At 41.1% G+C, this 144179-nt stretch overlaps 6 protein-coding genes and 1 long non-coding RNA gene across 11 annotated transcripts in view; 4 read left to right on the top strand and 3 right to left on the bottom strand.

Moving 5' to 3' along the window:
* Positions 1 to 3119, bottom strand: part of LOC118212402 (piggyBac transposable element-derived protein 4-like) — a 3484-nt gene extending 365 nt beyond the window's left edge. Inside the window, exons 1-3 of one of the 3 annotated variants that reach the window (XM_035390225.1) lie at positions 2625 to 3119; positions 2202 to 2416; positions 1 to 1528 (exon numbers count right to left, since the gene is read on the bottom strand). The exon at positions 1 to 1528 is cut by the window's left edge and continues 365 nt beyond it. In XM_035390225.1, coding sequence (XP_035246116.1) covers positions 1030 to 1528; positions 2202 to 2416; positions 2625 to 2825 — 915 coding nt within the window. In that variant the 5' untranslated portion in view covers positions 2826 to 3119 and the 3' untranslated portion in view covers positions 1 to 1029. Of the gene's footprint in view, positions 1529 to 2201 lie in introns of all 3 variants that reach the window. The other 2 variants (XM_035390226.1, XM_035390224.1) reach the window with 2 other exon arrangements.
* Positions 3120 to 37623: 34504 nt separating this feature from the next.
* LOC118213343 (inactive tyrosine-protein kinase PRAG1) lies at positions 37624 to 56908 on the top strand. Of its 2 annotated transcripts, none has more exons than XM_035392236.1 (6): positions 37624 to 38197; positions 41968 to 42306; positions 42513 to 44116; positions 51806 to 51966; positions 52464 to 53206; positions 54194 to 56908. In XM_035392236.1, the coding sequence occupies exons 2-6, from the start codon at positions 42043 to 42045 to the stop codon at positions 55247 to 55249; spliced, it is 3828 nt and encodes a 1275-aa protein (XP_035248127.1). In that variant the 5' UTR covers positions 37624 to 38197; positions 41968 to 42042; the 3' UTR covers positions 55250 to 56908. The 2 variants fall into 2 exon arrangements, with proteins under 2 accessions (XP_035248127.1, XP_035248126.1); XM_035392235.1 differs by having other exon boundaries at positions 37625 to 38009.
* Positions 56909 to 58538: 1630 nt separating this feature from the next.
* On the top strand, positions 58539 to 63971 carry oaz1b (ornithine decarboxylase antizyme 1b). Its single transcript, XM_035392084.1, is given in 6 exon segments — positions 58539 to 58833; positions 60514 to 60565; positions 60567 to 60653; positions 61348 to 61520; positions 62546 to 62631; positions 62959 to 63971. Coding segments are annotated over 6 exon segments (654 nt in total). The 5' UTR covers positions 58539 to 58708; the 3' UTR covers positions 63090 to 63971.
* A 671-nt stretch (positions 63972 to 64642) lies between these two features.
* LOC118212147 (glycine dehydrogenase (decarboxylating), mitochondrial-like) lies at positions 64643 to 82784 on the top strand. The gene is made up of 25 exons (XM_035389780.1): positions 64643 to 65141; positions 65387 to 65465; positions 69111 to 69246; positions 69755 to 69919; positions 70005 to 70082; positions 71257 to 71404; positions 72520 to 72716; positions 73084 to 73180; positions 73903 to 74008; positions 74332 to 74471; positions 74748 to 74828; positions 75090 to 75187; positions 76028 to 76112; positions 76284 to 76325; positions 76684 to 76826; positions 77179 to 77254; positions 77832 to 77957; positions 78489 to 78638; positions 78908 to 79020; positions 79292 to 79433; positions 79776 to 79887; positions 80285 to 80380; positions 81384 to 81556; positions 82207 to 82287; positions 82418 to 82784. The coding sequence occupies exons 1-25, from the start codon at positions 64848 to 64850 to the stop codon at positions 82556 to 82558; spliced, it is 3099 nt and encodes a 1032-aa protein (XP_035245671.1). The 5' UTR covers positions 64643 to 64847; the 3' UTR covers positions 82559 to 82784.
* Positions 82785 to 83798: 1014 nt separating this feature from the next.
* Positions 83799 to 136665, bottom strand: LOC118212148 (E3 ubiquitin-protein ligase UHRF2-like). 2 transcript variants are annotated; one of them, XM_035389782.1, is made up of 16 exons: positions 136342 to 136665; positions 118577 to 118882; positions 109609 to 109895; positions 100847 to 101065; positions 94487 to 94596; positions 93187 to 93373; positions 92442 to 92565; positions 90563 to 90670; positions 90146 to 90250; positions 89065 to 89171; positions 88261 to 88423; positions 87413 to 87550; positions 86682 to 86910; positions 85753 to 85898; positions 85347 to 85445; positions 83799 to 85133 (listed from the first exon to the last, which is right to left on the bottom strand). In XM_035389782.1, exons 1-16 carry the CDS (start codon positions 136492 to 136494, stop codon positions 84987 to 84989), a joined length of 2628 nt encoding a protein of 875 aa, XP_035245673.1. In that variant the 5' UTR covers positions 136495 to 136665; the 3' UTR covers positions 83799 to 84986. The 2 variants fall into 2 exon arrangements, with proteins under 2 accessions (XP_035245673.1, XP_035245674.1); XM_035389783.1 differs by lacking the exon at positions 136342 to 136665 and adding an exon at positions 135219 to 135447.
* On the bottom strand, positions 97127 to 100839 carry LOC118212149. The gene is made up of 2 exons (XR_004762173.1): positions 98901 to 100839; positions 97127 to 97495 (listed from the first exon to the last, which is right to left on the bottom strand). It is a non-coding gene; the product is annotated as an uncharacterized LOC118212149 (long non-coding RNA).
* A 4134-nt stretch (positions 136666 to 140799) lies between the features above and the next one.
* Positions 140800 to 144179, top strand: part of LOC118212917 (uncharacterized protein KIAA2026) — a 12816-nt gene continuing 9436 nt past the window's right edge. The window contains exons 1-2 of the mRNA XM_035391423.1: positions 140800 to 142721; positions 143875 to 144075. Of these exons, the coding sequence (XP_035247314.1) occupies positions 142045 to 142721; positions 143875 to 144075 (878 nt within the window). The 5' untranslated portion in view covers positions 140800 to 142044. The remainder of the gene's footprint in view (positions 142722 to 143874; positions 144076 to 144179) is intronic.

The raw sequence follows: 144179 nt of genomic DNA, 5'->3' as shown, positions 1-144179 counted from the left end.
TGCATGTCTTGCGACCAATTGAAGCCACCTTGCTGGCATCCAGAGTCTGCGAGGCTGTAGGCACAGGCACATGACCATAACTTTCCCGTCTTGTTACATTAGGTGCCTTCTGTGAGACGCCACACAGCTGCGCAGTGAGCTCCTCCATGAAAGCCTTGTGAGGCATTGCTTCCTGTTGTCCCAATGATGACAGTTCTTTATGTAGGATGTATGCATTTGTGGCAGCAATGTCCAAGAAATGTAAAAACAATTTCCGGTACCATCTCATTGTTTTGTGCTGTGTTGTGTAATACTGTATCAGTTGGTCAGACAGATCAACACCCCCCATGTGTGCATTGTACTGGATGATAGGTGATGGGCATGGAAAGTTCTTTGAAATCCAGACACCATCTTGCTTCACCCTCCGCTGTATTGTGTCCCCAGTGAATGCTGCATGGATGGTGGAACAGACAGACACCTCTCGTGTGTCCATCCACTTCACAAAAACCAGAGGACCATCCCTTATCCACCGTAAAGCTCCTCTTCCTGACTTCTTAGTCAGAGCATTACATGCAGTGCGTGGACATTCCTTCCTGTTCTCCCTATATGTCCCACAAGCACCAAAGTTTTGTCCATACAAGTCCCTGAAGAGCTTTGGGCTCGTATAGAAATTGTCCATGTACACATAATATCCGGAACCCAAGAATGCACGATTCACAAGTGACATTACAGAGTTATATGAAAGTCCTTGTCCTGTCTGAAAGCTGTTCTTTCCTGTGTACACAGCAAAATCCACAGTGTATCCATTGCTGGAGTCACAAAGCACAAACAACTTGAAACCCCACTTTGTTGGCTTTTCTTTCATGTACTGTGTCATACCAGTCTTTGCTTTGGTTGCTACCATTCTTTCATCCACTGCAAGGTTCCTGCGAGGATGATAGACGGCTTTGCAGGCTTTGCTGAATTGTGTCCATGAGAGGCCTGACCCGGAAAAGTTTGTCATGCTGCGGTGTGCCACGCTTCCTGTCATTTTCTTGGTCCTTGTCTGCATCACTCGTGTACATTCCAGCAAATAGTTCTGTATCTGTCCCTTGTCATTACGGTTGCTGGGAATGGGACAGAGAAAATGCTACTTTGCCACCAGTAATCTCTGATTTGGTCCAGCTTTACCATGGCCATGTAAAAAATCAGTCCAATGTACCTGTAGAATTCCTCTATCCCAATGTCAGTCCATTTATACTTGCTCCCTTTTGCTATTGCCCTGGCAGCATGCTCGTTGGTGTTCTTGCACAGTGTCCTGACAGCATCTGTAGAGAAAAATAGTTTGAACAAATCCAGAGGAGTGTGGGCTTCTGCCGAGCTCAGCTGCACTCCAGGTTGCCGCGCAGGACGGAAACGCATCACCGGTGGGGCCACATCAGCAGATTTCTCAGTTTTCCATGACCGAGCTGGCTGAGCTGCTTGCTGCTTGCTGACTGGTGTCCTCTTGCCACGCTTGCGTCGCCTCTTAGCAGGTGGTAAACTAGGCCGTGTTACCTGATCAGCATCTCTGTAAATGTAATAGAAACAAAATTGTTAGGAAATGTGACATCAAATCAAACTTTATTCAGCACATTCCCATCAACAACAATGTGATTTACAAAAAAGGGACAAACCACTAACTAATGAAAACAAAACTTAGAAAATGTGGCAGTTATATTTTATACAAATAACCAAACAAACACAACCAGATGCAGAGAGGTAGCCTATAATTTTGAGATGCAAGGGTTAGTGTGGAAATTTACAAACGCGCATATTACTCGATATTCCTACAAACACACACATAAATTGCAATACAGTACACATATTTACAAATAATAAAAGCTATCAACGAAACAACATTAGCTAAACTCACGCAACTCATAAATAATGCCTCAATCTGAAGTAGGTCTTTTTAGCTAAGCGGTTAGTTTATTTCCCGAACTTACATGCAATATGCTAATATCGATTGTGCGAGGACACCCAGTTTTAGAATCCTAGCCACGCCAATACACGCCACGCATAGGTTATTTACGTACAGTGATCAAGTAAAATAGTTACAGTGCAATTTTTTGAGATGCAGTATTGAATCGTTCGTAGTGTGGGAATTTACAAACGCGCATATTACTGGATATTCTTACAAACACACAGATAAGTTGCAATACAGTACACACTACCAATATTATCGTAAGAAATACACTTACTCATGAAGTTGATCCTCAGCTGGATCAGTTCGCAGTTCGAAATGACACCGTTCTTCATCAGTGTCAGCTTCAGTGTCCGGACCTGATGAGTTCGCGTCTTCATGGTCGCTCTCCCACAAAGCATGAAGAACATCCAGTCCAGTCATTCGTGCCATTTTCCGAAATGAAATGTAAGGATTGCCCGAGAAGACGTGGGCTATGCTTCTGTGTGACATTTTGGTAAATGGTAAATGGACTGCATTTATATAGCGCTTTTATCCAAAGCGCTTTACAATTGATGCCTCTCATTCGCCAGAGCAGTTAGGGGATAGGAGTTAGGTGTCTTGCTCAAGGACACTTCGACATGCCCAGGGCGGGGTTTGAACCGGCAACCCTCCGATTGCCAGACAATCGGTCTTACCTCCTGAGCTATGTCGCCCCTATTTTATCCTTGTTTACAGTAGGCGCTCTCGCACATAAACGCATCGCCCCTCCCCTGCCATCGATAGCAATTAGCATGTCATTATCTTGTGAATGTGGTCTGGGCGTACTTACTGCCGAGCGAAAATCACATATTAATGAGAAAGACTTAGCACATGGCAATGGTCTGTTTGATCTCATTTTAAATAGCTTAAAACAATTCATATTATTATGTCAATGGGCACATTGGAATGCCACGATTCAAAGGTTCATGTCAATGTCTTTGTTGTGTCCGTATGATAAAAGCTCGCGAAGTTATTCATCCAAATAGCAACGAAATCTTGTCGAGCTCCGCCGGCGGAGCTCTCGACCCCAGAGGGTTAAACAGAGTGAATGAAAGTAACATTGCACAAACAATGGCCATGGGATGCACAGCCTATGTTTTGGGCATTATTAAAGCGATTTTACATTAATATTTCCAACTGTGACTTTAAGCCGCCATTCGGAAAAAAATGCAGCCGGCTAACGCTTTCAAAGTTCAATAGCTCCCAGACAATAGGGCGTAGGACCATCAAACCACTGCTAGAGTGTTCACAGACAGCGGCCCCGAGAAGCAGAGCCCATGCTTCAGACGTTACCACCCCGCGGGATTTTACACAAATATTTCAAACTGTGACTTTAAGCCGCTGACCGGAAAAAAATGCACCCGGCTAACGCTTTCAAAGTTCAATAGCTCCCAGACAATAGGGCCTAGGACCATCAAACCACTGCTAGAGTGTTCACAGACAGCGGCCCCGAGAAGCAGAGCCTATGTTTCGGGCGCTACCACCCCGCGCGATTTTACACGAATATTTCCAACCCTGACTTTAAGCCGCCGACCGGAAAAAAATGCAGCCGGCTAACGCTTTCAATGTTCAATAGCTCCCAGACAATAGGGCCTAGGACCATCAAACCACTGCTAGAGTGTTCACAGACAGCGGCCCCGATAAGCAGAGCCTATGCTTCGGGCGCTACCACCCCGCGCGATTTTACACGAATATTTCCAACCCTGACTTTAAGCCGCCGACCGGAAAAAAATGCAGCCGGCTAACGCTTTCAATGTTCAATAGCTCCCAGACAATAGGGCCTAGGACCATCAAACCACTGCTAGAGTGTTCACAGACAGCGGCCCCGAGAAGCAGAGCCTATGCTTCGGGCGCTACCACCCCGCGCGATTTTACACGAATATTTCCAACCCTGACTTTAAGCCGCCGACCGGAAAAAAATGCAGCCGGCTAACGCTTTCAAAGTTCAATAGCTCCCAGACAATAGGGCCTAGGACCATCAAACCACTGCTAGAGTGTTCACAGACAGCGGCCCCGAGAAGCAGAGCCTATGTTTCGGGCGCTACCACCCCGCGCGATTTTACACGAATATTTCCAACCCTGACTTTAAGCCGCCGACCGGAAAAAAATGCAGCCGGCTAACGCTTTCAAATGTTCAATAGCTCCCAGACAATAGGGCCTAGGACCATCAAACCACTGCTAGAGTGTTCACAGACAGCGGCCCCGAGAAGCAGAGCCTATGTTTCGGGCGCTACCACCCCGCGCGATTTTACACGAATATTTCCAACCCTGACTTTAAGCCGCCGACCGGAAAAAAATGCAGCCGGCTAACGCTTTCAAAGTTCAATAGCTCCCAGACAATAGGGCCTAGGACCATCAAACCACTGCTAGAGTGTTCACAGACAGCGGCCCCGAGAAGCAGAGCCTATGTTTCGGGCGCTACCACCCCGCGCGATTTTACACGAATATTTCCAACCCTGACTTTAAGCCGCCGACCGGAAAAAAATGCAGCCGGCTAACGCTTTCAATGTTCAATAGCTCCCAGACAATAGGGCCTAGGACCATCAAACCACTGCTAGAGTGTTCACAGACAGCGGCCCCGATAAGCAGAGCCTATGCTTCGGGCGCTACCACCCCGCGCGATTTTACACGAATATTTCCAACCCTGACTTTAAGCCGCCGACCGGAAAAAAATGCAGCCGGCTAACGCTTTCAATGTTCAATAGCTCCCAGACAATAGGGCCTAGGACCATCAAACCACTGCTAGAGTGTTCACAGACAGCGGCCCCGAGAAGCAGAGCCTATGCTTCGGGCGCTACCACCCCGCGCGATTTTACACGAATATTTCCAACCCTGACTTTAAGCCGCCGACCGGAAAAAAATGCAGCCGGCTAACGCTTTCAATGTTCAATAGCTCCCAGACAATAGGGCCTAGGACCATCAAACCACTGCTAGAGTGTTCACAGACAGCGGCCCCGAGAAGCAGAGCCTATGTTTCGGGCGCTACCACCCCGCGCGATTTTACACGAATATTTCCAACCCTGACTTTAAGCCGCCGACCGGAAAAAAATGCAGCCGGCTAACGCTTTCAATGTTCAATAGCTCCCAGACAATAGGGCCTAGGACCATCAAACCACTGCTAGAGTGTTCACAGACAGCGGCCCCGATAAGCAGAGCCTATGCTTCGGGCGCTACCACCCCGCGCGATTTTACACGAATATTTCCAACCCTGACTTTAAGCCGCCGACCGGAAAAAAATGCAGCCGGCTAACGCTTTCAATGTTCAATAGCTCCCAGACAATAGGGCCTAGGACCATCAAACCACTGCTAGAGTGTTCACAGACAGCGGCCCCGAGAAGCAGAGCCTATGTTTCGGGCGCTACCACCCCGCGCGATTTTACACGAATATTTCCAACCCTGACTTTAAGCCGCCGACCGGAAAAAAATGCAGCCGGCTAACGCTTTCAATGTTCAATAGCTCCCAGACAATAGGGCCTAGGACCATCAAACCACTGCTAGAGTGTTCACAGACAGCGGCCCCGAGAAGCAGAGCCTATGCTTCGGGCGCTACGATCCCGTGCGATTTTACACGAATATTTCCAAACCTGACTTTAAGCCGCCGATCGGAAAAAAATGCAGCCGGCTAACGCTTTCAAAGTTCAATAGCTCCCAGACAATAGGGCCTAGGACCATCAAACCACTGCTAGAGTGTTCACAGACAGCGGCCCCGAGAAGCAGAGCCTATGTTTCGGGCGCTACCACCCCGCGCGATTTTACACGAATATTTCCAACCCTGACTTTAAGCCGCCGACCGGAAAAAAATGCAGCCGGCTAACGCTTTCAATGTTCAATAGCTCCCAGACAATAGGGCCTAGGACCATCAAACCACTGCTAGAGTGTTCACAGACAGCGGCCCCGAGAAGCAGAGCCTATGTTTCGGGCGCTACCACCCCGCGCGATTTTACACGAATATTTCCAACCCTGACTTTAAGCCGCCGACCGGAAAAAAATGCAGCCGGCTAACGCTTTCAATGTTCAATAGCTCCCAGACAATAGGGCCTAGGACCATCAAACCACTGCTAGAGTGTTCACAGACAGCGGCCCCGAGAAGCAGAGCCTATGCTTCGGGCGCTACGATCCCCGTGCGATTTTACACGAATATTTCCAAACCTGACTTTAAGCCGCCGATCGGAAAAAAATGCAGCCGGCTAACGCTTTCAATGTTCAATAGCTCCCAGACAATAGGGCCTAGGACCATCAAACCACTGCTAGAGTGTTCACAGACAGCGGCCCCGAGAAGCAGAGCCTATGTTTCGGGCGCTACCACCCCGCGCGATTTTACACGAATATTTCCAACCCTGACTTTAAGCCGCCGATCGGAAAAAAATGCAGCCGGCTAACGCTTTCAATGTTCAATAGCTCCCAGACAATAGGGCCTAGGACCATCAAACCACTGCTAGAGTGTTCACAGACAGCGGCCCCGATAAGCAGAGCCTATGCTTCGGGCGCTACCACCCCGCAGCGATTTTACACGAATATTTCCAACCTGACTTTAAGCCGCCGACCGGAAAAAAATGCAGCCGGCTAACGCTTTCAATGTTCAATAGCTCCCAGACAATAGGGCCTAGGACCATCAAACCACTGCTAGAGTGTTCACAGACAGCGGCCCCGATAAGCAGAGCCTATGCTTCGGGCGCTACCACCCCGTGCGATTTTACACGAATATTTCCAACCCTGACTTTAAGCCGCCGACCGGAAAAAAATGCAGCCGGCTAACGCTTTCAATGTTCAATAGCTCCCAGACAATAGGGCCTAGGACCATCAAACCACTGCTAGAGTGTTCACAGACAGCGGCCCCGAGAAGCAGAGCCTATGCTTCGGGCGCTACCATCCCCTGCGATTTTACACGAATATTTCCAACCCTGACTTTAAGCCGCCGATCGGAAAAAAATGCAGCCGGCTAACGCTTTCAATGGTTCAATAGCTCCCAGACAATAGGGCCTAGGACCATCAAACCACTGCTAGAGTGTTCACAGACAGCGGCCCCGAGAAGCAGAGCCTATGTTTCGGGCGCTACCACCCCGCGCGATTTTACACGAATATTTCCAACCCTGACTTTAAGCCGCCGACCGGAAAAAAATGCAGCCGGCTAACGCTTTCAATGTTCAATAGCTCCCAGACAATAGGGCCTAGGACCATCAAACCACTGCTAGAGTGTTCACAGACAGCGGCCCCGAGAAGCAGAGCCTATGTTTCGGGCGCTACCGACCCCGGCGATTTTACACGAATATTTCCAACCCTGACTTTAAGCCGCCGACCGGAAAAAAATGCAGCCGGCTAACGCTTTCAATGTTCAATAGCTCCCAGACAATAGGGCCTAGGACCATCAAACCACTGCTAGAGTGTTCACAGACAGCGGCCCCGAGAAGCAGAGCCTATGCTTCGGGCGCTACGATCCCCGCGCGATTTTACACGAATATTTCCAACCCTGACTTTAAGCCGCCGATCGGAAAAAAATGCAGCCGGCTAACGCTTTCATAGTTCAATAGCTCCCAGACAATAGGGCCTAGGACCATCAAACCACTGCTAGAGTGTTCACAGACAGCGGCCCCGAGAAGCAGAGCCTATGTTTCGGGCGCTACCACCCCGCGCGATTTTACACGAATATTTCCAACCCTGACTTTAAGCCGCCGACCGGAAAAAAATGCAGCCGGCTAACGCTTTCAATGTTCAATAGCTCCCAGACAATAGGGCCTAGGACCATCAAACCACTGCTAGAGTGTTCACAGACAGCGGCCCCGAGAAGCAGAGCCTATGTTTCGGGCGCTACAAACCCCGCGCGATTTTACACGAATATTTCCAACCCTGACTTTAAGCCGACGATCGGAAAAAAATGCAGCCGGCTAACGCTTTCAAAGTTCAATAGCTCCCAGACAATAGGGCCTAGGACCATCAAACCACTGCTAGAGTGTTCACAGACAGCGGCCCCGAGAAGCAGAGCCTATGTTTCGGGCGCTACCACCCCGCGCGATTTTACACGAATATTTCCAACCCTGACTTTAAGCCGCCGACCGGAAAAAAATGCAGCCGGCTAACGCTTTCAAATGTTCAATAGCTCCCAGACAATAGGGCCTAGGACCATCAAACCACTGCTAGAGTGTTCACAGACAGCGGCCCCGAGAAGCAGAGCCTATGTTTCGGGCGCTACCACCCCGCGCGATTTTACACGAATATTTCCAACCCTGACTTTAAGCCGCCGACCGGAAAAAAATGCAGCCGGCTAACGCTTTCAATGTTCAATAGCTCCCAGACAATAGGGCCTAGGACCATCAAACCACTGCTAGAGTGTTCACAGACAGCGGCCCCGATAAGCAGAGCCTATGCTTCGGGCGCTACCACACCGCGCGATTTTACACGAATATTTCCAACCCTGACTTTAAGCCGCCGACCGGAAAAAAATGCAGCCGGCTAACGCTTTCAATGTTCAATAGCTCCCAGACAATAGGGCCTAGGACCATCAAACCACTGCTAGAGTGTTCACAGACAGCGGCCCCGAGAAGCAGAGCCTATGTTTCGGGCGCTACCACCCCGCGCGATTTTACACGAATATTTCCAACCCTGACTTTAAGCCGCCGACCGGAAAAAAATGCAGCCGGCTAACGCTTTCAAAGTTCAATAGCTCCCAGACAATAGGGCCTAGGACCATCAAACCACTGCTAGAGTGTTCACAGACAGCGGCCCCGAGAAGCAGAGCCTATGTTTCGGGCGCTACGACCCCGGGCGATTTTACACGAATATTTCCAACCCTGACTTTAAGCCGCCGATCGGAAAAAAATGCAGCCGGCTAACGCTTTCAATGTTCAATAGCTCCCAGACAATAGGGCCTAGGACCATCAAACCACTGCTAGAGTGTTCACAGACAGCGGCCCCGAGAAGCAGAGCCTATGTTTCGGGCGCTACCACCCCGCGCGATTTTACACGAATATTTCCAACCCTGACTTTAAGCCGCCGACCGGAAAAAAATGCAGCCGGCTAACGCTTTCAAATGTTCAATAGCTCCCAGACAATAGGGCCTAGGACCATCAAACCACTGCTAGAGTGTTCACAGACAGCGGCCCCGAGAAGCAGAGCCAATGTTTCGGGCGCTACCACCCCGCGCGATTTTACACGAATATTTCCAACCCTGACTTTAAGCCGCCGACCGGAAAAAAATGCAGCCGGCTAACGCTTTCAATGTTCAATAGCTCCCAGACAATAGGGCCTAGGACCATCAAACCACTGCTAGAGTGTTCACAGACAGCGGCCCCGATAAGCAGAGCCTATGCTTCGGGCGCTACCACCCCGCGCGATTTTACACGAATATTTCCAACCCTGACTTTAAGCCGCCGACCGGAAAAAAATGCAGCCGGCTAACGCTTTCAATGTTCAATAGCTCCCAGACAATAGGGCCTAGGACCATCAAACCACTGCTAGAGTGTTCACAGACAGCGGCCCCGAGAAGCAGAGCCTATGCTTCGGGCGCTACGATCCCGTGCGATTTTACACGAATATTTCCAAACCTGACTTTAAGCCGCCGATCGGAAAAAAATGCAGCCGGCTAACGCTTTCAAAGTTCAATAGCTCCCAGACAATAGGGCCTAGGACCATCAAACCACTGCTAGAGTGTTCACAGACAGCGGCCCCGAGAAGCAGAGCCTATGTTTCGGGCGCTACCACCCCGCGCGATTTTACACGAATATTTCCAACCCTGACTTTAAGCCGCCGACCGGAAAAAAATGCAGCCGGCTAACGCTTTCAATGTTCAATAGCTCCCAGACAATAGGGCCTAGGACCATCAAACCACTGCTAGAGTGTTCACAGACAGCGGCCCCGATAAGCAGAGCCTATGTTTCGGGCGCTACCACCCCGCGCGATTTTACACGAATATTTCCAACCCTGACTTTAAGCCGCCGACCGGAAAAAAATGCAGCCGGCTAACGCTTTAAATGTTCAATAGCTCCCAGACAATAGGGCCTAGGACCATCAAACCACTGCTAGAGTGTTCACAGACAGCGGCCCCGAGAAGCAGAGCCTAATGTTTCGGGCGCTACCACCCCGCGCGATTTTACACGAATATTTCCAACCCTGACTTTAAGCCGCCGACCGGAAAAAAATGCAGCCGGCTAACGCTTTCAATGTTCAATAGCTCCCAGACAATAGGGCCTAGGATCATCAAACCACTGCTAGAGTGTTCACAGACAGCGGCCCCGATAAGCAGAGCCTATGCTTCGGGCGCTACCACCCCGCGCGATTTTACACGAATATTTCCAACCCTGACTTTAAGCCGCCGACCGGAAAAAAATGCAGCCGGCTAACGCTTTCAATGTTCAATAGCTCCCAGACAATAGGGCCTAGGACCATCAAACCACTGCTAGAGTGTTCACAGACAGCGGCCCCGAGAAGCAGAGCCTATGCTTCGGGCGCTACGATCCCGTGCGATTTTACACGAATATTTCCAAACCTGACTTTAAGCCGCCGATCGGAAAAAAATGCAGCCGGCTAACGCTTTCAAAGTTCAATAGCTCCCAGACAATAGGGCCTAGGACCATCAAACCACTGCTAGAGTGTTCACAGACAGCGGCCCCGAGAAGCAGAGCCTATGTTTCGGGCGCTACCACCCCGCGCGATTTTACACGAATATTTCCAACCCTGACTTTAAGCCGCCGACCGGAAAAAAATGCAGCCGGCTAACGCTTTCAATGTTCAATAGCTCCCAGACAATAGGGCCTAGGACCATCAAACCACTGCTAGAGTGTTCACAGACAGCGGCCCCGATAAGCAGAGCCTATGCTTCGGGCGCTACCACCCCGCGCGATTTTACACGAATATTTCCAACCCTGACTTTAAGCCGCCGACCGGAAAAAAATGCAGCCGGCTAACGCTTTCAATGTTCAATAGCTCCCAGACAATAGGGCCTAGGACCATCAAACCACTGCTAGAGTGTTCACAGACAGCGGCCCCGAGAAGCAGAGCCTATGCTTCGGGCGCTACCACCCCCCTGCGATTTTACACGAATATTTCCAACCCTGACTTTAAGCCGCCGACCGGAAAAAAATGCAGCCGGCTAACGCTTTCAATGTTCAATAGCTCCCAGACAATAGGGCCTAGGACCATCAAACCACTGCTAGAGTGTTCACAGACAGCGGCCCCGATAAGCAGAGCCTATGCTTCGGGCGCTACCACCCCGCGCGATTTTACACGAATATTTCCAACCCTGACTTTAAGCCGCCGACCGGAAAAAAATGCAGCCGGCTAACGCTTTCAATGTTCAATAGCTCCCAGACAATAGGGCCTAGGACCATCAAACCACTGCTAGAGTGTTCACAGACAGCGGCCCCGAGAAGCAGAGCCTATGTTTCGGGCGCTACCACCCCGCGCGATTTTACACGAATATTTCCAACCCTGACTTTAAGCCGCCGACCGGAAAAAAATGCAGCCGGCTAACGCTTTCAATGTTCAATAGCTCCCAGACAATAGGGCCTAGGACCATCAAACCACTGCTAGAGTGTTCACAGACAGCGGCCCCGAGAAGCAGAGCCTATGCTTCGGGCGCTACCGATCCCGCTGCGATTTTACACGAATATTTCCAACCTGACTTTAAGCCGCCGATCGGAAAAAAATGCAGCCGGCTAACGCTTTCAATGTTCAATAGCTCCCAGACAATAGGGCCTAGGACCATCAAACCACTGCTAGAGTGTTCACAGACAGCGGCCCCGAGAAGCAGAGCCTATGTTTCGGGCGCTACCACCCCGCGCGATTTTACACGAATATTTCCAACCCTGACTTTAAGCCGCCGACCGGAAAAAAATGCAGCCGGCTAACGCTTTCAATGTTCAATAGCTCCCAGACAATAGGGCCTAGGACCATCAAACCACTGCTAGAGTGTTCACAGACAGCGGCCCCGAGAAGCAGAGCCTATGCTTCGGGCGCTACGACCCAGTGCGATTTTACACGAATATTTCCAACCCTGACTTTAAGCCGCCGATCGGAAAAAAATGCAGCCGGCTAACGCTTTCAATGTTCAATAGCTCCCAGACAATAGGGCCTAGGACCATCAAACCACTGCTAGAGTGTTCACAGACAGCGGCCCCGAGAAGCAGAGCCTATGCTTCGGGCGCTACGACCCCGTGCGATTTTACACTAATATTTCCAACCCTGACTTTAAGCCGCCGATCGGAAAAAAATGCAGCCGGCTAACGCTTTCAAAGTTCAATAGCTCCCAGACAATAGGGCCTAGGACCATCAAACCACTGCTAGAGTGTTCACAGACAGCGGCCCCGAGAAGCAGAGCCTATGTTTCGGGCGCTACCACCCCGTGCGATTTTACACGAATATTTCCAACCCTGACTTTAAGCCGCCGACCGGAAAAAAATGCAGCCGGCTAACGCTTTCAAAGTTCAATAGCTCCCAGACAATAGGGCCTAGGACCATCAAACCACTGCTAGAGTGTTCACAGACAGCGGCCCCGAGAAGCAGAGCCTATGTTTCGGGCGCTACCACCCCGCGCGATTTTACACGAATATTTCCAACCCTGACTTTAAGCCGCCGACCGGAAAAAATAAGTTAATAAGTAAGGAGTGTGACCATGTCAAATGTAATGAGGGAGACAATAATCAACCAATCATAGAAGTATGAAAATGTCACATGCTTGTTGTTCAGTCCAGTCTTACGTCCAGATTTAAGTTGAGATGGATGATGCTGAAGAATGACAACCACCTGTTGCTTGCTCTCACTCAAATTCAAATGTCTGTTCACATTTTTGCAAAATACTTATCTCTATTTAGCAAGATGACATTACTTGTGTGGAAATAATTATTTTGTAAATGTCAGACTACAATTACCAGTTTTCTTTATTCACACCTCTCTTGTGCAACCCAGAACAGTTTTCACTTTTTAACCTGAATAAAATAGACCACAGGTGAACTGTTGGAGAACAATCAGCATCCACTGTGCCGCATTCAATATCCTGACCAGCATGGGGCAAATGTGGAGAGACATCAGCTATCAAGGACTGTGCCACACATGGTCCTTTAAACACTGCCAGTTTGCTTGCTTTGCTTGGCCTTATTCCATACCCATTTCATCCCACCGGGGGAGGGAGTCCTAGAGGGACCAGAGCAAACATGGGTGTTGTGATCTGGGACAATATCCGTTTGCATCAAGCAGGACTTTGGGTTTTTGATTATCATTCATGTTTTTTGGTATATTTCTGCCACCACACTCGCTCTTCCTCTGTCCTAATGGAGAGTTTGTAAACAAACAATTACAAGATGTTTGGTTGCAATCCTCACCAGTGACTCATTATTCTTCAGTCAATGGAGAAAGCATACAGAGATATTGTTGCTTGTTGAGTTCAGTGTTGCATGTTGTCAGTGGTGTGATGTGTTTACATGCAATGTCATACCATGTTAAATAGCAACTGAATAGACATGTTATGGGCAGTATTTGCCATGGCAGACCAGCAGATTACATCGCAAAACCTCATGCTCAGCGCTCATGCCTTATGACTGCCATTTAGGAATTATGTGTAGCGCTTGAGCTCCAGTAGGTGGCAGCAATGGTCTGCACATTCACCCTATGTTTAACTGCTGGAAAAAGGCTTTTAAATGAAGACACATTAATATTGACATGCATCTGCTGCAATGGAACACCCCCTCTACAGTTGTCCCTTCCGTGAAAAGCATGTGAGGGCTGAAGAGGTGGAGCCTTATGGCTTCTAAATGGTAATTCATGTAAAACTCATTGTACATGTAGAATAAAATGGTGACAGGTAAGGTGTAAATTAATTGAATAGAATAATTTTAAGTACTTTAACAGTTATTGTATGTAATTATTGTATTGCTTCTTCGATCTCTTGAAGCAGTAAGAAATACTGTATTTAAAACCACTTTCCTTATATTTAGTATTTAATCTGTAAGAATGGATAAGAAAAGGACCTTAAACACACACCATTCCTTTCTCTAAAATTTGGGGATTTTTATAATTAAATAAAATTATTGAATTGGCTTGTTATAAGCAATATACCCACACATTTACTGACTCACTATCATCTGATCATCTGAAAAAAGGTGATTGTGTTTTGTTACACAGAGTAGTACTGTATTGCCTGGCCATGCTCTGTCCTCTTGGTTCAGTGATATGAGCAAGGCAGCAGACTTAATACCCCAATTCTGCTGTGGTCTTGATACGCCCTGAGAAAGACAACAGAAGCCATTAGCTTTAGTTCTACTGTGTAGTGTGGTTCCTGTGTGGTTCCCAGGTCTCATGATCCTCACAAACCTTATGCATCCTGGATGCATAGAATTAGGTTGCAGGCTGACATTGGAACATGCATTTTTTATTAACGAGTCAGCATTTTTCCTCCAAAGGAAGGATTCGGAGGTTATCCTTCGCCTTTGCTCACATCCTAAAAAACGCAATCTCTGATAATGGCATGGAAGCTTTCCTCCTCAGCTGACCACAAAGCAGAAAGCAGAGTAGCTTGGTATCAGTCTTGGTAATTAAAAGATGTTTTTAAGGCAACAGGCATTAAAAATCACATAGGATTGTGGCTGACAGTCCTCAGTTGTGTATGATATGTACGCAACTATTACAGATGCAAACAAGAACAAAGCCACCAGACCGGCAGAAGAAAATGCTTCTACGTTACGCTCAATATACAGTACATCCCTTCAGGCTGCAGGGATATTCCCTAATGGAAGAGATGGAAGCCAGAGAAACTGAGTGAATTTTTCACCAACCTCCCAGTCAGGAGAGTAGCATAAAATTTGGGGCCTTGTGCAAATGCAGTACCAGTGGGCCCCTTCCCCCTTTGTAGTCCAGGCCTTTTGAGGCACCCCCCCCCCCCCCCCGCCTGGGCCTTGGGTAGCCAGTACCACTATTCCCCCCGCTGTGACGCCCGTGCTCCCAGTACTCGGCAACATGTTAGGGGACACATGTAATTGCAGTTGGTTCTCATTTCACAGAGATACTGCTCAAATGGTGCTATTTTGATAAGTACACTGTAGAGATGAGAAATAAGTGAAATGTGGGTGGAGGTTGTCTGGTTAAACCACAGAAAAGCCACATATGGGCTAAGACGATTCACTCCCAGGCACATTAAATGGAATTCACTATTATAAGCTTCTCTGGGAGTTTACAGTCCTTCTGTTCATATCAATCTGACAGGAGTTTTGAAAGGGCTCAGTCAAGAAGAGGCTTTTGAGCACAAATGTTAGCACAATATGAAATGACAAGTGACCCTGCACAATTCAAAACCAAGGGTAACACATGCACATTCTAAAGTGTTTTTGTGGAATAAAACAGTGTGTGGTCTCACTTAAATAATTGATATGAACAGCATTAATTCCATGAACGAATTTGTAAAGCATAAATTCATGTTGGCCAGGAGTGGAGTGGGAGAAGTACTCTGAAGCATCATTGGACCGGGCAGGTTCTTCAAGAGAAGTGTTGGGTCATAAGGGATTACTATTGATTTAAGTGCATTTTAAATGGAGGTCATAACGGGACTGGCTGTTGAAAGTACATTCCCTCCATACCACGCAGATCAAACGGAGTGATGTGGCTAGTATTCAGATGGGTGTGACGGGATTAGTGGCTTTTCTTTACTTATTTATTTCTTTGGATGGTTACCCACGTTAGCAGGGCGGCACAGCTGGGATTCCATCCTTAACGGTACTATTTCCGTATGTGTTCCTCTGATGTGAATTTGCTCACGTGGTCCTTTCCCATTTTTGGATGCTGTTGGAGGTGATGGGCCCAGGGAGAGTCGGAGTGGGCGTTTCTGCGGATAATGTGCCCCATGGTCTGGAGGAATGCTCTGGAATTGCTTCTCAAGTCCTTAATCTTTTGCTGTGATGTGCCCTGAAAGAGTTAAATCATGGGGGGGAACAGGGTTACTGCATTACCAGCAGGAGGCACTCTGCCGCCATCTCTTAGGGTACAGGAGGGAATCAACAAAGCATAAGTGAGGGCTGTCCTGCGTGCTTAATCCAAATGGCTTAAACAAAGCTCTGCTGATTTATGGGAACGTGGGCTGGTGAAAGGCTGCAGATGGCAGGGAAGGAAAGGGTAATGTGGGGAAGCTAATGCACCCTGGCAACAGACTCCCAATGTACTGGCTTATCAAACGGGCTGCTTCATTTCAGCTGTACAGATGGAATAAAATGGCAGGTTATTGGCCATGATCCACTGCAAAAGTCCTGAATGAAAGAGACGTTGCCCATTTATGACATCACCCTTGGAACATTCTACTACATGTATATAAAATTGTTCGATTGATATTTTTCAGTCATGCAACCAAAAGGAAGGTGACTGGTTGTGCTTCGCTGAACTTTTATACTTCACATGTTTTTTCAGGCTGCACTGGTCAGGTTGCTAGATAATTGCCCCTGCTTGCAGACTTTAACTCTCAGTTAACTGTTTTGGACTGAGGAGAGCAAAAAGGACTCATCGTACCTCCCCCCACTTTACCTGCTTAAACACATACCTATAGACAGGGCTGTCCCTAAGGCTGATTGTTTATGTGGGCTAATGTCTTGTCTGTGAAATTCCCAGAAGTATTTTTTCCCACGGTAATGGGGATGAAATTGTACCTCATCCGCCCCTCTTAGGAAGTGAAATGTTCTTAGAAAATGAAACCTGAGAACATTGAGAACTTAAATAAGTTGATAAAAAATGATTGCATGCATTTTATGAGAGGGCATTTATTTGCTGTGGGTAAAATTTAGCTGAGACCCATTTTGGTGTTCATTTAATCTCTTGAATAAAAAAAATATGAATAGAATTTTTATTCCATTGTAATGCAGATGTGTTTGAGTTAAATAAGATAATGCTGCTTTCAAATTGTTTCAAAGATACAAGATAAAAGATAATGCTAGTTTCAAATAAGGGGCAAGTTATAAATATATCAGTAACCTGTAATTACAGATCACAGTACACCAAACGTGTGATGTACTCTCATTTGGGTTCAATAGATGAGATGAGATATCAAAAGATATTCCAGGAGGGCTGTATTTATAGCTTATTTTGTCCCCACAAATTCCCTGTTGCACCAGATGGTCAATTGTTCAGTGACATTTCAACTGGGAGGTGCTAGCGGATGTAGTGTTGGATTTCCCACAAACTATTTCACGTAAATCATCATCCTATAGGAAGGATGGGCTTTTACTTTTAGAAATATGCTCACACATCAAAGCATCTACAGCAGCAAGGCAAAACTGGAACCAGGACGGGCACACTGGAACCTAGAGGGAAGGGCCAGAAGAGGAAGCACTCATAGCTGACACAGGGGTGAGGACAGTAGAGAGGGCCTCCCAATGCCCTGGCCTAGGATACAGCCATTGATTTATGCCCTGCAGGTGGCTGTAGAAGGTTTAGATGTCCGATCAGTGAAGAACAAATGGGCCCCTCGGTGTATTTACATCTTAATGTTTCTGAAAGATAAGGCAACTGTTGTATTCTTTTACACTCACACTGAAAATCCTCTGACCCCATTTGTATTGGATTAAGAGCTCTTAAATGACATCCCTTTTGTTATTAAGTAGCAGCACATCAAGTCTCTAGTATATTGCATGTTTTTATGTTCATCTTAGACTCTAAGATGACACTCTCTCTCTCTCAAAAAGCCAAAAATGTTATTCGCAAATTCAGGGGAATGAAGACTGAGTCTGTGATCTTCATGTTCCCTGGGGACCTGCATTTCTGCTGATACTGTAAAAATGAGGACGAGACAAGTGTCATCTAATACACTGGCCACCTGTACTAGCCAGACCAGTATTTTTTAAAATGATAACAGTTTACAAGGGTGTGTTTTGTGTGCCGTATCACTGCTGAGCTACGCAATGTTGGATGAGAGTTCCCAGCAGCGCTTCTATGACTTTCATCTGGGATACAGACTGAGACTGTGATCTACTGATCACAACAGTGGGTCACCTTACTCAGGAAGTACAGCACCATGAATATTGGGTGAGTCACAAGAACAAGCAGCTCATCTGGGTGGTCAAATGGAACTTGAAAACCCTTGGCCCCCTTTTGTGTCTTTGGAGTGAAAAATTATTATAATTTATTTTCTTGTAGTATGTTTTTTTTTTTTTTTCACAAAGTTCGCACTGCCGCATGGCATGAACAAGAAGACAATTTTACAAATTGCATGTTTGAAGTTTTTCATTTATTTGGGCATTTTGAACTTCTGAAATTATTGGGAATACATCAGCATGGCTTGTAAAGATGAGCTCACATACTTTAGAATGTTCATGTTTTTCTTCCCACATAGAAGGCGGGAGGACCTGTTAGAACTTGGCAGTTAAATGTCCTTACATTCTGTAGAGTTTACACAGGTCTGGTTGATGTAACACAGCCTTTAAAAGCAGTGTGACAGATAAACAGAACCTCTGTGCTTAAATGTGCTTACTCAAGTCTGCTAGTTCATTTACCACTCAGTAGAGCACAACTCAGAAACAAAAATCACTTCTAGTTTGGTGACTGCTTGCAAATCCATTCAAATCCTCAGTTCTGTGGGGGAAACACTTTGAAACTTTATAGGAGTACAAAAGAGCATTTTGATAAGATACAAACAGGTGCCAGAGTTATAACTGAAACCATTGAAACAAGGTTTTTCTATCTTGCTCCTGTGTAGCTTTGTAGGCCTACCTTTCGCCCAAGCACTTATCAGCACACTGATTAGTTATATGGATTACTGTACAAAAACGCAGTTCAAGAGAGTCTTCTGAAGTGATTTTTATTTTTGCTGGTTACAGGCTTCAGGATTTAATCTAATTTTAATCATATAGTTCTATAAGGTTATTTATAATGCCTTTACCCATCTCTGCTTACAACTTAACATAATCTAAATCATTTGAGGCATTTTAATATAACCCTAAAGAAAAAACAATCAGCTTTTTGTATCTTTTGCTTTTTAAAAGTTTTTTCGACATTTTAGAATAAAACCATGGTTTAGAATTCATAAAGAACTTGTGATGATAGCGCAAAGGTTGATGAACTGCTCTGGAAAATGGTTCACCTTTGACATGACAAAGAAATAACTGAAATATTATAACTACAGAATAGTGTTTCATTTCTGTATTCACACAACAATTTATGGTAAATATTACAAATATATAGATAGAAAAATAAAAATATTTCATCTTGAAGTGCAAATAAAACTGTTGTTTTCATGTATTGTTATCCAACTAAATATTTTATGAACAAAAATATAAGTGGAGACAGACAATTCAAATGGAGACAGGTAAGGCAATATCAATGCTGGAAACGTCAAAGACAAAAACAAGAAAACCAACGATTCATTGAAAACAATACCAACGTTTACAGTGGACTCAGGTGTAAGCTATCTGCTTCTGAGGACCTTGAATTGTGGTTTTATGCATTTTTCTGGTAAGTCCTCTGGGGAATAGCTCTGTGTCAAGCAGGCAGAGGAACTGGTGTTAAATTACTGTTTGTACGGAGCTTCCTTTCAGCTGTGCACTTTGCATTACTAATGCTGACTCAGGTATACATACAATGTGAGGAAGTAGCAGAGATGTTGTACAGTGCTGAACACAAAATGGCAGTATTGTAAATGCTTGATTATATTTCCAGATTTAGGTTAACTGTGCTCTTCTATATTGTGTTTCTCATAGGCACTTACTTCTTATTGTATTTGGCTGGACACTCTTCACTAACTTCCTATGGCCACATTCAATTCATACCACTCACACTGGCATACCAAGCTGCAAATGGTACTGCCCCTTCCTATCTTCAGACAATGATCACACTGTACACTTTTACCACACCTTGACAGCCGCACTTATATGACTGTAACTGTGCCTGTGTATCTTTTATCTCTAGCTCTTATGGTGTTTGGTTACCGTGTGAAATGCACTTTTGCTTCGGATACCAGCATCTGCTAAATTCCAAAATTGAAAATTGTATAACAGTCATCTGTAAAGTGTGAAAGAGTATTTGCGACAATACATTGTGATATCTTCTAGTGCACTTCAATGTATCTCAATATAGCAAAAGTAAAATACTGTATGTACAGTAATGTATACGTGATAAATAATTTATCCCTAGTTTCAGTTTTAGACAACAAACATAGCAAATACAGTTAAATTAAAAAATGAGTTAGGGTTCAATGAAGTGTGGGAATGTGATGAAGTTTATGGAGATAGGAGGTCTTTCTTTAGTTAATCCTTGTGAATGAATCATGTGCCAGTAAAAGAAAGCAGGTCAGAGAGCAATGTGTCCACTGCATAGAAATAAAGTTCTGAGAAGCTTCAGGCCTCAGTAATTTCCTTATCAGACTGTGGACCATAGGGAAAGAACTGGTGCATGACTGACTCATACAGGACAAAATGGGAGATTCTTTCCATGCATTATGTGCTGTATTATGACTGACCTGCAACATCTGGAAAGCGTGTGAAAAACAAAGAGCTGTTCCCGAAATCTCCTTAGCTCCCACAGAGTTTCTGCATATTAAGTACCAGCAGATATCACTCCAGAAACTGCAAGGGACAGATGGAAGTGAAAGGATGCAGTGAAAGGATGTCGGCCACCTTTAATCCTAGGCCTTTCTTGGAAATGGCACTTGATATCAATGAAGGAAGCGGAACTGAAACAGCCATTGAGATACCAATATTCAGTGTTGACTACTTCAGAGTCATCAATGATTTATACATTGTGAACTAGAAGTTCAGCAATGAATGGACACCAATATGTTTAGATGTTAGATGCAATGTGTGACAAAGGAATGCTTGTTAAAAAATAAAATTTTAATTGATTCAAAATTCTGCCAATTACTCAATGCAATTATAATGAGCAGCAGCTACCTTTAGCTTTGTGAAACTCATCAAAACTATCTTTTCTGAAACAGGCCTGCACTGCCTTCTCTGCCCTTCCTAATTGGACCGCAGCAGGCATTTCAGAGAGGCTGATACCCTCATTCTTAAGATTTGTCAGGCTCTCTGCCAACGGGCCCTGTCAGACCTGTGCTCTAATACGCCTTCAGCTTGAGCCGGCAGCTGTCCCAAAACTAAGTGAAAAAAATAACTGCATGTTTCCCAGGGGAGGACAAGATACTCTGTGTTGTGTTGTGTCTCTGGAACTATTTACATTTCTTTCACTTTACATTTTGAAACATCGCTAAGGCAAAAACATTCCAGGAATGAAGATTCTTCTTAGTAAAGCTTTTTTTTCTCTTCTTTCTAGTGTTTCTGTCTCATTAACAGGGAGTCCCAGAATTGTATTTATGAAATGCTCAGAATTCTTTTAGATAACACGTTATTGCTGGCCTTGATGATTGGTGTTTCTCGCTGTGTCTGTGTTCTTCTGCTGTTCTGTCATGCTGAAGCTGGAAATCCTGTTACAGCACTGATTGTTTAGTCTGTACTGCTCAGCAAATTGATTTCATGATATAAGGTGATAGCATTGTGTGAGATACCACAAGATGGCATTCTCAACACATCTGCTTCGTGGCTATGTTATATGGCCACATATTTCACTTTTTGTCTGCCCAACACTTGCTGTCCAACCATGAATTTTAATTTGTTCTTTGATCCGCGGGTTTCACATAAAGTTGAAAGAAACTTGAGATAGTTCTTGTATATGTATTACTGACATCTTTATGATGTACTAGTTTGAGAAGTGTTTGAAGCAGGACTCACAGTAGCTTTATAGATGAAGGGACTGAAGGCACTGCCACATTCCATGACTTCCTTTGTTTGATGGGGTCAAAGACCCTTTAATGCAGGGTTGTCCCCTTCCAAAATGTGATGTGCTTGTTTGTTTTTTTCCTGAACACATGGTGTCCTGTAACCTCTCAGCTGCTCAGCTGCTCACATTTGTGAGTTCAGGTGCCGCCTATCTTTCTTCTGTGGGTGTGGGTCCATTATAGCTGATTAATTATTACCAGTTAATAATTATTACTACATTTTACCATATTTTAGCAATGTTTAATCAAAATTAGGTCACCATCAGCCAAAACTCTCCAAATTATGATTTGGACTATTTATGATGTGACAGCTTTAGATCTGCAATTTCAAGAGGCCAGAGTTGCAGAAATGTCACCTTTCAGCATAGGTTTTTAAACTGCATTTTTTTTATTGATATATTTTACCACAAGTGTTGTGATGATTTTTTTTTCTTTAATGTCGCAGCAAACAAAAAGTTGTTTAAATTTCCACACTGAGTTTTGTTTTTAATTAACCTGAAATGTATCTCAGGTTTCTATGCATTTTTCACAGAGAAGTCATTTCCAGAAAATAATTTCTTAAAACAGCAATAAACAGTATGAATCAGTAAATCTATGATGTTATCATTGACTATAGGTTTTCCGCATTTCCTAAAATAACGTGAATGTAAAATGCTGTAGGCCTACTACTCAGCCCAAACTTCTCTAAGCTTCTCTAAGTCACATAAACACTGACTCTCCCACACATATTTTGTGACTGGATGTGAAATGCTGAAGATGACAGAAAGATGCTGTGATCCCTTCATGAATTTTGTTTTGAGCAGTACTAATTTGGGCAAGCTCGGGACCGTTTTCAACTACACAGGCCTGTCTGAGCTGGATCCACGACAAACTCGTAAGCTGTGTAAAGCTCCACTGTGTTCCGGAACCCTCTGATTCATTGTGTTCCAATTCCAACCTCCGAGCCCCCATGTGTCATAGCCCTCCTCGCCAGCCACTCAGTCCGGTCATTCAGTTTATATAGCATTTTAGAGGCACGGCGGCTTCCTTTTCTTTGGGAAAGGAAGGGGGCTATTACTCAACTCCGCCAGTCTAGATCTTCCTCAAAGATGTATAAGACAATGTAAACAGGCAGGGAAATGTATTGATATCCCTCTCCCAGGAGAAACTAGATCTTCTGGGCAATTAAGTATAATGTGGGAGATTTTTGTCAAATTAAATGGATCTCACAGTGGATAGTTGAAGTGGATAGTTATACTCCCCAATGCCATTCAAACATTGAATCTAACCTTTGTACCACAGAGGTTTTTAAGCATAATATAACAATTGTATTTTTAAATTATTTGCATCCTTATTGCACGTCTTTATCAGAAGTGAGGCCATACTATTAACCCTAAAAGAGATAATCACGCAGTTGAAATGACAGACCATGTGACATCCTGAGGAGGATAATCTTTCCCCTCTTGTAATGTCTATGATTATCCTTGGGCCACTGACTGCAGCAGGCAATCAACACCACACAGGAAGTTGTCATCCTCTGTCCTTGTGTACAAACGTCCTGCGATTCTCCTGCGCTCTCGTTCCTTCCTCTGGTTACCCTTTCAGCTTTCATCTGCCATGAAAACAAATACCAGCAACTTTTTTTTCACTTGCAGGCATAAAAGATGAAGGAACAGGGGCTTTTCTGAGAATTTATTTAACTCTACCAAGGACAGGTTTTATGTGTTCATCCAGTAAAAGAACTAGTAGCTATTTCTGACATGCATTTAAAGATATTCCTAAGAATAGTATAACCAGATGGCGGCTGTATGTCCTTGCTAAAAAAAAAAAATGAAGATGCAGCATTTTATTTTAGTCCGACAATTTCCAGCATGGCTTTTATGCTTCTGCTAGTTGTGCATGTATTAAACGCTACCCCATCATGTTCGTTTCTTAAGCTGGTGGAAAGCATAGATAAAGGCCTTATAAATGACTGTGTTGCTCATAAAGTGGTAACTTCTTCTCTGTTCTGGGCAATGAACAGAGGAGAAGAACTGAAAGGAAGTCAAACAAATCACTTTAATTTGTGGACAGCCCTGCACAGCTACAGAAGCCGCCTCCATGGGCTCGACTCACAAATTAAATTGATGACTCGACTCAGGCCAGAATGTGACCTCCTAGCGGTGCTGGGTTAAGGCCCAGTGCCCCTGAACAGAACACCAACATCCTGCCTTTGCCTCACACAAAGCAGCCCTCCCGACTGCCAGGCCTCCACCCCACACCAGCCAATGCACATGATGCCAGAATCTGGAGCCTTTAATTAAAAGAAAAAAAGTGTTACTCAGCACTCATTATGATCTCAATTCAAGTTAATTTTTGTAGAGCTATTTCCCAGAAGACCGATTAGTGAAGCATTTCAAGCTGGGCTAATTATTATCATTTTGTCTGATCATGGAAAATCATGACATGGTCGGTTTGATTACCTTGCCTTAGTTTTTTTGTGTGCAGTTTTTTGTTAGTGGACACACAGCCTGAAGGTTGTTAACTTGTTAAGTAGTGTCTATTCATCCTGAATTTGCAAATAAACCTTTGCCCATGTCCAGTTTATAAGGCAACACACACTGTCCCTTATCATTTCACCATGCACAGTAAACTGTGGTAACAAAGATATATAGATGAGGGCACACAGAGACCCCTGTCCCAGTGAGTACTGTATGAATGGGTCAGGAATACAACACTGAGCAGACTGAGGAGACCAGCAGCACCTGTGCATCTTCAGTCAACAATTGACAGGCAGTCAGAGATCTCTGAGGCAATTATTTTCTCCCCAGACAGGAATTTCTTGTCTCTGGACAGGTGCTTTTAAGACACAAATCTCTACTGGAAAGGAACCCTACATCCTGGTTAATTGTGAGGTCATAAAATACACAGAGCTTTCTTTGTTGTTTCATACCCCAAGTAGTTCTCAGGGTTTCTTTGACTGAATTAAGGAAAGTGATGTGCTGATTACCCTGTGGACCACACACAACCATCAGATTCTTTCTGTTGGTGGGGTAAATACATAGCGAATCTAGACACAGTTTTGATGAGACAATCTCTTTTTAAAACATACATTTTGTTTCATTTTTATTTGTGGCTTTTCCTGCTCTGGCATCTAAATAATGTGAACAAGAGGGCCTAGAAAATCCAGACACAACTATTAAAATATTTAGTGTGGAAGTTTGGGGGGAAATTATAGTGATTCACCATAAATGTCAGCCTATTTGTGGTTGCTCTCATGCAATGTTGCTGCCAAATATTTTTTTCTTTACTGCATATTCCTTCCAACAGTTACTAAATCTGGTTTTCACTGACTGGTGAGTATTGCTAGTATTCCAGGCAGAACCAGGACTGTCCATACTGTTCACCTCTTTAAAGTCCTCTCAATTTCACATCAGAATAGGCAGGAAGACACTTGGAACTATTGGAACCTGCAATTTGCTGCACTTTTTTTTATTTGTGTATCAACATATTTTCAGAAGACCATTACTAACTAAAATTTCAAGACTGCATGAAGAACCAAATCAATTGCACAGCTTATATTGATAAGAGGACCAAAGTAATGACAGCTGCGTAGTGCTATAAAAAAATTGTCATTACGTTTATGTTCTGGTACCCCACCTAATAAACAACAGTAGAAGACCAAGGGCACAATATTTTAAGTCTGGTGCAACCATGCACTTTTTCAAAGACACACAGTAGCTTCATCTTGCAAAGTAGAAAAATTGACAAAACATTATGCCATCTGCTATGGTAACATCAGTTAACAATAACATGTGTTAGACACTGATGACTAATGTTTGCACAGTGATTGCATTATACTGATGTAATTGTGGTTGAAGTGAACAGCTGTATCACACGATGAGTGAATAGTTTAACAATGTCAAATACTGATTTTATCAACAGAACTCTAAAATTCTAAAATATCAACAGAAAACCAAATGATTAAACAATCAGAAAAATGACCATGATTACAAGTGCTCTCAAATGCATTGTACCAAACATTATATATGTAAGTGCTTTCTAGTGTTTTTTTTTTTTTGTGATTGTTGTTTATAGATTTTGTTGTATATAATGTATAAAATAATCAAATATGACAAAATAATGCCAACTGAGGGTTTCTCATGCGTGGACTTTCATTATGAGTGGATGGTCAACCTTTCAGTTCATGAATTCAAGTCTAGAGGAAGCTGTCTCAGTACAGAAATTATTTTCCCTCATTTTGTGGTTGGACCTGTTTCTATTTAAGGGTTTCTATCCTTATTTAAGCGGCTTAAATGGTTTGTGTATATAACAAAACTTTTAACATGGAGACTGCAAAAAAAAAAACAATGCTTGGGGTGAGACAGGGCTTTTGTATACTGTTACTTGGTGTCGACAAAATGAGCAACAAAGAATGGCCTGTCTATTCAGCACATTCCTCCATTTTATCCATTTGTTCTCACTTCTTTAATTATTTGCTGGCTTTCTAAGTTATGGAACAAGTGTGTAAAATACTATTTAACTGTCCCATTCCACTCAATCAGATTTAAATCAGATTACACATGTTTTTAAGTTTTTGGATTTCTTCTGTTTGTATATACTGCTGTGCACTTTATAGCCCAGTCCAGGTTGTCTCACAAAGCCAATAGTGGGCAGATATGTAGAAAATTGTACATATTATAAATTATGTCACAATCCTGAAAATAACAGAACCAGTGAATCTTTCTGGATTCTCAACAACAAATTTTCCAAAAAATTAAAATTAAAATTTGTGTTTCTAAAGCACAGCATAAGTATTCATACTATTCTGATTCATACTATTCTTGAAACCTACCCTACAAACTGGTTCAATTCACAAGAGGTCAAACATGTAAAAATACTAACCTTCAATTCTGTCGGACAATAACAGTTCAGTTCTGCTGTGAAAGTCTGACATGGGATATTGCAGGAATTGCTCCAACAGTTACTCATAATTGTCCATACTGAATTTAAGTATGGTTGATTTGAGCCGTGCATGAAGAGGCTCTGTGTGTGTCTCTGGAGAGCTGTCTGACTGAGTGCCCAGTGGGGCAGAGAACACGCGGAATGCCTCCTCATTAGAATCGCCCTTCAGTCAAGGGGTGGCGAGTCGCACCTCCTGCATAATGGATGTGGGGCCAGCCGCTGTATTCTGTCTTTCTCTTGACGATCCACGGCCTAATCTTCCGCCTTAATCACTGCTGCTGCCCGCTGAGTTCGGCCCCGGTGGCCTTCGAATCGTCTGAAAGCCTTAATGTAGAGAAGCAGAGGGGAACTGACCGGTCGGCTCTTGTTTTCTCCTGTTCGATTTCCTCTCTGCTTCTTACAAAAGACAGAGCATCTAGAGTCTGGACTCACGTTTTATATGCCTGCTGCTCTTCTTTATAAACTCTGTTTTAATACAAATGTGTATCACTCCTGGGGTGGTAAGATGTAATTTATCTGAAGATCGATTAAATTATTTTGTTTTGTTGTTCTGAAACAAACTTTATGAAGATCACAGCTTTTTAAATATGCTGAAGAACTGTAGTGTAAGGACTGTACAGTGACATAGTGGAACTCAAAATTTCTGCATGTGCCATACAGAAATTATCATGTTGGGCTGCTGTGGAGCCCTTTATGTATTTGTTCAATCTGCAAGTTACTTTAAGCTATAAATATGATTTGTGAAGTTCCTCATTCTCTGTCACGATTTCGGAGACAAAATGGAGCATTGTAGTTTGCATGCAGCAGCATGACTCATTGGCTTGGAAGGCCAAATCAAGCTGTTACACTACACACAGAAAAACATGAATTAAATAGTTGGTGGCTTCAGATCTTGGGAAAAATATCTTTCCCAAGATCTGAAGCTTTTGAGGTTTTCACTTCATGGCATATAGTGTTGTGTAATTCATATACACCAATAAGAGGATTTCAGAACATAAAACAGCAACTTTTTCTCTTAGGGCTTAAGGCACGAGAACTAAGGCTGCCGAACTACAAACAGGAAGTTAAGCATGATTTCAGGAAAGTCTTGACAGTGGAAAACCAACTAAGGGAGCTTTTGTCCTGAGGTGTAGGCAAGGGAACATTTGTTTTAGCACAGCAAAGCCTTAGGTTGCCCTGGCCTAGCTCTGCGGTATTAAAGGCAGGGAACAGAATATGTAGGTGGACCAAATCTGACATATCAAATATGTTCTTTAGTAAATGCAGAGAAGCATTTAAAAACATTCAGAAAGGCTGGTTCAAGTCATCACACTTAAATTATCAAAATACAACTTCACAACTAAACTTTCTCTATATGCCTTTCTCAGTCTAACACTCAGTCTAGCTATACTTAAAAACAGTGTTTGTGACAATTTCTTGCTTTTCGGTTTTGCCCCAAGGGAGACATGGTTATTTCTACAAGCTCAAGCACAGCTACCAATTTTCCTTCTAAACTAGCTTTGAAGAAGTTTTCTGCTATTAAATTATGTATAAATTCCATCTGTTCTGTTTGTAGACTTCTGCAATGTGTCCAAAGACACATACCTGACTATGTTCTGTAACATATTAACTATCCACAAGTGAAATTTGCAAACCTGCCAAGAGTAGCATTCATTCTCAACAATCTAATGAGAAAAGTCAACTCCAGCATCCTGCTCCACCTAAACCTCAATTTAAAAAGCCAACTGAAAACATTTCAGGAGGCTTCTCCTCAATCTTCTGTCATTCTATGTCTTCATACATCCCGAAAGGTGTTTTAGATATAGGGTCTAATTTGAGGATTTTCTTTAGTTACATACTTTTCTCTGAAGTGGGTGGGTGCCTCAGAGCAGAATTTCATGTATGTGTCAACGCACTGGGAGATCCTAGAATAGTATCCCCGGGTCCTTTTTTAACATCAGATGGGTGCCAATAGCTCCACTGTGACCACTGAGGATTTGGTAGAAGAGTGGGCGAAGGTGCCTAGAGTGTACATTCATTTGACAAAAGCGCTTGGGTCATGTCCTATTTCCCCAAAGTAGTGTTCACATGCCCAACACAATTATCTTCTGTCATTTTTATTGGTGAGAAAGAGGTTCTATCAGTATGAGAAACTGACCCTAGGGAATAAAGAGGTATATTTCACTCATCTCTTCAGTAATTCTTTCACAGCTGACTCCATCTAAACACCCGGGAGCGATAGCTCATCCGTTTCTGTGGGTAACCAATCTCTGCATGAAGGACTGCGGCTGTGGAGTTCAGACAAATAAATCACTCCTGTAGTACCTGAGCCAGGTCTTTGAAGGATGACCTCAAAGTGACACATTCCCAGCACACGTCTTAGTTAACATGTCTGTAAGGAAAAGAACAGACACTGTCAATAGCAAGCTGTACATCCAGTGTTACATTACAAGCATCAATTGTACTCATTCATTTTGTTAATAATTATGTTTCTTTCTCTGTGATTGTTCTATTTCTCATTCAAATGTGGGACATGTGGATATGAAAATCCAAAACTTGCTATTGAATCCAAAGAAAATGTGATTGCCTTATTATATACTCTGGCTGAAAGCACTTAATTAAAAATATATTGAACAGTCCTGGCTCCAGGAATAGGTGTCACGGTTGAGGAGGATGGGACGCAATTGCGGACCGAGGGGATCTAAAAGTTAACCCTGAGGGATAACCACCAAATCGCTGAGCGATAGAAAGGGAAGGGGAAAAACCAAATAAAGAGCGAAGTAATCGCTCTCTCCACTCACTGAAACTTCTGTCAGCGGGCTCAGAAAACTAAAAGAAATAAAACACCGCCGCAGCGTAGCTGCCCAAAAAGAAAACCCCCACTAGAAAAACAGAGTGGGGTCACTTACAAAAGAAAAAGGATATTCGCAGCCCGGCGAGTAGAAAACAAAAAGAAAACTAAAGAGACGAGGGCAAAATGTCCTCCACAGCACAGAGAGATAACCAACTCGAGAAGAAACTAAACAGTGATCAAATCAGGCAGATAGGATCAACACGGTAACTTCTGCCGATTCTCACACCCCTACACACTAAGAGTCTGACAAACAATGAGTCTGCGCTGAACCCCAGAAATCAGGGGCTACATATAGGCCTCCTACACCTGACCCTCATCAGGGACAATTAGCTCAGACAAATACCTGTGAGGTGCTATCACCTCACCATAGTACTCATACACCTGCCCCTCGTCAGGGTCAATTAACCCGCCGAAATCAGAGAGAGAGGTGCCACCACCTCACAATAGGATGTGAGACACAGAGCTGTCTTTTGAACCTGAGACAAGATAAGGCTTTGCAAAAAAAAAATGGTCTCACAATGTTTTCTCTCAAAACTATTAAATCTTTTAGGATTTAGGATTTACTATTACATTACATTATAGGGATTACATTGTACATAAAACTGAAGGTGTCATATAACCCATAGTTATTCACTTAAATACACCATTTGAACATCCTGAAAGTCCTAAAGTCCCTTATATGAGCCCATCATACACACACAAAAGCTGCATCAGAGTCAGACAAAGTTAAATCAGATGGCTGTGCACTAAAACCAAAATGTTTTACTTTGTTTTCAATTTTTTATTTTATAATTATATAGGAAAAACTTTATTTCAACAATTTAAAAAAAAACAATGGATTATGACAGCAGCACAAATAGTTACTCTTTTCTCCTTGGGTCACCAGCCCTTCCAAAACCCTGAATAGCCCAGGCAGAGTGCCTCCTACTGGTAACCATATGTAAGTGTCACAATACACCACACACAGAAAAATACTTAAATCATTCAGGGGAAATTTCAGCACTTTCCCACACCACCAGCCACATACCCAGCAGAGTCACCCACATCCCATATCCCAGGGTCCACCATCTAGCCAGTCTAGCAAAAAAGAAACAAAATACTCGGGTGACACTCATTCACACCATGAAAACACAACATTGTGCAGGGTGGGTCCCAGTCACACCATACTGTTGGCATGACAACCATCCAAAAAATGGATATAAAAACAAGCCATAAAATGGAAAACTGAAACCGAAAAACCCAGAGTGCACCAGGAGACTCTACAGCTGGGGTGGGCCTGTGCATATGCAGTGAGTACACGAGGGAGGGCCAATGTGATTGTGTTGTTGCTCCCACTGATTACTCTGGCTTAATTGGCCAATTAGCTCACGGGAAAACTTTCATACATATTTTCCACGTGCAGTCTATCAATCATTTTATGTTCAGATGGTAGATTTTTTTAATTAATTCACAAGGCTTCATTGTTACTCCGCACATGGAATGTCATTGTAACTTATTGTAATTTTATTAGTGTGTGTTCAGCTCAAGGTAACACATTTTTATAAAGGTGCGATGAGCTGTTTCAAGGAAACAATTGAAGATTGTGGAGTGATTTTTTTTACCACCACTGCTGGGCCAAAAAAAAAAAAAACTGACGTAAACCGTGTGATGCCTCAGTTTGCTTTTTGCCCGAGGGCATAGGCACACTACCTCACAATTCAAGACAGAACTTGATCGGTATCATCACACGCGAGAACACAATGCTTGGAGAACTACACCTTTACCTTAGCCGTAGGCATGGCTCAAAATCCCGAATCACAGACATTATGTTCAGCATGCTTGTTCATTTCCTTACATGATTAATGACTTCATCGACTTGGTGAGAATGTGGCTAGATTCATTCATTCAAAACAAAAAAGACATTATTTATTCTTGGGTATTGAAGAGTGTTATAAAAAATGTCTGACAGTGGTAGATGTTAACCATTATGATTGAAGTAATCAGTATGTGTTAGATGTGATCTACTAGTCATGAAATATATAAAAACTAAGTTGGATGGTTTGTCTATTTCACCTAGATTTAAAGTCCTATGACATTACCTAATCCCTGTTTCTGTTCTGAATGAAATTAGCCTCTTAAAAGCCTGTTTTTTCTGGGGGAAAATGTTACTCAAACTTTGAAGCTTGGCCCTGTAGCCAGGCCATAACATTGGTACAAAAATAAATATTTTTTAAATGTTACTGTACTGCTATCTGAATACCCATATTTTTAAATGGTTCCATTGCCCCATATTGACACATAAAGACTTGAAATTGAGTATGAAATTCTGTGAGATATAAGAAATTATGTTATAAAAATGATCCTACCAGTGGTTTTAGTAGTTTTACAGAGTATATGGAACTCATTGTAAAGCCCAGTTCTCTATGCAAACAAATCAGAATGCCTGATTGACTAACTGGCAGGGCACATCTGCTGGAACATTTCTGAGCCAACTGCCTTGTTATCTGCAGTTGGCGAGGTGTGTCACTTATGTGGCACTGGTTCTGAACCATGCTGCATTGTTGTTTAATGGCATGTTTTTCTGTCAAAAAATGCCAAATAAAAGGGAGTGGGTCCAAAATTACCTGCTGCAGACTTCTGAAAGTTCTCCCTCAGACAAGTTCAGCCATCTGTTTTGGTTTGAATTTGAATTCTCCAAAACTGTTGCAGGTTCTCCTTCCTGGTCAGAGCTCATAGAGAGGCCATGTGTCAAAATATTTGCCATCAGGCACACTCTAGAAAATTTTCCCCTGTCCATAAAGTACATCGACAATGACCAGCACCCAATATGTCTCCTTAGGCCTTTTCCCCTCATGAAGAGGCAAAAGAACATTATCCTCATAATAAAGTGGTCACTGAGTGTGTGGCTCTGCGATCACTCAAGCAACATAGAGAAAGGACACTCCGACAACCATGTTAAAGTCATTCGCTAGCCTTGTGAATCCCCAGAGTCATTAAACTACCCCACAACCTGGTCTGATGACTTGAACAGATGGTAATGTGTGTTAAGTGTGAGAACAGAGATGGCTGTGAAGGAAGGAAAGAGAGGTGTGCAAGACATTCACAGAGTTAAATAGTTACAAATGGGACCTTCTGAAGATAGGGCAGGACTTTCTGAAGCCACTTGTTAAACAATCAACACATTACAGTAATTATTCATTATTCATCTGTATTAATCATTCACTTTTCATAAGGGCATCCAATCTTATATGGGAAAGGCCAGCGCAAGCTTTTGTTGTAGCCTAGCATTACAACCCTATATTTAACAAATGAACTAATCATGATCTTCAGTCAACCTTGATTAGCTGAATCAGGTGTTTTATTGCAGCTGCAGAACAAAAACATTTACCATTGTGACCCTTATTAGAAAGATTTGACACCCCTGATTTAGTGACTTGCACCCTTGCACCAACAGGCTCCAAACTTGCTCCTTTTTTTGTAGAATCAGCTGCAGTCCTTTTACTGTTTACCACTGATTACTGCAATTAGTCTTGGGTATGTTTCCCAGGTCACACGTTCAGGAAATCCTCATAACCCAGGAGTAGGAAATCACAGAAGCATTACACTACAACAAAAAGGATCCTAGTAAGGTACAAACAGGAAGCCTGCTCCAGGATGTTTTAAGGAAGCACCCGTATTCATCTAGCAGTCAAGTGATTGAAAGGGTTGCAAAAAAATGTTTGGAATTCATTTGTTCGAGGCTCCATTCAACTTACTGATCTGTATCCATGTTTTTGACCAATAATACGAAGCTGAGAACTGAGTGAATTATCTACATACTCTGTGTGTTTTAAATGTATCCACCTGAAAGGGAATCATAAGTACGTGCCTCAGCACTGATCATCAATGGCTGTGAAGCAACATAGCCATGCAAACGTATTAAGGCTGTGTGCGGTGGGTATGGCTCCATGTGGAACCACTGCTAAGGTGCGGCATGCCGGCATGTTATCTGCATTCCAAACTACACCTACCCCTTTATTTAAACACTGTGCTACCATGGAAACCCAGCTGGAAAAAAAAGCATCGAAACTGACACCTTCTTCTCACTTCCTGCCTGCGAGCTTTGTGGTCTTTAATTTCTGTTTTAGCTTTCTCTCAGCGGCGTACCATTTCACGGAGGGAGCGTTTGGCGCGCTCATTAAAGAGTAACCTGATGAGCTTGATATTTGTTGCTGTTTGCTCTTGAACTGTTGCTCAGAAATGAAACATCTGTTAAAGTAACAATCGGGCAGAGATACGGATTTCTGCATAAAAATCATTCAGCTGAACAAAATATACCTACCCTTCCAGGGAAAGAATTATGAATCAAAAATTATTTATGGTTCTTCAGTATCTTCATGGTTTTAACGTGACTGAGCAGGGGGAACATTACATTACACAGGACAACCAGTAGTGTCCCTATGCACAAATCATAACAGCTTTCTTAATCTCATTGTCAACATCTGATTGATATGTTGACATATAGCCTAAATACAACAAAATTGCACAAAAGCTGTATTGTCAAGTAATAGGAGTGACTCAAGTTTGAAAAATTAGACTCACCATGCATATACTGCCACATCAGACAGTGGGAATATCTCCATTCTTATACACTGTTGAATATGTTATATTGTTATATTCTTACACTAACTGTTGAAGACAGGGCTTTGGTAAGTGCTTGCAGAGAATGAAGCTTTCCATAGCTTTTTCATTGGTATAGAGCTACCTGTGATCGTGTATACCATAGACATTCAGAAATGTACACACAAGCACTTCCTATTTGTTCTCTATGCAATAAGGACATTTATAAATATGCTTCCTGTATCAACTATCGCAATGAAAGATACCACTCACCTTAAAGACGATCATATTGCACCTATAAATGTTTTAGACCTACATTTAACACGCTGAAGAGAAAGAAAAAAAAAGCAACAGAAAGAAAACGTCATGGATAGAATTTAAAATGTATACAACACCTATAACAGGCTGATTTGCTAATCCGTTCAGAAGAAAAAAAACAATTGAACCTATCAGTTGTGATTAAAGGAATGACAACTAGTGCTATAAAATTTTAATCCTGAATTTCCAGATTGTTTACATTCAATTATGACCTTTGAAGTGCCCTGCTTTTACTGCTCTCTTAGTGATGCTGTCTGACAGCCGGCCCTTACTAGGTGAAACTGATGCAGGGTACAGCAAGAGCTGCTTTGTGTATTTGAGAGATTACAATCATTCTGGTGTGGTCAATGGACCTGTGGACAATACTGTTTTGACAACCTATTAGAACAAGTGCAGTGAGTCACTGAACCCTTCGGAGCAGAACTACCTTTTGGGGGAGGGTCTGGAATAGACCATTGGGTGGGCATTAGCAGCACTGCAAACCCCAACAAAGCAAGGAAACCCAATCCGATTCCATGAATTATGTAACCCTCTAATGCATTATACACTGTGGGGGGTGTTCTGCTCAAGGGTTCTGACTGGTACTGGGGCACAGAGCTGTCTAAATCCCTCAGCAGACTTGGCAGAAATGTATCCCTTGAGCTTGTCTTGTAATTCTCCAGAGGCTCCCCCATCTTTGCAGTGCTTCTCAGGTCAGGATACACCTCCCCAACAGGGAGACGGGGGAGGGGAACTGAAATCAAAGAGGAAAACCAAATGGAACTGACCACAGTGGTGTGGCAGGAGGAGCTGAAACTGTCAATTCTATATTTAGAGGAGTACTGAGGGGTCCCTCCCTTCCAGTCTCCACCCATTCCAAAGCCCTCATCAATGATATAAGGCTAGCCATATCCTAGCATATAAGTTCAGAATGCCACCAATAATCCTATCTTGTGAAAAGTTCGTGTTTCAGAAAAAGAAAAAAGAAAAAAACAAACAAACAAACACAGAATTACAGTGTAAAATGGCTCCTGATGACCTTTTGTAAATTACTTTAGTTTAGAGCCTCAGAGGATAGCTACTTCGGCATTCATAAAATTTCATTGTTTAGGAAATGAAATCATCAATGAGAACCTTGTGTTTAAACCCTCCATTTCTGAGGGTTTAAACACTAGAAAATAGCTCTGTCATATAGCCATAGGGTATTACATTACAGAAGGGTATTACAAAAGGCTATTGTGATAGGAAGAAACACTATCACTTTTCTGAGCAAGGAAGACTATAAACAGACATGAAGTGTAATGGAACATTTACCCAAAATGACACAATCCACTTCAACTATTTACTCGTTACATTATTTGCAGCCATGAACAAAATGTCTTTCAGTAATGTGTACACCTGCTTTGCTTTTCATGCCTTCAACTGTTTTCCACTGACTGACTTTAATTCAAAATGATTTGGGCTTTAATAATTCATTGCATTAATGAACGAATGGTAGGATTTTTACATCTTCCACTCTGTGAGAAACAGCTGTCTGAAACAATTACCAAGACAAGTGGCCTCTTGTCATGACATGATAAAATGGCCTCAGCAACTCATAATAATTTCAGCAGCATTTTGTTTGAGTCTGGACCTATGTGATCATAGCAATATCACAACAAATACATTACTGAACATTTGCAAATCTCCAAGTGTCATTCTCTCATCCTGTAGAACAGTGTGTAATGTGATGTCATACCTGCAAAGCTGCTCACAATATGCACACATTAAGTGCAAGAACTTTAACTTCCTGCTTCTCTTCTAACACTTTAGATATTGTTAGCAACTATTTAAAAAAACTATTGCATTAAATTAGTTATTAGAAAAACAAAATATAAAGAGGAATTCCCACATTGGCCTGTGTGCCTCATCTCCCTCCTCCCTGTTTTCACCAAAGGAATCTCCTTGTTTGCACTCTTTTATTCATCACCTCCATTTCCAGTGTTTTTCTATACTTCCATGTTGCCTGATACTTTCTTCCCATAACATTATGGGGGGTATAAAGCACTCTTGCCAGAACATAATGATGCATTGCTCACAAACAGACATATTTCAAGCTGATGATTCGCTCCCCTTTTTTTTTTTTTTTTTGCATCAGTGATGCATTATTCTGTATAATTTGGCGTTTCTCTGATCTATCTCTGGTGGAAATATACTGACACAGTGTCCTGCAGTCCTGTTATAATGGAAAACAGCAGGGGTTAGCATAACTTCCCTCTACTGTCTCTCTCCAATTACAGAAACTGAAGCTCTAGGGAGCATACACCCACACAGCATGACATTATAGCCAGGGATGGTTCTGCAGGAAATCCTGATCTGCCCAAAGTTTGTGTTTAATTAGTTCTGATTCTATATCTTTCCCTATGGCATATTATAACATGAAATGTCAGTACACCCTTGAATGCAAATATTCCACAGTATGGAATAGAAAGCAAACCAAAAGTTAACATTTTCAATGCTTTAAAAATAACAGTTGTTATGCTAATTATTGTGCCACCATGAGGCCACATCAGCACTATGTTGTGAATGCAGACTATTTAATTTTTTTTTTTTAATCAGTATCTAAACAAATAAAAACAATGTTAAAACAAATGAGATACAATGGTTGCTGTAAAACATGTACATTATATTGTTTTTGTCATAGGGGAAGCATCTGTTACTATTTTAATAAGATCATAAATGAAGATCTAATGAATACACTTTACACTGGGTTGCCCAAAAATTGTGCAGTTGCATGCACACCACTGCTGTGGTTTCAAAAAGATTTTTATTTTCTTTATTTAACAGAAAATTGGTGCCAAAATTGGCAGTTTGCTTTGCTATGGCCTTACTTCAGTGGACTCAGTTCAAATCTGTTAAAATCAAAGCCATAACGTATGGCCCACTATACCTATAAACAAAATTTCACAGGTGAAGCAACATGGGAACAATGAATTTAACAAGTCTGACATATGGGAGTCCATAGATTGTGTGCCATGCTTTTCTCTGAAACCTTGCCTGATGATTTATGAGATGCTACTTCCCTAACACATCAATTTTGCGACATAGAGCCAGCTACGATACATTTGAAAATGTGAAATGTGGCCAGGGGAATTATATATTGTTACAATGTTTGTAATCAGGAATTGAACCACATGGTGGAATTTGTAGCATGTGACAAAGAAGCATCTATAGGGCAATCCATTTTGCCAATGCCCTCAAAAAACCTGTTAAAGAACTGTAGAGAAAACGAAACTGTTTCAAGGGTGCCGGGGGGAAAACCTGAACAATAGCATAACAGTTAAAATATGTGGGACATCACAACTGAATTCAACAGCGCAACATCGTCTCCAAGACTTAAAATCTAAGCCATTATTATCGTTCACGGTATTCACATGTGGACTGAGTCAGACGGGTGTAGTTTTACAGACAAAGCTCCTCCCCGCTTCCTCGCTTCTGGAGCTACGAGTCGGCCAGTTTCTGTCCGGTTCAGATAGTCTGCGCTGAGCCTCTACTGATCAAAGCTGCTTGGTGGAATATTTCAACACACCTATTTTCCGGACCCCCTTTACAACAACCTGTGGATATGGGATTTACTTAAACAAGACTTCGCTTCGGAATCTTCAGTCGTTTTTCCAGGTTTACTCACTGGGGGTACTTTTACCGGTACCAGATAAGTCTGGAAACCACAGGTAAACTGAACGATTGACTCGTTCACAATAAACTGTCACAGGAGTAGGAGTAGAGGTCAGCGCGGTCTTTCAAACAATGCATCGAGTTAGCTTGGTGTATGCGAAACTATATCCACATTCAGTCTAGTATCACCTCAAAAGAAAGTTTCAAAGAAAATGTTTTCTTTTTAAGAAGTAACAAGTCACAGGTAAGGCACTGGCGAAACAGTTGGACTGTGTTCAGACGATGTGTAGGCTATCCCCCTTTTTTAAACATTTCTTGGAATGAATTTAATAAACGCTATAGGTTGCATGACAATAAAACATGCAACCAGCAAGGTAAAAAAAAAAAAAAAAAACACCACCACGTGCAATTGAAGTTAAAACGCGTTTTTGACGTTCTGAATAGCTCGGGAATTTCTGATCGGTCCAACGAAAAATTCTGAACTACAGAACATCTAAAATGCTGTGTAACGTGGGAATTATGTGCGTGAGACATAGTGTGGAGGTGGCTCAACTAACAGTTAACACACCAAAATCGAAATTTTAATTCCGGGACGAGGGTATTCACTTACTGATCCATTCGCAACACTCAGAATGATTACTTGTAATCTATTTTTGTAGGCTAGAAATGTCCTATTTAGGCCAAATTCCCCCATAGCTGGTTACGATCTTTTTGCGTGCAGTTTGAGGATGTGTGTGCAATAGTTGGACCGCTGATTGCTGGGGGGAAAATATATTTGTTGTTCGCTTTCCCCTTTGCATTTGTATGTATTTTTTGTGCTTCTCAGTGGTATACTGTAATGCATATATTGTAATTAAATATTTAGAATATGCGGAGGCATATTTTCTAATGCTTGCTTAATAATACTGTATAAAATATAACAACCGAAAGATGGCATACATATTTCTCCATATAAAGTCTCTATTTATTATATTAAGATATATTTGAGGTTAAAGTGGCAAAAATGAATGTATTTTGGAATATATATTTCTATATATTCTACACCATCTACTTGAGGGAACCCCATTTAGCACCTGTGTATTCAACTTGTATTTTGACATGTATATTTGACACATTCCACAATGAAAATACCAATATATTGTACATTCAAGTAAAAGTTTCTTATTTTACAAATAAATCACCGTTGTCTTAATATAGTTGACATGTGTAGTCAGGTGCAGCATATTGTCACAAAATTACAAATAATGGCAGTAAATGGGAAAAATATTATCTCTGTACAGCAAGGGATATTTTTGTAACTATGGAGTACAAAACTGAGTATGGCTGTAAGCACACACAAACCTGAACAACTTTATGTTGTTTTCTAACAAATTCTCATAAACTTTTGTAGGGTCTACAGATCACCCTTTTAAATGCACTGCTTTTATTACATTAGATTATTAAATTCATAGAAGCACTAGTAACTAGGGTGAGTTGGTCAAATACAGGTTTGGTTGTATAACTTTGATTGTTTTTCCTCCTGTGCACATGATGGGATGAATCACTTTTACAAGCTTACCTGCTGAGAAGAGCGCTGTTTTCACTGCTCATGTAAAATTCAAAGTGAAGGCAGTGTAAGCACTTTGTTCTCCTGAAAGCAAATATCACGCAGGGACAAATGTCTGTGTGCAAGCGCAGAGGTCTATTGCTGCTTAGCCTCTTCTTAATGTTTTGACGGCAGGCCCTGGACTGTGTTTGCTCATTTAAAAAATAACTGAAAGCCTCCCACATGTTTTCGCTGTATTCTGCCAGCTGCTGTGTGGATAGAAAAGAAAGACCCCCTTGCCCCCCCATCTCTATTTTGTCAATAATGTACTATCAAACTGCAGCAGCAGTCTTGCATTGTCATACAAGCTGTTTCCCAGTAGTTAAACTAGCCCAGAGCAAACAAGCTGCGGTCAGTAGCATCGCTATGAAAGGGGCAGCGTGCCTTCCAGGGGCTGTTTATGTTCTGTGTAAGACACAGGCGGCGGGGGGCAAGGCAGAAGGTGGCAATGGTGTTCAGACACAGGAGGGGACACAAAGCAGGTCTTTATTTAGCGCCCTGATGGCAGAATGCCCCTATAGTCCAAAAGGACAATGTTGGAGACCCGGGCTGTCGTCGGAGACAGGAATCCCAAGCTGCGTCTTTGCCACAGGCAGCCCACATGGCTGTCTGGGAAAATGAATAGTTCACCAGGATTGCCTCTTTTCTTTAACCAGTCATTTGTGAACTTATATAGGTAAAAGATCTCCAAGCTCAATTTTTCTAATTGAGCTGTGTGAACTGAAATGTTAGAAGTGTATCTTTTGGTATGTTTTCTCTATTGGTATGTTTTCTCTATAAGTCGGTATGTGTATTCAGAGACTTTGCTGAGAAAGATAAATGAGAATCACTTGGGTTCTGTGTCCTTTTGGTTTCAGTAAAACTCTCGCGTGAGAGTGGAACATTCAGGACCAACAGACCGGTAAAGCAAAGTAAAAGCGGAACTGAAAACTTCACAAAGTGCTGTGATTAAAACTGGTACCTAAACATGTGGAAACATCTACAGGAACATGCCCATGCTGTACCTCAGTTTTTGGTCTGTGAATTGTGAACAACTTTCTTCTACCATAGTTTCTGAAGTGAAATGTGGATCCTTTTCTTACATTAAATGAACAACAAAATGTAGATTGTTGATATCCTTTTTTGACATTATCTCAGTTGAAGTTGCCCCATATATGCCCATTCACTGCCAATATTGTGGCCTCATCCTGTGGTATGATGTAGAGAGTCGGAACTAAACTCCAGGCCGCTCGTTTACAGAGTGTAGAGAGTGGGAGACCCAGTGAGTGAACAGAATGCAGTCACTGCACCCTCTCTCAGCAGGTAATGAGATGAAAAACATGCAGTTTCCAAGACATGTCAAGAAGAATTTGGAGCTCAGTATAGAAAGGGGGGAAAACCTTTTGGAAGAAGACAAATTTACACTTCACTGTGTTGATTATCCCACTCTTTTCCTCCTGAATGAAACAAACACAATGAGGGGACTGTTGTGGTGTGAGACTCACCTCTGTGTGACTCACGCCTTTGCATTCTTCACATTCCAACCTGCTGGATGCTTCAGGCACATTGTCGACCTCCACAGCCAGACAGCCTCTAGGACTTGAGGCAGGCTGCTCAGTAATACCTCCTTTATTGGCACTTGTGTTGTGAGTGTACAAAGCAAGAGCCTCTCATTTTTGCAACGTGGGGAAGTTGAGCACATCTGACTCCCCACAGCTTTAGTTACTTGTAAGTTTAGAACAGACTGTCGTATGTTTTGCCTACAACCTGTTGATTTGAATTTTTAAAAAGTTATATTTTTGTGGTTTTTTACTGGACTTATTTTTTAATCCCAGTGTCCCATAACATTTTCCTCACAAAACGCCATTGTGGTTATTCCATTCTGCAATGCAAAGCCTTGCTCTGTCATAATAGAAACGTGGGAAGCTTTTGCAGGTTGTTTTGATAGTTGCCACCGATATGGAGAAAATCGCTGGGAGGAAAGGGTATAGGCTGTTTGCACCTTTTGGCTTTCAGCAGTTGGTGCGAAGTACTTTCATCCTGAGCATATAGCCATAGTTTTGTTGTTATACAACATCAGAATCCTTCTGCAGTAGTTCATACAACAAGCAATACTTCATGAAAACAGTACTTTTTTATTCTTTCTTGCTGTCTCTTGATTTAGCAGATAGATATCTTATATTGCACATAAGTCTTCAGGGTACATGTCAGTAAAAAAGAGGCATGCACTATTAAGCAATAAACAATCAAGGATTTTCATCATTCCATGCAACCTAAATCTGATATAATTATTATTAATTCCACTGCCAATGAATGCAAGTGGTTCTGATGCTTGTTTATAGTCTGTTGGGTTAAGATATATGGTAAAAAGTGGATCAGATTAAATATTTTTTGAACAAAGTTTCTTATATCTGCTTTATATACGCTACATTCTTCTCCTGTCCATGCAGGTAAAGCATTTGGGTGAATGAGCCATGTCGGTCGGTCTTCCCCCTCGTGGAACCCTGCTGGTTTGGCGGTAACGCATGCAGGTGCTGAAGATGTCGGTGTGTGGAGAGTTTGCTGAGCACATGTGGAAACCGGGCTCCTGCAAGAATTGCTTCCACCCCCGCAGTGCCCACCGATCCAATGGCAGTGCAGTCCGCATCCAGCGTAGCACGGCGGGAGACGAGGAGGACAGCCTGACCCTGTCAGCCTCCTACTGCAAGCCCACCATCGCCGTCAGGCCCACCATGATGAACCCTGAGGTGTCTGACATGCGGCCAGATGTCAACATGAACTCTGAGCAGGTTAGTGCTTTCCATTTATCTCCATTCATTTGTGTCCACATTGTTTTTGAAATTGCATGACAATGTTTTGTATGATCCATTGCTCATGATGGTTAAGACTTTCTTCATATAATAAACCAAATTAGGTGAACCAAATTTGCATCTTCTCAACAGTCAGTGCTCATGAGAAATATTCATACTGGATTTTAACATACCGTTTATTTTAGGATAATCAGAAGAGTCCAGTGGATAAACTAAGCTTGAAGAAGATGTTGGACCTTGCTCCATTATATATTGACAGTAATGGTTGCAGCAAGGATTTGAAAGAAGCTGTTCTACAAAACACAGTGACTGGGAAGATGGACTATGCCAGCAGATTGTCTGGAAATACTGTATCCCCATCATGCCTTCAGAAGGAGTCATTTTTCACCAGCAGCGTCTTTGTGACCCAGGAAGTGGCACATGGTCCACACAGTGTACAGGAAAATGGAGCTATTGATGCTTACAGACCCCAGACCAACAAAACCATCAAAAGCACTTACACGAGCAACAGCAGCCAAGTTTCCGGAGGTTCTGTGCAGAAGCTGGAGGGAAGGGCATGCTCCTCGGGGAGCTTTGAGGGTGACTGTGATGTTCTTAATGACTCCTCAGCGCAGGAACCCCCAGCTGCACTGGAGATTGCTATTGACATCATCACTACCATCCCCACCAAGAATGGCAGCCCTGGCAATGTTGAGGCATCAAGCACTTTCCCCTCCTCTGGTTTCTGTCCAGACTCAGGACTGCAGGGTCCTCATCCCAGTGACAGTGCCTCCTCTTTCCTGTCTGAGCCTGCCAGTCTTTCAGACTCCTGCTCATTCCGGAGCAGCACAGGTTCACTTGCTGGCTCTCAGGGACTAGATGTTTTTGTGCCGTCCAGGCTGGATGGGCCCCAGATCCATCCATCCTTATCCAACCGCCCATCAGACACTGGAAATGGTGTACCAAACCCTGAGCCCATTTATGCGGAGAGCACCAAACGGAAGAGGAAGACAGCGGTTGATGGCAAGACCTCAGGTGCGGTGGTGGACCTGACCAGTGAAGGTCAGTGGGCAACGATCACTGTCATGGCTGCTCACACAGAGGAAAACAACCGGACGTTCTACCTCAGCAGTCCGGATTCGGCTGTGAGCACTCAGTGGCCAAATTTCAGCCCCACCTCCAGCAGAGACCCAAACAGTCCTGCCTTCAAGTGGCCTTCAAACTGCATCAGCTCCGAGGGTGGGGTAGCCTCTCTCCAGCCCAAGCCACAAGCCAGCCCTCCTATTCCCCCCAAGAGGAATTCCCGTTCCCCAAAACTGGGGACCTCAAGCCTTTCTCCAGTAGCCTGCTCAGAGTTACGGGCTGAGTCCAGTATACCAGCGCACTCGTCCTGCTCTTCAGTGTCTGCATCTCTGGGGGAGGCTCCCACCTCCAACTCCATCATCACCACTGTGGAGAGGAGGCACAAGCTGTACAGCTCCACCTGGAACTGGGAGGGTCGAATCGAGGAGGAAGAAGAGGGAGGGGAGGAGGCCGCCACGCCCCAGACCGTCACGTCCGGTCCCATCAATGGTGCAGCTGTGTCAGAGCCAGGGGATTGGAGCCCCGGGGCGCACGGCAAGGAGAGCACCCCGCCAGGCACGGCCGACAATGGTGCCAGTCAGAAGCACCCGGGCAGCGGCGTGGAGAAGAGCAAACATAGCAGGGACATGTTAGCCAGGACAGCATCCTTCACTGCAGATGTGTCAGAGGGCAAGGGCAAAAGTCATGACCCGGCACCACCTCCGCCTCCTCCAAAAAAGCACCAGAGGTAAGGGATTCGTCCATTAAATATGGTAGGGCTAGCAGAATTAATGATGTACACGTGAAGAGGTACTGCCATAGTGATGATTTTGTTTCCTGATGCCATGACGTCTGTTACAGAGGTATATGAGACTGTCTTTACTGCTTTTTTTTTGCTAGAGTGGCTCTCAAATGTGACTGCTGAAATAGCCTAAGTGTCTTAAGGTAGAACTATTGATGTTGGTGAATGAATCCCAAGGAAATGAAAATTGAAATGATAAAAGAAATGCAAATTGGAGAGCTGTGTGTAAAGCTTTTTCTTTCAGTAGTTTTCTTGGGTATCATTTTATATTACCTTTGACAGACTACTAATATTTAATGTATAATTAAAAATATATATAAGATGTTAAGGCTCCTTTTAGTAAAGTGCAAATGTATTGTATTTGAGCTTTTCTGTGTGCATGTAACTGTGTTGGAGTGGAGTTAACCAGAGCCTGATAAGGCAGTGCAGTCCGTTTCTGTGCGTGAAATGGGTTCTGCACAGATCATAATTGTAGTTTTTTAGCATTTAGCATTATCATTAACTAATGACAGTGTAGCAGCCACATGCATTTCCATTTGCGATTAAATGGTGACCCACATTCATTGTACAGTAACGGAGGATCTTTTTGATTGGGATATTATTCACCCTGTGTCAGCCTCCACTTCTAGGCTTTCGTCCATGACAGTTGATCTTGAATGTTACTGAATACCTTGGTTGTTATTAGTAGTAGTGAAACTTGCCATTGTCACTTGTTTGTAAAGATAATGGGCTATAAAAACGTGCTCCATCACATCATTTGTTTGCCTTAGCCAATACACAATGGAGTGAACTGTTCTTGAGTAGAAAAAGAGGTTTTGTCTCATTGACATACTTGGACAAAGGAAATGCTTGTTTGTGATGTGCACTTAAGTAAGATACATTATACTTTTAACCTCTTATGTTATACAGTATTTTACCCTATTGCTGCAACATGAATTAATCAAATTTTTCCTCTGACCTGTAAACACATTTCCAAATGGAAGATGCTGATGTCAAGACTTAATTCTGTATTAAGGGTCTGATGTTGATGCAGTGTGACCAGATTATTTATACTGTGTCTCTGGAGTCACAGCCCAAAAGCTGGTGTTGATGGCCATGGAAGCGGTCAAATGATCCTTTTAAAATAAGCTGCCGAAGTTGGCTTGGTTTACTTTTAAAATATATCTGTGAATTCTTCAAGTGTTTATCAGAACAGTTCAGAAGGAAAGTCAGTCTATTCCCACGGACAGGGGTACAATTAGGGTTTTTTTCTGGGATATGTAGTCAAAAATCATACATCTGAGTTTTCTGTCTCGTGTACTTTTCATCTGGGAAGTGGTTTTGGTGCAGCCTAATGTGTGCAAAGGTGTCTTCCCGTTTCTGCTCTTAAGAGAGGATGTAGAATTAATGTGTCCTCTGAGAAAAGGATCAACAGCTTCCATTTTCTGCACTTGTTCCGCTTCCCTTACCATTTTAGTTAGAAGTCATTTATTGACCTTGTCAACAGGTTTCCCGGTCTTTGCATGTAAGCCCATCCATGCAGATTGATGCTATATTGTGCTGCAGGCAGCAGTGAACCGCAAGAGACTGTCAGAACAATTGAGTTTTTTTTCTGTTTGTGGTTCGTGAAGAAACCGTATTTTGCCAGTTCATCTGGGCCACTTGGGTTATATAATTAGCTCTTTTAAATATTAAATACCCATCCATAAATTATGTTCTTGAAGCTCTTTAAATTTAAACAAAATTTGCCATAGCAACACGTTGGCTAGTGCTTAGTTGGAAATTCTATCGCCCTGGTCACCGCTCAAGTTTCACTAGACCCTTATTTTTGTTGTAATTTTAGTAAGGCAGTGCATCTCTGCTATTACGACTTTGCCAGCATGCTCTACTGATAAAAATACACCTTCTAAATGCATGCCTGGGCATGTCTCACCTAACAACCAACAGGATTTTAGGAATTTTGGGGTTTTTCTGTTTTGATTTGGTTGTGCTCATGTACAATCCCCTTGGTCTTGCTTCCTGTTCTCACTCTAATTGGGTTTACAGCACATGCCGTCTGAATTAACCCTCAAACCAAACTCAGATGTCTTTTTAGTGTTTTGCGCCACATTTTGGACATACTACTTGGCCATTAAACTTCGTGTGAACAAAGTAACCCAAATTTGTTTGGCTTATCTTCATTTTGCCGGTTTTAAAATGCAGCTCTTGTTATAGCATGGCAACTTCTGAAACAATGCTTTTGTGTCATAAATCATTTAGGTGCCAGATGGTTTTGAAATCTGTTTCTCTCAGAAGCACCATCACACCCATCATTATGACAACAAAAAAAACGACATATTATTTAAGCTTTACTTGTTGGACATTGATACTTGAAATGTATTTGGAATGGTTTGTTAATTCTTTGTGCACTAAATAAACTTCAAATAAACACATTTTTGGATGAGGGCACTGGAGGACATCAAGGGGGCTTAGTGGAGCATATTGTTGCCCCCAGCAACTGTCCCACTATCCAAGTCAGACTGCTGAACCCCTCTCCCGTCCAGATCCTCTGTTCAACAAGCCTCAAATGATCCCTTTTGGATGACCAAGAATAGATGAAGTTGATACATTAAAATAACAGCCGACTTGCATTCGGATTGTGTGGACACAGCAAGATATGGGTACTTATGTTGCTTCAGTGAGTGGTTTCATTACTTATTTTATTGTGGAATGAGCCTTTAAACACTGCTGTAACATTCAAGACGCTTGTTCCGGACGTGTTGCGTTACTCCATGCTGGTTTGTGAAAGGAAATATCGGAGATCTTAGCTGAGAGCATGTTTCAACTGCACTTGAAAGGACTTTTCTGTGGTTTCACGTAGAGGTAGGTGGTTGCAATTTTTTTTATAGAGGTGGCTTAAAGATGTGTATGTTCCCAGAAACAGGTTTTGAAATGCACTGCTGTGTGCGCATAGGTACATAGCCCATTTAGATGTGCTATTTTCATATTTTGCCTTTCTTTGAATGTAGCCTTCTATACCAATGGTACATACCATACGTGGGCAGCGCATAAAAAGTGGTGGTGTGTGTCTGTGTGGTGGGGTGCATTTTTTCTAACCTTTCCTAACTACATTGTGCTTGTTTCTGTTTCCTGTATTATTTTTACATTGAGTTACATTTGCATTGAGTTCCAGTAAATGCACATGGGACATATAGTTTGCAGTTTGAAAAGCTTGAATCATGTTTGTTGGGCAATGCTATTGCAGTTTTAAATTGTGAAGCAGTCCTGAAATAGCAAGGAATGGATTCTTGATGATGCAAAGAGTTTCCGATGGAAAATATCACATCTTGCTTCTTTGGTTTTATTCCATCTGTTACAATGGGCCTTGTGTGCCCAGGTGTGACACACAGGTAAGGTCGGTCTCCTGTGCCTAGAATGGGCCTCTGTTTCTCTCTCATGCCTCTTTGGCACTACAGTGCAGGCCTGGCTTGCATCCCATGCCTTACATTTTGGTTAAATTCAACTCTATAAGCCCTTGCTTATATAAACACCATACATCTTCCCAGTTGTAGGCTTAGGGTTTTTATGGGTCTAGATTTAGCAAGAATCACACATGTAAATGTAAAGTGGTATCAGGATTTTTTAAATTGAACGCCGATGACTTACTGATGAAATCCTGTTACCATCAAGTACAGTAACTCTGCACCCTGGAACTGACATAAATTCCTGCACACTAGTGAAGTAGTTTTGCTGTGGAGAATACACAAGGTGACAAGAGCCTAGTTTACACACAAGGAATTACCCCCCACTCACCACCCCCCCCCCCTCACCCCCCGCCCCTCCCCACAGGCATTCACATGACCCAACTGTTTAAACAATGAGGATTGCTGTTCCCAGCACTTTAATACAAGCCTGAATGGGTGCAGCTCTAAGTGCACCACAGGAAAATGTCTAGAATTTTCTTTCATCTGTTTAATTAGCCTTTGTCTCAGTAAATTAGAATTTCAAGTGGTGTGTCATGATTTCAAATATAAAAATAGCATTTGTGTTTTCCTTTGTATTTGTTCCAACACATAACCAAAAACTTTCTCCATAAATTATGTCTTTGTTTTAATGCTATGCAAGGTTCCCTCATCCTTGTATTTCATTACAATTGCCCTAATTTCTTTTTTTGTGAGTGGGAAGTGGCATAAAAACAGTTATGTCTGTCCAAAGAGTGACTGACCCTTTAAAAGTTTTATTTACCATTTAAAACAAAGACTTTTCCAAATATAGCTTATTACCGTTCAATGTGTTTTTTATGTCTGTAAACTTACTGCATTTACGTCACCTGTTAGGCAAGAAGAAATAAATCAAATTTTCTTTGGCCTTCTTAGTCTTTCATTTTCAAGTTTATTTGCGTATGTGATAAGATGACAAAAAATAAAATGCCTACCATTTTTCCTGTAGGCTTGGAGGACTACATTCAGGTACCTTTTTCTTTTATAATAAATTACTCAGCCACACCTACATACTTATCGGAGCTTGTTTTTATTTTATTTGTTTTTCTTGTTTTAACAACAGTAATTGGCATTTTATTAGGCACGGTAGAAAAAAGAGCAACTACCATAGCTTGCTGAAGTAATTGAGATGTATGAACTATGGCAGGCATATTTCATATTTTGTTACAAAACATTGGATTATTTGGAACCTTCAAAACATTCATTTGAGGCACATATACGTGCCTCTGCTGGAAACAAACAGTGCAGCTGTGACAGAGAGAGCTCACATGAGTCAGGCACACTGAGGAAGTGGTGTCTCATAGTTTTAATGAATGTTCTAAATTTAAAAAGAGAAATTCAGCTCAGGAAGGAAGTTCTGATGGCTTTCTTTAGAAAGTATATATGACAATGCCACCTCAGGCAAACAGCTCTGAGCTTTCAAGACCACACTGCTCAGCTCAACCTTTAACCACGAGTATGTGTTTATGGTGACTTCCAGTCTTTCTGCCCTAATTTGTTGACAGTACTTGTTGTTGACAACACTTGACAGTTTGTTGTTCTCTGTATTTGACAGCACGGTGTGTTGGCAGCTGTGGCACTCTGTTACGACCGGTATCAGTAGACTGCCCGTCTGTAGGCCTACTCTTGTCAGAGTGCTACTGTTCCATTCATTTTGGTGTTTCACTTTAGACAGGAGTACGAGGGATTACATTACTGCATTGAAAGAAGATTATAAAAGAGATTTGATGTAAAGATACAAAAGCTTTATGCGCGTGAAATAGAGCCGTCTTTATTGCCTCCACTATATTTCCACAGGCTTTCATCGTATACTTTTGTTGTGATGAAATACAATATCCAGTTCTGTACACAGGCTTAAAGAATTCATACAGGGTTTGTTGGGTTAATTGATGATGTGAAAGGCAAATGGACAGAGTAGTTCATCTGAGATGAGATAAATGATTGAGATTTGGTCATTTGAGCCATAACTGCTATAGTGAAGCCCCGAATGCCTGTCAATCAAGACATTTGAGTCATGTGATCAGTTAAACTAAACTAACTAAGGGAAAAAATGGATCTTCATTCAATAACAATCAGGCGGGATTGTCGAGACTGATGTTCTCAACAAATGAATTCCAGTGTGCCGGGTTGTCAGAGGAGACATTTGTGAATGACGAAAGAGATGAGGAAACCTAATAGCCCTGACTTTCAAAGAGAACAAAAATCTCTGTAGAAATTCCGGCATAGGACGTTTTAACTGAGGAAATTGAGAGAATTAATGACAGGTTGCATATAGGCCAGTCTTGTTCCTCAATGAAAACACAGAAGTCTTTAGCAGTTAAAGAAAACTGTTTTTTTGTCAGTGTGTGATTGGACTGTATGCCTTGCTGGGAGTATGCTCTGGGATTGTTTAGTCAAGTCTGAAGAATGGCATTCTAGCCAGATGGCTTTATGTTTATGCTGCTTGCAAATGAGAAATGCATAAGACCATGAACAACAGAGCTGTTGAAATCTACTTGCAATGGAGCTTTATTTTGTCTCAGTGTGAAATTAAATGTTTCATCATAACTGTCTTTTACTTTTTATGCATCAGTGGCATCAGGAAATTTGCCCCTCCATGACTTCCTCAATTATATTTATATACCGATTGGTTTCAGATCTTTAGACCTGAGTAAGCACAATAGGTTTTTTTTATGTCAAATGTTAATCAAAGGCCCATTTCACCAATGTGATTGCATCCTTAAACTTAAAGGTGGTTGCACCATCTTTAGAAACTATAACTGCAACCACACACTACCTATAATTTGATATCAGTCTTTCACATCACTGTGGAGGAATTTTAGCCTACTCTTCTTTACAGAACTGCTTTATTTCAGACATATATGGTTCGTTTCAGAGCGTGAACTGCTAATTTCCTGCCACAGCATCTCTATTCAAGTTAGAACTTTGATTAGGCCACTCCAAAACATTAATTTTGTTTAAGAATTTCCTGGTACAGAGCAGAATTCATGGTTCCTTAAATAATGGCACGTCATTCAGGTCCCGAGGCAGCAAAGTATCCCCACACCATCACATTACTACCACAACCATGTTTCACTTATTGTACTTATTCATATTGTACTGGCCCTTTGAAAGTTGACAATCTATTCCTTTTTAACGATTTTCTCCCAGAAGCGTACTAAATCCTTTTTATTTATTGTGGATTTAGTGTGCTTCTACTTCATCAACATGAAATGGACTGTACTTACAGAAATGTTTTGGAGAAATGCTATGTTTTAAGCTGCTATACTGTTTTAGCTGTGCTAAACATGAAACAGCAATGATATATTTAGTTTGACGTTGTCTCTTTGCCAACCCACCTTTTAAGTGTAAGCCTAACTTTGCACATAATATGTATGGTTCTAGGAAATTATATAGTATTTGGACCTAGAAAGAGTAAGGTTAATCAATGTGCTGTCAAATAACTGAATATTTTCCTCTGTTTAACAGATGTATAAGACAGTATAATTATCCTGTTTCTCTTTTGCAAACAGTAAGGCTGAGGTTCTGACATGATATGCGTACTACTTGATCCTCACAAAAAGTTGTGATAAATTGGTTTTTGCATCTTATTTGTTGAGATGGGTTATGTTATGGTGGTGCATTGCTGAAGAGACGCAAGGCTGAAGCCGTTTAAATACTGATTGTACATCCTGGAGCAGGATGTTTGAAGTATCACATCTCTGAGTGACCAAAGCTATAAATGGAGTCTGTTTATTTCCCTGATTAAAGGCATTCCTATTTCATTGACTGTGTGCAGATGGATTGACATTGGATGACATCAAATATGTAAACTATTGTGAATTGTTTAAAGAGTATGAGTTTAAACATTAGACTATATCATTTCCATGTTGTATAGATTAATTCATATTGAAGTAGTTGATATATTGGTACTGATTATTGTTTTAGAGTAAGCCAACTGAGATGTTACATGACTCAACTGGCTTGTATTTGTAAGTCGCGTATAATCTGACCTCAGCAGTTTTCTGATGTTCACAAAAGGTAGTTTTTGTGGCCTGGTATTGGGAAAACGAAACCGCTGAATCAATCATGAACCCCCATGAAACAGATTGCTCCAGAATTGCTCTTCCTTTCACCCAGTTCCTCACAGGTGTGTCCTCCCTCCTCTCTCTCCTCCCTCCTCTCTCTTTCCTCATAGGGCCTCCAGTAAGATGAGTCAGAGCAGCTCGGATCTGGAGAAGGTCTGTCAGCAGGGCTCTGTGGAGAGCCTCGCCCAGTCTCTGAGGAGCCTCCGGGGCAGTCAGGTCTCCACCTCTTCTGACAGCCTGCATTCTGATTCTAGAATGCCCAGCGATGGAGGTGAGTGGGCTCTCAGTTCCAGAACCCCCCTTTTTCCCCCCTTGGAATCTGTTATTAATAGTCTGTTCTAATGATAGAGGCATATACATTTACAATTCATTTGTAATGGGCTACCACATGTGCTGACATTCAAATATCTTTTTAGAACGTAGTCTAATTTGACATAAAATTACATGAATTTAATCAATTTTATCTGTATTGCATTTCAAACAATTGTTTTCCCCTTGGGAAAAAAATCAATTTGCTGAAATTCAAAATGCTGTCTAATAGGCCTGTCCTATTTATACCACCTTATCAGGCAAGCTAAGGCTGTGGAGATAACCCTAGTTAAAAGTGTCTGACTCTCAATCCAGGATTCACATAGGTGGGAATAAATTGGGATTCACTTTATTTTTTGTTTGACTTAGTTAGGCATAATGATTTCATAGTTCCTCTTACCTTGGCTGTGCATCAGTGTAACTTGCTGTAATTGGTCTCCCACATATTTTTTTGTCCAGGTCTCCAGGACGCCCCTCATGGGGTTAGCCCATCCCCGTTTCCCAGCAGTCCCCTGACTGCGTCCCCAGTGTCCCCCCATCCTGACCCTTTCCTCAGCGCCAGCCTGGGACACCAGGTGCAGCCTCCGCCTCTGCCAGAAAAGAAGATGGTAAGCCGCACTCTGTCCGCGCCTACCGACGGCGTCGGCTCCAAGCACCTCCCACGGACGCCCCAGCGGTTCCCCTTGAGCGGCTCCGAGGACAACGTGTCCCGGCCGAGCTGCGCCCTGTCCAGCCCGGGGGACAGGCGGAACCTGTACTCCTCCAGCGAGTCCCTGGAGCACTGCCACCCGCCCCTCAACCGCTCGCTGCGCTCTCGGACGCTGGACGAGCCGCCGGCCAGGGGCAGGAGCAGGCTGGGAGGCTCCTGCCGAGGGGCGGTCACCTCCTCATCCTCACCCCAGCTCAGTGCCCCCGCCCCCAGCTCAGGCTCTAGCCTCCAGCTGCATACCCTGCTCTCCAACATCGACAGCCGCGAGGGGGTCTACTCCAAGCTGGGCGGGCTGTACGCCGAGTCCCTGCGCCGGCTCACGCTCAAGTGCCAGGAGCACTTCACCCGCAGCCAGAGGAACCCCATGCGCTTCGACGAGAGCAACTGGTCCCTCTTCAAACTCACCTGCAGCAAGCCCTGCTGTGAGGCTGGTGATGCTGTCTACTACTCGGCCTCCTGCGCCTCGGACCCCAGCAGCTCCTATGCAGTCAAGGTACCGCGGCTTCTGCCTCTTATTCCTTTATCTTCAGCTCTGTCTTCACTGCTGTACGCAGACATTTTCCACCATTTATGCATTCAGAAGTAAAGAAAGCAAATTGAACATTATGTGAGAATAATTCTGAAAATACCCATTCGAAATTGTGAGAGATGTACCCTGTCTTTCAAATTTGTTTGTTGTTATTAATAATTATATTAGTTTTTTCATAGAAAGAACCTAGAAAGGTAACCTTTCTCAGTTTCAAGGCACAGTATACATGTGAAGGGTTATGTAAGCCAACTCCAAATGTACAAGTTGACTATTGGAATCAATGAGTTATGACCCTTCTGCTGTCTGCTTTGAAGGAAAAGTGCCATAATTTCTTTGTGACTGAGGGGCATGTACTTCTGCTGGATCTGGGAGTGGCGTGCTTTCATTCAGCCCGACCTTTGTCCCACCGTCATTAGCAGTGCATACAAGCTGAACAGCCGTACTGCAGACTGTTGCCCAAGGACAGAACTATTTCCTAATGTCTCTGAATCTATAAGTCTTTTCATGCAAGACTGGCTTTCACCAAGGGAGACGCCTTACTCGTGAAGAGTCGTACGTGGAACGATTGCCTCCTGCGTCATGGCATGTGAAATCACTGAGCTCCGGATTAATCACCAGACTGCAATCTGTGAAGTCAGAGTTAATCACCCTGCCGTATCTCAAGTGCCAGTCCCTTTTTTATTTGTTTGTTCTCGAGTAGTGCAACAGAAGTACTCAATTGGCTTGTACAAAAAAATGGAATGGTTCCTTGTTTTCACTATAAATAGAATACCTCTTATTGTGAATGCAAAATGGGGAAACAATCAAAAATATGTACGGAAAATATAAAAGGTTGAAGATAGGCAAAGACAAGTGTTTTGAAATAGGACACAAAAAAACTGTCATCTCATTTTTATTTGTTCCAAATCCGGGTTTTGTCTGTAAATTGCATGCGGTCCCTTCTGTTCACAGATTTGTAAGAACCAGACCCCAGATGCCAAGCAGGGTCACCTGTACGGGCTGTCTGTGCAGCAGAGCGTGCCCCCTCACTTCAACCTGCAGCAGGACTGCGGCCACTTCATCGCCTGCGTCTCGCTGAGCATGTTGCCCCCGGACGAGGGGGCCGGGCGGTCCGGGCGGTCCGGGGGGGGCATGCAGCGGGAGCAGGAGCGCGTGGTGGTGATCACCCGGGAGGTGCCCCACCAGAGCGCCGCCGACTTCGCCCGGGAGTGGGAGGCCTTCCACCGGGCGCAGCCCGAGGCGTACGAGCGGCGCGTCTGCTTCCTGCTGCTGCAGCTGTGCAACGCGCTGGAGCACCTGAAGGAGCACGGCGTCTCCCACCGCGACCTGTGCCTGGAGAACCTGCTCCTGGTGCCGCACCGCCGCGCCCCGCCCGACAACCGGGAGCAGAAGCACCTCCCCCGCCTGCTCGTCAGCAGCTTCGCCAAGGCCAAGCAGCGCAGCTGCGAGGACCCCGCCGCCGACCCCCGCCTCAAGAGGGACCACGCCCGGCTGGCCCCCGAAATCGTGTCGGCCGCGCAGTACCGCAAGTTCGACGAGTTCCAGACGGGCATCCTGATCTACGAGCTGCTGCACCAGCCCAACCCCTTCGAGGTCAGCCCCAAGCTGAAGGAGCAGGACTACGCGTGCGAGGACCTCCCGCCCATCCCGCACGCGTCCCTCTACTCGGCGGGGCTCCAGCGGCTGGCCCGCCTCCTCCTCCAGCCGGACCCCATCAAGCGCATCCACATCCAGGAGGCCAAGCGCGCCCTGCAGTGCCTGCTGTGGGGCCCGCGCAGGGACCTGATGGAGCAGCAGTGGGAGCAGGCCGGGGCGCCGCCCCGCCACGAGGGCCTGCTCAACTGGCTGGACGTGAAGCGCGCCCTGCTGATGATGAAGTTCGCCGAGCGCTCCCTGGAGCCCGAGCGCAGCGCGGAGCTGGAGGACTGGCTGTGCTGCCAGTACTTCTCCTCCACCCACCCGCTGTCCCTCTGCCACACCGCAGAGCTGCTCTACTGCCTGAAGTGACGGGCTCAGTCCGCAACACGGAGCGTGGCTTCCTTTTAACATGCATCAAATCCACAGGGGCTGTGAACTCTGTTACCGTGCCCACACATATGGAAGCAGGGCAATGCTGATCCGTCCAGCTATCGCATGTAGAGACCTGGTATAAACGTACATGCGTTCAGTTGAAGAGATGGATTTTCATCTGGCACAGCCAAAATGTACAGCACAATGAACTCTTGATATAGATCTGGGATCTTGTTTAACGTGGATCTGTGTATTAAAACCAACCAGAAATTGCAGTACTTATAGAGGAGGTATGGACATCCTCCTGTGCAGTATTATTAAATATAGATCTGTCCAGTCTTCAGGATGGCTGTGTTACTGTGTGTTGTTATTTGCCCTGACGGACAAAACAAGGCTTCATGCAGCGCTTAACTCATGTAGGCAACTGGTTTGCAGGAAACATCTTGCAGTTAACCTCTCACATGTGATTTCAAACTGTTTGCATACTGTAGGGCCATTCTGTTTGAATAGAAAAGGTGCCACAAATCCAAAAGTTGATTATGCATCTGGCCTCAAATGACCAACATAGATATTACAAGCATTTTTTTTCCCCTAACCCCATGGGTTTCAGTATTAATGTTTTGGTAATGATTGTATAGAGAGTTAATGCCTACAGTTAAGATGGAGTCAGAAAAGTTACCCTGGTGCTGATGATGCAATTGACGAATTAGAACTAATTTCATACAGGCTATGATAAAGTTAAAGCCATCTTTATTGGTTTTTTTTTTTTTGGGGGGGGGGGGGGGGTTTGTATAATATCAATACATGTAGTACAAACATGTAACAGTCGGCTAAAATGAAAAAGGCTGTAAGATGTATTCATTGTAAAAGGACACCAAATCTGTTTGCAAGGCCTGAGAGAAGCCAATGAGAGAAACACATATTCTGGGTGTTATACAGTCATAGAGGACTGCATATGACAAAGTTGGAGTAGTTTCTGTTGACCATCAATGCATTGATGAAGAAGAAATTGCCTCAAATTGTAAAATACTTTGTGAGGCCCTACTTACTAACTATTAATTTGCTATTATTATTATTATTATATTATTATTATTATTATTATTATTATTATTATTATTCTCTATAGTGCCTTCAGGTCTCGATTTATGTATTTGTGGCAAAATTGAAAACCTAATTAGAAATATAATTCCACGGTATTCCTCATTTAAAGTAGTCTTAAACTGGATTTTCCAAAGGGCTTGATCAGTACAGCAAGGTTTATTAAATTGGAAGCCCATCAGGTCTTAATTGCAATGGATCTGATCCATATAAAAAGTATATTTATTGTATGCATTATTTTTTTGTTGTTTTTTTCCACTGGAATGCCTTCATTGTTTCTCTGAGATGTGTTTGAAAGTGCCAATTGGAACAATGTTTTACTATGTATGTTTTTGTCTACATCCAATTTACCAGTTGACTACTGAATGTGTACATCCCCAGTTAGACATCACTGGTTTTCCTTGGCTGCGTGAATCCTATCTTAAAATATTGTTTTCCCCTTATCATCATTCTGGTATTACTGCTTCTGTTAAAATGTCTTCTCGCACTGATATTCATTTTGCATTTATGTACAAGTTTCAGCTTCGTCCATCAATAAATTTTGACAGTTGAAAATGGGTTTTTCTTCACAATTAAAAGTATTTCTCAGTCATCCACTACAGTGGTCTTCTGTGGCCTACCAGGTCATTTGCCGTTGCTGAGCTCACCAGTGCTTTCTCTAATTCTGCAATGTATCAGACAGTGATTTTGACACACACAACATTTTTGCTATGTCTCTAATCGATTTATTCTGACTGTTCAGCCTCATGCCGGCCTGCTTTTCTGGTACTGAAACTTCTTTGGTCCTCGTATTGAGAGACAACATCAACAGACTCCAAATTCAAATGCCACACCTAAAATCAAGGCTAGACCTTTTGTTAGCTTGCTTGTGCATAAACTAATGATGTAGTGACATATAGCTGGCCAGAAATGGCTGGGCAGCCAATTGTCCAATTACTTTTGGTGCACTAAAATGGGGAAACTACATATGAAAGGGTATATGCAGTGAAATCTGTATTTCCTGCAAAATTTCACTGCATATAGATGTAGGCTGCCAATATCTGCACTTTAGCCTCATATTTACGCTTTTATTTATAATCCAATGTGCTGGAGCACGGAGTATATATATAGTGAGTGAGTGCCATAATGTTTGGGACAGATACGTAATTATTTCTTTATTTGGCTCCATACTCCACAATTTTAGATTTGTAATCTAACAATGAAATTAAATTGCAGATTCTCAACTTCTAGGGTTGCAATTACAGCACTCCTCTTACCCCCCTACTCTACCTGACAACAGTTATAAATCTAGGATTACCATGCATAATCCATTTTTTGGGTTATCTCCAAATGCACCAGCGCATGCAAAACTTGGTCATGGAATGACACTTGGGTTGTCATTTTCTTCCATGGAGAAACGCTGCTACCTAGTGGTGAAATTCCGTATAGGCACAAAAATATCAATGGCCAGGTTTTTCTTTGTTTTAATCAAACTAGATTTGCGAAATTTGTGAATTTCATATCAACAAGCCAATGTGAAAATACACATATTTATTTTGCGTTTGCGATACCACTTCTGAACCACTGAATGCAAACACAAGAATAAACAAATAACATCAGATTTGTACAAACTGTTGCTGCATTCTTGTGTAAACCCATAAATGCGAAATTCGGGCCCCGACATTTCATATAGGACCAGTAGGCTACTAGCCTGTCGATATTGGGATTAGGTCTACTGGCCTTAATAGAAAAGATAGACACCCGTCTCTTAGTTGTCATTTGTTTTGAAGTAGGGAAGGCATATAATCCTCGCATATAATTTGCACCTCGTTTATAAATGTCCTGATGGACTGTCATAACGCAGTATTTGTATAACATACAGTAACATTTCACTGATATAGCCTTAGGCTCTTTTTATTCAAATGGAATGGTCTGTCATGCAGGTCTAAGGGGAATTATTCCCCTCGTCTTTTGTTGCCCCTACTTCACCAGATTTCACTACAATATAAACTGCCTTACCAAAAAATAGCATTTATTAAATGTCATTCTTTATCAATATTTTCCAAATGTGACATTTTCATATTATAAGAGGCGCTTTTATAACGTTAGTCTTAGTATTCTGTTTATTTGTGTTTTAATGCCGTAGGCTGAGCCTAACTGCTTTCACCAGTTCCAGTTTTCTCAGTACTTTTCCATTGTGAGCGAAGACGCCCCCACGTCGGCTTGTCTCCGTACCTCTAGCTGGCCCAACGGTATCGCTTGTTTTGCTCTCGCTGCGTATCCGCCGCTTGGAGTTTACAATCTTCAGACTCATTAGCTTCATTCCTCAGCCACCATTGCAGTGAGAAGTCAGTCCGTCGTTTCCCTCTCCGAGGCCGGATGGTAAAATCCAACCTCCAGCGCATCCTGAATAGTCATTGCTTTGCTCGCGAAAAAGAAGGAAAACAACAGTATCATACTACCATGGCTGCTTTAAGTAGTAGTATTTGTGACATGATTGGCAAGTAAGTGAATCCAAAAGGCTGTGGGAGTTGTGTTTCGTTACTTAAACTAACGTTAGCTGTGGCTAATTGTAGGAGAAAAGCATAACTATTTCACGATTAAATATAACTGTGTATTACACCTGTGGAAATAAATTTAGTTTAGTAATCGTTATTTTTTAATATGTGTAACCAAAATTGATACATTTTCCACATTTTATTTGTAGCTTTGTAATATGGCCCTCGTCGGCTAGCTAGCCATTCTTCCTGCAGGCTAGTTAGCTGCTAGCTATGTACGTCACAATTCATGTCCCTCTTACCGACGAACTTGCTAGCTAGATGGCTATTGTATTTGATATGTTGTCTAATTAATATGTATTCCCTATATAATAACTCTTATTGTGATGATCGCTGTCATGTAATATAGGAAATCACCATATAGACAACATTGTTTATAAGACGCATTAAGTGCATCTGCCAGGCCGAGGTCAGAGCGTAGCTAGCGAACGTTAGCTCCGTGATAATGCAGCTAACGTTAGCTCACTGTTTAACTTGCTATCAGTGTAGCTAGACTAGTGTAGTTATATTAACATTTTGTATATCTCCTTTAAAAAGAGGATTTATATTATTTTCATAGTCTTGATCATTTTTTAAATAAACTGTGTCATTTTGATTGGTTATTTATCAAGTATATGGCATCGTAACTAGTGTAATTTTAGAGGCCTAGTCGGCTAGCTAGCTAGTTTTTGACGGAAGAATTCATGCGCAGCTTCTCCACAATAGCTGGACTTCCTGCTTTTGACGTAACTGACTTCTGGGTTTTAACAGTAGCCTATGCTGTCAACCAAAGCGAATGGTTGACGTATCCTTCAACGGATTGATTTAGGCTTACGTTAAGTTTAAATTAAAAGTGAATTCATTAAATTTAAAAATTAAACTGAATTAACCTTGGTAATGCCTAATGGCAGGATGTTTAATGTACAATTCAAGGTACAGGCAGCCCTCCTATTGAAAAATATTATTTTCTATTTAGCCTGTTCATCAGTTTGTCCCTTGTTCAAATTATGCACACCATGTGGTTTTTTATATAAAATTTGGCTAATGTGTTTGAGTACTAAAACCATGCATTTATTGCTCTTCCCAGATGATGATTTTCTTTCATGGGTATACAGCATCCAGTTGTGAAATTGATAGGAGTATGTGGGAATAGTTATCTGTTTACGCAATCAGGGTGAGAAATATGTTGGAAAGCAGAAACTGGAGTTAAGCAACCTCCAGGATGAGGGTTTACTTGAAGTCATTATTTTTAAACAGATTGAAGAAAGTAAAAACACATTGAAAAACATTGGGGATTGTTCCTAGGACTATTAGGTGATACTCAAATCCCTTTATTAAGAATTCAGGTAATAAAATGTACCAAAAAACTGAAACTGCTGGTCCCATCATTCACAATGAAACTGTGAAATATATACAGGACTGAGCTTAGTTGTTGACTAATGTTGCTGAGGTAATATTGACATGTTTAATGTGCAATAGTGCACAGCCATTTTTTTGATACTACCGTGTCAGTCTATTGTGCATATTCTTTTTGTGATTGTTTACATGGACGAGAGCCATACCCTTAATGATCTTGGTTACCTGGATCAGGGAAGATTTGGGAGGTGACATTAAGCTGTATTCCTTTATTTGTCCTGTTTCCCTCAGCCTCTCTCTGCACTGTAGCAGTACCCGCGGTCCGGGGCCTCTGTGGTGCTCCTGATGCCCCTCTCCCACCCCTGAAGATCCCAGGTGGGCGAGGGAATGGTCAACGGGATCACACTCCTTCATCTCGGCCGCTGTACTCGGTGAGTTCAAAATAAAAATAAAAAATGGGCACACTCCGCTGTCATGTTTACCAGGATAAAATGACTGTTCAGTTAATGTTTATTTTTCAGGTAATTCTGGTTACTTTCAACTAATGATTTATTTCATTAAAGGAAAACTGTCTGTAAATGATACAATAAACACCTAGACAATAATAAGTAATACCTTGCTAGAAATAATCACAGAAGTAGGAAGAAGACATAGGCAGGATGAACTCCTCATCCTCAATATGTACGTCATCTGTCCGTTTATGTCTTTACACACAGTTTTTAGTTTTTCTTCCATTTTATAGGACTAATTGGCTGGATGTTAACTGTGTGCATCTCTTAGAGATCTCTCTTTAGATCCCTCTTCTGTTTGCAGTTCAGCCTTCAAAGCACATGCCTGTTCAATGTTTGCATTGCAAGCCAAACAATTGTTGAAATTTGATGTACAGCAACCATTCAAATAAGCTCATGCATAGCACACACAACGGCTTTGTATTGGGGGGTCACTGAGCCACAGCCTGTCATGTTAATAGCCCAGGTTTGTTGTGTGATTTGTATCTTGAAAGTGATCAGAGATCTATCTGTAGAAAAAGTGTTTTTTCCTTTTTGCTGGGTTTCATTTCCAGTCATTAACTTAACACCACTCTTTTAATGATGCATGACCCCTGTCCTCTGTTTCGGTAACCAGGACAGGAAGCTCACGGTGACAGAGGAGCCTCCAGGGAGCGGGCGCCCCAGGATCCTTCACTTTCAGAGTCGGCCTACTGTGTCACGGGTGATCCACTGGGACGCAGTACTGAGCAACAACAACCTGTATGTGGAGGTCCCAAGGGACACCCTCCCTGAGGGCAGCAAGGAGAGGTGAGCTGTGGGCCAGTGAGGACTGGGGTTCCATGTAATGATAGGAAGGGGGAAATGTGAAGAAAACGTCGGGGTGGAGTTTGGGGGGGTGGGGGGGGGGGGTACTGGGCCATCAGGCAATTTCTGGAGGCTTATTGGGAGATGTCCAGAAGAGTTTGGGAGGTTTGCTTTGGTGCACTCACGGGCAGCCTGAGAGGTATCAAAAGGGCAGGGTGAGATTCACTTAAACTCAGATGAGAGGTGAGAAAAAATTGAAAATGTACAGCCTTATGTCATAAAACCATGTGACAAAATGTGGCTTAATAAAGTCTTGCCAAATGCTTAACCATCCGTGGGTGTGGAAAATTCTTTGGATGTGACTGCAAGCTCATCATTTATGAATATCAACTCTAAATCTGCAAAAATGTTCCCACAGTGTATTAAATATAGCTGCTATGCTATAGGTCCCTTTCTCATCTCCTTTCAAACGCTACCTATTCATCTCGGATCAAATTCAAAACCTTGGTGCTAGCCTTTTAGGCAGCTAAAGGGACAATTCTGTTATGTCCTCATAAGATCATCAGACCTTACACGTATACCAGAACATTCCGTTTTGCTATCTCTGGCTGTGTGGCCCCTCCCCGCTGTGTGCCTGCGCTCCCAGGTCACATATCCTGTCTGTTTTTGCCCCCTGGTGGTGGAACGAGTTTCACTGCAGTCAAAACAGCAGAAACCTTGCCAACCTCCTATTGCTCCAAGGCTCCCCTAACCCCATTTTCTCTTTCTTTCTTTACATTTGGGTAATGTTATGTATAGCTGCATAGGATTTGTTACCTGTGTAGTAGTACTTCATTTTGTTACAATACAAATTGTTGTTTGTTAGGTTAACATTATGCTTAATGTTTACGAAGCGTCTCTACCTTCTTGGTGATTTCAACTTTTATGTATTCCTGAGAGTAATACTGACGTTGTCCTCTTCTGTAAGTAACTCAAGAACAGAGAATATGCTGAATTATTGAACTGTTATGTATGATTTATTTCAACAGCTTTGCAGCCCTCCTGGAGTATGCTGAGGAACATCTGAAAGTTGTCAGTGTATTTGCGTGCTTTTACAAGAACAGAGAAGACAGAGGTACGTGTGAAAAGAGTCATTCTGTCTAGCCTTCTGTAGTGCTATCACAACAAACGCTTTGGCACTTTACATTTATTTAAAATCGCTTTCTGTTTTTGCAGAATAAACATGGGATCTTCTTGATCCTAATAACCTTATGGTAGCATAATTGCAGTTAAACTCAGTTTTCTCAATTTTATGGTCTTGGTTGCTAGGGCCGAAGTTAATAAAAAAAATAATTTGTCAGCGTGATGAAGTGTGGCTAAAATTATGGTGTGGGAGTTTGATCTATAGACAAAAAAAGAATGGTTTGTTTTTTGTTAACAGTGATTTTTTCCTTCCTCCCAGCTAAACTGCTGCGTACATTCAGCTTTCTGGGCTTTGAGATTGTGAAACCAGGCCACGCCCTTGTCCCACCACGACCCGATGTTTTCTTCATGGCCTACAACTTTGACAGGGATTCGTCTGATGAAGATTAGTTCCAGCCACCCGGTCCACAGAACCAAACCCAAAACCCCATAGTTCAGCCCTTCCTCTGCGACCCAAATGCTTACAAGCTTCTATGCTTTTGTGTTCCAAGGAAGCATATGGTTCTAGATGTCATTGTTATTTACTTTCTGTTGCTATTGCCCCTTATGTTGCTGTTGTGTATTACTTTTTTATTTTTCATTGTTATTGGGCCCCTACCTGTGACCTCTTGATTGGCTTCCTGAACAACTATGAGCATATTGCAGTTCCCATTGTAACAATCAGTCAGTAATCAATCAGTAATTGTTTTAGGTTGAAGGATGATGCTTCATTTTCTTGAATGTATAAAAAATGGTTGTACATTATATTGGCTCTTGTTGGTTTAAAATTTACAGGTGTTCTCCCTTCAGTTATACATTAGAAAATACAATGTAAGTTTTTCAGGCCCTTTAAAGTCTAATAAAATTGTTTTGTGTGGTAGCTGATAATTGCTTTTGTGCTACAGACTCCACTTCTTTCTCCAGATCTAATACGTGGTGCATAATTTTCCAAATTATTCCTCAGAAATTATGTCTTAAATCAAGTGTGAATACAAGCTTTGTATGAAACTGCTTAGGCAGGTTAAATTAGGAGGAAAATATATGACTAGAGTAAATTATGGGTATTGTATAAGATTGTTCAAACCCAAATTTTTTTCTTTTTTGTGCATGTAGTTTGTTAGAGTTGGGATTGTTTGGAATGGAATTTTCTGCTGTCCACATTGGGATTCGGTCTTTCATTGCCCCACAATATTTTGCCATTCAGCAACAACATATAGTTTTGGTTTATTGATGTACACCTGCATAGTGGTACCTTTTATTGTGCATCTGTGATAATAAAAATTTGAAATTACACTTTTTATGTTTTATTTAAAATTTTCATCCTTGTGGTAGTTTATATCTTCAAGGAGAACTCTGGTAAGCATAAATATGTGATAGCACATAGACTGCTTCCCTTTTCAGTGTGGTGCATGTTTTGAATTTTTGGTAGTTTGAACATGGTCATAAAATGGTGATACACCATTCAGTGAAATGGATGCCTACAGAAACTGCAGTGGGTACATACTGTGATTTGTTATTTTACTCTGAATTGGAGTGAACACTGGTGAGGATGGTGTAATTGGTGAGTTTGGTTTGCAGTGAAAACGTCTGATGTCCAGTGGAAGGCAAAGGCAGTGGTACTGATTAGCCTAATTTATTTGCCAAAATTCTTTCATTTATCCAGTTTCTTTATTCTTGTCAAAACTTAAAAGGTGTCGAGCATCAATGAGAGTTAAGGGCATTGGAGAAGGCTTTGAGTTCGAATACCCCGACAGAAGTGTTTACAAGTGTATGTAATTCGTTGTGTTGTCGATGCCTCATAACATTAAAACATGATTAGCGTACTTTTGGTCTATCATACATTTATAAATATGTGTCACATTGGTTTAGAGGCAAGTAACGCACCTGGTAACTACGTAGCTTGTTATTTGTCTCTGCTGCCCGATTATGTAAAAAACAATGCCTAAATTCTCCCGCAGATGGTGTTTCTAACTTTCCAGGCAGATGATGACAGGGGCTTGTCTCTGAGCCTTGAATCGATTGGCTGGTTCTTGAAACCCGGAGGTGTTTTTAAGCAAGCTATTCTGGGAAAGTATTTTGCGAAGAGTTTAATCTGTGTGATCGGACTACATGTTCATTAAAACAAGACAATAGCTGTTGCGCTACAGAGCTCCAGCTCTAACGTCCAAAATGCATAGATGTGCAATATCCGTGGGTTTAATCAACAAGTCAACGAACATCCGCGGCCCTTGGAGAAATATTAGCATTCAAAGTAAGGTTTTGACAGGAAAACTACCAATTCAACGACATGCTTATAAAAATCAAAATACTTTTGTTTCGACTCGGGAATTGAGAGGTTCTTCAGTGTCTGCCTCTTCAAGACAGATCGACCGAATATTGCCTAGACATGATGATTTTGTCCAAAGGCACATTGGACCCAGTGAGAAAGAGAAAGGAGAGATGCTTTACGCTCTCGGACTAGAGGTAAGATAAATCATTTTTTTTTATCATTTTAGATAACCTTTAATGTAAGAAGACTTACGTTTGGTATAGAGGTTGTGAATTACAGCTTCTCTTTCAGGCGGATGTAGGCTAGTCCACAAATAGTGTAATTAAATTTTAGGCATAAATGTGGAAACAATCATATAAAAAGGAGAAATAACTGTAGCCTATATGTAATGTTATGTAACATTGTTTTTTTGTGGGTTACACTGTTGTGTTGTTTCTAGACAGTTGACGAACTTATTGAAAAAACTATTCCGTCTTCTATCCGTTTACAAAGAAGTTTGAAAATGGATGACCCGATTTGTAAGTATCTATTTTCCTTTTCATGACATTTTGACAGCATGTGTAGGCTAGGCTTATGATAAACCTTTTTGTGTGCGCTTTGGTAGCGTAGCCCTGTCGTGTGGGCTAAACATAATTTGCCTATTTATTTAAAAATGGCCTTACAGAAATGATAAAGCAAAGACGAAACGAGAAAAAACGTAGTGAAATCCCATTTAAAAAATGGAAGTGCAATAAAAACAAGAAGATAATATGTAACCTAATGCAAGTTGCTATGGATAAGAGGGTTTGCTAAATCCATAAAATGTAAATGTAACATGGGTATTTAGTAGTCCAGCTGGGTACATATTTGTCATTATTATATTACATTACATTACATTACATTACATTACAGGCATTTAGCAGACGCTCTTATCCAGAGCGACGTACAACAAGTGCATTAGGTCAAGGTGCAGAGGTGCAAAAGAAACACACTAGAGTGAGTAAAGATCGTAGTGCCAGAAGTGACCACATCGATCAGGACTCCAACCCTGTAGAGTAACCTGTTCAGCAAACAACAATCCTACCAAGTACAAACTAGCACTGAATAATAATAATAATAATAATAATTATTATTATTATTATTATTATTATTATTATTATTATTAGTTTACGATTTAAGACAAAAATTCACAATACACAAATTCACAAAAAGCAGATTTAGAATAGCCATGTAAACACAGTGCATGAATCTGAAGTGCTTTTCTGAAAATGAAGACAGTGATGTTCTCTCATTGAAATATACCAGGGTGCGGTTGCTACATGTAAGAACTGACCTAAAACAAACTTACCCATTCAGGTAACAAACTTGCTTATCCAGTCTCATCTTTAATAATCCATTTGTCACACTGAGCATGTCTTTATGTAATGGCTTAATATATTTGTATGCTTAGTTCCCATGCCTGGTTTCAGGTGTCAGTTTCGAAGTATTGTCTTCCAGTTTGTGTTTTGTATTAATAATTTTATTTGAGTTTAATTGAGATATATAACAATTGGTATATTTCAATGCTTATTTTTGAAATATGCTTATCACATGCACTCAGGCTCTGCAAATATTCTGCAGAGAAGGTGAAAGTAGAAGACCTATTCAAATCAATAGCTCTTTAGTGGTATGAATGGTGGTGATTATGTGCTTCATTAAACTGGAAATTGGCTTGTGTTGAATCCAGTAAAGTACTATGCTGTATGTTCCCCAAACATGTATATTAATATACAGTACAGGCCAAAAGTATTAAGCCATTTGTGCATCTCTTCAGACCGTACATGGACAAACTATAATTACTTTGGAGGGCACTCCCAATCTTGGTTTGCTCTTATCATTTGTATCCTTCTAATTTGTTCCTGTAGCATTTTCATTTTACACTTGTACCTCCATCCAGCACTTATATTGCATTTTTATCATTATCTTGATGTTGTAACTTGTTGTCATGCCTCCTAGTTTGACTTACCATAACATCTGACCTACGCTATGCTTACTGTGTGAACTGGACTTAATGTGTTCATGGCTATGAATAACTGTTACATAATGAGTATTGTACCTTATTAGACCTTTGTTTTGTAGTTGTTCCAAAGACCTTTGGTATGCACTTATTGTATGACACTTTGGATAAAAACGTCTGCCAAATAAATGTAATGTAATTTTGTGAAAGTGGGAGGTGGAAGGGTGGGAGGGAAGTGGATGAGCTGTTAAAATTGACTGAAATCTTATCTATCTTAAGTTTCTTTTTAAACTAGCCTCATACCATTGACCTGTAGTGTAAATAAAACCTGAAAAGTGCCAAACTTTCGGTGCTGTATATGTATGGGGCATGCCCCTGCCAAGGCGTAACAAGATGGGATGGCATACCTGCCTTCCCAATAGGAACTAATGTTACAAGAAATGTGGCAAAGAAGACAGAGTTAGATGAAGGCCTGTGTTTATGTGGCCTAGATGTGCAGAGCCAAATAAACATATTTTGTGGCAAGGTGTTCCCAGAGAAAAATTTCAAAGAAGCTTAAGATTTCCAGGTGCAGTGTTCAATACACACTCAGAAGGGTCCAGCTAATAGGCAGTAATGTTAACAGGAGAAAACTAGGAAGATCAAGAGGCAGAAGACATATATCTTTTGTTGATCGGCAAAATAAACTGTTGTACAACTGCACCTCAACAACAGGAAGAACTCAATGAAACTAGAGAGAAACCAGTTTCCTGTGAAACGGCAGCTACCATCTGCTGGTGTAAAAGGATGTGTATCTGCCTTTTCTCGATCTTTCTTGTTCCAGTGTTGTCGTTACTTGGCCCACTGGAGTCTTTTCTTCTTGTTAACAGCACATAGCAAGGGATTTTTCACAGAAACACATCCTTTTAGACCAAAAACCCCCCCGCAGATGGCCTAATATTTTTGCCCTGCACTGCACATAAATAAATATATATAACTTTAGATTGAATATATGGGGGGGGGGGAGAAATGCACACAGGGAGAGAAATGCACACATATCCCGAGAACTGCAACCCTGTAGAGGGGTCTAGGTGCATGCTCCCCTGGGTTTTTTTTAAGCCAACAGCTGTGAAATTATAATTTCTGGTGAATTACAAGGGGAAAATACTACATATTGCTGATCGGTAAGGCTGTGTTCGTGTCACAGAAAATATTGGCTGAAGTCAATGAGCAGCCACTGTGAAGTTGTTGAAAATCACAGAAAATGTTTATAAACTGGAAGAAAAATAGGTTAATGTTAATTTATTGAGCTGGTTAATATATCTAATTTGCAGCAGTGGTAAAGGATTGAAATTACGTGTGCAACTGTTGCAACAGTTGCAAAATCAATGGGCAGCATGCTTTTTTGGTTTTAATTTAATAGAACGTTGTTAGAAATAGAGCATGCTGAAATTGCATTGCTAACACCACAGGATTAGGCTATTGTATGTCTGTTTTTATTTTCTTTAAAGTTTGGCACAATATGTTGTGAGGTTTGAGTCTGATGAGTGCCTGTTATCACTGATGTTACTGTAATGTGGAAGTAGCGCTGGGCGTTAACTTGTGATTGGAACATTTGACAAGGAGAAAATCTTGATCTCAGCACACTCCAGAATCTGTATACAATGTTGTATTTGTTTCTTATAGCATTTTGCAATAGGCTATTGTTAAAGTGTGTAGGCCCTGCCTATACAAATAACACCGTATGCCACTCTAAGGTTGACTGTTACCCTCTGAAACTGCCAAAAACTCACGGAAAGGACTAAAAATAAAGGAAATCGTGGAAATGGCAAAAAAATGTGGAAAGTCAGGCAATCTGTTTGTACTTGCAACTTCCATGACAAATATCCTGCCTTACCAGTATATCCCAATCACATCTACCTTTATTCTATGAAATTATTTTTGTTCATCATCATGCTATATTATTGAGGGGTCTTTGACCTGTTTTGTAATATTGGGGGTTGTTACAACTCCCCCCATATATATATATATATATATATATATATATGCCAGTATTCAGTACTATAGTATCAATGGTAGGTTTTGCTGTGATGAGACTCATGATGACATGATAAACGATAAATCTGAAACTCAGTGAAGCAGTTAGAGAATGTTCCGAATGCACACAATAGATGTTGTATATATAAGGACTGCTGCTTTTGCCTACCAGGTGAGAATGAAATTCTGCAATCACTGCACAGCATTGCCAGCCAGAACAAGCTGTGGAGGACGTACATTGGAATGGGCTATTATAATTGCTCCGTACCACCAGCTATACAGAGGAACCTACTGGAAAACTCAGGATGGTTTGTATATCTATCACTTTTACATAACACATTTACACTATTAAATTTTGCCAAAAGATCTGAAACCATTCACTGTGACAAATATGCAATAATGGAGGAAATCAGGAAGGGGCAAATACTTTTTCACTGTACTGTATTATATTAATGCAGTTGCTTAATGCTCATGCTACATATTCACAGGCCTCCATGGTCTGTATTTGAAATGTAATTCAGACAGTTTGCTCAAAGCATGTGATGGGATAATTATTTGTTTATATGATAAAACAGCAATGGAATAAAGATACCACACAAGACATATTAAAAAATGGCAACTACAACTAAATAAGCCAGTACATGTGTATTACAGCAGTGATTGGAGGAATAGCGCGTTAAATCTTCAAGATTCAGCTCAGATTAAAAATAACTCATATCTCATATCAGAAGTTCACCATCTGCTTACGGTCTTGTTCAAATAAAAGTCTTTGAAGTTCGACAGCAGAAATATTCATCTCCCATCTGTTTTCCTCAGGGTGACCCAGTACACACCGTACCAGCCAGAGGTGGCCCAGGGACGTCTGGAGAGCCTGCTCAACTACCAGACCATGGTGTGCGACCTGACCGGCCTGGCCGTGGCCAACGCCTCTCTGCTGGACGAAGGCACAGCGGCCGCTGAGGCTATGCAGCTGTGCCACAGGTGAGCACCCAGAGCATCACTTGGGGTCTCCTGTTACAGTGTTCCTAGTGGTGTGTGACTTGTTATTGTCTTTGTCTGTACCCAGAAAAAATAAGAGAAGGACCTTCTATATTGACCCTCGTTGCCACCCACAGACGATCGCTGTAGTGCAGACAAGAGCCAGGTAAGTCTGTACCCTGGATTGCACCTGGCCCACTCGGTTTAATATAACGTTCATGTCTTTGCACTAACTTTAATATTTCTATATAACAACCACACCCATGTTGAAAGGAATGTGTAAGAACTAGACCCTCCTCTGAGGTTTGACTTATGTTTTTGCAGCATGAGCGTACTTGATGTTAGTCACACCTCTCAGTGACTACAAGCTGTAACTTGTACGTGCCCGGCTTATAAATGTGTATATCCTCCCAAGACCCAGTAATTCATTTTTGTATCCTATAGGGGACATGAATCTTGGGTCTTAAAAACCATATATTATACTATATATACTATATATGAAACCTACAATACAAGGGACATTATATAAAAATAAAATTAATTATATTTTTTGAAAATATTTTCACTACAACATGCTTTGTCTCTGCCACTTGAAAACACCCACTTTAACTGAAATAATATGATAAAAGGGAACCATCCCTTTAATGGGCTCAGCCAGGTTACTCCTCTGAGAATTTGAATATGGAAACATTTATCCATCTTCACTACCCTCATTTGCCTAACATGAACTGCAAGAACAATTGTTCCCTGGTGCTGCCTTTCACTCGCTGACTTAGTGACTTCAGGCGTTGTTATTATCAAAAAAAATTTTGGACATACTTCTGCTCCCATTTTCCTCTTCTCTGTCTACATTCTTTTTGGAATCATGCCGTGGTTTTGTTCATGCAACTACTCACTTGCGTCTACAACTGTTATCAGGATATTACTGTATTAACGTTTTCTTCTGCATCCCTCAGTCACTGAATTAAATTTAACATTTTTTTATGAAGCTGAATGCTAATGGATTTAAGCTAGTCAATTTATGTATTATTTTGACAATGCTATAAGCTCAGCTACCACTTGCAAAAAAGTTTTATCATTCTCTCATTTATTTCTGTTGCTAAGAACAGAATAAAAAATGATTGGCTATTTATGGGATCCATTCTATCGATGCTGATTTCTAATCAGTCCATGTTTATTGCAATAATATCCCTTAAGTATTAAACATTTATTGATTGTCCATGAGAAATCCACAACCAGCCGTTATCTGTGATTATGTCACTCCTATTGTAGCTAAAAAGTATGTGTCCAAAAATCCAGCTGAAGCATTGCTGTTTTTTTTTTGTTTGTTTTTTCGGCAGGCACATTGGTGTGAAGACAGAGCTGAAGTTGCCTGATGAGATGGATTTCAGTGTGAAGGATGTGAGTGGTGTACTCTTCCAGTATCCGGATACAGAGGGCGGAGTGCATGACTTCACTGGGCTGGTGGACCGTGTCCACAAAGCTGGGGTGAGTCGCAGTTAACAAATGACAACACTTTGAGTGTCTTTCAATGTGACTGAGGTTCTCTATTGAATCAGTTCACAAAATACAGCCCTGCCAAATCATGGGGGTAACATCCTGCTACTTATAAGTGCAGCGGCGACCAAGGTTAATTCTGTGCCTAGGTCTGTACCAGGTGAAGATGCACCTTTTTACCCCTGCTCATCGGCTCAGGTGCTTTAATCCTCCCTTCTCTCCTCTAGCTCTGTATCAGATTTCCTATGGCTCTCTAATAGGCTGCCTCTCAGGGCTCTTACAGTAATTCTCTCCCAGGCTTCTGCTGGGCTAATCCATGGGGTGCTGTGTTGAGCAGACCACAGTGACCTAGTTTAGGAGACATATAATTGTGGGGTCATTGTCAGAGTGCCTGACTCTATGTCCTGTTCCATTGGCACCCCAGGATAATCAGCTGGCTGGAATCTAATGCTGCTTATGGAGCTTGGGAATGTTCAAATGGCAGTAACCACGAGGAGGGTTATTTTAAGGATTGTGGGGATTGGCTGGTCACAGGAGGGTGTGTCTGAGTGATTTTCTATATAGGTTCAGCAGTCATTAGTCAAGCCTGTCCTCTTGCATCATTGTGCTCACTGTATTTCTTTCCACAGCCTCTCACTCACAATATAAAATGTCAGACTTCTGTTCTGTTAACCAAAACTGTTGGTTTAACTAAATAATTCATTTTGAAGCTACTTAACTCAGTTATGTAGAACCTGTTGACATAACTGCGTTCACGATTTTATTTTTTTGAGTGCACTTTTGTTTACTGTGAAAGTTAATGCAAGGGAGTATATTGTCATTTCAGAATTGTTGCTCTGCCAGTGCTTGTAAGTGCTGATCTTATTATGCTTACGTTTAGCCATGGGGATCTAACATATAACATGTTTTTTTCTGGCTGCACACCTGTATACCTTGTTGTTTTGCTGTTGCATTGGTGCAATTCATATTTATTTACTTATTTTTTCATTTTGTATTCATTATATATTTACAAAAATGACAACGAACAAAAATGAATGAGGACATAACCTTTGACCCCAGAAGGGGCCTATGAAGTATTTAAGTGATGCCCTGTTGTCACCCTGTAGGCCCTGGCATGCTGCGCCACTGACCTGTTGGCCTTGTGCATGCTGCGCCCGCCGGGCGATTTTGGGGTAGACATCGCTCTGGGCAGCTCGCAGAGGTTTGGGGTTCCTCTCTCTTATGGAGGACCTCACGCTGCCTTCTTCTCTGTGAAAGAACCACTGGTCCGCATGATGCCAGGCAGGATGGTTGGAGTCACCAGGTGAGCTTTCAAAGATCTGCAGCAATGTCTTTTTTTTTTTAGATTAGCCTTGCTCATGCTCTACAGCTGGAGTACATACACACAGTACGTACTGTACTAAAGGAGGGGTAAGATGAGGAGAACCAGAGTTAAAGTGAACATGTGGAATCACTTCCCTTGAATGCTATGTTACCGTAGCCTGAGATAGAAGACTTTGCAAGATTTATAGAAAATGAACAGTCTAAAACTATTTGTGCTGTTGCAATGTGTCTGTGGTTTGCAGTACCCTTAGGGCAGCGAGCTTGTTAATTCATGTTTGAAGTCCCAGCAAAATGGCTTATGTAAGTTCTGCAAGCATTTTGAGGCCTGCCTGCTTTCTGTTGTGAAGAGATGCAGCTGGGAAGGAGGTGTACCGTCTGGCCCTTCAGACTCGAGAGCAGCACATCCGCAGAGACAAAGCCACCAGCAACATCTGCACTGCGCAGGTAAGAGTGCCATCAGTGAGCTTACAAACGTGTGTGTGTGTGTGTGTGTGTGAGTGTTCCCACTCATTTTAGGAAATCATTTACCAGGACTTTCCGAGGACAATTTCCATGACTTAGACTTACAGACATGAAACATGGTAGCCCAAAGCCGGTGGTGGACTGTGGACGGTGGACGGGGGGTGAGGGCGGTGGCAATGTGCAAGCCCGAGGGGGTGGGGGGGGGGGGTGCGGCATTGTGCAAGTAGCATAACCATTCAAAACTTGGTGCTGCAGGAGCTAATAAAAATGAGCAGAGAAAAATACAGAAAAATATGCAATCTCAGCTCTAAATATACTGTTTAATAGCTTGACTTATAGCCTAGCCTACAATTTTCCAGGACCTCACAAATATTTCCAGGACATTTTGTAAATTTTCTCATTTTCCAGGTGTTTTCCATGACTGGAAAACTAGTCGATAAATTTCCATGTTTTCAAGGCTTTCCAGTACGAGTGAGAATCCTGGTGTGTGTGTGTGTGTGTGATGTTTTACTTTAACATCAGATTGAATTCCAACTTTTGGAACAGTGCACATATTTATCAGAGAACAAGAACTGAACCTTGTGGACCTCATCCTCATCATTTTGCCAGAAAAATGATGTTCCTATATTTGAGTTTGATGTGTTAAATGACTCGTACCTGTTTGCTATAATGTACAATTTTGCCACACATTGTGATCTCTTCAGGCTCTTCTTGCAAATATGGCTGCCATGTTTGGGGTGTACCATGGCCCACAAGGTCTGAAGCATATTGCTAATAGGACACACAATGCTACCCTGATCTTGGCTGAAGGTATGTCTGGGCATCTCATTAACTAATATAGGTACTTGCCAATATCTCAGTAATATTTGGACATTGTAATTGGTAGGTCATTTTCAAACTGTGCTCTGAATAGTTTCAGTCTTTCTTGTTGATGACTCCAGTGATTTACTTCACAAAAAACAAAACGTAGGGAGGAAGTACTTGCAGATGGTTTAGCAACATGAGTATTATGAGAAAACATGATCAGGACAATGTCAGTCATCGTCCTTGTTTTACCAGCAGGTCACATGTTAGGAAGGCAGATCTTGTTGCATTGCTTATGGCAATTGTCATTTCCTCCTCTGCTCCAACAGGACTGAAGCGAGCAGGACACACCCTCCAGCATGAGGTGTTCTTCGACACACTCAAGATCCACTGTGGCACAACTGCCAAAGATGTACTGGAGAGAGCAAAGCAGAGGAACATCAACCTCCGAATCTACGGCGACGAAATGGTGAGTCGCTGCTCTAACCCCAAGGAGTGAGTGATGCTGATGGTGGGATTTCTCCACTGGAGTCCTGAGCTGACATACAATTTAAGACTCTCAAAAAGAGAATGATATTCTGAGCCAAAAAGAAAACACAAAGCACTGAACATACGCACAAGTTGTTTGCCATCAACACATTGGCTAGATTTTATGTTAAAATTGTCATGTCATTTTATAGACCTGCGTCACATGTGTTGAATGACCAATAACATTTTAAATCTCTGTGGAAAATGACCTCCCCAGTTGGGCATATCTCTGGATGAGACTGTGACAGAGACAGATTTGGATGATCTGCTGTGGGTGGTTGGGTGTGATTCCTCATCTGTAAGTAACTTGTTTTAAATTTGTTTTTTTTAAATATTACGAGTAGAAGGATTTACACATATATAGACCAATGATCCAAATGCAGTTATTATTATTATTATTATTATTAGTAATAGTAGTAGTAGTATTATTATTTTTATTATTATTATTATTATTATTATTATTGTAAAGCAGACTGTGTTTATTTATAGGCCGGATGTTTGTGGTACTTCTTGGACTGATTAAGTCTTATGACAAGACTCTTATGGTGCTATTTCCTAGGAACTGATCGCTGAGAAAATGAATGGTAGTGTAAAAGGCATTCTGGGAACATCTTTCAAGAGGACCTCCGAATATCTCTCACACCCAGTGTTCAACAGGTTTGCCAGAAATGATCCAGCCTCTGACAAAAACAAGAGTTGGGGCTTATTCTGTAAATTTTGTGAATCAAATTCACGTGTTAAACATTCAGCTCAGTTAATTCAGTTGATCACATCCATTCCTTACAATTTAATTCAAAATCACTTTAGTTTCTTCCATTCTTCCTTCATTCCATATTTTTATTTTCAGAATCATTTGCCATTAGATATATTCCATGGGACTAACTCAGTACAACCAGAATTTCAATCAAAGCAATTATATATCTTGTGATTACCAAATGTTTAATGTGCAAAATCCGGCGATCCTGAAACTCAGTAGGAAAATAAAACATAAATAGAGTGACAGCCCCACACAACTTATCCATTTCAAGGTGTGAAGTGTATCCAGAACTTTGGGGAGGAATCTGATTAGATTACCATTTGGTTGTGAGATAATGTTAAAATAAGAATGTTTTCCAGACTGTCTGAGAACATTCCAAACACGTTACATACAAACAATCCTGGAAGGTTATCATTTAGTTTGAAAAAAATTGAGAATTATGTCAAATACAATTTAAAAATGTTCTAACTGAAAGTAGTGAAATGGCAGATTGTTTAACATTGCTAACATACAGTGAATGCCTATTCACAATTCAAAATTTTGAACATCGTTCTGAAGCCATTCCTTGTGCATTAAATATAATGTATCATAGGCATCCAGGAAATTGTACAAATGTATGCACTGGTAACCTTTGGATTGTTCTGAGAACCAAGCATTTTTTAATGACTATTTGCTAGTAATTTAGATGATTTTTGCCTCAGAACTGCCATCTCAACGTTTCTGTTTAATCTCATTCACAGTTATAACTCTGAGACGAACATTGTTCGCTACATGAAGCGGCTGGAAAACAAAGATATTTCTCTTGTACACAGTATGATCCCACTGGTGAATGCCTATTTCACTTCACAGTCATTGGATATAAATCATGCTTTTGTTCATTTTTCCATTGCATTTTCCATTTCCGTTCAGACATTCTCTTTATTACTTTGATATTCTGAGTTTTCCCTGGAAAATGTCTGTTCACTATCAATGTTTGTTTCCTCTGTTCACACTCAGGGTTCCTGCACAATGAAACTGAACAGTTCGACTGAACTTATGGTGAGTCATGTGCTTCCCTTCACCGATGCCCACTGCCAGGTGTAGCTTTGGCAGTGAACCTATTTGACTCATATGCAATATGCAAACACATTATTAGAGCTGCTTTGACAAAATGGGAATTTGCATTATACTGCTTTACTGTTTTTCTTGACACACCACAATGCTTATTGCAAAAAAGTGCAATATCAGTTTATCAACTGGCCAATTTAGCCATACTATACTACAGCCATAGTATCAGTAATGTGGGGTGTGGGGTCCCTTATGATGTGCAGTCTCTCTCATGTTATTTTTGTCTTCACATGTTTGTTGTTCCTGGTGGATCACCTGACCAATATCTGGCATTTGGTGTTCCCAACAGCCAATCACATGGAGGGAATTTTCCAGTATCCACCCCTTTGTGCCCCTGGACCAGGCACAGGGCTACCAGCAGCTCTTCAGACAGCTAGAGAGAGATCTGTGTGAAATAACTGGATATGATGCTATCTCCCTCCAGCCCAACAGGTCAGCTTTTCAATGCCGTGCAAAAAGTTGTCATTAATGAGAAACCTTATACAAAAGAGAGTAATTGTACATGGCGCTTTTAAATTAGCATTTTATATAGTAAGATTATTGATTTCTTGGCAATTTAGTTGAGAAATGACATGCATAATATTTCTCAAATCAATATCATTCCCATAATACATTTTTCAGATCTTCCAAACGTGGCTTTTAAATTCTATTTTTTTTTAAACTATTTTTGTCCAGTTGCTATGCATGTCTATGTATATATGCTATATATATGTGTGTGTATATATATATATATATATATACAGCAAATAATACAGTGCAGTAATGGTATGTGATTGTTCTCCAGTGGGGCCCAGGGTGAATATGCTGGTCTAGCTGCGATCAAAACATACCTGAACTTTAAAGGGGAGGGACACAGAACAGTGAGTACTGGGCACAGTCATATTTTGAAAAGCTGCCAAGCCATTACACAATGCTGCAATGCACATATTGTTTTTCATCCTTTGTGGAGTTTATTTAAATGTTGGAGGGTGGAGTTCTACATTAAGAATGCAGTAAAAAAAAAAAAACTTTTCTTTGCTAAATGCTGTATGGTGGAGTTTTGATGTGCTGTCAATGTCAGTACTTAGTTCTGTCATATTACGTAAAACCATTTAGAAGCACTTTTTTAAAGCTGTGCCCAATGCATTTTGATTACAAAATTTTTTCTTAATGAGTTTTTAAAATATCTGCATCTGTACATTATGTATACCAAGTTTCGGGTAAACTGGTCAAACATTACAAACATGTCTACATTTTAAAATTATTTTTTAAAAGCAATTGTATTCTAAATTTCACAGACTTGATCATGCCTGCAGTGCTTGGACCTTTAATAAACCCATCAAATACAATAGGGTGCCAATGCAACTGTGGTGCTTGGTACCCTAAAAATACTTCACAACTGATTTTAAATACATATTTGCACCTTCATTTGTCTCTTTGATGCTTAATATTTCCTAGGTTTGTCTGATTCCTAAGTCAGCCCATGGGACTAACCCCGCCAGTGCTCAGATGGTTGGGATGAATGTCCAGGTGGTGGAGTCAGATCGGGGTGGCAACATTGATATGGCACACTTAAAGGTCATGGTAAGGGCTATAAGTAATCTATTGAATATGTGGGGAAAAATTAAATGGAAGTATAGAGTTGATGTCAGTACCTCATGGGAAGATGTATACGCCTGTAACAGATCCTAACGAAAGCAAGTTCCACTCAGTTAATTTAAATTAATCTTTAATTCATGACCTGATTAATTATTTAAGACACACAGGACAAAATGAACTTTGGCTGTCAAGGCTAAAAAGTTATAAACAAACCAAAATTGGGAGTCCTTGGGGTGAAAAATACAGTATATTGTTTAAAAATATCTAAGGCCTAACTTTCTGCATGACATTCAGATTCATTTTAGCCAAGTTGTACAGTATTGCAGCTTGGTCTTGAAGGATTAGTTCTCTGATGAAACTGGGAGGAAAAACACATTTGTGTCTAATCATTAAATCATTTATTCAGGTTATTCTGTGCACAACCACTCAAATATGTGACAGAGATTTAAAAACTGTTTTGGAAAGTGTGTGATACACCGCAGAAAAGCAGCTGCTTATTGAATTGTCTGTTCCCAGGTGGACAAACACAAGGCTAACTTGGCAGCTATAATGGTCACATATCCCTCTACCAGTGGTGTGTTTGAGGAGAACATCAGCGATGTGTGTGAGCTTATCCACCAGCACGGGGGCCAAGTCTACCTTGATGGAGCCAACATGAATGCACAGGTGAGGATGACACTGGGTATTAACTGGATTCACAGTCACAATCAGAATTTCAGTAGCCATGTCCTTTCAGAACAAGAAAGTTAACTGTACTTCTACATTTGGAAGGTCAGTTTCCTTCTCTGAGAATAAGATTTATGGTTCGATCAGATCTCAAATGAACTTGAATACTGACGGATTTGATGTCAGGTTTTCCTAGCTCTGATTGTGGCTTTTTGCCACGGACATTTTAATTCTGATGAGCCTTTATGTGTTTTTATTCCCTTGTGCAGGTAGGGTTCTGCCGCCCAGGAGATTACGGAGCAGACGTCTCCCATTTAAACCTGCACAAAACCTTCTGCATTCCCCATGGAGGTGGGGGCCCAGGGATGGGGCCTATTGGCGTGTGAGTGTCCACTTACCCAGAATTCACCTCTGTTCTGTCAAAGAGGGGGTGGAGAAATACGACTTGCAACACATTTTGTTGTACACCTGAGGCCGTCATTGCAAAAGATTATTTACCTAGCTTAACAGGTTTAGTCACACAATAAAAATTAGATTTAAGCGGTAGCACCTGTAATACCAAAGAGCACAAACAACGTTAGAGGTGTGGAATTTCATCTGAACGATCTTCATTGGCATCCATGCAATTTGTAAAGCTTTTTTCTTTTTAACAGAAAGCAGCACCTTGTGCCTTTCCTGCCGTGCCACCCTGTAGTCACGCTGAACCCTGACAACGCTGCAACCTCCCAGGGCACCGTCAGTGCTGCGCCTTGGGGCTCCAGTGCCATCCTGCCCATCTCCTGGGCCTACATCAAGGTAACAGACAAACAAGCCTCCCTGCATTCAGGTTACAAGAGAAAGAAAAACTACAGTGCGAAGAAGGGTTATTTAATATTGGATAATAGATTTGTTATCTGGTTAATTTCAAGTATTTGTTGAGTGCGCAATGTTCAGTGATTGTCTATATTATTTATAAGAACAAAGAGGGTCAAAATAATTTTAAAATAATTACATTTCTCAATATATTATATTTTATTTTAGAATGGCCCTCACTCTGATGACAAAAAACATCTATGACTTTTGAACAAAATGTGACATTTTCTCTTTTCATACATATTGTTATATAGCTTTAATATTGGCCCTGTTGCCTACATACAGATGATGGGGGCAAAGGGACTGAGGCATGCCACAGAAATGGCCATTCTGAATGCTAACTACATGGCCAAGAGGCTGGAGAATCATTATAAAGTTCTTTTCAGAGGCAAGAGAGGTGAGCTGCTCCTATACCGGTCTCCTATGAAGCAAACTGAGGATGACAGTGAATACAATGTGTTCAGCTAAATTGCATACATTAAACTCCTGTACCTACACAATTACAATCCATGAACTGGGTTAGCACGACAAGGTGGATCAAATTGCATACTTGCATGTGTTTAATTTAGTTAGTTATTTTTTTAAAAAGAACTGACGTCATCAAACAAATGTCTGAATCAAATGTTCAGCGGAGATGTGAGATGTTCAACGGCGGTGTCTTCATCGAAAGTACTGTAGGAACTTCCCCTCAGAGCCGGAATCTAGAGCTCTAACCACAAGCACTAGAGCAGACGATGGTTTTGAGAGAAAAATGTATTTCCCTGATGCTGAAACAAACTTGTTTCTTTGCATAGGTTTTGTTGCTCATGAGTTCATTCTTGATGTGAGACCATTTAAGAAGACCGCAAATATCGAAGCTGTGGACGTGGCAAAGAGGCTACAGGATTACGGTATATTCACAGTTTTGAGTGACTACTGAGCACCGTTGACTGATATGTTGTGGTTAATTGTTTTATCGATTCATCAGTGTACTGCTGCCATATATGTTCAGCACAATGCTACAGCCAGACTTTATCATAATTTGTTGTCCTGGGGGCGGGCAAAAAATTTTTTTGTGTTGGTAGTGTTGAAGCAGTTAACACATACCTCATTTAAACTTTCCATCAGGCAGATCACAAAGCCAGAATGACCTTCTTAGTTTTGGGCCCAAAACAGTCTGTCAAGCTTGCTTGAATACAATTTGTGATGGATGTAGATAAATAGATTGTTTCAAGGTTGGATCATTTTTTTTTAAGACAGACCAATGTTTATGGTATATATGATCTGTATCACCGGATTCTAGTCATTTTAAGGTAATTTGCTTAAGATCTACTGATCAATTGCAGACTGTCAAAAAGGAAAGTATAGTGTTTGCGAATTGTGACTTTGAAATTTGTCATAGAGCACTACAGATTCGGACACACATCCCTCATCCATGCTACAATTTTCCAAAATACATTAAAGTTGTCGCAATGGAATGTCAGAAATATTGGGATGTTGACTTTTTGTGTAGTCAGATATTGTAATCAGGAGATTTTCAGTGCATGCTGGCCTCGAGTTTACCTTTACGTACACGCAAGTCAAGACAATGTAGTTTGTACATATATTTGGCCAGAGGTTCAAACAGGGATTCATTGGCTACAATTATCAGGCAACGTGGTAAATTGTTGGGGTCTTTACACATTTCGGGCAAACCATACATAGCTTGTTGGGTTGGCTGTTGAATTTAAAAAGTTAGCTTCTCGATATACATTCGTTACTACTCTCAAAACAAAATTGTCAGCTTTTTTGCCACACTATTTGTTATATGCTAAGATATGCCCTGAGCCAGAGTGGTCTACTGATCATTCAGAGCATTTGACCTGCGCCTGCTCACCGTTTGTGGGCCACTCCTTCACCTGGGCCCTTCGACAGGCTTCCACGCCCCCACTGTGTCGTGGCCGGTGGCGGGAACCCTGATGATCGAGCCAACAGAGTCGGAGGACAAGGCAGAGATGGACCGCTTCTGTGATGCCCTGGTGAGGATACGGCAGGAGATCGCGGACATCGAGGAGGGAAGGATGGACGTGGCGATCAACCCGCTGAAGGTGTGGACCCCAGTCACCCCCTACACACTCATTCTCACATAAGATAACGTTTTCATCACAAGATATCGAGAGGATGTCCAGATTAACACTTATCAATGATAACATTTGAGAGGACGCCCATGTAAAATGTGCTGTATCTAATATTCTAGGGTTTAAACCCCTGAAACATGTTATAATCTGTGACTCTTCTTTAGGATAAACTCTGGTGAGAGAAGGTAAAACTGCTGTCTGTATTTTTGTGTAGGAAACAGGATTTGTTGGTATTTATGTTGAAACAAATACTGTATATTAAAAACAAACTATATTATGGAAGGATAAAAAATGTAACAAATATTTTAACCCTTGTATACTATGGTTGTTTTCTTATCATGAAAAAAGTAACAGGATACTTGGTTGAAACTATTTGTACCCAGTACTCACCTGTAGTGATATTCACTTTCATTTAAAATACTAATTATTGACTTGTTCTGTTAACTTCACAGTCATTGATTATAAAAAAAGCCTTGTCTTTAAGCTGAAAACTTTCTGATACAATATCTAGAAATGTTATATTGTTTATCCTGTGCTATTTTTTTATATATTGTAGGAAAGCAAACAAAATATTAAATTTTGTTTTTGGGTTCACCTACGCCGTTGTGCTTGTTCTTCAGATGGCGCCTCATTCGCTGGCTTGTGTTGCCTCCTCTGACTGGGACAGGCCCTACTCAAGGGAGTGTGCTGCCTTCCCCCTGGTGAGTCACTCCCAGACACAGATTATTAGCATGGGTTAACTAATCCAGGACAAATTCTGGTGCTTTCAGTAAGTATTTAATCCCCTTTGTTTTATGAGGACCATTGTAACTGCGTTTCCTTAAATTTCAGCCATTCATCAAACCAGAAAACAAGTTTTGGCCATCGATCTCCAGGATTGACGAAGTTTATGGTGACCAGAACCTAATATGCACCTGCCCTCCATTAGATATGTATGAATCTCCTTTTGAAGAAAAGATGGCCTCATCATAACATGATAGGGCTGATGTATGTTTTATGTTTGTAGCTGTTAAAATCCAGCACAATGATAATGACCTTTTTCTTCTGATCACAGCACATGGTATGCATATATTATCGTACATATTGTACATTTGCCTTGGAATTCCCCTTTAAAGTTTTGTATTGGCAATTTATTTTTCTTGTATGATGATAGCATGGAATATTGCTTAAATTTCAGGTCACTAATTTATTGTGAGGGGAAAAGGTCCATTTGTTTTTTTATCTGAATTAGTTTATTCATCATAGTTTATTCATTCATTAGTTTTATTAAACTAATGTTTTATAAAAAGAAATACAGTACTTATATATTAAAACATGTATCACTCATATATATATATATATATATATATATATATTCTCATTTCTATGCCTTCCAATAAATTGTGTCCAAGTGAAAAATATGCAAGCCATGGTGCAAAGCAAGCTGCTTGAATTCACATTACAACCACATCAGCATTGAAAACGTATGCACAGTTCAACCACCAGGGGGCTCAACATTTCATCCCATCAAAGGAACAGTTAGAAAGGGCAGCTAACAATTTTAATCGCCTCCACCATTTTCTACCACTCACTGGCGGATTCCAGCGTTAAACCGAGAGCCGTCCTTTTCTCGTGAAGCTACGATGTGCTCCTCTGACAGTGGCGTTCGTGTTTCGCTACAGAAAACATCACTGCGTATGCTCCATTTTCCTTACTGCTACACCCGGCACGATTTTCCAATAGGAAAATATTCAGTGCAGAAACAGCCGTCTCCCTAGTAACCGATCCATACGTGCTCCTCGGTAATCACCTTGGTTTTTTAACAAGGACTTAATATGTGCAGGAGGACCCGTGTCTCACAGTTTTCAGACTCGTACCTGAGCGCAGACCGCGGCTCGTTATACCCCTCCCATACATGCTGGCTCAAATCCAACATTTAGACACACCCTCGAAACAGAACAATAACAGTCCAGAACCTTCCAGCTTCTATACCGAGGAGCCTGCTGTCCCAGCTATGGTATGTCATTGCTAATTGGTGGGTGGAGAGGAGCTTCTGTTAACACTAAGCCTTCCCCAGTACAAAACTAAAACAAAAAAACGATCTTTCCCTTTCCTGCCCACCCAAATTCACACAAAAAAAACAATACGATAGTATCATTCAGTGGGAGAATATTCTTCCTCCATATCTGTGTAGTGGTTGCAATGTATATAAAAAGACAATGTTTGTTTTGCATTTTGGAATCAAAATATTTAATAGGTACATATCAAGTATACCATGTATAAAATTTCAGATCACGATATGAAGCAATGTAACTTCAGGCTGACATTGCAGCACGTAAGGTTGCCACATACAAAGAACTAATGATTAAAATATAATATGCAACTAAATTATAGAAAAGTGGCATACTTGGTAATATTGGAAATTAGATGTGACCATTTTTTTTTCAATTTCTCTTTTCTTCAATAAGTGCAATAAAACATATAACACAACACTAATGCAAGAGCGAAGCAGCCACATGACTTCTAAAACTGTTAGTACTGCAGTAAACTGTAGGGTACAAGATTGAAGAGAACACAGAAAAGCTCACGCAAAAAGTAGACAGCTTGCCAATCATTGCAGAAAAAACAGGTACGGTTAAAAAAAAAATTAAGAGCTGTAAGAGGGGGCAATGCACATCACAGTTTGCTTTAGAGACAACATACTCATTAAAACAGTTGCATTTTTATGCCTTTTTTTAAAAAACAAAAATCCTTTGAATGTTTTAAAGGGAGGACACAGAAAACAAGGGCAACACAAATGGGGGCGGAGCAGGCGGTGTCTGAACCAGGCACATACATTTAAAGAAGCGGCGAGGCTCTGCGCCTCTGACTGACAAACAAAAAGAGCCATTTCCCCAAAACCCACGCCATTCCCTGGGACTGACCCCAAACGCGTGCTCCGGGCTGCTTCTGCACGTTTCGCTTTTGTGTCATTTTTGAACTCCGATCCCCACGAGGACAGCTGGGAGTGTGAAGGGGCACAGTGCTGGTCGAGCAGCGAGAGTCCAGTCTTCAGAGACGGGGGGGAGGAGGGCGTCCGCCTGGAGGAGACGCGATCGGAGGGGCGTTCCGGGGCAGGAACGGCCGGCTGGTGAAGTCGAGAGGGCAGGAGGGGAGCAGTCCAAGTTCCGGATGGGTCAGCCATTGCTGCGCTGGCCACGGAAGATGTGTCTGTGTTGTCTCTGGGTCTATGTGTGTGCGTGCACGCATGCCTAGTGTGTGTGTCAGACGTGTGTCATGTATGAGTGCATCCAAATATTTGTGTGTGTGTTTGTGTGTGTGTGTGTATGTGTTTGAATATACATGTGTTTGTGTGTGTGTGTGTGTGTGTGTGTGTGCATGCGTGTATGTGTGTGCCTGTGTCTGTATGAGGTTAGCCAGTTCATCGACCCTTGCTGTAGCCAGGGAAGAACTGGTCAAGCAGCACCTGTAGCGTCTTGTTGAGGACCATGACGTAGTCCTTTCCCAGGTCATGGCGGCATGCTGGGCAGGTGTACACCTCCGCACGGAAGGACCTCTGCAGGCAGGTCTGGGGTCAGTGTGAGAAGGTCAGGGAAAGGGGTCAGCGGAGTGAAAACCACAGAGCACACGTGTCCCTAATTATTATACTTTTAGTATTTTAATAAATAATATCCGCCATATTATCAATGCCATACTAAAAGATTACAGTTCATAACAATTGATCTATGTCAGAAAGAAAAAGCTTGATTGTGTATAAAAACATATTTTAAAAAGGTCTCACCTTGCAGACATTGTGCAGACACACAGTGGTGACAGGCTGAAATGCCAGTTCCTGGCAGCACACACACATGAAGATCTGCTCCACCTTCCTCAGGAAGTTCTGCAAAGGAGCCACCATGCATGGCGGTCACCATAGAAACAACACTTCCACAGGATTCATCAAACAAATATATCAAGCCACATTCAGGAGCACTCCCAGCTATATTTACACTTCAGCCCTGTCAATCAGTTGCTCAAATCTTTAACCGTTCTTTAAAAACCATTCTTTTAAAATCTACAGTACCAAACAAACAGGGATAAGACCACTGCGATGTTTATTTATGATCAAATTCATGTAAAATCTGCAGCTGCAGTAACTGAAAAAGCCGCGACGGTTTCGCTGCTGAAGGTGGTAAGCGGATACGTACCGGTCCCTCCTTCAGGAATCCCAGGGCCTCGTCCCACAGCTTCCTGTTGAGGTCGTCCTCCAGGATCAGGGCCCGCTGCTGCTCGGAGAGCTGGAACGCCTCCACCTCCTTCAGACGCTTCACCGGCGGCTCCTCCGCGGGCACAACTGGGAGGCAGGGGGGCACAGCCGATTATTCCCACCACTGCAGGACTCCTCTGCTTTACACAGACACAATCCACGCGTTTAAAGATCCCCGACAGTGATCATACACTGGTGTGCCCGTACCCCATCAATCACCTAGCCACAACAGCAGTGTCAACGCAAGTGTAAAAGGCGATTTTCTGCGCACACAAACCAGAATACCTCACAGAAAATAATCGCAGTAGCTATTGATAAAAAAAACAATTATTTGTAGGAAATCAGAATAGCAGGAAACCATTATAGATGAAAAAGTTCATTTTGGTAATCTTCCAGTTTTCCACTTTCTCAACTTCCTCATAGGAGGAAGTCTCATAGGAGGTACACCCCTGTCCCACCTACACACCCCCAATATTTCAAAGCAGAGTGCATCCATCTGGGTGGGGCCCAGCAAAAGGGAAACAGGGTGAACATGGCCAACATGTCAGAGGGAACAAACATATCCTGCTGAAATACGATTAAAACCTGCAGCAAGGGAAATTATGCATTTCCTTGTTCATGCTACACAGTTGCGAATATTATGACAAAAAAAAATAAATCCTAATTTTGTCCATGCTAATCACCCCAGCTAAAAAAAGCAGTGCGTTAACATTCAGGCGTTAAACTGTTCCATGTATGAAAGTCAGAAGGGAAATGGAGACCATGAATTCCAGACGAGGGCGGCTGCACAGCTCTTTCTGCACCCTGATGACCCCAGAGGTACTTCCCCAGCCCCGGTGATGTCCGCATGCCCTGGGTTTCCTTAGCTACCTATTTCCTTGGGAGTTTTCTGGCTGCCGTTGCTCTGGTGCCCCCCGTCTGGCTCCTCCACCGGCGCCGGCACGCTCTTCTGCTCCACCTCCTGCTCCTTCACCTTCTTGGGCAGCGGGTGCGACCGCGGGCGCCCCCTCCCAGAGTGCCTCTTGCCCCGGACGCCACCTCGCACGGTCGCCTCTTTCTTGGTCTTATTGGCCATCGCCTCCAGGTAACCAGGCGGATACTACGAGAGAGACAGCACCAGTCTTATGTGCATTTATTTGAAAGATTCTGTCAACTTCAGTCAACTTGTAAAGTAAAATGTGACTTGGATAATGAAAATGCAAAAGGCCAGTCAAATTATCACAGAGCACAGCGCGTACCACAATATAGGGAAACATTTAGTTAAACACACTCACACAGCAGACATTAAATTCAAAAGGCAAGAGTACAAGTGGCATTTGGGGAATATCTAGCTGGTCCTCTAAACAGGGTCAGCAAGCAATGGAATGGATTACCATACAAATCACCATCAATTTCCCCAAACCTACTGCTGTACCCATTACACTAAAAAGACTGTACCTTTCTAAATTCATTCCTCACCCCTTCATACCTCAAAGCTCATCAAATTTTTATGTATGCTGTTAGTTATTACCCTAATTCCCATACAAATAGCGGTACTGATGTTAATAAGGTGAACAGCATGAATTGAAGTTCCTTAAGGAACGTTATGACAGAAAGTGTACCTGCACAGCGAGAGCCAGCTTCTTGGTGCGCTCGGCCCCCTCTGGAGTCCAGGGTGCCGGCTCTAAATCGTCACGTCTGAGCAGGTATCGCCACACCAGGAAACCACACTTTCCGATCTCAGGCCAGTACTTCACAACCTGGTGCACACCAACAGTAAGAGTTAACAACAAAAAAATGAATTATGACCACACTAGTGATGCAATATAGTTATACTGCAATATTTGAGTTACATATGTGATTAAGTTTAGAAATTCACAGTAATTCAGAAGTCATTTTTTTAAACATTTTATCTACAATTTATCTAAATTTGGAAAGCTTCACCCGTAGCTGCTACCCTCAGTCAATGTTGGAGGAATGCATGCAGCCTTTAGCTGCTTCCTAATGACCAGAGCCAGTTAGCCACCGCATGGAGGACTGAGCCATTTATGAACCTGGCACAGGCCGACTGCAAACACCCCACCGGCCAGACTACTGTGCCGTGAGACGGTTCTTCATCAGAACCAACACAGTTTATACAGGTATCTGTTCAAATACTGCACCCACAGAATCTCATCAGCGTGAGATGCAGAACTCCCATGTTCACCCTTAAAAAAGGTGCTACAAGGAACTTCAGACACAGAATAGACAATATGGCTGAATGCGCAAAATGTCCAAAATGGTGTCTATACGGTGCCTTAGGTTCCTTGTACCACACTTTTTAAGCCATGCTTAAACAGGGAATGGGGGTAATTGTAATTGTTAACATTTTGTTTGTTCATTCTGTTAACTTCATAACAATGACAGACCTAATACCAAATGGCAGAGCGTCTCCCTGCAACCTCCTGTCTGAGAGCGGCAGCAGTCCCACCTTGTAGATGCCGTCGTATCTGTTGCCCTCCTCTGGGGCGTACTTGCTGATGCGTCTGCCCTTAGAACTGCGCACCACTCGCACCGGCTTCCCCGCGCGCCAGTTTCTGGACTCCGCCCCGTCCTTGTCATTCAAAGGGGCGTCACAGTTGAGTGCCAGGGCCCTGAAATGAGACACAGTGCCATGGTCCGTAGTCATAAACCCCCTCCCCCCCCAGTGTTAAAAATAGCACACAAGTGTGGAAAACTAAATGAACGACAGTAATCCTGCGCAAGAACCGGTCACCAAGGAAACCCTAAAGCAGCAGAGAACTCGTAAAACACAAAAAGCGGGGAGTACAGATGAGGACTCAAAACAATCTGAGACAACATTCAGGAAGCTGAGTATCTGAAGCCAACTGCTGCTATAGGTCATAACGAACACATCTCCTGCACCTGATAAATTCAGCCCTCTTTCACTAAGTATGTTTATTAAATTATGTGTTTTGTTTCCTGAGAGAATATGCATTTACGTATCAAATTTTATTCAGCCCACAGCTTTATTCTACTAATACCGGAAATCAGCTGTACACTGTCCACAAAATCTGCAGGTTTATTCTGTAAATTAAGAAAGCATGAAACCTTATTAGATGAAAGTAAAGCAAGCAATGCCCTACATCCAAAACATAATATAATTTTAGTTTGCTTTTAACACACTTGATGGCAGTCCACTGTCGATATACTACGTCCTTAGATGAGCATATGAAGAAGTATTTTTTCACCTCACTGGTAAAAGGGTTTCTTTGTTATTATAGCCAACTATTACCTGTTCATGTGGGTCAAGGTCTGGTCAAAGGAGTGCTCGCCAATGCGCTTGTTTCCCGAAAGGTCGCGACCCCCGCTCCCTGTGTAAGTGAACTCATCGCCCCTGTCCTGAGGAAGAGAATGGGGGCACAGGTTAATGCCAGGGCACACATCAACCCCAAAATAAAAATGTTAATACCTGAAAGGGCGTCAGCAGGTCCACATGACATGGCATATGTGCTCTGACATGCACTGAGGATGTATAGATGCAAAACAGAATCCTGGGCTGCCGGTGGCTTATCCTGTTAAGACACTGTTATAATAACGGCTAGAGACAAGACATTTTGTATGAGTTTTGCTCAGAGGATAAGTTCATCCGAGCAATATCACTTTATTTGTTCCCAGGTGACTCATAGCTTCAAAGATCTGTGCAAGCACAACTCCTCTGACCACCCAGGCACCAGCTGCCTGTGCTACCTGTGCATGAAACACAGCCCTCCAAGACACTGACTGTGCAGTGAAAGAAACACTCTCCAGAGGGGAAAGAGGACTGAACTGGTATGATGCATCTACAGATGTAACTGGTGAATTTGTGAAAAAGTTAAGAATATGGGATAGGGTGAAAGCATGCTGTCCATATACTGTTTTTAAAAACGGACAAAGTAAAACTCTACTTATGCAGTCATTTCCTTGCAGAAGACAAACACAAACTCACAGAAAGTAACACAGAAAATTGTTCAATGAAAAACAATAGATTTCATGTGATATGAGGGATGTACATCATGATGTTATGTTACACTGAGATTCCATTTTCTTTACTTAACTAAGCTGAATGATCTTCTGTATACACTTGTGACACAAGCAGAATACATAGAGGAAGACTACAGTGGTAAGGGGAGGGGAGCCAAAGCAGGCCAACAGGTCACAGAGTATACGATCCATGCACCATGACGTCTATGGTCATGACTAACCAGTGCAAACGGCATGGGAAATGGCAGGGTCTGACAGGGTCTGCCAGGGCAGCAGATAAAAAGAGGAGATGGGTGACCTGGCTCAAGGGCAGCCTCGCGCCACGCCCTCTCCAGCCCTCCTGAGACACTCACCACTTCATCCTCGAACCCGCCGGCCAGCACCAGAGAGTAGGAGCCGTCGTTACTGCGCCCGTGGATACCCCCCACATGGGGCCTGTGCACCCCGGCCTCGCTCACCTAGCAGCACGGAGGGCGAGCAAGAGCAGGGGGCCACAGCGCAGGGAGGAGGAAAGAGGAGGAGGAGGAGGAGGAGGAGGTAGGAAGGACGATTCCAGACAATTGAGACAACCACGAGGTGTGCACAAAAAAAACAAACAACAATGTGAAATAGTTTAATTTAGAGTTATTGTGCTTTGCATATTTAAACAGTTTAAAAACATGAACAAGCGCATAAGCCAGCAATAATGCCACTGTACAAACGATGGACTGAATTCTGAGATCTGATGATGGGTCCAATCAGACTGAACACCCCAGATTTTAGGGCCTCACCTGTACTCGGAACTTCCAGGTAGTTCCCACGGGAACCCCGGGTATGGGCCCGTAGTGGTTGGAGGGGACGATGGTGCATTCCTTAGTGCGCCCCACACAGGCCATACCCTGAAAAGCAGTGGTTCAGGTGTTCAGTGTCCACCAAAACTCCAACTGCATTACAGACTAAACATGGAATGTGAGAGCAGGAACTTCTGAGAACAATTTTTTTTCAAAATAAAAACATTTTTAGGTATTTTTAGGTTTAAGTATGTTCTTAAATGGCACTCATGAGGACTCCCTAAAAGACATAAATCCATAAACGCCAGAACAATAAACCTACTAGTTTAAGATTAGGTGTTTTTAATGTTTAAAGGTCTTCAACTCCTTAAAAATGAACCACTACTGCTGGAATAAAACAACATGGTACTGGGGCAGAAAAACAAATGCTTGAAAATAATGATTAAATATTTGAATAAATGTTAATTATAGTGAGCAGAGCTTCTGGTTACAGCTGGCTGCCAATAACCAATATCATGACACACAACTGTTGCACTTTCATAATACATGCATGCCGATATGCATACACAAGGCTTTGGCAAAACATGGTCATATTTTCCATATTCTCACAAAATACATATATTTTTAATCATGATATAGGGAATGATTCACATATTTCCATTAAACCAAACAAATAAATTCATTCAAATGATTCATTTTTAAACTGATATTAAATCACCTGTGGACTACTGTTTTTAATTAGAATTGGATTTTTCCAGGAAAATGGTCAATTTGTACATTTCATGCAATTCCAGTAATATTCCCAATGGTACGAAATGTGAAATATTACTAGTGAAATCAAACTGCATTAAGATCTCAGCATGGAAGGAAATGACTCAACACTTAATCACAGATAGTCACTGTGGGCTCTCTCTTCGGCTCTCCGTAGAGCATTCGTGTATCTTGCCTCATTTCACGCTGATCCTGAATCCCAAGGAACAATAATACCAATGCTCTCTCCTACTAAGAATGAGTCGATGAGGAACTGGCTTTTTAAGATACACTGCATGCGCCAAACAACACAAAAACACCATACTCAACCTACGAGAGGCACACACGGGACATCCCGAAAAACATGAAGTGTGTCCCATTAAAGAAACCATTTTACAATAAAAATACTTATTATGTTAGATCCAAGAGGGATGGATATTTTTTTTCAAAAGTTGATCTGTACTAATGGCACTAAAAATTCAGCAAATATTTTTTTCTCCAAATAGATTAATAGTAAATAGAATAGAAAACTAATACAATGCTACTTCTTCCAAAAAAGAAAATACGTATTGGTCGGTTTGACTAAGCAAGTACACCCCAGGTGGCTGGAATTTACTACCAGTCTGTACAGTATGCTTGGAGAGAACATAATATCGCCTGGATTTGCTGGGAGTTTCCCTGATTCAGCAGAAAGCTCCTAGACACAGCAAAAAACACAAAAATTAACCCTACTGGCTCCCATGTGTACACCAGCACACTAACATCACTTCTCCAGCACTGAGCTGGAACCAGACTAGTGTAAGCTGGAGCAAAATCCTGCTGACCCAGTACTATATGACTGTTTTTCTATTTCATTATCTGGAGACAAAGCTATAGCAAATGACGTCACACTGGCATTTTCCCACATCGAGAAGATTACCTGGAATTAGTCGTGGTCTACAGCCCCCCTCCCCACACAAAAAAAGAAAAAAAACTGCCCACAGCTGTTTAAAGTACTGTAACAGTATTTTAAAAGCACATGGATGAACTGACAAGGAACCCTCCAGGAACTCTGCACTCCACCGGGCAAAAGAATTCCAGATGCACCAGGGAAAAGCAGTTTCAAACCCCCATACAGTCCCTCAGTCACCTTGCCCCAGTCCCGCTGGCTCTCCGTGTTGGCCGACGGCATCTTGGCCCTCTTCTTACTGGCCTTCAGCTTCTCCCCTGCCTTAACCACCTCACTGGTGTCATTCTTACAGGTTGGGCAGTACCTGCAGAAGAGGAACCAGACCATTTCAGGGCCAAATGTTGTCCCATGCAATAGTGAATTAGTGTTCACTAAATAGTGAACACTTTCAAAAGTGAAAATCTTGTTCCAACTGTATCTGCTGATCAGTGAATCACTTTTGTGCAAAAAAACTGCTTGATTTATTTATTCATAAGCAAGTCTAGACTATACCTTTTACTGTGCCATTTTAATGTATGATTAAGTCCTAAATGCATTCTGCATCAATCATTCCCATTACCAGTTAGCATGCTTTACAGAAAAGGATAAATACGTAAACCCGCTGTCTACTAAAACCTAATGTTCTGTGTGAGAGTATCCAGGGAGAATTTAAGTAAAATATAATTTGTCATTCATTTAAAAATGCCTATAGTTAAATGTTGAAAGTTAGAAGGTCGAGCTTGCTTTACACTCTTAAGTTAAGGAATATTGCCATACCCGTAAGACAGAATACAACCCAAGCTTTCTGCTCAACTCTGACACCTGGAGTGTCTTATGATGAAGTAGCATTAAAGCAACGAATACAACACTGAATTCCCCCTCAGCTGTGTCCTGTTGCTCCCAACGCCCCCTGGAGGTGAGAAAGTGGAATTGCTGGCAGGTTTACCAGTCCTCATCATCAGGGATGGTGGAGAGTGGAGGGTTCAGGCAGTAGATGTGGAAGGCCATATTGCACTCATCACACAGCAGCTGCATGTGAGCATCCTGCTTGCCCCCACACACACAGCAGGAGCAGAAGCGGCACTCAGAGTCTGGGTCCGCCTTGCAGTGCTTACACTCCGGACCGCTCTTCCCTAGAGCAACACACACAGGTAATGACCAAATACGACACAGATACCACCCGCGTGAGATCGCCCCCTCATGGACATTCATAGTTCACTTCACGTGGTTTATGGCCAAAGTTTTTATATTTTAGTTTTTTTGCAGGGTGCAAGAGTCAAGCATGTCGCAAATCATGTTTCACTCTTATTATGCAGTATTTTCTTTAAACACACAGTATACACACAGTATATGTGCCCCCAGCACTCTCTAACTTTCTCCTGCCTGAAGGCTGAGGCTAAGTGGGGGCCAAACGTGGTTAAAACATAGACGGCAGACCCCCCAGGAGAGCAGAGTTGCTGCTGAACCTAGAAGTAGTCTGCCAGCAGGGGCCAGTCTTCTCTCTGGACAAAGCAGAAAACACACCCCAGTACACTGCCTGGGACTGCCTGGGGCACTTCTGTACAAGATGCTGTCCTTTCACAGGTGAACTCAAGACAGTTCAAGTCCGCATCTAACATTTACCGCTATGATAATGTCTTGTGGCGCTCCTTTGAAATTCCTGACAGTGGCTTTTCAACTGTTTAAACTACGACAAGTCTAACAAGATTTCTGGGCTTTCCGTGGTCTTCTTGGTCAGATGGAACTAGAGACACACATTTCCACACTGGACCTTCAGCCACATTACAAAGCTTGCGCTAGACAACAGAAACAAGAAACATGGGGAGATGTTTATCAGGGAATGACCTGCCCTTGGCACATGAAGTACTAAGTGCTTTTAATCATCAAAAAGCCATTTAGCCAAGTTCACCTACATTATCATTACATGCATATATCAATGAGAAACAAGCAACAAATGATCAGTTTTTCACGGATAGGCGTTTACTTTAAAACAGACTATCAGTCATCTTTTTCAAGAAATGTCAAACCTGTGAGGGCTACCCTGTATTCAAGGTGTCCTTGCTGAGTAATCTAGAGCTTGTCTAAGCCACTAATTAGTCAATAAATAAATAACTAAATAAATAAGTCTACAGTAATGAGATAGCATTCCAAAACAAACATGTACATCCAGATCTTGTTCCAGGGATCCCAGCCTGAAAGGCTTCTCCCACATGAAACGCCTTACTGAACGAGAGCGTTGGGCCTACGTTTGAACTGCCCGTCTGCTGCAGACAGAGGACGTGCTCCGATCTTCTCAATTCGGTAGATCTCATCCAGAAAGAGGAGCTTGCAGTCTTCAATCACGTCACCTGGGCCTCTGAAAAAAAACACAGATAAAGACACAAAGCATGTCAAAGAAATATTCTGGGTACGTCACAATCAGAGGCTTATCGGAGGGCTGGTAAATCATTTCTCGCTGTTTCATAAAAGCATGCTGCCACAGGCACTTAAAAACCCAGTAAAATGAGTGACGCTAAAACATATCTCGTCTTACCAATTTTCGACTTTTGCCACATTTATTATTCGTAGAATGTATGTATTTATACATGAAGAAGAATGAGAAAGATATTTTCAGATACCATGGGTGTTGAAATGTGGAAATGAAAATACAATACAGGTCCTTACCACAAATCCACTGATAAGGACCAAGAAATTTTGTATGAGCTTAAGAATTAATAAACACTGTTCCTAGGCTTCATTTTCACAGGCAAACAGAAACTTACTTGGTGCTTTCTTCACATTTTTCACACATCAGTTTGAGTGCTAAACCCACCTCTGGTCATATGAATAAATTATTTTACTTGGCTACATAAAATCTGGGTTTTAAGTATTGAATTAACTAAATGAGAGTACAGACAAAACATTAAAACATTTTCAGCATAAGGCAACAAATAACCCTTAACCTTACTTATGCAGCTGAAAAATTAGACAGTGCACTAAAATGTCAGTGTTAATTCTTTTATTTGTAATAGTTACACGAGTTCAACAGGGATCAAGTGTTCTCCAGAGAAAAATGTAATCTATCATTGTTGATTAACACTAAATAATTTAGTGTTGAATTTGTAGTTTTATTAAATTGTAAGCAGAGCACTTGCCAGACACCTTTAAATGTAAGCACCCAGCAGTGAAATCCATTTTTATTCACTCCTTAAAGCAGTGTCCACATATCACAGGGAGATGCTCATTTGCTCAACCTGAAATACTGCGAGAGAGCCATTTAAAAATCTTTTCAGTGGAGCCAGTTCTTCAGAGAAATGTCAGCATTCCTGACTACACCAGCCTCTGAATAGCAGACAAACAGACCCAAGAAACAGCCATATTTGTGCAGTATAACGTGCAGTCTTTGAATTTGCCCATTCAAGATGTGTTCAAAACGGTGACTTCATGCAGATAAATTTAGTTAAGTTTATTAGGTTAATTAAAGAATCTCCAAAAAATCTTATGACCTTTGTGTCCTACTTGTTAGACCAGGGGTGCCAAACTCCTGTCCTGGAGGGCTGTAGTGTCCACAGGCAATTGTGGTTTCCTTTCAATCAGCAGCCAATTAATGTGCTGAAAATATGATGTGTGGACTCTTTAGCCAATCAATGACCTAAATTAATCAATCATGCTGAAAACACCCAAAAACAGCAGACAATGCAGCCCTCCAGGTCTGGAGTTTGACACTCCTGCACAGGGGCACCACCAGGGATTCTGGTCCCCATGAAAAGATCTCACATTGGGCCCCAATGTAAGATTTTTTTCATCTAATATTTTTTGAGGGCCCATCAGTCAGGGCCCTTGGAATTTTCATAAACCCCCAATTCTAAACCCCCAACCCCAACACCCCCTTACACCACACAGTGCCCCTGCCCACTCCCACCCCCTGCCTGGGCATTAGACAATGTTAATCTCAAGTATTAAATCAAGTCTACTCAACTATGAGCATTTAATAAACTGTTCAAATCCCAATACAGACTGACCAACCGCTGTTGTGAAACATTAATACAGTATTTGCGACAAAAAATATTTTATTAAATAATGTAATAAACACATGGTATTAATGTTTTAGGAAGTATTATCACACAGTATGAATGGCATTACTTTACAGATACAATATTTTATTGACAACATACTGTCAGATTTTCAGATTACATCCTTGAATCTAATTTTTATTTTATCTACTTAAATAAAAGGCTGAGTGGAAAATTTACATCTAACAATTGGGTACCTAACCAGTAAATTAAGTTGTACATAATTTTTTAATATTACAAATCACTTTGGATTAAATTTCAATTAATTTAAATGTGATAATTGACTGATGCAATGGTATTCTGACCATCTGCAGACAACAATGCAAACACCCGGAGGATGTCCTGGTTTATAAGATAGCATTCCTAAAACTTTTACAAATCATTTCTGAGGATAGGGTTGGTAAAATCTGTACTCCCGTTTAATACAAATGGTGCATCTACATTGGTGGTCATGCTCTCCGGGACTTATTATCTTTGCGATTTTAAATCAAATGTGTGCACATGTGCGGTTACTTCTTTATTTATGGACAGTGCTAAAAGCAATGGATTTTTGAAGATAATTATTTACTCTCAGGTTACCATATGCTTACACAGAACATCTGTCCTGATCGCAGAATCTTCAGACCCCTTAAATCTGTTAAAATATCACCACACTATGCTTTGCACCAAACCATACTGCAAAACGTGACCCACCCACCTTCCCAGCCATTTGGTTTTAAAGACAAGGTTGAAAATACCAACCTAGATGCAAGCATCTTTGCATCTCTTTGCAATGCTAAAACATATCAATCTGCCCATGTGAAAGCTTGGATTACATTAGCAAGCTGCTTTTTTATTCACAAAACAGAGCCCAAATCTCAGTAACACATGCTGATCTGTGGGAGCCTTGATGGAATGCAGATTTAGAAAAGTAACAAGGAATATCAGCTGTCAAAATGTGCACCAGTGACAAATCCAGTAGTACTCCCTTTTAACAATGGTGGTAAATTCACTGAAAACAAATTTCCCCGAAAAGATGAGCCCTTTTGGATATCGAATTCAAAAAAATAAAAAAAAAATAAAAAAATATCCAGGAAATGTAATGCATCAATTCTGTTGTCTTCATGAAGCACCTGGGCATCATCGAGGTACAGCCAGACCCCCCTCAGGGGTTCCCCTCTGGGCAGGCGAGTAGTACCGTGACTGGTCTGGTGCGTCTGGATTCTTCATACACAAACAACAAAAATTCTAATAAGAATTGGGCTGACTACTTTATATGAGACTCATAAAAACAATTGCATTAGTTCTATCAGAGGCAAGCTCTACTCCGTACAGTCAAATCCCAAAGGGTGGTTTCATGAACTCAGATTAAAATTAACAGCGAGGTAATTTCTATTTTATATAATTTGTTGGGTTCCCAATGCCGTCTCCCTTATTTAGTCATCCTAGAATATCTACAGGGAAAGGACTGTCATAATCAATAAGGTAAAGGATATACTTAACCCTCTGCTAGGCTAAAGGGAGTTTCAGAGATATTGCTTGACCCATCCTAAATTTCCACAAATTCGGTGCTAACTCAAGAAGGGCAGGGTGAAGCACTGTAGAACCTCTGCAATACACATGCACTACAAATGCATGTTTTTGAATAATTTAATGATTGCCGTCATTAGTTATATTATCGTAGTCTTGTTTTCAAATAGTCGCCTTATTTTTTAAATACACAGATCTCATTATATAGCTATAAATGAACCAATAAAGGATATTGATAAAATGTAATTGTTTATGCTATTTCCAAGTTTGCATTGGGCACTTGACAGACCGACCAGTCAGTCAGTAACTCTCAGGTGGTACTGAAACTATGACATGTACGGAGTAAACTGCATTTTAAATTATGACAAATTCTAATTTGGTGTCACCTACAAGTGCAAATTTCGTGAATATTTGTACTACAATGCTGTTCTAGCCAATTTAACATTTGTTAGGTAGTTTGCTAATTGGTTATGACTAGAAGCTAGTAGGATGGTTAACTTTGCAAGCTAACTAACTGTCCTACTATTGCCATCCTATAATTCCTCTCAGTTGTATTGTTCTCAGTATGAGCTAGCCATGATACCAAGTTAAATGTGATAGACTCACTTTCATGCAAGCTTTTCTTGGGAAATAAAGTCTGTTGTGCTGAGGCCCAAGCATCAAATAACCAGTCCCGTGCTGGGAGAGGAAATGAAGGTGCAACTTCACTGCACACGCGATTCCTCAGATGCAAGAGCCAAGCAGGCAATAAAGACCAGGCTGCACACTGAAACAAGAGCTAACTTGCACTGCCCCCAGTTTACTCAAAGATATTCAATTTCATACAGCTACGACTACTAAGCAGACAATGATGCTGGCAGTTGTGGGTTGTTTGAAATGTAAACATTTAACCAATTCTCAGTTGCAGGAACATTAAATGATGCAAAGTAAGACCCATAATGTTAGTCAATATTTGTTTATATTTGATGCTCTTATCCCGGTATATGGATGATGGATAAAGTGTACAAAAAATGAAAATAAATTTAAAAATTACACGTAAAAAAGCTACTATCCACCACCATGTGGTTACAGTAGAGCTCTCCGTAATACAATCAGTTACCTTTCAGTTAACCTCCCTCCATAAGATATTTCCTGTAAATATCAGTAGGAGGCCCCTGAACTGAATCAGGGCCGTGGGTGTTGTGCTGGCCTCCTCTCCCCACCAGTAGGCCTGGACTGCCTGGCTCATGCTTGGGATGCTTGTGGCCCTACTTGGAGCCTGGAACCAACAGCCATTCAATCCTGAGACTTTGGAAGCTAAAGAAGGACCAGATCACCAGACCATCACTTCCTCCACTGGATACAATAAAATTATGTTGTATGTTGCAATCTTTCCATATTTTAGTCCTTGCTAACCTCTTCTATTTATCCTCTATAACAATGCAATTTTCTGAATCGTAGCATAACCCCTTGTTAGGAATATGTGGGTTCTTAGACCTTGTGTGCGAGAATCAGTCATAATTGATGCAAAAAAGAAATGCTAAATGTACCCATTTACAGAATCAGAAGTTACGCAGACAACCCAGGGTATTAGACAACTTAACAGTTCTTTCTGGTGTTCACCTTTGACAACCTAACTTGACATGATGAACAATCACACAGTATTTCGGGAGTGAGCAGTTCACCCTACTTTTTTCAGCATCTTAAAAACAAGAGAAAACAAGAGAAAGCTTACCTTCTTTTCATTTTTTTATGAGGACAATGGTCCTCATCTCTGATATTCTTTCAGTGGAAAGCTTGACCCATGTATAAAATGTACAATTCCATATGAAAAACATTGTGCCCCCAAAGGCTAATTCCCATTTTCAATGCCCAGTTCTGAATAGTTATACATATCACTCAATGACATGAGTCCTGCTTCCTGTCTCCACCTGCATCTAGCCTTTTAAAACACATCAAATAAGGCTCTTCTTGCCATCTCCCACAATAATAAGAGTTGCCCACCTAAGATCCTTCTCGTCTAATTCAAGTCTCTCTCATATCTGTGCAAGTTTACCAGCGGTAGAGGAGATTCAACTATTGACAGATGCTCTTCAGGTTTCCATAGGTCGACAAATTAAAATTTAATGTTTACATAAATTTTGGTGGATTAGTTATGCAGATGATAGTGATTTTGAATATTTACAGTTTATTAAATAATTGTAGAAACCTCTACAGTTTAGGCAATTTCCGCAAAGACAGAATTCCCCAAATACTCACTATGAACTTCCTCAGTTAGATAGGCTACTTGCTTTGGTCATCCACACTGCCCCAGAGATTTCAAGCTCTAAATACACCAATGTGAAAGACTGTATTCTCATGGCTTCTGAATTAGCAAAGTTGTAGCATTAGCCACCTAGCTAAATAAGATACAATTCAAGAATGGCCACTACAAGACAGGTCATAAGAGAAATAAAAGGGGAGGGGGGGGTAAACCAAGTTTTACTTACCTGCTGGAATCTCATGATTCCATTGACCTTCACAAGAGCCTCAGGATAACCCCATAACCTCGACTATAAGAGCCACCACCATATTTCAATGTAGGTATTACATCCTTTTCAAAATAAGAGTTCTTCCCACAACAAACCCACATCTGACCATAATACCCAGTTCCAATTCAAGTTCAGCACTGGTTTTAAAGAAATAAGTTTAAAACATACACTTAGAGGATTTTTTGCACATTTATTAAATGATTTTGGATGAAAGACAATACATGCAACTTGGCAGGAAGGTGTAGTGGCTCGACCGATTTGGTGAGATAGCTACTGTAGATTTTATATTATTTACATTAATTTGGCATTCACATGCCCATTGACCCCCATTCATTTTTTGCCAAGGAGTATAGATTACATGGGAGCCTGCCTACTGGGCTGGCTGCCTTCCCGGAGAGGAAGGACTCACGTTCCAGCTGTGTTTAACATGTGGCACTTCCTGTCCATTACATAATTGTGGCGCCTAAAAAGGGGGAAAAGGGCACGTACTGAGCGTACTGTACACACTCACCCAGAGGGACTACACTACTCTTACCCCAGCAGGATCTTCACCCGAACCTCCTTGTTGGTCCTGGAGACCTCGTTGAGGGCAGTGATCTCCGCATCGAACCAGAAGCCCCTCTCCTCAGGGATCTCGATGTTGTAGTTCACCATGACGACCTGGCCCACTTCCAGCTGCTCCCACTTCAGCACAGAGCGTGCACGAGGCCTGACGTCATCTGCGCACATCTCCACCACTCCGTTCTCCGGGTAGCTGAGGGGAAGAAAGGAGACGATCTGTTTGCCCGGATCCCAAAAGAGGACCAAAAAAACCTCTGAAAAGAAATTCATTTTCATAATACGACAGAAAAAAAAACATATGGCTTCATAAACTACACAGAAGCTTTTTCGCTATAAAATCGGCTGTAAATTAAACATATTCCTCAGAATTCATAGAACCAAACATATAAATTCCTGTAACTGTCTTTTCAAAATCATCGTCCCTCTTCCATCACTGTTATATGATGGTTTTGTTACTTTAAGAGCAAAGAACTGCCCTTGTTTTCAGCTGAGCTGTCCCCATTGGAAAGTATGTGTGAGGAAAGAGATGTGCACAAAGATGCAATATCATTTCAGAACCCATGAATGTGTGCTTTCTACAATGGCCAAAGAAAGGGTCCAAATATACAAACAATGTTAGGGTAAACTGGAGAATGTTTCAAGGGCAAAGAAAAAACAGCCTTGTCACCCTGAATCACTCTCCGCTCTGAGTCTAATATAAGTCAACAGCAGGCCTGTTATGGCCCAGGACCGACTGAAGGACACAGACACGTAGGTATGTCTCCATCTCAAAGTACTTCTGTAGCACCATGATTTATTAATCATCCTATTTGGAGTATATTTAAATACAGCTGTTAGAACAAATCTTTACCTTAGACATGGCTGTCTTTAGACAGCCTTAGACAGATCTAGTCAATAAAATTAAGCCTAATAATGCACAGCCATTGCATTGTTAAGGAATACAAATATTCTTGCATGCAACACAAAAAGACTTCACTAATGAGTGGAATAATGATTATTCACAAATATCACCTCCATTGCCAAAAGCCAGAGTAAATTTCCAATTTCTTGATAATTGCATTGTATGGAAAACAACTGACTGAAAGAAAAACAGATAAGTGTGCAGGGAAAGGGTAACCATCTGATTTTGCTCCATCTTACATAGCAAAACGTATTCATGTTTCAGCATCAGCAACCTCCTTTACATTTTCAGAGTTGTAAAGCGCTTAATGCACTACGTAAAAACTGTAGGTTTTCACACATTGTTAAAATATCAAACAGGAACCGCCCAATATAAAACAAAACTGCTGTGGCTACTCCAATTTTTCTCTCATCTCTGACTGGCCATAGCCACAAATACCTTCTGCCAGAGTACGTTCCTCATGCAAGAGGTTTCCCGAAGGACAAACTGTAAGCTTTTAAAACTGCTGCCACATACTTCACATCATGTTTGCGTAAAGTTTTGCAAAAACACTGACTGCTCACTTCTGTGGATATGCTGAGCCCACACGAGCCCCCGTGTTGTGGACTGGAGTTACCATGTGCCTGCAGGCAACGTGTGCGTAAACTAGCCTATGTGCTAGTCCTTAGGGGACAGGGGCTATCCAGCCAAGGTGCGGCCAGCACCTGTGTGGGTCTACAGTCAAGCGGAGAGCCCGTGAACCAGGCTCAGCTCCACTGCCACGCACAATGAGGCCTTTAAATACTGCGAGCCACTCACAGCCTTTCTCTCGGTGAGCATCCCTGAATTTCAGTCTTTTTCCACTTCAGTAAGTTGAAAACTGTTCAGTCTATGGGGAAAACAGACCTCTCTGGGAATTTCTTTTGTACAATAGGTGAACAGTAAGCACTGCATGTCAGTTTATGGATAATGGACACTGACAGAAATATCTCAACTTTATGGCTGAAGGCAAAAGCTGCTGGAAATGTTGTCATCACCACCCACTCTGTGGCAAACATACTGTAGCGAAACTCCAGTTCTGCACCAAATTAATGGGCAGTCAACCACACCTTTTTTCAATTCTACAGTTTCTAAAGGTTTTTGCTTGAAGATTCATCTATGAACCAAACATAAATCATGTGCTCTCTCCAGCATACTTTGAAAATTTTAAGTAAATGCTGTATTTTAATTTCACGTTGACAATGTATCTGAATATATCCATTACACAAGGTTTTACTGATAGAGTAACTGATTTTACTGATTTACTGCATATCCTCAGTTCAACACATTTATTTTTTTTATTTAGCTGCACAACATGGCAGCCAGACATGATAGTGCAAACAATGTTCCAGCATTTACAGTCAGATATTTGTGAAGAGCTTAGCACTCCATACCTTATAAAATATAATAACCCAGAACAAATATGTATCATTAACAGGGATATGCCAATTAATTATTTATCATTTGCAAATATGATCTTGGACACTGTGATACTGCCACAGTTTCAAAGCCTTATCGCTTTGAAAGATAGAGGGATTTGCAATGCCATAACAGAAAGGAATTTGAGAGCTGTAAAATGTACAAGATGACACAAAAAACCTTTCTGCCTCAGTCCCTTCAACCCTTTGGTGAAAATTTTATTTTGTCATCCCTTCTAATTTTTTCCATTCCGCATGCTCTGAATATCAATACCCAGTCCTGCACAGACGTACTCTCTGTGAACCTTCCCTGCTGGCGCTCTCACTTCCTCTGCAGCGAGGGGAGGAGAGACCAGCGGGGCTCAAAACAAGGCCCTGTGTGTGCACCCTACACACACATCGCCGCGGCAGAGGAACAGCCCTGCAACGTTCAAACTCAAATGTGGGAAGCCTGTGTGCGTTGAGAATAAGGGGGAGCATGCAGGCCTTTTTTTAAAAAAAGAGAGGATTAAGGGGGCTCTGGTGGGGTAGCGCAGACATCTTCCGTATAAATGCCAGGTCCGGGAAGGGACCACGCGGAAAATCGATGACGGACAGGGGGACTATGGGAACCTCCCGACTGGACAGAGGTCACATGAGCGGCGGAGAGGGGAGGTGGGCGGTGGTCCGACGGGACAGACCGGAGGCTAGACAGAGAACAGGCAGAAACGGGCGGGGCGTCTGCCGTTTCATATTCATAGGAGGGTGAAACGAATAACAGGAAGGAAAAGATCTGGCCGTCTCTGCAGATACGAGGATTCGCGAGACGTCCTCCAGCTTTTTTTTTTTTTCTCCTACGCCTTCGCTATGCCGCAGTACGTGATCGAAATGGCGAATTAGGAAGAGCCCCGGTACGAGGGGGAGAGACGCAGGAGCGCGAGGCCGCTCACAGGCTGCTGGAGGACTGCGGCTGAACGGCAGCCTGAGCGCAATCACGGCCGCACAGAGCCAGACCACCGCGTCTCGTTAACCTCCTGCTCATTTGCAACCGAGGGCTTTGTAAGCTTTCAAAGCTACGGGATCGTCCTCCATTTTATTTTAATAATGTGAAGGAGAAGAAAAAAAGAAGAAGAGAAAAAAAAAACACTGACGTCTGCTTACCACACGCTTAAGACATTTTGAGAGCTTACAGATGCTCCAAATGCTTCGTTTTCAAAAACGTTTTCAACCACGCGTCCATTTGAACCGACTGCCGTTCTTCCTTCACCCCGTTTCCCTGTACATAAAGCAATCTCATTACAGACGATGTCCGGTTTGACAACTGCCCCCAACTCCTCTTTCAGCTTTCTAAATTCGGCTCATCACAACCAAACTCAGAATTAGAGTTGCAATAGTCGAACCGAGGCATGCTTCCAATGTGTGTTCATAGATAAGCAATATACCCAGTTCGGCATGAACGTGGTTATTCAATCATAATAAACCGAGCGGCAATTCCCACCTCGGTGAAAACAGCTCCTGCTATAACCATGATTTAGAAGCTTTGCAGGGCTTAGCAGCCTCTCCCGTTTTGAGCCAACCGTGGTTTATATCTGCTGTGTCTGGTTGATTTTGATAATAAAAAACACAAATATAGCAAACATTAGCACTGCGCAGCACATCCCTCCCAGCCGAGCTACTGCGTAAATAAAGCCCATTGTGCTCTCCGGGTAACTGGACGGCGCCATTTCATACCGCAGTGGCGACGGAAAGAAAAAAGCATGAAGGAACGGGAACGCAGGCGAACTGCGAACTGATCTCTGATGCAGACTCGCCACCTACGATTATTAAATAAACCTTATTTATAAACCTACAATGCGCTTCAATAACCACTTGGTGTATAATTCCCTCTTCTGTTTTTTTGAGAAACAGTGATGCGTATCATCAGATTTTTTTGTTGTTGTACATATTTATGTCTGGTTTGTTTAATGTATTACTTGATTACATAGTGAATTTAAATTGGACCATATGGCAGCACTGTGGTGCTAGCTGTTGCAGAACATACCCCTATAAACCAGAGAGGTGATCACAGAGGCAGCCACGTAGAATTTGGTTTAAGGCAGTTTTAACATTCTGTCCAAAATATTCATCAGAAACAGGTGGTTTGCATTTCGAACACTGTTCTCCTCAAAATTATACAACAAGGCAGGGTCTGGGAGCCAAATTTCATGATCAAAATACAAAACAATACAACTGCAGTCCTTCAAATATTTAGAATCAGGGAGCGCAGAGCTAGCTGTTCCAAAAATAGGAAAAAATAACTAGTATTAGTCATTTTTAATTTTTGAATCATTCAAAACAGGCTATTACTGGTTACTGGTTAACAAAGTTTGGCCAGTTCAACGTGCCTAACGCATCACCCACTGCTCAGATTTTAAGCATTCATGATGGCTGAGAAAGTAACGCTCCCAAGAACTCGGTAACCATGGAAACGGCTCGCTCTGAATGAATTTGCCAGAAAAAGAGACTCCAAATTCCTCCCCTAGCTGCAGGCAAAAAGAGTGTAGACAGAATCTGCGGTTTCAAACGGTCGCTTCAACCTCTCCCTGCAGACCAAAGGGTTGCGCGTTCAAATCTTCGATGGAGCATTGCTTGTGGATCCAGAAACTGAGGGATTTCAACTTAATTGTCCATGTAAAAAAAAAAAGCAACTGCACAAATGGGTTACAGATCTTAAGCTGCCAATATAGATCTCCAGTATAGATAATGAAAACTCACCAAAATCGATATGCAACTGCTGCTCTGAACACTGATGTCTGACACAAGGTTAAATACATTTAATCATATTAAAGAAAAAAAAATTCATCATTCACCTAAATCAAGTATTAGCCTACTTGGAATATACACACTGCGCTAAGAACAGGGCACCTAAAGATTTTGAAATTCAGTGTCACTAGCAACAGGACAGCCATGTTGACAGCTACGCTTAGCATAAAGATGTGCTGATAGTTCACCATATAAGCAACTGCATTAAGCTTGTTTCTCCACTGCATAATCACAACAATGGATAACACCTCATTCTCCCGCTTTTCTTGAACCAGGCCTAAGTTCCTTTACAAATGGTGTTGACTTAGTTTGCCCGTTTACTCCCTCCACTTAGATCAATGAGACACATATCCACACACAAACATGTAAGACCTATAAAATACCACATCAAGCGAGCACTGAAAGAAAAATGAACTGGACAGAACTACACCTGCCAGTCACCTTTCGATTAAAAATGGGAACCACTCCAGCAGAAATCCTGTATCTTTGTGCTTTATCATCTCTGAGTCAACTCCGTTACCTCACTGTTTCAGCAGCTGAGTGCAAGTACACAAACTACACCCGACAAGGGCAGGAAACCTTAGCGAAGTTAATGTAACATTAACGTGTGATTAGGAAAAGAGACTGGACAGGATTAACTGGAAGGGATGAGCCTTCGCCATCTTGGTTCATTTTACGCCCAGTGTTGGGAGTCAACAGCTGAAATCTCCTGAAGCTCCTTTCTAAGTCATAGTTTATGTCATTTGGTTTTTTCCCCCAGCACAATTAAACCTGAGATATCAGCATAGTCATCAGTAAACAGACTCTGTATGCTTGTAGAATGCTCAGTTCTGGAATTGCTCATTTGGAAAACTGTTTAAATTTACACATTAGCTCATTACGTCCACATGAATTCTAGGGGTGAGGCAGGTTTTCTGAGGCTGAAGACAGTAGAATGTCCTGCCAGAATATTTTTTGAACCTTCAGCATGCACATCTAGGCCTAAATCCTGAAATGCCAACTCCATCAGAGCTGCTTTTAATTCTCGGCACATAAATAAATAATGTAACTTTGTTTTGTGTTACTTCTTCAATTACCCTTACAGTGAAAGTTTTTGTTTCATTTTTGCTAGGGCTTTGAATACACTCAAAAATGCTGTGGGTAATCTTGTGTGAATTTGGAAAAAAAAATCCCAGGATGCATCAGATTTAAAAAAAAAAAAAAAAAAGGTTTCACTTTTGATTCTTAATGAATAAGTATATTTTTTTACATTTCTGACACACCCCCACATGCACACAAAGATGTCCCGCAGTTCAAAAAGTACCAGTAATCTTACTCTGATTGTTTCTGTGTTTACACAATAGAACAACACATCAGAAGATAAGCACAATCAGAATGGGTACTTTTGAAACAAACTTACCATTTTCACATTTCATAAATAAGTGTATAAATGTACATATCTTACATATATCATATTGTACACCTGACAATGTTCAGATCCTCCAATGATTCCATTATGTCAACAGGATAGTTTAAAGTTAAAAAATTACAGGATCTATGGGGCCACAAATACCTGAAAATGGTTCATTTTCTTAAGAAGCATCTCTGACTCAAATTTCAAATATGTGTCAAATGGCCAGAACATTTCTTTGTTGGTTATCTGAGGAAAATATCTGAGGAGATTTTCTTTTGTCCAACTTCACATAAAATGTCCCCTATACAAGTAGTTATATTATTATTTTGTGCATTCCTAATATGGATTAAAAAGTTGTAAAAATACACCTTCTCTGCTTTGACCAGGGCTCAGAATTGGACTCTTCTACAGCTGTGAGGGAGACCACCGTAGACCAATGAATAATTCACTGATTCAATAGTTTCACTTCCCTTCAGGGTCAATGGCAACCTTTTTCTCTCAATCTGATCATTCTACATATTGTGAACACCAAATCAACCACACAGCATTTGTACAATGCCCTCAGATTCCTAGTCATTCAGCAATAATCTCCACACAATAAAAGGAGCTTGGAGAGGGTGAAGACAACTTCGGAGGCTACTACACTTCAGTGCTACAAATATGCAGCAAGTGGTAGGCTATTACTTCTGTCGTTCCGAAGAAATAACTTAGGCAGTGGTTCCAACACTGATGCCTCTTTCACACACAAAACCCGGGGCTGACATGGGATACTGAACACAGATTCAACCCGCATTTGAGCCATTCACACCAGACTACGGTCATGAGCAAGCACCAGATCCTCGCCGTTCACTCAAGGCCCAGGACCGCAAGTTCACTTCCGTAAACGTCACTGCTGAACAGTTTGAATTCAGCTTTCTTGAAATCCATTTTTTCCTGGTAGCTAGCTGGCTAGTGAATACAATGTAGTTTGCCATTATGCTGGCTTAACCTATTATGTTAACTCCTGAATCGATGGCCCAATGACGTGCTCCTAATCTTTAGGTAAAAACTGCTTTTGGTACATGTACAATGTGCATTTCTCAGTGGTGTTCAGATTGTAATGAGGGTAACTGTCTATATTCATGCCCACATTCTGGAACTAAGCATCTATTTGTTATTTTGTACATGTCATCTCACACAGAATGCAGTAACAGAAAGCCATACATGCTTATGCCGGGGTTTCAAACTGCCCTTTGTATCCTGTAAAATCTACAAATGGACATGCAGCGTCGCAAATAAATGTTTTGGTGAACTGCAGGGATTTGCTCTGTACAGCAGGCTACCGGTGTAGCATGGAAACGTTGTTCTCCATTTGAGATGCCTAGAAAATAATGTTTGACAGCCATTTGACCCGTGGGCTGATGACACAGCGGATGTGAGGATTCACAGGCATGCGCTCTCACTCTGCTTTTGTTCCAGTTTCTTAGCGAGAGCCACACTCAAACACACTGCCCAATATTACAGGAAGTAGCGACCTCTTCTCTGTCCGTTTCTTGGTCCCAGCATTTAAATGTGAATACACAAAGTGAAGCGCTACACTTAGCGGTCTGTGCTGTAACATACGTCTCAAACACAAGTCTTATTATACTTGATGGTGTCCTGGTGGATCACAGTGTTTACTGCAAAGGTGAATATTTGTCCATGAAAATTTGGAATTAAATATAAGCTGTAGTTTTGTTTACTGGTTTTGGAAGAAAGGATGTTATGGCTTTCGTTTTGAAATGGTTGTTAAATAATTAAATTAAATACAATTTAATACTTTTTTAACATAACCTGTGGTCTACAATGTGCTTAAAGTAGCAGTTAAGTAAAGCATTTTTGTCAATTGTCAAATTTCAGAGGACTCCAACAATCGTGATATGCACGCTTCAACCTCCTACCTTGGCCAGCTTTCACACCGTCTCAAATTTCAGCTGACTCAGCATCACTTTAGACATCACTTACCTCACAGGATCCCAACCATCCCAGCAAGCATCACAAAACCAACAATAAACCAAGCCGTCACACTGTATTCCGTCACATAGCACAAGTAAGGAACCGCACGTAAAACGCAGGCCAATCTGAACGAGATTACTGTGAGCTGGGGAGAAAAGGCCACAGAATATTCCAGAAAAAAAACAGCATCTTCCAAGCAGGGCTCCTTGGAGGAAACATGGAGGTGCCACACCCTTCCTGTCAGCACTTACTCGTCATATTTGATATGATACGCGACCTCCTCCTCACTGTCTCTGCAGTCCGTGTGAGAGGTGGACGGTGCACTGTCCGAGTTCAAAACAGAGTTTCCGTTATTGTCCAGGCCAGAGTGGCTTTGGTCTAAATCCAACTTGCCGTTAGTCCTTTTGCTCAGCTTGCCACCCTGTCCCAAAGCGCTGGGTTTGCCATTCTGTCCCTTTGAGGCTCGGGTCACCCGCACGATGCTGGCCTCAAACCAGGCGCCGATGCTGATGTCCCTGCAGTCCACCAGCTCGTTTATCTGGGGAGAACACAAAGGAAAGCCTTATTTAGCGTCCCGCTCTGACAAAGCCAGGTGCAAGCTGTGTGTTCACAGGGCACGGACACAGGGGTTTTGATGAATGTCAATCCCTATCTTTTAATTCAAGAACAAATCATCAGTTCTGGTATGACTCAATACTTTTCCTATATCAGGAGTAAAGATGGCAGCAGTGGCTAATACTAATGACTTGTTATCTTTCCAAAAGCTCTCCTTAAAGAGCTGGTGCTTGACCAAATCATATTCACAAATCACAGACTCCAGTGATCAAATCCAAATTGTGTGTAATTGTCTGCAAGGTGAACTAACTAGCTTTGTATTGAATTATACACAAACAATTTATAATTCATTTCATATCAAATCCGTAATTGTAACTCAAGTCAGGGGTTTCACGTGCTGAGACAAATAGAACAACTCACACAGTTATGTCATTTCTATGTACATTATTCATTATAGTATTTATTTTGGCCGTAAACTCCAGATGTATAACTAACAGCAAACTCAACGAAAACTGCTTAATAATGGGATATGAGCTCTTTAACCATCTTGTGTAACTGTCTCAAGAAAAGTGGGACAATGTTGTTGAAGACAAACTAATTTTAATATTTAAAAAATAAAATAACATTCAGACTAGTATCCTCCTCCTTGGGAGTAATGTTCAAGTATACACAAACCCTCCATTAATCTTATATATGGCTAGCAAATTATTTGTTCAATTATAACCATAGAAATATATATTAAAAAAAGAATATGTCCCTTATGATACATACAATGTAGTAATATTAAACAAACAACGTAGTTAAAAAAAACAGTGCGGAACCAAATCAATACAATGCTAAACACTGCTTATTATAAAAGAAAAAGTAATGATAAAATCAAATGATTTATTTAAAAAAATAACAGTCAAGAGAAAGAGGGAAGAGCAAAGTGAGGAGAGGACAAAGGACCAAAGAGCCTTAAGGCTTGGTCAAAAAAATGACAATAATTACACCCTCTACCCAGAGAGAATATTAACCAGTTTCTGCTTTGTCAATTGCTCGGGAATCCACGTCATGTATTTTTTTTTTATTGGGTACTCACATTGGTTTTGTAATCATTATTACTGCTGTTATATATTCTCTGCCACCTGGTCTCTGGGAATGAAAAGAACCCATCCGTATAAATAAACAAGGAAGGAGTGTTTGGAGAACGAAAGAAATGGTGCTTTTCGGGGTCTGAAATAATGGAATGTCTGGGCTTGCAGAGAAGGGTGTGTGTGTGTGTTTCGGAGAGTGCGATACAGCCAACAAGTGGAAAATGACACTGATTAACAGGAAGCACTGCTGCTTTACGCCGTTGGTAGCAGTCATTCATAATGCTGTTCTACTTAACCAAAGGACAAAGACACCGCCATCTTCCCAACCACGTCACTGCGCTGCAGGAATAAACGCAGAGCAGTGTAAAAAAAAATAATAATAAAAAAACGCACAAAGAACAGGCTTGAGAACACAATCAGCAGAAATACTGGTCGATGGTCGACAATGTGCAGCCACACCTGCTGTAGTTTTACACAACAGACACGATTATTCCTCTTTTTCCATTTGTGCGAGCCTGTTCCTCCTGCAGAAACTGAGCAGAAGCAATTTGTCGCAGTCCACTGAAGCACAGAGAAGCTCGACCAAGATTTCCCACCCCGATTAAACCCACAAACACTACAAAACACACGCATGCAAAGTCATGCAAGCAGCGCACACACACACACACACACACCGATCAGAAATAGAAGGTGATAAGCAGACACAGAAAGAATGTAATACTGCTATTGACACTTGCATTACAACATGTTCTGCAAATTCTATCGTCCTATTCCCGTGACAAACGGAGTGCTTAACCTTGCGCAGTGCCATCGGCTCTGATGGATAAACAGTGCAAATGCAGAAGTAATGCTGGCAACAAATTTGATAGCAATTCAGCCTGAATAAAAACCATAATGGCAGCCAGAACTGCCATCACATGTCTGTTTCAATTCGCAGACACAAATGCGAAGACACGGATGAGAACCCCGGCAAAGAAATCTGTTTTAGCTCGCAGTGAGCTAGGTTTGGCTCTCTGTGCACTAACCCGCTTCTAGTAAGACCGGGACTGGTTCAATGTGCTATGCACTGGCAGTTGTACTTCCATACCTATTATTCACACTGAATGATGAACATTCTGAAGTGATAACATAACCCTAGTCTATATCACTATAAAGAGTGCCAGGGTTGAAAACGGTGAGTCAGATTATTACAGTCATCTCTGCCTAGAATGACAGGACACGATTAGGCGCTTTCTTCGATAGCAGTGTTCTGTGTAAGAGATGCCCTCGATATTAATTCCCTTTTGAAAGGTCTCAATTATTGAAGGTTTCATAAAGCACTTCACCCGAGTTTTAAAAAGTGTAAAACAGGCAGCTGTTAGTCCTGTTCTCAGCTACTGTTCTGACTGAAGATGTGTCCAGAACATTTTGTCCAAAAAACTGCTAAGGAACACAACACACTGTGCAAAGATAAAGACTTATTTGGGATATAATTAAGAAATGTATAAAATAAAATAATTTAGTGTACTGGGGAATCAAACGTCGTGCCGTGCAAATAAAATCAATTATATGGGAGCAGAAGAGCAGTGTGTAATCTCTTAACTGATACGATTTCGCCACCCAAAAAAGCGTTCTTTAGAATTCTACAATAAAAGTCTTTTCTCTCATTTGTGTTTTGCAAGTGGGTGAATGTTTGTTTCTTATAAATAAGGTTACCAGTTTGTTTCCACCTGCTTGCTTGTTTTGCATATACTTCAGTCCTCTGCCAACAAGAGGTTCATAGGCTTTTTGTCAAAGCACGTTTCAAACAATTTCCCAAACTGAACCATCTCAATCATTTCCTTTGACAAAATCATTACCACTAATTAAGCATAGACAATGAATAACAGCGATGTCGGTAAGCAGCACTCAAACTAAAATCTGTCTGATTATTTAGGTTCGCAGACATAAATAAAAATATTGCACAGGCGATGTTAGCTGTGGGAAATACTCCCCTCAAGAATTAGAACAGTTATATGACTTTAAAGAAATAGTTGAAAACATACATAGTATGATTAAAAGTTAAATAGATTTCAGCAGAGGTATAAAAAATAATAATAAAAATGTATTTTTTTCTATTGAACAGAAATTCGAGGTCCTAATTCAGTGAGTAAATCTGATCATGGTTAGTTTCCAACAGTCTTTTCAGTCACCGACTGACGATGCTTGGGGAAAACCCTTCCATCTGAAGCGTTGCACCTTTCTGGCTGCAAGTCTCATTTCGCCTCTTGATTAACGTTCAGAAATATTTCCTCATCTGTATCCCACAAGAAAACATTGCAGTGGGATATTTTCAACTATTTGTAATTGCCCAGATCTACACTTCCCATTGAAACCTGGAACCATGTCTCGTGGACGGGTGGGAGGGCTTGCTGACACGCCAAGGCAGAATTCCTGCTTGGGATCAAAAATCCTGACAGCCTCATGTACTTGGTAATATGGTTGATAGAAATAGGTCTTATTTTAGAGTTTATGAGGGTTGTTGCATTATCCATATATTCCACTTTTTCGAATGGAATATTTATATGGCACAAATCCAGTTGCCACTCAAGGCTGTCCTTTCTCCTACTGAAACTGGATTCCCCCCATTGGTGTTGTTCTCAAACCTTAATTGATTCTCGTTTGTTTTCAATAGTTAGCCTAGTGTCTTCTTTCTTGATTCACTGTTAAATTGTTGCAAGCTGTTCAAATATAGAAAAAGACTCCTGTACACTGTGTTCTCTCAGTACTGTAAAATTGTTCCAGTTAATGTTCTGGTCATTTCAACATTCATCAGAATTAAAGTGATCAAACAGGCAAACACATAATTTGTATCATAAAAAAGGAAGTCCAATTCATCACAAACTACACTTAGATCATGAGTAATTTAACCGATTAAGAACCGCGGCTTGCAGAGCGGAAATGCAGTAGGCTTCACATGGCAGTGAAACCTGCTCAATACCTTATCCTCCCAGTGCCAGTGTAACCTTTTCAGTTCTGTCAAACCTTATGCTGCAAATGTCATGTTTATGGTTATTAAAGTGCTCAGCCACAGGGTAGTCTGTGCTGTTTCTCCTTATCGTGCATCTATGCAGGCTGGGTAAAATAAATTATAGGGCTAGTTTTAGTCCGCGTTTTTTGATTGCTCCATACGAAGGATATTGTAGACATTTACATAGTTAAATGCAAATGTATTGGGGACAGTGACACAGTTTTTGTTGTTTTGGATCTGTACTCCAGCACCCTGGATTTGAAATAATACAACAAATATGCATTTAAAGTGCAGGCTGTCTGCTTTAAGTTCAGTGTATTTATATCCATTGGATGATCCTCCTGGCTAGCCATTAGAAACTTGTGTAAATATCAGAAATATCTTTCACTTCAGACAGAACCCGTCTGGGCCAACTGGAAACATACATGTATTGATATAATAACACCCACAGAAAGCAAACTAGATCCCCTTTAAATCCATCTGTTAGGGGTGTACAGGGGTTATACCGTTGCAGTGGCTACTCAAAGACAGGCCTTGGGTATTTGATGTCTATCCATGTCCACTTTCCTTCCTTTCACTCTCCTTGTATTATATGTAAACTGATTGTTTTTTTTATAGACAACACAATTAGCCAACTCAATATAGTATAATTGGCCACTTGACTGTGTTATTTGAGTACCTACAGGGACTCCTACAGGAAACAGGTGGAATACAAGTTTAAATCTGGGTGGGTCACATGATAGAGACTGACCGGTGGACCTACTTATGACAAACCATTTACCATTTTTATGTAGGGATATTTTAATATGTACAGTAGTCTGTGAGTTAGCATGCCATTTCTGGGAATAAACACATAATGGGAATAAACACACAGTAATAAACACATTCAAACTTTTTGCAGACTGCCTTCACCAGTGAAATACAGTTACTCTGTCTATGCCTTTACTGTATGCACCCAGCCCTAAACCGTCACCACAAGCACACTAAATTTATGCATTTAATTTTTTCATATATGTTTAAATTAACTCTAAATCACAACACAATTTTACTTCAAAATTTACTTCAAAATGTAGGATTTATTGGGCATCAAAATGAAGTGCAAAAACTATCTCTGGGGCACTTGAACAATGAAGACATAAGGAGCATTGCCGTGAATTATATATGCTTTGTGTATAAGAGCAAGATTGGCTTGGAAAATGTATTTTTTTAAATTACAGCAACATTCAGAAGAGTCTTATAGCCCTAATGACTTCTGATATTCAGCTTTACACGTCAGACACATTTATTACATAGGATAGTTTATTTCATTAGTGTTTAAAATGTATGCAACTAAAGTATTCTTCTGTGTTTGCGTGTGTTTGAGTGCGCACATGTATTTGTGTGCGCCAGAGTGTGTATTTGTGTGTGTGTGTGTGTGAGGAGGTGGAAGTTTATACTTTCTCTTAAATAAAAAGGCACTTCTGTGGCTGTAGACTATTTAAATACTACTGCGATTATTGTTAATTCTACCACTATTAGCCCCGTAAACACTTCTTGTAGTGGCTCGTCAGATTCTGGGATGATTTCCTCAGCAGAACCTGCAGCCAGTGTATATATTTTCTGTCTTGTTTGTTTGTTAGCGCTAAACAGCCAGTCAGTTCCTTTGAACAGTTGCCCTTGTTGAAAGGCCATTGGCACAGTCTGTACAGGTTTCTGTGCCCATGCCAAAATCATGCCTGTCCTGTGCAAAAATCTTTTTTTGGTCATTTCTGGCAGCCAGTCAGTCCCCGGAGCTAAGGTCTGGAAACACGTCTGCTTGGAACACAGGACACAAGACCCAGCCAGTACTCATAGCGTTCTGATGCTCTTTAACCTCCCTATAACACCGTTCTGTCAAGAACTAGCTATACCCCAGCGATTAAAACAGTGCAGAGACAGATGTGGAAAACATTCATTCAAAATCTGAGTCTGAACTGGCATATTCCCTCACTTCTTTGTCATAAAAATGTATTTTTGTTTGCTAAAATCATTACTGTACGTCAGGGGTGACTGATACAGTGTTTGCGGTTTAATATACAATACGGTTTAAAGGATATTGTTCATATTGCGCTCTAGTCACACACAGTTCAGTGAAACACTGGTAGACTTAACACTCGTGGGTGTATGGCTGCGATCCAACACAATATATAATTTTGTGTATTTTAAGTATTTATGTCTGAACTGCATTTACCGTACATGTAAATCGCTCCACAGTCGGCCATATCATGACTCATATTGTATGTATGTATGTAAATGCTACAACATACTGTACGTTTATAATCCCAAGGGGCTAAAGATAAAATATATTCTTATATGCCATATTGCCTACCTCTCTTTCAGTCCCTGGCGACAGGAGGGTTTGCCTTTGGGCTCAGAGTCACTTGTAACTATGAAGCTGTAAAATAATTTGTTCAAATGACCCTGCACACCAACAGTGAGAAGAGCCTGGTAATCAGCTCAAACAGAAATATATAACTATGCACAGCCCTTTCAGACTGTGATCCCTTCATTACTGTGGTTCCTTCCAATCCCATTTCAAACAGACTACAACAAACCATATACTTTTCAGGGATATTCTGGAACATTAAAGCACAAAGGGCCAAATTGTCTTTTAAAATGATATGCTCATGAGAATACACTGCCACTTGAGCCAGAAGAGGGAACATCCCAGTTGCGGGTCTAATGAGAAAAAGTCGTTATATTTCTTCACGCTTCCTAAACCGTTAATGAACCTGCACTGAGAGATGAGTGTTTATTAGGTGGTGAAGACAAGTCGGTTGACATTTGAGATAAAAATCATAAAAGAAAAAAAAAATCACTAGTCTACTTTAATTAAGCAACAAAGCGCTCAGTAAACTGGAAATGGCATTGTTATTCTAATATCCTCTTTCAAAGGAGAACATAAAAAGAGATTAAAAAAGGAACAACATGTACAAAAATAATAATAATTTGACCTGGTGCACAAAACAGAACTCAGACACAATAAAATTACTTCCGACCCCAATTTAAGCTTGCATCCGACTCAAATAGAATAGGTCACAGCTCTCGTAGCTTATGTGCCATTTGCACAGGTCTGACTCTAAAAAGGCCTTCACCCCAGAGCCCAGGGCAGCATGCAGCTGAGTGGATCTCCAGGGCATACAGGAAATGACAGCCATTCACAGTTCCCAGCTTGGCTGCCAGGCCCTGGCACCCAAAACGCACCGGTTACAGTAGCTAAACGCTCTGGATGCTGTGTCAGCAGGTTGCCATGGAGATGGCGAACGGAGCAAGGGGTGTGAAAGAGCTCTCGGAGAGGCCTGCCAAATCAAACTCACAAGCATCGGAGCCCGAACTCTTTGCTAATAAACAAAAAAACGGTGCGGTAAGGTAGTTTTGTGTCAGAAAAAAAATTAAGATTTTCCCTAAACAGAGGGGAGACTTTAGGCATATTTCCATTCCTTGTTTAAAAAAACATATAGAATCAGCCCTTTTACAGGACGTGCAGTCTTCAGAATTGTTAGTGTCCCAATCAAAACTTTTAAGATCACATTAGCCACACTATTAACAGGTAGTATCAGTGTTTCCCATACAAATTGATTTCCCCCCCCGACCCAAAAATATTTTTTGGTATTTATCTGCTTATTTCTATAAGCAACACACTATACTTTCGTATTCATTATTTTTTCTTTTAAATGTCAAACTGACATACAGCTGACACTCGTTTCACTGTGTGAACTATCCCCCCAAACACATAACACTGAGTCGACCATAACAAATAAATTGTCAATCTGTGGGAAACACAGTAGTACTTTTTTTATATTTTTACACACACACACACACACACGCACACATATATATATATATATATATATATATATATATATAAATACATAGATAGTATATGTGCACTTCTATAAGAAATGCATCTGCTTTTAACCGGTGTAGGTAACGATTCAGTGTTTTCTATTTGTCAGCAAAATTTAATTCCTTTGCAAAATACTGATTTGAAAATTGTTTGCAAGTAACACAATATGTTCAAAGTCCTGAGTCCAAATAATAGGAAAATAAAAGAAAGTCCCATGTCTACACCCCACCCCATCCCTGCCCTGTCATGCAACTGTGATTATCTTGGTTTTTCAGGGCAAATTCTTCAGAACTGGCTCAGGCTTATTCACAGTTTTGGAGAACACTAGTAAAGTACAACAGATCATAATGTCTCCTCTGCATATTAATTTGTGTGAGTAACATGCCCATTTTTCCGGCCTGTAATAATGTTACACACTGGAGTGAGTGGGGAATCCCATAACATAATCAACCTACAGAGCTGAACCGTTCATGTTTCATTGCACACAAAGGACGGTGTATGAATACACATGAATGTTTACATCAATCAAGGTCCTAGGTTGATTTTGGTAACAAAGACGAAGCCTGTAATCATACAAGATCTGGACGACAGCAAGATTTTCTGGGTACTTGGCACAATCTATTGTGTAATCTATTTTACCACATTACTTGAGCCAGACATTAGCTGTATTGGCGAATGACTGCGCAGGAAACTCAGAACCAAACACACGCACGGAAACGCAAATGCACACTCACCTTGTATTTCCCAAGGCCTGGGTCTATGAGATACGAGCGAGTGGAGGTTGAGGGCTGATTGTCAGGTGGAGGACTGGAGGTCTTGGATCCATTGTTGTTGATGGCGGCGGAGGTGGTGGTGGAGGTGGTGATGGAGGTGGTGATGGTGGTGGTGGAGGTGAGGGGGGGCTGCGCGGAGCTGCAGGCCATGCCTTCACAGTCCTTTGGGATGGGGCCGTCGGGTGGGTCAGCCTGGGAGCGGATGAGCAGCTGCACAATGTCATTCAGGCCAACGTTGTAGTCAAACAGCGTCTGGCCATCTTCCATCTGGGAAAAAGAGCAGACGGGACACACCAGCAGTCATTACACCAGCATTTATGAGAGGTTTTTACAGCGCGAGCGAGTCTGATGCACACGGATAGGCAGACATCTGCATGATATTATCAAAACACACAAAATGCCATAAAACATGCGAGACACATGGTTTCTGTCGAGCGCAGAGATCTCCATCAAGTGCCAGGAAAGAACCATGGGGTCTGAAAATAAATAAAAACAAACTTCACATGCAGGTATGTGTGCTGTCCAGTTCCATGGTGTGACTATGGAGAACACCACAAAAAACCTCCAGCCTTCAAAAGTAGCTAACGATGCCAGAAAACCACCTCCCAGAAACATACTAATTGGTTATCATAGAGAAGGTACAGAAGCTTGGCTACACTCGTCATGATGAAAAGAAATCATGAGATTTATTTAAAATATTCAAAATGACCAGGTTTGAAACCCTGTATTTTTCGTCTTACATTTCTTGCTACACATTTTTTTCAGGCAATTAAATGGAAGGAAATGTGTTTTCGTTCCTTTATTTTGACATTTGTGATGCATTTGCAAAACCTTACTGGTTGTAACTGTAATAATGAAATGAAATAAAATGAAATACGAAACATCGCATTTATATAGTACTTTTCCAGATGCTCAAAGTGCTTTACAGTGATCAGGGGGAAACTCGCCTCGACCACCAGCAATGAGTAGCACCCACCTGGGTGATGCATGGCTGCCATTTTGTGCCAGATCGCTCAGCGCACACCAGCTGAGGTGGAGAGGGAAATTATAAAATTTTTATCCAATTAAATCAGGTAATGATTAGGTGGCAGGTTGAGAGAGCCAGGTTAGGAATTTAGCCAGGACACCTACTCCTTGTGACAAGTGTCATGGGGTCTTTAATGACCACAGAGATCAGGACCTCAGTTTAACGTCTCATCCGAAGGACGGCATCTCCTGCAGCACAGTGTCCACGTCACTGCACTGGGGCATTGAGGATTATTCAACCAGAAGGAGGAGTGCCCCCTGCTGGATGACAAACACCAATTCCAGCAGCAACTTGGTTTTCCCAGGACGTCTCCCATCCAAGAACTAACCACACCTGTACTTGCCTAGCTTCAGCCAATCAGCAGGAGCAAGGGATCACAGAGCTTCTACACCCTAGCTCCTCAGTGGAGGAATGAACTCCCCGTCCCTCTTCGAACCTCTCCCTCACTATCCATCTTCCACCGTGGTCTGAAGACGCATCTCTTCAGACTATACCTGCACTAACTCCCACCACTCTGTGTATCATTTCACTTTAAATCCCCCCTTTCATGACACTCATGTTACATGTACCCCCATTCCAGCACTTTCTGTAATTTGCATTTGTCCTAATATTATAGCTTGTTCTTCTTCCTAGTTCGGCTTGGCATAAGTTAGGTCAGAATAGTGTTCACTGTGTGAACTGAACTGTGTTCTTGGCTAGAAATAGCTGTACAAAATGAGTATCATACCTTATTGAACCTGTGTTTTGTAGTTGTCCAATGACCATGATATGCACTTTTGTACGTCACTTTGCATAAAAGCGTCTGCCAAATAAATGTAATCCTGCTTTAAACATATCCCAAGTGTGTCAACCAAATCCAAATAAACAGAGTGTATAAGCAATGTCAAAATCTCTACAGAAAGAGAAATGTACACTGCAGTGTTGTAACTGTGTACTTGTGTGGCAATACTGTTATGGTTTTTTTTGCACTTGTCATTCTTTTATAATTGCATTAGTTTTTTCTCCCAGACTTTGACTTGTTTATGTTGTAATACTTCTGTTGTTCCGTTAACCAATTTCTACTCACTTGTTCTCTCATTCCATAAGTGGCTATTCAACACAACTGACAGACATGGAAGCCGGCTAAGGAGGAGCACGTCTTCCTACGGCATTTTGAAAACGCTGTCCTTGATCTTCACAATGCATGACCGGGCCACAACGTACCCTTTTCCGCTCAAAGTCAACGTCCCCCCTACTTTAAGAATATGTGTGAATGATTTGGTCTTCCACTGCGTTTCGCTCAAGTAATAAATAAATAAATAAATAAATAAATAAATAAATAAATTGTGGTGGTTGCTATAGCAACCAATGCCGAACATTTTCCCCTCCATTTGCCCCCCTTCCTCAAACAGTGTTGCATGTTGCAGCAGTACTGGTTCCTCAGTCTCGTAAAATGGCTCTGCTCATAAAAAAAGAAGAAGAACTTAAAAGGATCATGTTTCAAAGTATGTTTCAAAATGATCCCGAAATCCTCAAAGCTAAACTTCTCATTGCAGCTTAATTAAATTAATCAGGGACTGCTAGCAATATTGGTTTTGCACACGCTGGATAAAGACCATTGTGCTGCACCCGATAAAAGGACCACACTTCCCTTATCCCCTTTGCCTACGGAGAGAAATTTCCATTGCTCCCAAGCGTTTTATAGCTTTACACCTTTTTACTATGCACAGGAAAGGAACACCTCAAAATGATCGGCAACGGAGCGCAATTTCACAAGGTTCCTTTTTTTACACACTCATGAAATTCAGATTAGAGTCATGAGAACATTCCTATCTTCACCTGCCACCTCTGTTGTCCAACGCTCTGTAGCTCAGCGTTCCCGAAGCAGCTCCGCGGCTCGACATGTAAACAGCGTCCTATAAAAGACGCAGCACGCCACACAGCCACACTCTCAAGCGTGTCTCTGCAGAACAGGACAGACACATTCACAGCCATGCAGAAAATCACATTGTTAATTCAATCAACAAAACGCAATATGTTCTTTTGGTGAGTGAAGCAGCACTGAGGTATCTACGCCTGTGATTTTACAGAATACAGGATTTTAAAAAGGGGTGTTTTCGTACAGTGTTCACTTTCTACCCAAAACACAACAAAATGCCGTTTGAGAAGCAATTTTTTGTTTTTAGATCCTTACATTCTTTTACATCCTACCTTTTTATATTTTTATTATTGCTGTCATTCACTTTATATGAATATACATATTTTAGAATTATTTTATGCATATATTCTCTCAATTATACATACGTAATTTTGAAAAAACCTTAAAGTGCATATTAACATCTTACAAATCATTTCAATTTTTAATTTCCAAAAATATTTAAAATACTTTTAATACAATGTTCCTTGAGAAATTGTGAAAATGCTAAATGTAATTGCCCATACACATGTGTACAGTTAGGTGTGGCATTGAATGATAAATTACTTTGTAATTTCTGCATTATGAAATAGGGGAACTAGCCTATATGGTGGATCACGTTGTATTATTTTGTTTGGCAAGGGAGAACAAGGTAGAACTGGGATGATTGGGTATTAAATTGAATTAAATTTCAGTAAGTGAAATAACTTATGGTAAAGGGGGTAAGAATTTTTCTAAAGTAAGCATGATATGACAATAATTAGTCGGCACACTACAGTAATGACAACAAAAAAAAGCATTCAGCTTGAATTTTTTTCCACTACCAGACCTAAAATCACAAGTATTGGCAATGGCAATCAAAGATTTTCCAGGCATCATTAATTGGATGTGAAGCTATCCTGGGAACCTTTCCTTTGTTTTACCTTGAAATGCAAAAAAACGGGCCTGCCAATTGCACAGCATTTGGATACTCATTACTTTAGCTTCTATTATTAGCTAGCGGGGCCCAGTACAGCATCACAAGATGGTGGTTCAGTTGGTAAAATACATAGCAGATCTAGTCAGTAAATCTGCCCACAAAAGAAGCTACAAACTGCTTCTGCACAGTACATTTATGTTCCAGGAATTCACCAAATGCCGTTGTCCCGGGCGATTTACACAGCGTACATGCTTTTTACATATAACCTAATCAAGTGGATTTACTCAAGCAAATCAGGCCGGCTCAAGAGTACAATGTCAGAGCCAAAACCGCCTCATATTACCGCTGGTTTACTCAAATGACAAGTGAACAGCTCAAGAACTCTGCAAACATCCCAAGAGAATGGGGTCATCACAATATCAATATCTCGCGGTTGTTGTGGTCATGTGATTAATCCTCTTGTAAGTAGCACTACCTCAACTAGAATCATGTTCATTAGAATTACCTCAATATTCATCACAAAAGTGCATGATTGTTAAACATAGATCAGTTAGGCTTAGAGAGAAAAGGGCATTTGTTGTCAATTGGCAACTGAAATTGTTAAAGAAATGTCTCTGGAAAGTTTCAGATTCAAATAATGAGTGTGACACTGCCATTGTACTCTTATAAATTATGTTAGTAAAAAAGAATCACATTTAATGTTTACACATTACATTACATATAATGGAGGGCTAAGCTTTGCAAGTCAGTACAAATAATGGTGTCTAATATACAAAAACAATATTGTACTTAATAATTATAATGCAAGCAAATTAATTGTTGCACAAATGTTTACATAGTTGACTGTTTTGTTTGTTGCTTTAAAAATGAAGCTACTGCTTTCACTTTGTTACAACAAAATTCCATGGATAGGCAGAATGTATCGTTTCATTGGTCATATTTGTTTTCCAGAAACATTATACTCATTGTCATTTTGCCTTTGTTAAGTTTCATTTTAAAAAATTGATAAAGACATAAAAACAAACAATGTGGTTTCAGGGGCATAGATGTTACAGCATGCCAATATTTCACAATCTGACAACTGTATTGCTATCATCAGAATTGAACCTTAAGTGAACAAACATGATGTGCCTTACTGCTGAGAAATAGTGATTTTATTGTGTGTTTGACTGGTGTGTTCAGTTGCATCTCTGGCTCTTGCCACGTCTCTTATGACTGTAAAAGAGTTCAGTGTTTAACAAAAGACGAAAAGGTTTGGCTAATGAGTGTATAGGTGAGCGCCATTACAGATGTGCAATGCCTGTGCCCAAGGCAACAAACCAAATCGGTAGAGCCGAGGCTAGATTAACACGAAGAACAAATCCGCAGCTGAACGCGGCAGGGAATGCTGGGATATGGCAGGAAACGCCCCGCACTGCTCAAGCAGACACAGAGTACCCCTCCCCCCACCTCCCGTCTCGGAAGGGAGCAAGAAAAAAAAAATAGGTCACATTTCTAATCAACAGCCTACACCCCCAAAGCAGCCCGCAATGCTAACGCCGAAATCGCTGTCGACCGAACACCACCTATTTATATGTATACATCCCTTTTCTAACAGACTCCATTCTTTCTCAGTAATTGGAGGACCGAGCCAAACAACAACCGTGGTATTTTTTTTTTCCTGCTGACCCTCCACGCGTCTGTCGCTTGGTTCCAAACGCAGCACCACCTCGCATTGTCAAACAGGTAACGTGAAAAGCACTCCCAATTACTGAAGACATGTCAGGCCCAGTAATGACTAATTGGCCACATCTAGGCTTTAATGGCTCGACAGAACCACAAATAAGAGAACCACAGTCCCAAAAAACATGATAGCAAAAGGAATAAAAATTGAGCCGTGTAAGCAGAGACTCTAATGCAGACTCATAATCATATTACAGACCGATGTGGTTTATAAGGGGAGGTAGCAGACCCATCATTCTGTTTGAGGTTGCACAGTATGACAAATTCAGCTTTTCATAATTACATTTTATCATCAAATTTTCCTTTCCATATTTAAGACAGGTGAAATTCTGTAGTCCCTTGGGGATTCAATACAACAGAAATGTTTCCTTAACACTGCACTCAGCGAGTTGCTGCGTGTAGTGCGAGAAAAAAAACAGTGTTACAGTGTTACATACTGTGTCATCCTTTCTCTCTCCCTCTAAAAAGCAGTAATGCTCAAGGCATACGGTTCGGATGAACATACAAAACAGACACTGACAATTTGGAGTAGGAGCATATTTTGAGGGAGCAGAAAGACTGACTGAATAGTGACTCTTGGTTAGTGCTGGGCTTGGGACTGGCGCAGATGGCATGAAATGATATTTGCGCCAAGGATTTTGTTCTCTTTCCTGCTTACTTAGTACTTGCACTGGGTGGGTAAGACAGGCTGAATCATTTATTTGGGTGGTTTTGACTGGCACAATCATGGGGTTCAGTACAACTTCAATGGTCTTAAAAATCTATTAGGAAAAAGCTGGTTTTAACACACGCACGCATGCACACAGCTTGTTTATGATGAATGTAAAATTCCATAAACTAAACAACAACATACACAACATGAACAGCATACATTTCAGGAATTCATATTAACCAGGCAAAATCTAATAACAGTCCCTGGGAGACAAACCTTAATTAGGTTAAATCAGAAAATCCAGAAATACTTGCTTAAATCTTCACTTAGCATCCTTGGGAAGAAGAAAATCACAATTTACAAATGATGTTTTCCCATAGCAGCATTTCAATTTCAAAATCAAAATTCCTACATCCACAACCCAGTTAATTCCACAAGGCACACAATACTATTTAAAAAAATAATTTTCTATTACTGTACAGGCAAATGTGCCTGCTGATTGTTAAATGAATGTAAATGCAGCTTTTATAGACCTAATCCACTATGTTTAAAACAGCACTTAACAACTATAATAAATGTATTTAACCTTTTAGGGAAAATTCAAAACCAAATTATAAGAATTTTATTAAAGGGGAATTTACTTAATTCTGCAGTATGTATTTATTTTTCCTTACTGTAGTACATAAAAAAGGCATATACATTTTTCCTGATCCAAGAATTATTCAAGTTAAAATTAAATTAACTTAACTTAACACTTTCAGTCTTTAACTAGTCTCCCATAATACATATTTCTACTGTCCACAAAAATGCAAAAACCAGGCTCAATAGTCCAGGAGAATAACATTGGGGAAAAAGAACATAATGAAGCGCCATTAGTCTTCAGTACAATTCTGCAAACATCATTTAATCACAACACAACTGAAATCAACACAACTGAAACCAGATGCCATGACATCTTGCACTGCAATCAAGCTCTCCAAATCTGCAGAAGAGTAGGTACAACGCCCATTCTGATCCATATATCTTTCCTGGTGGGAATGGTTGTAATGACCTTTCTTGTTTAAACTAGGAACTTGTTTATATGATACCTGTAAAAATTATTCATCGAAATATGTCGTTACACATTTATATGGCAGGTTGATAAAAAAATTCTAAAATTCTGATTTATGCTTAAAATGGTCAAAAAGTTTTGTTTTTTTTAAAATCAAAACCCCTACATCACTGGATTTGTCGCAGTAAATTTATTCCACATCAATGGCCACGTTTGACCTCTAAAGCCAGAAGCGCAGCCTGCTGGCCATTTCACCAGATGAACATAAACAGTATGGAACAACAATAAAACAGCATTATTCTGCAACATTTTTAATTATGGAAAAATGGGACGGAAGAACTGAACATGCTATAGCAGAGAGCACAATAGCTGCCCACCACTGCGGCCACATCATCCATTTGCAGTGGAAATCCAGGACACAGATTCGAGCTGCTTGAGACCAACAATGGACTTTAACCCTGGGAGGCCAACAGAGTCCTCGTGGAAACAGGGGTAGACCAGAATACACCGAAGACAGGCATGCAATCAAAGCTGCTTACGGCCTGGACATAGACCACAACAGAGCAAAGACTTGAGCAGTATTTTCTGATAGTTTTTTGGTTTTCCTCACACAGCCAATAAAATTAAGTAACACAAGGCCGTAAGCGCAGTGGTACTAACCAGAGGTACCTTGGGAGGGTACAGTGACTTAGCCAGCAATGAGAATTCCAAAATGTACATTACGAGTTTGAGTAAACAGAGACTCACAGCAGAAGACTTGCAAATCAGGTAGCTTATAATTACATTATTTTAATTATCACAACAATTGCACAGTATTATTTGTATTGTATTTTCCCTTGTATTAAGCTTAACATGGAATATAAACGTACTGTCCAAAGGTGACATCACTTTGCAAAGTAAATGGATCGGTTTGGCCTCTGCATAAACTAGCTAAAAAGAGCACTGCGCCCTGAAACTTGACTCCATCGCTCCATCCAACTTGCTGAACTTAAGACGACCATCACAGAACCAGCCAGCACTCAAGGGGGGAGTAAGGCGTCATCATGCATGGCCGCAGCTCATATTGTTCTTCGGTAAACCAGTTCTGAGACATGCACACACACGCACACACAACGCACACACACACGCACACAGACAGACAGACGCACACACATGCACACAGACACAGACACACACACGCACATGCACACACAGACAGACAGACAGACGCAGGGATGCGCACACAAAGATGGTACAGATTCATAGCACTGGTTAAAGGGGTGCAGTAGCAATTATGGCTTGTTTCACTGTGTCTCCTGATGCAGTACAGGGCCATGGCTGAATCCGAATGTGGCTGAATTTCTTCCAGAGGTAGCATTACAAATCATGAGCACATATTTGATTCAACAATATTTTATTCTCACCCAATGATATACTGTCATTCACAATGTACAATTGTTAAAATACTTATCCACCTTCATATGACACTCTCTAACGATCTGATCTCAAAGTGCGAACTAAGCAAATGGTATAATAATAAAGTAGGAATGTTAAATATTTCAGGATTAAACATTGCATTTCAATCAAAAGAGACCAGTAACATTTAGAATTTTCCCCAATTGTGTAAACGATAATTTGGTATACAGTGCTTTTATTTGCCACAAACAAAATTAAACAGTCACACTAGCAAAGCATTTAGGAGGCCTCTTTCATTTCCCTCCACTTTAAAGGGTGCCATTCAGAACCTCACTCGATCATCCGGGTCCTTAGATTTAATATGCTCCAAAATCTACCTTCCGTCAGCCTCTTTGCTAAAAGTTCTGCGGCACTCCACTGTTTAATTAATTATATCTGTATGGTGAGAAGCCCTTTCAATACAAAAGTTACTGGATCACACTGTTATTTTCAATGTATCACTATGGAGTCTGTTTTAATTTGGACCAAAGGGGGAAAAAATCTTAATATTTATGTACCACGGTTTTTGGAGCACAATAATTTATGCACAATATTTTATTTTACTGCACACCGCATTTAAATGCGGCAGTACTCTGCAGCATTTTACATAATGTTTGCTCCGGAAGACATATGACTAATACTGTTATTGTGATTGTTTGCAGCCTATTGTGATTGTTTCCAGAAATGCTTTATTTCATTTATAGCAATATTGTGAATATACAGTAACAGACATATCCAACTTAAGAATGAAACTAAATTGCTAATTGAAATGTTAAATATAGACAAAACCAACAGGACCCGACTGTTAATATCAATAACAAGACACTAGTTTTACTTCATATACTACTAAAATGTCATATTTTATGTTACATAAGTGAATATTACGTTACTGCATGTCAGAACAGCATGTGGTCAAAAAAGGAGAACCAAAATGGTAGTATATTTTCACTTTAAGCAGCACCTGTTTTAAAAACATTCCATTATTTTACAAAATCTAACATACTGCTATTCTGTCAACTGGACTCCATTATTATGTTTAGCAAATCAATATTAATCGAGCCATAGAAAACTAGACAATCAGAAAGAATGGCAAATAATGAGAGAATTAATAGCAGTAGGTGCCCAAGTGCAGAGAAAATGGAGGCTACAAGCGAAAACAGAGGTTGAAAAACATTGTACAGTACGACAACAGTACCCTCAGACATGCATAACAGAAAAAGGTGAATGCGACGAAGACCATTTACAGACACAAGGGAGCTGGGCTCAAAGTCAGGCCCCTGAGCAGAAAAAATACGGCGCCATTTTGAAAGGGATTTTGTTCCCGGCAATACATTACAGCACGCGGCTCATTCTTCAAATTGCTTCACATGTGGAAATCCCCTACCACCGCCTCCCCCCCCCCCCATCACCCCCCCCCCCCCTTCTCCCAACCCAGGAGCACAGACGTACCAGAAAAAAAAATCAGCATTCAACCAGTTCAAAAAGCACGTTTGTCATTAAAGAGGAGAGGAAAACACACACTTCACATACCACGGTTCAGCAGTGCCGCAGCTCTCATTCGGGCAGTCATACGCACGTTCAACGCTTCAACATTTAGCAAAACATCTTAATCTGTAAATGGCCCATTCCACAGCAGCACACTGCAGAAGAGGACAATTTATGGCTGGCAGAATTCTGTTTGTATTTATTAATATATTTTTTTATTAATATTATTTAAAGACTTAATTTAGATGTTTATTCATTTTTACCGCATATTTTTGCACAAGCCTTATAAAGGTACTCTTCTTTAAGTGACATTAAGCCAGTTCAATGTTTTCAATGTATTTCACTGATAAAACGGATTGGATTTGTTTGCCTCCAAATGTTTTCATGGCTTAACAGGAAACACTTTTTCTGTTTTCTGTTCAAAACACACATTTTTCCACTCCCTCAGATGAATTTGAGATTTATTTCTACAGATAAATGATGAAAAAAAAATTCCAAAATAGGGTGCAAACTCCCAAGATACTTGTACACTGTCAGAAATACATGTCCAAAAAACAAATATAACGGATCCCATCATTGTCTTTCAGTCTGTTGTCACACTGAGAAAAGGCAGTCATCTGCAATTGATGCCCCTAGTGAAATGAACCAAAACAAAGATCCAGTGTCAATGCAGCACTGATAAATTCCCAAAAACTTGGCTCACACTCACACTTCTAATGGGAAACTTACCAATGTAAGCTTCCTGTGCTTTACAATCAAACTGATTTGTAAATCTTTCCAACTCTAAAATGACAGCTGCTTTACGGTAGCATATAAGCCCAAACATTTTAAAGACATTCTAGAAATGCATCACCCTAAATATCTTTTCAAAAAACTAAAATCCATAAATACATCACTTATTTACAGTAAAGGAATAACTTAAATTACTTCCTGGCATTTGCCACACTAGGCTAAATCTTATTTTCCAGAAAAAACTTTCAGGATATTGTGCTTGCATTGCTTCATCCAAAAATCAACACAACAGTGCTGTCCCCCTTTTGTGGGGAAGTTGGAATGCTTTACAAGTTGGTAAACAATGCTGAGCCAGGCATTCCCAAAGGCTCAGTCAAATTCGAGATCAGGATCAAGTGCGGAAGTGCTCAAAGTGGCAATTCATTGTGCTCACTGAGCCCACATGAGCCACTCGCATTGCGTAGTGACATCACTGGGCATCCATGTTCATGTTTGCTTTGAGTATGAATCCACAAGCTTTGTGTGTCATGTAAATGTGACACACTATTTTTTCCCCAAACTGGAAAAAACACAAAATGTATTTAATAATGATGTATTCAAATGTCAAAAGCATATTTAAAACCTTTCTGTCAAACCAAAGAGCCCTCCAACACACATATCTCTTATTTAAGTGCATTCATCATAATAAAATATTTGCAATTCGCATACATCAGCATGCCAAACTAGAAATTATGAAATTAACAAAACCGAATCTAGATCTTTGCAGCGACGCTGAAAAATACGTTATTTGGGTCTCAGGACTGCATTCTTAATTTAATGCTTGCAAGTAGTATACTGAGTCACAAACAAAATAACAACATAAAGGTCAGTTTAAGATCGGTAGGCAATTCAAACTCAATCCAGGGAACATTCACAGGAATTCAATAGGACGTCAGTTTATTTAACAGGTTCTAAATCTGGTGTCTCTAGGTTCATGATACAACCTACTCATCTACGGACAAGGTACATTTTCTACCCAAGTCTTAGGGTGGCAAAGGAAGAAAACACCACGGGCCTACATTTTCATTAACAAGCCTCAAAGAATGGTCTTCTGCACAAGATGACACACTGCGGTACTGCCTCCACATTTCTGCTGCCTGAATCCTGTGGCTTTTTCAGCATGACTGTACTGGAAGTTTCCTACCACAGATATGGCCTTCCGCACAACTGTAGCATTGTAAGCTCATCTGCAAGTTTGGAATAGGTTCCTTCAATTGCTTGTGCATCCTCAGCGATGTGCCACAGACTCCACCAAAATGGAGTAGACAAATTTCTACAAATGGTTAGGGGCAATTGTCTTTTCAGGTTTATTGGGAATAGATTAGCCTAAAAAAATAAACTTCTTTTTTTTTTTTAAATCATGAGGGCCAGTTCTTTCCCTCCAAAAACGATGAAGTGCTACCTGGTAAAAATCAGGTAGTGGGGAAAACAAAACCATGAATCATTGTTTGTCATGTGTAAAATTAGACTAAATAGTGATGCTGTCATTGTAATGAACCACGCTTAATCATCCAAGACAACCACATGCACATGCCGAGAGTTCATTGACTGGACTCAGACTCTCTGAACTTGCTACAGTGTAAGTAAAAAGAGAACACGAATTCAAATCCTCTACCTCTTTGCTGGCATAGTCAAGGTTTTTCTTGCATTACAATGTCTTAGGTGGGCCGCCTAAATGTTTTTTTCAAGCCGCCTAAGCCTTCTATAGAAAAAATCACACAAAAAAAACCACCCCTAAAAATCTGAAATGGTCCCTGCATTTATTTGTGCAATTTGGTCGTCAATGATACTGCACTTCAAGCAGACCTGGGTCAAATACAAATACGTATTTGAAAATGTAGTTAAATACATATAAGTATTTCAAATACATTTACACATTATACTTTGGATCAGATTTATTAAAATTGTTTTAAAAATACATTCCTTTAAATAAATACTTTCCTAGTAAACCAAATATTTTTTCAAATAGTATTTAGAGCCTTTTAAAAATACATAAAAATACAAATACAATTCTAAATTTTTTAAAAAATATTTCTGTGATAGACAACAAAAATGATTGAGCCAGCAACAATGTAGGCTTCATATTGAAGAAGGTATCCCAGAGTTCTTTGTAAAATCTGTGAGTGGCCCTCGATGTGATGTCAGCAAGTTATAATACTGAGGGCACTCCAGGGGAACTACTAGGGGCTAGGGGTGTGGATTATGAACAAGGGTAGCCTACGCTGGCAATTTTAAACAACCCATGCGCTGCCTCTAACAGACAGTAGCCTAAATGTCTTTGCATGGAAGGGATGGCAATCTCTGACTTCTTGATAAGCTACTTGCCAGTTTATTTGTAGCCATGCAATCTTTTTAAAGTTAGTGGATTTTTACCGTATTTACTCTTTTTTTCTGTTGTCAGAGTGTTCAACAGCCATATGTACAGTTCCATCTTTTACATTATGTAAGGTTAGACACTGATAAAACAAAATTAATCCGCTGAAAAGATGGCCAGCTTGCAAGAGAGGGTTGCGTGTGGAATGATTTTGAAAAACCCAAAAACACTGTTCTGAGCAAGATATGTGCTACCAAATTTGCATACCACACAACAACAACTATAATGTTAACCCACTTAAGAACCAAATATCTGAGGCCAGGGGACCTCAGCAAACAAGCACCCAACTTTGTTGTGACCTCATCAGTGTGGCAGCTGCCCAGCTGAAACCACAACAGATTTATTTATTTTCTAAAATGGTCACAAAAGACATGCTCCCCCCTAAGCATGGTAAAAGGTTTCAGGACCTACTGGCATTTGTTGAGTCTAAATATACTCCTGTGCGATGTATAGTTGTGCAGAAAACCATCACAGCATGACTTGAACGCAGTGAAACAGCCGCCTCTCTCCATACCATAAGAACTAACTAGTCTTACGTGACTATAACTCGCCACTTCACTGAAGATTGGGTCATGTGTTAACCTGCGCAGTGACCGAAGCAGCACACAACCATTCCAGAAAAAATATAACAATGCTTATTTTTTTACTTTACAAATGTTTTAATCTGGTGATCTACACTGATTCAACTAGTGGCATGTTTTTTTACTAGCGGTATCCTGCATCAAATGCTTAAAAAAAAGAAAAAACACTTTGTTTCAGACAGCAACTACTCGACGGTCAGAAGAAAGAAGTCTAGGGTGTTTTTGTCAATACCATTTTTTCCCAATTTGAAAGGATATATTAAGTTCTGAATGGAAAAGCAAAGTTTTGTAATATTAATAGTGAAATAAATAATTATGGAGATGAAGTAGTCTTCTCAATTTCAACTTATTTTGGAGTACATAAACTGATATTAGAGTAATGTGAGAGTTATCTGAAAAAGGTGCAAAGGTGCCAATATTTTTGGCCACGACTGTAGACATGATTTTCATGAGAAACCACCTACCTTCACTAAGTTTAGAGGTTTGGTGTCTATAGGGCAATTGTTGGCTTATTTATGAGGCACCTGCAGACTTTTTTGACATATAGCCTATTTATAGATCATTATGCAATGTAAATATATTAAGATGGCATATGAGTTAATTCATTAAGGTAAAATTAAGGTTAATAATGTACCCTAAGTTTTGAGTGGCAAAAACGAAATGCATTTCAAGACATACTGGAATTCCAAATACCACTATTCCTGTAGAATGACACAATTCAATGTGTTAATTCTTCAGTGTAGTCTATATCTCCCCCCAATTCTGGCACTTACAATGTGTAACACTTCAACAAATATTCAAATTATTCCAATTTTTTTTTATTTTTGCTGCGCATCTTCTTTTATTCAGAAACTTTCTCATATGACATGTTTCAAATGTGGTAAGGCATAAGCCTATCTATCCATTTCACAGGGGGTTGTGAAAATGCATATTTTAGCCACACTTACCCTTCACTATTCACCAAAGAGCCCCTTAATTGCTAAATCACTAAATTGGCTGTCAGCAATTTTGTTCCTGTCCTGTAGCGCTGGTTATAGAGATGAATGCCAATAATTAAGCTGGTCAAAATACAAAGGAATGACATTCACAGAGGTAGCACAGCCCGTTTCATTTGGGTGCCATTGTTTACTTGCATGATGTATGCCATTCTACGGTCTTCAACAAATTGTGAAGACAGAAACAAAACAATTTTAGCTCATGGTGGCAGGTGAATGTAGTCATGGCCTGCCTGCTCAAAAATACAGTATTTACAAAATTCTGCTTTGTCTGAGAAATTGTGGCTACAGTTCAAGTCCACTTTCAACACTGAATTTCAGATGAACACCTAATTAATATAATACAAAAACTGATACATGAAATTGCTTAATATCAACATTCTACCAGTCTTCAATTTACAGATAATCCTCAAACCTCAGTTTCTGTTAAGTCATGTCTAATGTATGGTATGCTGTGCTAAAATGATTTCAACATACTTACACAAGTAATATATCAATGACTGTCAGCTACACATTCATAGTCACTACAACTTCCATAAAGTATCTGAACACTTGCAGGCTGCATATATTACATATATTTAGTATTAGTAAAGTAAACTGACGGCTTGTAATTACAATATAGGTGATTGTTTGTCACTTGACTCATCATGGTCATGGACCCATTTTCACAGAAGCTACAATAAGGGGATTTCTTTATATTTTACCCCAATTTTCTCCTGATTTAAAAATTCATCAGCCATTATATTCGTAAGCCAATCTTACAAGCTTTTACAGCAACTTCCTTTGACCACTGAAGACACATGATGCCAGCTGCTGCTGCTTCTTTCCACTTCACACTTCACCAGTCAAGCTGGCACAGATTTGGAGGTCCTGCAGCTTACGAAGGAAGACTGGGTGTCTGATTCACTGAAGTGGACAGCTGGTATATGACAAGACATGGGCGAAATTCCTCACCCATTGGGTGACACTATGACCAATCATGCGCCACCATGACTTCCAGTAACAGTCAGCAATGACAGCCCAGATTTGACACCAGACCTTCCAGTCCATCCACCCACTAGAACAGTGTCTAAACGGGATAAGCAACCCAGGAGTCCCAGAGTGATTTTTTTTTTTTTTTTTTAATAAACGTAACTCTGTTTGAGCATAGCATTAGCACCAACATTGTGATATGGATTCAGCAATCAGACTTGAACATTTATGGATGGTTCCTGCATTTTCAACTTAGAGTGTAATAAAATATGCATATGGATATTTTAATTGGGCTTCAGTGCTCAAAGAATGCAGCCTATTTTAGTCATTTACATACATTCGGGAAAGCACTGTTCCATTCGAACAAACACAAATAGCATATGCCTGTACTCACGGGGTTCTACTCAATAGCTCTTGATAAATTCTTTTTTTATAAAAGGTTGAGCTCATAGTTTAGGGATTATAGAGCTCTGCTATATTATATAACACTTACATCAGATTCAGAACAGACATTTTCCTCGCTGAGGTGCAGAATCTATCAGAAACATTTTTCAAAAGTGCATGAGCACAAATGTATTTAAGATGGCCAAAATATGAATCACACACCAGTGTGTTTTCTTGTATTGCCGTGCACTTTCAAGAAGCCGCCAGTGATTACGCAGTAAAAACGCTTAACAGAAGAAGCTCGACCACCACCCACATAACCATTGAAAAAACATAGCTCACCGACGTTCCAGTGCGCACATCGTACTTCTCAAGGTAGCCGCGTACGTAATCCCAGAGGAAAAATTCCAGTACGTTCAAGGTGCACCGCTCTTAACATTATGGCATGAAGACAATGAAGTTCGATTCATTACATGATAATTACGAGACGTTCCCGAATCAAGGAAGCCAAAATACGACAACAATCACAAGCATTTGTTCAGTGCAGTGACGTTGACAGTGTCAAACGATCAGCGCGCTGGTTTGTAAACAGTTCCTTTTTTCTGCTTTGGATGGCAAAGCACGTGCAGTTACGCATCCTTCATAAGTGTAAACAAATGAACACTACAAGCGTAGAGACAACATGCCACAATTCCAGACGTGCGGAGGAGGCCAACCAGAAATCCACATACAATTTATGTAAAACGGTAAAATCGAGCACCTCAGGTGTTATATTTTTCTCGAAATCAATCCAGTTACAATGTTGCCTGTTATTTTCTTTAACGTATGTTACAATTAAATGTAGGCTAGCTGTAAGCAACAATCGTAACCCAACTAAATAGCCTTTATGTAATGTTATACACCAAAGAATCACATGAACCCACTATAGCATAAACCCACCTTGCTGAAATGATTAGCAGATTTTATATTATTCCACGAAATAAAACTGCATGCTAAACATATTATAGTTAGCCAGCTGTAGTTCTTTGAAAAATGAGCTAAATGCTGATATGTGTTAGTTAGCTTGATTTTTTGCAATATCTTAAAAGGTTAAAGCAACGTTGTGCCATGTTTTCATTTCAATCACAGGGCTAGCATCACATGTCGCTGAAAAGGCTAGTTTATGATTTCCCTCAAGCAGGAGCTAGAAATATAGCTACCTAACAAGCTACCAGAATACTATGCTCGCTAGTTACCTAACAGTTGAGGCTAGCTTTTTCTGTGAATAGCAGGTCTGCTAGCATTAGCTGACCAGCTAGCGTTACGTCCCTTAATTCTTGCGCAAGTGCTGCTAGCTAGCTAGCTAGCGAACTCCCATCAAAACAGGAAGCTTGTAGCGCCGTGTGGAACATTAGCAGCGTTTAATCCTGGAACAAAATGCACAAAGAAAAAAACACAAAACCCTGTGCGCGCATTTCATTCTTACCTGTTTTCCCCTGTAAAATAGCCGCTGATGTTCCGGGCTTACATTGAAGATCTCCTGAATTTTCAGCCTTAGATACTCAATTTTAGTTAATCTGGAAAGATCTTCTATGGTGCGGGTCTCTTTTCCGTCTATGGTCCGAATCTGAATCCACATCGTTCCCGTGTTCTATAATCTCTAAAAATGTTATCTAAAACAGTTTTCAACAATTGTGGGGGTGTGGGGAAAAGGGAAATGGCTATAAAAGCTCAGTGTTCAGTGCTCCATTGCGAGCAGCTCTGCAGGGGAGAGTGTTTATTGCAGGAGGTGTTTCACATGGGGTCACGGCGCCAAGCAAATCTCGCGAAATAAAATCCAGCACCAATTTGTCTTTAAAGACACAGATCCCCTTTCTGTATTTCCACTAACGCAAATGCAGTTTGCAATAAGTTATATTTTCCCCAATTAATGCTTTGTAAGCGTAACAACCTTACTGTTAATTAAAATTATACTGCCAAAAAACATACAGATGAACGTAGGCTATCTGCAACAGTAACCAATTCCTCTTTGAAAATGCGGGAAAAATCAAACAGCACGTGCAGAAATAAAATTCCCAAACCTAACGGTAGATGTCACATGTCAATTCATTGCTATGCGTGGAACAAATGTAAAAGTGTTGTTTGCTCTCTCAAGCTTCAGAAGCCCTAACAGTGGTTACAAAATTACCGGCAAACGGTTGGTCTGTACTTCGTTGAATCAGAAAAGGAGTTCTCAAGAGCTAACAAATTCTAAAGTTGATCCACCAGGTTGTACTGCCAATCTAAAGTTCAGGAACTCCAGATATGTTCTGTCCAACTAGGGTATTGTGTGTAACTTCCTAAATCCAGAATCCACTTATATATATTACATATTCCTGCTGTCGCACCCCTTATTAAATTGCATGAATTTGAAAAAAAAAAATTGAATATTGTAAAAGTGAAGTTTGGTAAATATTCAGAATCCATAAGATTAAACAATTAAACACAGGTAAAATATATTTTCTTGGATGTAATTGACTAATTATTCAAAAAAAGAAAGAAAAAAAACAGCTATCAGTTCAATCACAGAATTCATTGCCTGGCAGAGCAACCTGGTGAATCAACCTCAATCATTTTTCAACCTCAAGCAATTTTCAAGGTGGCAATTTAGCAGATGCTTTTAGCCAAATAAACATACAGAGCTGCATTTCACATGATGAGGAAACACCACAAAAGCAAAAGATATGCAAAGTTACAATCTTTCATACAAATAATCCATCAAGGTGTACGCTGCCTGTGTAATAAAGCGAGAAGGGTTAGTTGGACCCTTAGTTTGCAAAAACAAAAAGTGAATTTGCCTTTCTGCCTGATTGATGAAGGTCATTCCACCATTGGCAGACAAGGGCAGATAGGAGTCAAGGCCACAAGCGGTGGCTGCTGAATGCTTGAAAAGATGGGACAGTCAGCTGGCAAGAGGATGCTGAACAGAGAGGTCTGGTTGAATTGTATGGTGTAATAATTTTCTGAGATAGGGAGAGGCAGCACCATTCCAGTTTGGTATGCCTTAGCTGAATGATTTTAATTGAAATCAATGCATCCAATCCAATGTAGAACTCACAATCATATTAAAATCAAGATTATTAAAAGTTACAGCACAAAGATAAAGGATTCAAAAGAATAAATGAGTTGGTTAAACTACTTTAACAATCATTGAATTCTACAATAATTGAAATGAAGCAGTATAGTATAATGCTAAGGAGTTGGTCTTGTAACCTAAAAAGATTGCAGGTTCAATTCCCCAGTAGGACACTGCCGTTGTACCCTTGAGCAAGGTACTTAACCTGCATTGCTCCAGTATATATCCAGCTGTATAATTGGATACAATGTAAGTCACTCTGAATAAGAGCGTCTGCTAAATGCCTGTAATGTAATGTAATGTATAGTCACTTAAATGAATGAAAGAAAATAATAAATTACAGTTTGTTTCTCCCAAAATACACCAAGATGTGTAGAGTTTAGTCTGACTGCTGTGAGTACACTATGCTTTATATACAATCTCACAAGCCCAACCAAACACCACTTGCAACCCACCAGTAAGTGTCAACCCACTGTATGGGAACCATAGCTACAGAAAGTAATACCAAATAGTTAATAGATTGGAATTGATATTAATAATATTATTGACACCATCTAGAATCGGTTGTAATATGATGACAGAAAGCAGTTAACAAAACATTCTAGAGAAAAGAATAATCTGTCAGACCACAGAAAGTGATGTGTTTCCTGTTTCAACATAGAGTTCAAGTGAAATTGTAAAAATAGATGGATTCTTGTTCTGGTTGTCCTTTTACAAAACTCCTGCTACAAATTTGTTTTGGTTTAAGTCTCCCTCTAGTGGTTACTTGCCATATCCCCTAAAAAACACTAAAAGCATAGAAATTCCTCAATAATATATACTGAAATGTTAAGAAAGAACGTGCCAATTTGAACATTGAAATTAAACATTAATGATCACTGTTATGTATTGCAGGCATAGTTCCCCTTCTGAAAGCACAGCCTAATGCTCATCCAATTATATTTATTAAAGGTACATAAAATCACACATGACACCCATGTTATGTACTTCAAATAAATGCACTGAAGCATAAGGCATTGGTGTTGTGACACAATAGTCCAGAGTTGAGTCCTGGCCATGCTAGTGCAAAAATGGGACCAGCAGTCCCACAAGTTGATGCATAATGGCCGTAACATGACTCTCTGAGGGAAGGTTGAATTTACCTTTTTTAACTGCTGATCTACAACATGCATTTATTATAGTTTATGCATGAAATTTTAAACATGCGCCCCCATAAAATATAAATGTGGTGCCCCATATAAAATATAAAATAAAATATACTTAAATCTTTTCATGGCAAGGGTGTGATTTACACAGACAGCTGCAGAATAATGTATGTTATATGAAATAAGACTCTCGTGCATTTTTGTATGTGACATGGCATTTATTGCATGGTAAAAATGCTCATTTTGGTTGCCACATTATAAAAGAGACATGTGCTATCTTTTCTGTTATTTTGAGCATTTCTATTCACTCCATGTTTACTGCTGGAGATAAAGCACCTTTTGTGTTTCTGTAGGGTGGACTAAAAACTCTCTGATTGGATTAATTTGTCAGTTATTTGGTTATAAGCTGCTGCCAGAATGAGGATGGGATAGAGTTGTACTTTCTTTGCTTCATCTATTTTATGGATTTAACACTTTCAAAACATCATGTTATTATTATTATTATTTTCTAATAAAACTTTATTTAAAAAAAATATTTTTAAGGGAACAACAATTAGGAAGAAAAGAACACCGTTGGTGGTTAGAAGCGCTCATGTCTGGAAAGGCAAAATGGCATGCTAGAATTATCTGTTATCTTTATAAAGTCTCCATGGAGGAATTAAAATGTGTGCCTGTGTGCCTGCGTGCTTGTGTGCTTGTGTGTGCATTTTCGGCAATTTTGTGTGCGATGAAGAGGAATGTGGAAATTTAAGATACAGATATTTCACTTGCTGAAACTTACAAAAAATGTAATTGTAAAATGCACATAACTTTAACATTTACTGGAATTGTATACATTTTATAAGCATTGATTTAAACTCAGAAGAAACCTGGCGAAACTACTGGCTGAAGTGTTATGAAAATAAAATGTACATAGAACATAAAATTTCAGTTTTATTGCATTCACATATTCACAAATATCTACAGCAATCCAACTCTCTTTATGAAATTGTATTCTACTACTATGTCTTACATAGTTGTTCTGGAAAATGAGACCCACATACTTCACTTATTATTGATTTTTTGCCTATGTTTACATATTTACATTTTTACTGTTTTGAATGATTAATAAGTGTAGACCAAGGGTGTCAAACTCTTGATATCTTCATAAGATCATGGAGGTCCAGCTGGGTATTTATTTTATTTTATTTTATTGAATGTTTATTTTGTTCTAATTACCTTGGCTGGCAATTTGCACAGTTGTTCATTTATATTTATTGCATTTCCCAGAATAATATACATAGGCAATCTTTAGAGGCATCTTCAGGAAATCTCCTGAGGCAATATGCAGTCTGATCAAGAAATAGAAAAATAAGTAAATGACTCTGGTAATTAAAAAATAAATCACTGACAGAGGGAATTTGGAGGAAGACACAGACCTGACCTCAGGTGATTTGTAAGTTGGATATAAATTGGACATACATCAGTCACAGCATAACAAAACACAGATGTCCTTATTTTATTGGTACCACAGGAAACCTATGGAATATTGCTCTAGTCATGTTTAATGCAATGAAATATGAAGAATTAAAATGTGCAGACTCTGATCTTATCTGGTCAAGGCTGGCCCAACATGCATTAAAAACATAAAAACAGGTCAAACATACATTTTGTGACACTTGCTGACGTCACAGCGACAGGACACATAGAGGTCTAGGCGCAGAGAGTTCAAAGTAGTAACGTTTGTGAAGCTAGCTACCCAGCTAACTTTCGCATCTGGCTAACGTATATGGCACTGAAATTGTTGTTGCTAGTTATAAATCGCGTTTATAACTAACTTATCGTAAGTATTATTTATTAGCTAGTCTGATTATTTCATTTCGTAAATACAGATTTTTCTTTTGGGTAACTTAACTTGGGTTAGTATACTCAAGTAGCTAGCTAAATTAAATGGACCATTCCGATTTAGCCAGCTATCGTGTAGCTGACGATATTTAGCAAGCAAGCTAGTTTAGCTGTCGTGCCGGTGCTTTTTGGTTGCTGGCTATTTGTCTATGCTAATGGTTAAGTGCTCAGCAGACCTGCTTGTTGGACAACTTTATTTTTGTTTCTAAAAATACTGGGGAAACCACCCAGGAATTTGGTTTTATTTTTCGAATGTCACGGAAGAAACAAGCAGCACAGGCCCAGAATGGAAACAATGAGTCCCACGGATAAACGGATAAGGCACCAGAGATGTCCGTGACAGTGGTTACCCTGCCGGTCTTAGGAACAAATCGAAAGCGCTGATACTGGAGGTCTGAACCCTGGCCCGGTACTGTGTGTGGTCTGCATCCCTAGCAGGTGGATGTGCATGGGCCCTGAGTTGAAGCCTACAAACTCCTCACACTTAACAGATTTCCTTATTGATAGTGATACAACTTGAATAGCTAGCTAGCTTGCTAAGAACTCCTAGGTGTAATGTTCGCTGTCAGACTGATTAACTTTAGCCGTCTAGCTAGCTGGCTAACCTTGTTCCATCGGGGTTTGCATCATTCCGTGAGAAACTTCCAGGTAACTGGCGATATATAATAACTACCGCTGATTTTGGTATTACTTTAGCTAGCTAAACACAAGAAGGTGGCATGTAGCTAGCGTACAGTGTGACTTCATATGCGATAGCTATCATGCTAGTGATGCAATTAAGAATAGCCAACTAGCTATGAGCTAACTAGGGCGCTACGAAGAAACTGGTTACATTAAACTGTAGGCTATCTGTGATTTTTGTGTGTGCGTTAAACCGCGTCAGTGACATGACTTATGAATCTGATGGATTTTAACCATAAACTTTAAAACGGACTATGAGAGACTTCATTCCTACTAACCTGGAAAATAAATGGGCTAGGGCGTTACTAAAAAAATACGTAGTTTGCGGGCGAAATAGTTGCTCTGGTGTCACCAGTACCGCAGCATGAAGGTACAAACTCATGCAAGTGTTAGAATTGAAACTTGTAACTCAAATGCATCTCTACATGACGCAGTGGAGCGTATTGAAATGACAAAAACATTAGACAAACACAATTATTTGCACAACCCTGAATATGCATCCCGGGTTGAAGCGGAGACGGGGTCGCAACCCACTCCTCGCATTTTCTCTTCATCAACATTTATTAGGACTGAACTAAATTGCACCCCTGAGGAGCTCAGCAATGGGACATTGACTGAACCGTTAAAAAACCCGGGCTGTGAGGATGAGAGTCGGGATGGAGATGATGTGCCTCAAATATCAAAGGATTGCAAATATACCGCAATCAGCGAGGACGAGGACCTCAGCTACGAGCTTCAGCAAGCCTATAGAATATTTCATGGATTTCTCCTAGAAAAGCACAAGGCAATCACAGCCCCGTTCATGCAACCTATGAACACAGAGGATCACGTTGATAGTGACCGTGTCCAGCCGCCAATGTGGTTCAGGAGGATTGAGGAGAAATTCATCAACAAGGAATACGAGACTATCACGGAGTTTGTGGCTGACTTCAGGCGGATGCTAGAGAACTGTTACAGGATTCATGGCGTCGACCACTGGATCTCCAAACAGGCTCAGAAATTGGAGATTATGCTGGAACAGAAATTGACATTGCTGTCCAGGTAAGCACAGAATCATATCATTGGTCACATTCAGCTCTTAAAAAAAAAAAAAAAAAGCAATCCATATTTGAAAGACCGTCCATAAGCAAAAACACGGATTCTTTCCAAAAGAGCTCAATCAATTTCAAGTTGCAATTAAATCTGCATGTCGTACGAGCATTTAAGGGAAGACTACTGATGAAATGGGAATGGTCCTAAGCATGAATTAATATTACATGATGAAATGTATAGCAGAACATTCAACTGAGCATGTAATTTGTCTTGGGTAGGTTTGCATGCAAGTAATCAAAGAACAAGTCCATTATTAAAACAAGGAACCTGGGCCTGCTGGATGGCTGATCCAGTTACAGTATTATTATTATTCAAGTGAAAATACAAGTAACGTAATTTGGGCTCGTTTGGGAAGTTGTGGCCTCACTTCAGACTTTCTGTCTACTTTTCTTTCATCTCATTTGTTTCTGAAATACACTTTCCCCTTGTGAATTTGCCCCATGTTGTCCCACCAAACTTATAGTGTACCTTAAATTAAGTGTACACTGAAGTAACTTTAAGCTTTGCCAGAATCCAGAACCAGGTAGAACTGGGGAGTCCTGTGTGGTTCTCTCCATGAGATATGGAACCGTGCTACTTCAGCACTACACTGAAGCTAGTTGACTACCTGGTACAACAGGCAGAGTTGTTACACCTGCCCCATGGCACTGCCAGTTAGGAGAGGGAGAGGTCCTAGATATCCTGTTTCTAGAAAGGAACGTTTTTGGTTTTGTTGGAATATTGCTCTTAAGTTGAACTATTGAACTGTGTTACATTATTGCTGTCTTTGTTAAAAAAAGTTTAGAAAATGTGATGCTTCTCAGCCACCTCTTAGTCTTTACTGGTCTTTTGGTCAGTGGGAGTGACGTGAATGGAAATGTGCAAGAAACCTTGGCCTTTTGCCAGACAAGCCAACTGTGACTCTTGAAAATCGTGCCATGTAGTTACAATTGTCCCATGTTCTGTCCCTGTTTAGGGTAGACTGGCTTTTTCTTTGCTAATGTCACAGTGAGACAAAAACAATATGTGGATGCGTAACATTTAAAGGTGCCATATTTCAAGAGCTGTATGATGGTACTGCTTTGACTTTCTCATTTTCCCATCCTCACTCCCTGGACTCCAGAACCCTGAGAGAAAAAACGTCGCTGGCTGTCACCTCGAAGGGTCGCTTCGGGATTGAAGAGGAAAAGGGGATTGGAAGCACCTCCACGAGGCGACGCTCTATGCCCCGCAACCTGTCCAATTTAACAATGGGCGCCAGTGAGTCCATCATGGTGCAGGCCCTAAGGCTGGAAGAGCAGCAGAGAGCCAAAGAGGAGAAGAGGTAGGATGCTGTGTGAGGGGTAATTCTCATGATGGAGGGAAAGGTTCTCCTAGTACTAGTGAAAGAAAAAAATCACAAGGAAGATACTATAGAGCCTTTCAAAC

Source organism: Anguilla anguilla, chromosome 14 (genome assembly GCF_013347855.1).
Source record: "Anguilla anguilla isolate fAngAng1 chromosome 14, fAngAng1.pri, whole genome shotgun sequence".
Lineage (NCBI taxonomy): Eukaryota > Metazoa > Chordata > Actinopteri > Anguilliformes > Anguillidae > Anguilla > Anguilla anguilla.
The sequence above is the reverse complement of the archived record's forward strand: the minus strand, read 5'-3'. Positions and strand labels throughout refer to the sequence as shown.

What these genes read in the sequence shown, in the direction of transcription:
- LOC118212148 (XM_035389782.1), bottom strand. Translation starts at nt 136,494, where the DNA reads ATGTGGATTCAGATTCGGACCATAGACGGAAAAGAGACCCGCACCATA. An exon ending in CGGGTGAAGATCCTGCTGGG is followed by an intron (nt 94,597 to 100,846) that starts GTAAGAGTAGTG and finishes GTTTTTTTTCAG; the next exon opens with AGGCCCAGGTGACGTGATTG. An exon ending in ACCTTGACCCACATGAACAG is followed by an intron (nt 88,424 to 89,064) that starts GTAATAGTTGGC and finishes GTCTCATTTCAG; the next exon opens with GGCCCTGGCACTCAACTGTG.
- LOC118212147 (XM_035389780.1), top strand. Translation starts at nt 64,848, where the DNA reads ATGCATAGATGTGCAATATCCGTGGGTTTAATCAACAAGTCAACGAAC. An exon ending in ATCTCCCTCCAGCCCAACAG is followed by an intron (nt 76,827 to 77,178) that starts GTCAGCTTTTCA and finishes ATTGTTCTCCAG; the next exon opens with TGGGGCCCAGGGTGAATATG. An exon ending in TGGCACACTTAAAGGTCATG is followed by an intron (nt 77,958 to 78,488) that starts GTAAGGGCTATA and finishes GTCTGTTCCCAG; the next exon opens with GTGGACAAACACAAGGCTAA.
- LOC118213343 (XM_035392236.1), top strand. Translation starts at nt 42,043, where the DNA reads ATGCAGGTGCTGAAGATGTCGGTGTGTGGAGAGTTTGCTGAGCACATG. An exon ending in TCAACATGAACTCTGAGCAG is followed by an intron (nt 42,307 to 42,512) that starts GTTAGTGCTTTC and finishes CGTTTATTTTAG; the next exon opens with GATAATCAGAAGAGTCCAGT. An exon ending in GCAGCTCCTATGCAGTCAAG is followed by an intron (nt 53,207 to 54,193) that starts GTACCGCGGCTT and finishes TTCTGTTCACAG; the next exon opens with ATTTGTAAGAACCAGACCCC.